Here is a 115,328-nt window from a genome sequence, read left to right as displayed (position 1 = left end):
ACAGATGGTTCCAATCAAAAAGAGGGACTGGTACGGGGGTACTAGATGTGAATAGAAAAGTGTTGTGATCCAGAAGAAACTTCCAAACATAGCTACAATTTATTAAGGTTTTGGTTGAGATAAAAACGTCACTGTCACAAGCGGGATTTGAACCCACGACCTTCGGCTAGATACGCCGCTACTCTACCACTTGAGCTATCGTGACTTCAATATCTCAACCAAAACCTTAATAAATTGTAAAGAATTTATTTGGTCAAGTGGACCTCGAAACCTGATAAAATGTAATAAGCAAAATGAAGTATACTTCACTAAAGCTCTCCGTGGCCATTTCATTTGTCGCCGATTACACATTTTGAAAAATGGTAAAAAGGAGGGAAAATTCAAAAAGGTGGGGTTGAGATGAAAGGTTAGTGTCCGAGCGGATTAAAGTCACGATAGCTCAAGTGGTAAAGCAGTGGAGTATTTAGCCAAAGGTCGTGGGTTCGAATCCCGCTTGTGATACAGACTTTTTTATCTCAACCAAAACCTTAATAAATTGGAAAGAATTTATTTGGTCAAGTGGACCACGAAACCTGATAAAACATAGCTACAATATTTACCGCAGAAGGCATAGCTATTTTGGAAGCCTTAAATCACATTCCCGCACAAAACTCAATTATTCTTTCAGACAGCAGTGTAAAAATGGCAATTAAAAACCCAAACATCCTAAAGACCCGTTGAAACATTTAAAGATCAGCTGCTGTCATTAAAAAAAAAGAGGACTCTCCGTGTTTCTAATATGGATTAAAGGGCATAACAATAAAGCTTACAATGATGAGGTGGACCGTTTATCCAAGGAGGCAGCCCACAACGGTAGAACCTGAAATGTATCACCAGACTGATGTGGCTCATTTAGCAAATTTCGAAAGAGACATGCCTGAAAGAATATAAAAATTCCATGATAATTAAAGGAAAAATATATGTAACAATGCAACCGACCATACTGACTAGACCTTCGTTTATGAAATTTAATGGTCCAAGAAAGCTTTTCACCTCAGTTGCCTGCCTGCGACTGAATTATAACAGCTTATCTCCATAAAATAGATGTTCTTCTTACACTAGTGTGATGGAGAATACCTTGCTGACACTAGCCACGCTCTGCTCTCCTGCCCCATCTCGTCACAAGGCAGAGAGGACTTCTTTCAGATTCTAATTAAAAATAATATACCTCTATATAATTCTTAGCAAAATAGATGAAAAGCATATAATCCGTGCTCTCTATAAATTTATTACAAAAGAGAAGCTGGATATCTAGGTCTATGGCCAAATACACCCACCCCATATGATTTAAATTTGCTCTTTACTGACTAATGGCACCGTATCCATATTTCATGCTCCATTTTGTGTGAACAGTCTTGCTATTTGTTAATCTGCTTGGCCAATGGACAAAAGATCAACACCGTAACACAAAGAGTTACCAAATTAAACAAGATCAGAAATTAATGATTTTAATAAACACTATTTTATAATAATCATGATAGTTTTATATCATATTATAGATTTTTTGTGAATATTGTTTAGTAGATTCACTAGTTTTCGTGTCCACTTGACCAATTAAATCTTTCAATTAATTAAGGTTTTTAGTTGAGATATAAAAGTCAGTATCACGATTGGGATTCGAACCCACGATCTTCGGCTAGACACGCGGCTGCTCTACCACTTGAGCTATCGTGACTTCGATCCACTCGGACACTAACTTCCCATCTCAAGTCGCGAAGTCACAATAGCTCAACTGGTAGAGCAGCCGCGTATCTAGCCAAAGGTCATGGGTTCGAATCTCACTCGTGACACTGACTTTTTTATCTCAACTAAAAACCTTAATTAATTGAAAGATTTAATTGGTCAAGCGGACCACGAGAACTAGTGAATTTAATAAGTTAAAAAGAAGTATATCTTCACTAAAGCTCTCCATGGCCATTTCATCTGTCACCGAGAATCAAATAGATTACACAACATTTGAAAAATGGCAAAAAGGAGGGAAAATTCAAAAGGTGCGGTTGAGATGGGAAGTTAGTGTCGAATGGATCGAGGTTATGGTAGCTCAAGTGGTAGAGCAGCGGTGTATCTAGCCGAAGGTCGTGGGTTCGAATCCCGCTCATGACACTGACTTTTTTATCTCAACTAAAAACCTTAAATTAATTGTTTAGTAGGTCTCTCTCAGCTCGGTTACCGCTGTCTGTGACAAGTTCTTGGTCAACTTTTTCATGGTGGTCTTGGAGAGATACCTCGAACTGGAGGGTCTTGACAAAACCCAAACACATTGATATGGGGAGGGTAACGAAAAGCCAGACAAGGCAGCTAAGGCTGGGATATACTAACTTATAGAATCAACCAACACAATCCACAACTCTGATACTAAAAATGCAATAAAAAACTTGATTAAAAGAATGTGGCAGTGTGTGTGTTTGCAAACAGGATCTCACATATCAAGAGCACTGTCAATGGGTGACCCTCGTAGGATCTGACTCGTAAATAAGGGTTATCCTCACTATTAAGATAGGCATGCAACTTTGACACACGGACACTCGCTTTTGGGCCAAAGCCCACATGGAGAGGTTGCTTGATGTTTTCCTCCTAATCGAAGGGTACCACTCCTTGGCTCTATGCAGAGAACATATAGGAATGCCACGCGGTATGAGAATCATGCTTGAGCACAGCATATTTGGATCATATCAAGCCTGGTCTCCAAGTTCCCTCTCTGAGTCCTGTCAAATACAGTTAAAACTAAAAGAAAATCATCAAACTTCAGGGAACCAATTTGTTCCCTCGTTCACAGAATGTGTCCTATTGTGTCTGTGGCCACCCTGTCCTCGCTGCCCAGCCGCACTCCTTTCAATCACCTCAGCGGGGCTCCTCTGCTTCTTGAGTTGCCCAAGCGTTATCAACCCAACCCTTGAGGAAAATAAAAAATGCTTAAGATTATTCAAGTGTTTCATTACATGAAGAAATAAATGAATTAAGGATAACATCAGCAAATAAATAAAACAAATTATACAGTTAAATTTTTTTTAATAAATTATAAATACAATGATCAATATAAACATATATATAAACAGATGGCGACCGTGACTTTAAACGCTAGACTTTATATATTGAATTGTAATATTCTTCCTCTAGGTCGTAAAGGTCTGCGGCCATGTCGTCGCGCAGGTTCATAAGTTTTTGATCGCACTCTTGTTGCTTGCTGCGATACAGCTTGGAATTCTGCGAGATGCTTTCGTTAACGGACGGGAAGTCGTTTAGGATCAAGTATTGCTTTATGTCAGAGACTAACTTCATGAGCGATTCGCCTGCTCGGACCATGTTCGCTGCTCGGACATGCATCTCGTACGTGTCTTGCTCAGCCTGAGTGAAGCGCGTCAACTGTGTCTCGTTTTCTCCTTTCGCCAACTTGACTATCTCTGTTGAAAAATATAAATTATATTTAAATAAATACAAGGGATTTGCAATATAAAAAAAAGGTTAATAAAAAAAGAACAGCCTAAAAAGCCTTTACGATCATATTGTAAGTTGGTCCCTGTCTTAGCATAAGTTAAGAATAGTTGTAAGGAATTCAAACATATTTTCATAATTTCAAACCTAGAAGTCATAGAAATGCAACAGACAAACAGCCCCACTAAATTGGAGGAGTTATTTTCTGTGGAAAGCTTGTCACAGAGACTGTTCATGAAGTCGTTGTCACCATAAATTAGGGGTCACATCAGCCAGGGGAGTGTTGTACACTCTTCGCTGGAAGTCATCAACATGGGAATAGGAGCTGCTTGATGGAAACTCTTGAGTAAATGAGGATGATTTGAAAAATCAGTCAGTGGCTGATAATAGGGTTAATGAAAGGTAGCGGCTGAGAAAAGATATTGACTGTCCAGAGCTGAGATGAGTTGAATAGTGTCAACTATCGAGTGTCTCAGGAGCAGTGGACAGTAAGACGGACTTGGTCAGTCAGAGCCAGTAGGACTCAGTCAGCCGGAGTTAAGGACTCAGTGAAAGCATACAGTCAACAGCAGCCACAGTCAACCCAAGACTCAGTCAAGACCTGTTTACCCAAGGACCCGGTGAATGAGAGGAGTCAATAGCACCACAGTCCACCTGAGGACTCAGTCAAGACCTGTCAACCCAAAGACCCATTGAATGAGAGGAGTCAATAGCACCACAGTCAACCTGAGGACTTAGTCAAGACCTGTCAACCCAAAAACATGGTGAATGAGAGGAGTCAACAACCAACTCGGTGAATGAGAGGAGTCACAGCAGCCACCGTCAACCCAAGGACTCAGTCAAGACCTATCAACCCCAAGAACTCAGTGAATGAGAGGAATCAACAGTAGCAACACTCAGCAAGAGCTTCAACCAGTAAGGACCTAGCCATTGATACAAGTTGAACAGAGTCGACTGTTGAGGAGCCAGGAAGCTGTGGAAGATACCGAAGGATGTGGAAGCTGGTGTTGGCAAGCATCATTTGGTGTAAATCCTCTTGTAAATATGCACATCCCCAGAGTTTTTGTTATGGCTGACTCACCTTGGCTTTTTATTTGTTACAATATAAGACTGGGCCAGTGTAACAATAAATGTTCATGAATACTATATCTCTGATTCCTCCACATAAAAAGTAGTTACGTGCTGAATATTCTCCGATTGATTAGTGATAAGCACATAAAACAGTGTCTGCTTACAATATTGTACTTTTTTACTTCTAATGTAAATATCTCAATTGTTAGTACTTAAAAAAAAGAGGGCATTTGCAGCTCAAGCAGCAACCACAACTAGCAACAAGTGTTCTTAATATTAGTTTTTAGTCTTTGTAACACACAGCCCAACAATATTGCATCGTACTTCATTTATTTATTTAATTTTTTTGTTTGTTTAAAGACAGCCCAAGGCAGAAAAGAAACTTTCTTGTCACATAATTTCAAGCATAATTTACATTAATGAAAATGTAGTGTTTACATCAGTGGTTCCCAAACTTTTTTGACACATGGAGTCCAAAATTGTCCACGGACCCCCAAGTGAAAAGTCACATAAATGCATAGTACAAAAATTACAAATTTAAAAAAAAAACATTTTGTTGAAGAAGTATTTATTGAAATTATAAATTTCTATAAATTATAATATTAATTACTTTTGTTTAAAATAAAATATAAAAAAATTAATGACTTGGATGAACGTGATGAGATGTTATAAGTGTGTATATGTCCGGCTCAATGTTTGTGAGTAGCAACCGCAAATCCCCACGAGCACTAATTTCTTTTTTTTTTTTTTTTTTTTTTTTTTTTGTGGTTTATAATGGCGCTGAATCCATGTTCTACCAAATAGGAAGATGGGAAAACAGTCAAACAATTCTGTACAATAACCCATAATGCAGGATATAAAATTGGGATGTGTTTTTGTAGCCAGAATTTGTGGTATCCTTGTTCAAACATTTGTTTAAGTTCCTAATTTATGGATATTTAAGCTGCTCCTGTATTAGTATGGATTCATCTGCGTTTTGGATCTGAGTTTGTCCATGCGCGAAATGTTCAACACCCTGTCGGGAATATCCAAGCGAAGAATATCTTCAAATCTTCAGTTCAGGTCTGTAAGAAGAGCCGTTAGGTGTTGACAGCAAGCAAACAAATCTTCAACTGTAATTTGCAATCGAAAGATTTGGAAACTGAGAACGTTCTCCTCTTCCCAAGTTTTGTTTATACAGAAAAAGTTTTGCAACAAACACAGATATTACGCTTTTAGTTAAGATCAAATTTAATTGGTCACCTTGTAGTTTCAAATTAATTTTGTTAAATGTGGCAAATAAATTAGTCATATAGGCTATGCCATTTTTTGAGTTAATTAAATTGTGTCACAAATATTTGTTTTGTTTTTTTAACAGGGGCATCCAACAGCTTGGTCATGCCCAAGCACTAACATAATACCGCTACACACTTGATACACAATCACACCAATAAATACATTCATAGCTATATATGTTGATCGCACTTATACTGTTTGATAGATGGAGTACTCGATATTCCTCCATCTACCTGTTCACTACAATAAATAAACTAATCTAAATTGGGGTCGATGGGGTATTATAACATTTCCGCCATCAGCCCAAGTCATACACCCAACCTGAGAGGCGAAGGAGAAGCTGCTTGGCCATCAGCCCCTCCCCATTCATACCAATAAATACATTCACTCATACAAGACAGAAACACATAACTTGACTTCTATTGGGTTGTCCGGAAAATAATGCAGGATTTTGGTATTAAACAAAAAAAAAAGAAACTAGTTACTTTAAAGCAATGTTCTTTAATCAAAATAATTTCCCATACTCTCAATACATTTCTCCCAACGTTAATTCCGTCTGAGTAGAATTCAGAATTTTTAGAATTGATAAAGTCAATAAATGCATTTTCCAGTTCCGTTTGATTTTTGAATATTATGTGTTGTAAGTAGTGGTCCAGGTGTCTAAAAAAATGGTAGTCAGTAGGCGAGAGGTCCGGAGAGTAGGGTGGGTGAGGCAAAGTTTCATAGCCAAGCTCCAATAATTTTTGTGACGTTACACGTGACACATGTGGTCGAGCGTTGTCATGCAACAAAATGGGCCCTTTCCGATTGACCAAAGAGGGCTTCATTACTGCCAATTTCTGATGCATGGTATTAATTTGGTTACAGTATGATTCAGCATTGATGGTTTCGCCAGGATTTAAGAAGCTGTAGTGTATTAAACCAAATGAAGCCCACCATACCGTAACCATTACCTTTTTTTGATGAGTTGGGGGCTTTGGAAAATGTGGTCAGCGACGGTCGTTTTACTGACTTTGAGTTGCTCTGCAAGTTCTCGAACAGTTGTTTTGGGGTTTTCTTCCACCACTGATCGCAGAACATCATCATTAAGAGAGGAAGGCCTTCCACGACCTTCTTCATCTTCAAGGCTGAAATCTCCCTCCCGAAATTTTTTAAACCACCTTTGCACAGTGCACTCATTAACACAACCCTCGCCCCAGACTTGGTTAATGTTTCTAGCCGTTTGGGCTCCGCTTCGGCCGAGTTTAAACTCGTAAAAGAAAATCGTACGAAATTCTCGCTTTGACATTATAAGGATGACTGAATTATTTCCAAGTAGCGGAATGCTACAGAGGTAAACAAACAATATCATTTGGAAGAGGATTAATAAGTGTTGACATTCATACAAATGAGTAATCCTGTAAACGTAAACAGAATATTTTATATAGATTTTTTTTAATGAAAACTTAAAATCCTGCATTATTTTCCGGACAACCCAATATATACAATAAAAAATTCCCAATTCCCTTAAGAAGCGGAATAGGGGACCCTGAAACTCACTGCTGTGTACGAGAACCCTCTTTAAATCTGGCGGCATGCCTACTCGCGACTGTAGGGAGGCAAGGCACTACATGCTTCGACTATGTGGGACACATCGAGCAACCTTTCTCTGCATAACGGACACCTGCGGGGGGATTGGCCCACCAGCAAGTGCCCATGTGTCAACCGTGTATGGCCTATTCTTAATCTGGCAAGAACCATTACTTCTTTACAGCTCAGATCCATCTGCAGGTCGTGACCCTGCCCACTGACCTCCCATTTATCCCGTATCATCTTTTTTACAGCTTGTTCAGCCACAGAGGGCCTGATCGCGATGGTCCGGTCAGAAGGGTGAGACGTTCCAGCTTTCGCCGCCGCGCCCACACGTTCATTACCCTCCAGGCCGATGTGTCCAGGGAACAAGACAACAACCATAATTTTTCTGAGGCACTCCAATTCGGCATATCTTTCTAGCAAGAGCACGACCAGAGGGTCCTCAGAGAATCTATCACGCAGTGCCCAAACAGCGCTCAGAGAGTCAGTACATATGAGGAAGGCTGAACCCTCCTCTAATCTATTTAAACATGCACTTTTAGATAACTAAAGAACTTCTGTTTTACATTATATTATTTTATATTAAACCTTGGGCTTAATCCCTTATAAAATATAATTAAAGTCATATCAAAGAAATACTTTTATTCCTGACCTTTCTAAAGGTCGAAGGAACATCATATTAGCATGTAAAGTCGTAAAATGTAAATGAACAATGATAAAGTACCTTCGAAGTTTTCAAGCATGGACTTAACGTCGTCTTTCAGCCTTCCTGTGTAGGACTTAAGAAGGGCTTCCTTGCTCTGTGGTAAAGTCCTCTGATGAGCCATTGTCCAGCTAATAATTCGGATTTTTAGGTTTTATTGTTAAAAACGACAAATAATATATTTGATATTACATTGTCATAATAACAAACGCAAAGTCTGTCAAGCACAGGATAACAGTTGGGTAGACCCCCACTTAAGACATTCGACTGTACTTTCACCACATCGAATCGAAATTGAACTGTAGATCGATTCTAAATTTCCATGATTTAAAAAACAAATTTCTAATTGAAAAATAAATGTTTAATAAACGCTTTATACTTTAATTATTCGAAATTAACAAATAGAACACACTTATATCAGATAAATATTTTAAAAAAAGTCCACCTCAATTTCAGCTTCCTGTTTTAAAAAAGCCCTTAATACCTAAAGATAAAATGAATTTTCCTCCTTAAAATTGTTTTCCTAGTTTTCCAGAAAACTGCATTTATTAAAATATGTATTTAAAATTCTACAGATTAAAAAAAAGAATATTTCAGTGTAGAACAGTCAAACGAGGAAGGCCACGGAAGGACAGATTTAATTTAAAAACAAAAAATGGTTGATATGTTTATAAATTTTGTATAATTAGTTATTCTATAATATTAAATAATCGTTCTTGTCATTTGACTATTTTTTTCTGCGAATCCAGTCAGATCTTTTGCATTTCTACAACATAAAGCATGACTTTTCTACACTGAGGATGTAATTATCCTGAAAACTTCTCCTCCTTAGGACAGAAACCTTTATTTATCAAAATTTGTATTAAAAACCCCTTCAGATTAAAAAAAAAAAAAAGAATATTTCAGTGTACAACAGTTGAACAAGGAAGGCCACGGAAGGACAGATTTAATTTAAAAACAAAAAATGGTTGATATAATTTATGAATTTTGTATAATTAGTTATTCTACAATATTAAATAATCGTTTTTATCATTTGACTATTTTTTTCTGCGAATCCAGTCAGATTTTTTGCATTTCTACAACATAAAGCATGACTTTTCTTCGCTGACGATGTAATCATCCTGACTAGTTCTCCTGCTTAGTACAGGAACCTTTATTTATCAAAATTTGTATCAAAAACTATACAGGTTTAAAAAAATGAATATTTCAGTGTACAGCAGTTGAACAAGGAAGCCCACGGAAGGACAGATTTAATTTAAAAACAAAAAATGGTTGATATGTTTATAAATTTTGTATAATTAGTTATTCTACAATATTAAATAATCGTTTTTATCATTTGACTATTTTTTTCTTTGAATCCAGTCAGATCTTTTGCATTTCTACAACATAAAGCATGACTTTTCTACGCTGAGGATGTAATCATCCTGACTTCTCCTGCTTAGGACAGAAACCTTTATTTATCAAAATTTGTATTAAAAATCCTACAGATTAAAAAACAAGAATATTTCAGTGTACAACAGTTGAACAAGGAAGGCCACTGAAGTACAGATTTAATTTAAAAACAAAAAATGGTTGATATAGTTTATGAATTTTGTGTAATTAGTTGTTCTATATCAAATAATCATTTTTATCATTTGTCTATTTTTTTCTGTGAATCCAGTCATGATCATTTCTACAACATAAAGCATGTCTTTTCTACACTGATGATGTAATCATTGTAATCATCCTGCCTAATTCTCCTGCTTAGGAACTTTATCGCATTGGAAAATTATTTCACTCAATGGAACGTTGGTTTTTTCTTAGGGGAGAAAGGCTATAGGGATCTCTGGTTCTTCCAGGATAAACAAATCGAAGTTGTGAACGAGTATAAATTTCTTGGGGCCATCTTCACGCCAAACCTCTCTCTGATTCATTTTATAAAGAAAATTTACATGTACAAATTTGCTGTTAATTCGATTTGGTCCAACCTACTCTCAAACCCCTATATGATTTTGCACCCAATTTGAAGTTTACGGTACTTAAGACAGTATGTTGTTCAATTGTGTGCTACGCTTTTGATTCAGTTGAATCCGTTGAATGTTTCTTTATTAAAAAATTAAGGTTTTTTAAATTAAATTCACTAAATTTGTGGTCCGCTTGACCAATTAATATATCACAATTAATTAAGGTTTTTAGTTGAGATAAAAAAGTCAATGGCACGAGCGGGAGTCGAACCCCCGATCTTCGGCTAAATACGCCGCTGCTCTACCACTTGAGCTATCATGACCTCGATCCACTCGGACACCAACTTCCCATCTCAACCCCACCTTTTGAATGTTCCTTCCTTTTTGTCATTTTTCAAATGTCGTATAATCGGGTTGGATTCTCGACGGCAAATGAAATGGCCACGGAGAGCTTTAGTGAAGTATACTTCATTTTTAATCATTAAATTCACTAATTTCATGGTCCACTTGACCAATTAATATATCACAATTAATTAAGGTTTTTAGTTGATAAAAAATGGCAAAAAGGAGGGAAAACTCAAAAGGTGGGGTTGAGATAGGAAGTTGGCGTCCGAGTGAATCGAGGTCACGATAGCTCAAGTGGTAGAGCAGCGGCGTATCTAGCCGAAGACCATGGGTTCGACTCCCGCTCGTGCCATTGACTTTTTTATCTCAACTAAAAACCTTAATTAATTGTGGTTTTTAAATTAATTGGTCTTTGTACAATTGGGAATGTATCACTTTTAAAAATTGACCATTGAGTTGTTCTCAGATTTTCATTAAATATTATCATATGATGTTTATTTCATTAGAGTTTTGCAACAGTCCTATTCTCATTGAAGTTGCCTATACTCAGAGCTTCCTTCCTCTGAAACTTAAAGCTTAAAAAAAAGTGGACAGAATTTTTTTAAAACAAATATATTTTATTTATAAATTTAATCAAAATGCATTTACAAAAATGAATTGTTATAACTATACTTTGACTACGGTTTTGCCAATGTTTTCTCCAGTAAACAGCATGGTAAATGCTTCAAACATGTTTTCAAATCCTTCGACCATTGTCTCTTTAAATTTTAGTTTTCCCTAAAAAAAAAAAAAAGAAAGTTGTTTTCATCAAAAGCCGAATTCGACAAAGTGTGTGCAAAAAGCACCTCTTTCATAAACTGTAAGTTTTTCTGAATCCCCTCGAACCAACGGTCTTTCCACCTGCTCGAAATAAACCCCTGTAGGGTCAACTGCTTCATGACGATCGTCGGTTGTAAAACAGGAGCTGGAAACGTTAATGTTTTTTTATATTGATAAATTACTTTGAATGCTTAGATTTTACCCAGTGGAGGGTCCTTGGGGTCAGAGTTATACACAGAGATCGAACCACAATTGGCCACCCTTCCAAACATGTTCATGTGGTTCATAACATCATTGCTCATCCTTCCTCCAACCTAAAAACCACAACAATTCATAAATTTACAGTAGTGCATGTATAATTTCTAAAATATACAAAAATAAAAATGAAAGCTGCTAAGTTTTAAATCTATGTTCATATTTGTCAACCTTATTTTACTTATGACGTATTCATTGTGGTTTGACACCACAGACACATCATCAATGAGTTTTACCAGGATGACTCCATGGTGATGTCAAGCTCTCTTTTCTTCCAAATTTCTCAAAAAAATATCTGCTTGATAAACAAATCATACAAAAAGGTCCTGCAAGTTTTTAAAGTAATCTTTATGCATAATGGAGTTCAAGACTTTATTGGTTATAATATAAAAATATGTATAAATGTATAAATTACTTATTATTTAACTTATTTTTAGTTCTCACAGACAGAATGTGGCCATTTTTGTCTGCCTCTCTTTTACTTTAAAAACTTGATGCAGAATTATTAAAGATTTATGACACAAAAGGAAAAATTTGTTTGCTGTAACCTTAAACATGTACAAGAGAATAGGTTAACATTTCTTATTTTCATTTACATTGTCAAAATAGCAGTCGACGCCATTTGGAGCTGCTTCCTGCAAAGCCTCCGGTACTGGTTTTGTCTTGTAGTTAAAGGCATAGTCAAAGCCCAACTCTTTTACGAGCATTTTGCACTTTTCATCGGATCCGGCAAAACCGATAACAGTAAGGCCTGTAAAAATAAACATCCAATTATGTTTGCTCTGAGATAAACCAAAAATTAAATTCAAATTTACCAAGAATTTTTCCAATCTGGCCAACCAATGATCCGACAGCTCCGGCAGCTCCGCTGACTACGAGGACTTCGCCGGATTTCGGTTTACATAGTTCTGTCAATCCAAACCAAGCTGTGTTTCTAAACATTATTGTACAATAAAAATTATTTCGTTCGCCGTTTATTCGAATAATGCGGATTTAAACCTTACCCAGGCATTCCTAAAACTCCGAGTGCAGTCGATGGCGAAAACCCGCCCAGATCAGGCAGGACATAAGGTTTGGTCTTTTCGCCAAATGGTGACAAGACTTCATCCGGGTTTTGCACTGTATGTGTGACCCAGCCGAAAGGGCCAAGGACGAGGTCGCCTTTTTTATAATCAGGGTGTTTGCTCTCTAAGACCCTAAAAGGAAAAACAATCAACCAATTTAATAAAATATATACACTTTTTTTTTTGGGAGGGATACATACTTTGCTACTTGTGTGCCGATCATAGTAATCCCTGTAGGCAGCTTGGGTGATATTGCCCTACAAAATTGAAAAATATTAAAAATTAAAATAATGTCTTTTTTTTAGTTTTCTAACTGTTTATTATAGTAAGATGAGGTTTGTTAAAATAACATCCTTATGAACTTCACTAATGAATATCTTTCAATTAATTAAGGTTTTTAGTTGAGATAAAAAAGCCAGTGTCACGAGCGGGATTCGAACCCACGACCTTCGTGAGCCGCTACTCTACCACTTGAGCTATCGTGACCTCGATCCACTTGGACATCAACTTCCCATCTCAACCCCACCTTTGAATTTTCCCTCCTTTTTGCAATTTTTCAAATGTCGTGTAATCTATTTGATTCTCGGCAACAAATGAAAAATGGCAAAAAGGAGGGAAAATTCAAAAGGTCAGGTTGAGATGGTAAGTTAGTGTACAAGTGGATCGAGGTCATGCTAGCTCAAGTGGTAGCGGCGTATCTAGCCGAAGGTTGTGGGTTCGAATCACGCTCATGACACTGACTTTTTTATCTCAACTAAAAACCTTAATTAATTGACATCCTTATGAACTTTTTCATCAAGGATGTTATTTTAACAAATCTCACTATACCACAATAAACAGCTGGAAAACTTAAAAAAAAAAAAAATACACAACATACATTATATTCAATATTTTTTATTTACCTCATATAAGGGTCAACACTAATAAATAACGCTTCAAATAGAACTTCTGAAAACAAAAAGTAAAAAATGACTGTTTACAAAATAATTAATTAATTGATAAATCAAACATTTCAGTTAAATGATTCTTTACTCTTACACTCTTTTTTATACTAATCTATATGTTTAATAGTCACAATTGAATATATTAATTATTTTAATTAATTATACTTTTAAAAGATAAAAAATTAGTGCCATGAGCAGGATTCGAACCCATGACCTTCGGCTCAATACGACGCTGCTGTAACCAAGTCACGATAGCACAAGTGGTTAGAGCAATGGTGTATTGAGGTTAGAATTCGCCTTGTGACAATAATTTTTTCATCTCAGCCAAGACCTTAGAAAAAAAGTATAATAAAAACTGTTTATTTTATTTATTAAAACTGTTCCAATGCGATCATCTATTAATTAACTGACTAATAAATATGCATAAGAGAGATGTTGATATTTGAAGTCAAGTTCTTTCCTTTTCTTTTTGCTGTGGTCTTTACAATTGTTTTTTTTATCTAACACCATGCCTAAATATATATACTGAATTTTGTGGTGGTACTATTATACCGCTGGAAATGATTGGTTTACTTCTATTTTTTTAATCCAATTGGAATGATCGATCTTAGAGGTAAAAAGTGAAACGTTCAACATATTGTATTGGTCAATTAATTAAGGTTTTTAGTTGAGATAAAAAAGTCAGTGTCACAAGTGGAATTCAAACACACGGCCTTCGAGTTATCGTGACTCAAGTGGTAGAGTAACGGCGCAATCAAGCCGAAGGTCGTGGATTCGAATCCTTGAATTCGAACTGACTTTTTTTATCTCAACTAAAAACCTTAATTAATTGAAATATATTAATTGGTCAAGCGGACCATGAAAACTAGTGAATTTAATATTGTATTGGGAATATTGTCTTTAGCTTACATGTTAAACCTTGTCAAATACGATACGTCTAAGAATAAAGCTAAATATTTGTGTATATCTAAAATCAGTGATTCTATGTACTTAATCATTAGTTGAATACTTGGCTTTAAATCCAAACTAGTAGCTTTATATAATATTTTCTTTTTCATGTAATGCTTCAGCCTTTTAAGTACAAGTTTTTCATTATTAATTTCTTTTCTATATTCAATTAGTTAATTCATTTAATATCTATTTATCTAATATCTATTAATTAAATCTGATCTGACTCAAGGGACTTTTTATCAGAGATATAATCCCTGATTGTTTCATTACTCTCTTTTCTATCTCAAATTCAATTAATTCAACTTAAAAAAAGAGAAAAGATTCTGCAAATTGCGATATGATCAAGTCTGACTCATGTTTGCCAGCTTGAGGACTTTTCGTTATAGATTTCATTAAAATCACATTTGATCTTGACTTGCCCAGCATTGGTAAATGAAAAACAGGCCGATTTACCATAATATACAAGCTTAGAATAAATATCAAGCTGATAGAAAATTTTATTTACTACTGATAAAAACTGCTATTGAAATTTAACTTTGTTGGATGAATATTGTACAGTTTAACAAATATCATGCAAAAGACAACAAATTGTGTATTGACTTTTTTTTTCTTTACTTTTATCAAAAATAAACTAATTGAAAACTCAGATAATTTTTTTTACGATATTGACATTCCTCTTGATATTGTGTCAAATACATCAATACAATTTTTTAAAATTATTTTTAGAATACGGTTTATAATTAATATTTGTTTATTGGTGTAATTGACTTTTGGTTTGCAATTGAATTTCTTACATGCAAATCATTTTGGTGGGAGATGTGGCTGTTGGTTGGGTAATCTTTGGTCGGTAGATCCCTATAATTAAATAATTAATTACTAAATCCTGAAGGACCAAAATAGCAGTAAATGAGATTGGCATGTTGTTCGGGCATTCATGTTTACAGATTTTATAATTAAATCATAATTAATTACTAAATGACAAAAGGCAGAAATTGGAAAAAAAAGACTTGTTTGAATTAAGTTTCTTACATTTGCATTTGTTTTTTATCCTTAAAATGCATAAGGCATTATCATGTTCTTAGATTTTATAATTAACTATTAAATTAAGTGTAAGTACTGCATCACAATAGACAGAAATTTTGATACAAAACAACACTATTGGTTTGTCAAAATTAATTTCTTACATTTACACAGTTTTTCTCGAAATTGTGAGCATTGTTTGAACAATATTTGGTGCTGTTTTATTACAAAAACAAAATCTAAAGATGGACAGGGACAGGAAAAGCCCAACGTTGTGTTGGGAGGATGGCGAAAAAATTACGGATAAAAAAACAATTGTAAAACCTGTTGAGAAATCTGTTTCAATGCCAAGGCCAGTAATTCAGGAAATCCCAAGCAATAATGAAAGTAGTGAGGCCAAAACTTTATAATTTATTTTTAGAAGTACAAGAAAATGTCGCTGGCTAAATGCAGTTTTATTCATACAATCGTACGTAACTGTGCCAGTTCAATTAATTTTTTTATCCCGTTAAAAGTTGGATGGAAAAAAATTGCAATATGTGTAAAATTTACAATAAAAGTAATTTCAATTAATGATTTTTTGATCTAAAGTCTTGGTTGGGATGAAAAAGTTAGTTGTTTTTATTTTTAGATAGAAAAGATCTTTAGATAAAAAAGTATAATTCATTAAAATAATTAAATAGGTCAATTGTGACCTATAAACATATATGGATTAATAAAAGTAATTGTTATTATTCAATTAATTAAGGTTTTACTTGAGATAAAAAAAAGACAGTGTCACAAGCGAGATTCGAACCCACGACCTTCGGCTTGATACGCCAACTCTACCACTTGAGCTATCGTGACTTCGATCGACTCCAGGCACCAACGTTTTCTCAACTTAAAAACCTTAATTAATTGAATGATATTAATTGATCAAGTGGACCACGAAAAATAGTGAATGTAATTGTTATTGTATTTGTAAGTTTGTTTGTATAAGTATCTTTATTTTTATATGTTTTTATAAATCACAATCACAAGTTTTTATTTTACCTGGTACAGTTATATTTATTAAATAAATTCAGCCAGCTATAACTACACTTTCTTGCTTAGCAGACTTGTTAATATAAAAAAATAATATGTTTTAATGTGAATTATTCATAAATCTCTTGCACTAAAAAAATTATATAATTAATTTAATTATTTAATTTAGTAATTAATTAATTACTCAATGACTAAAGGCAGAAATTACAGTAAGATTATAGGCAAAACTAAAGTTTGAAATTGAATTTTTTACATTTGCATTAGTTTTTTAGCCTTAAAAATAATTTTCCTGGGAGTTCTGTAGGTTGTTTGGATACTTATGTTTGTAGATTTTATAATTAATTATTAATTACTCCATCATAGCAGGCAGAAATTGTGTACAAAACGACACTGCAAGTTTGTGAAAATTAATTTCTTAAATTTATATAATTTTTTCCGGAAGGTGAGAGCATTTTTTGAACAATTGGTGAGTAGTTTCTAAAATTAAATAATATTTGATTACTAAATGATGAAAGGCAGAAAATGACTATCGGTTTATGAAACTGAACATCCTAGATTTACGTTTTGTTGGGAGATTTGAGACCATCTTGGAAATTCGTTGGATGTAAATGAGGTAACAGATAAAACTATTGTGGAAAGAAGATAACACAGAGATACAAACGAAGTATTTTATGCTAATCTGCTGGAAGCTTAAAATAGAAATGGGAAAAACATAGGCCCAACTGGCTAATACGAAATATAAAAATTCGGTCAAAGTTTAAACAAGAGACTATTTGCAAATTCCGGCGGCCACATGTCCAAATTGTTATTATAAAATCTAGATAAAAAAATGAGAAGAGTTTTAATTTAATAAATCAATTGAGAAATTTACTTTTTTTGCTTGTTTATCTATTTAAAAAATATATATTGTAATTATGTTTTAAAATGGTCGCCTACCTCGGTCTTTAACCGGCGGCAGGTCTTGCTCGACCAGCTCGAAGTCCGTCTTCTTTGGTACACCCTCAAAGTGTTTTTTGAACACGAATTTTTTCGCTTTCATCTTAAAAAAAGAAAATGCAAATTGGACTCGGTCTCTTTTTCCAGAAAGGTATAAAATTCGAGGTACGTTTGAGCCTGTGTCCGGTTTTGAACTGAGCCGGATCCAGTGGGGGAACCAAGGCCAGAGTAACTAAGGGGACGTTGTCGTGACTCGTGACTTTTCAAACAAAGACACAATTGTTGTTCAACTTCAACCCGTTGAATTAAATATACCAAGTCCGATGTGTGATCGGTTTTTCGAATATTACGGAATTTGAAAATAGGGAGATTATGAAAAAAAAAAAAAATCTGGGAAAGTTCATATTCACACCAACAATCATGAGGTCAACTCGACAATCCTACAAAAGAAATTAAACAATAATATTCGTATATTTTGTATAATTTTATACAGTTCTCTTTCTTCAAGTTTGTTTGTTGAAGTTTCCATTTATAAAATAAATATTTAAGTAAATAAACATTACATCAAACAAAGTGGAAGGTTTTTGCTTAAAAATGGCACTTAAAAAAAAAATTTATTTGGCAACAAACAATTCGAGCTCTTTATTAAATTCATACTTTTTAGGCTCAGCATTTGCACTTATTTCAATTATCTCACTCACTGCATCTGCTGTCGCAGTTATTTTATTCAAATCCATAAATTACCTCTTTAAGAGTCAGTATTATACAACATACACTTCTTAGTTGCCACATTTATATCTTTATGAACAAAAATCCACCTGAGAACCAGCTAAATCAACTTAGACAAATAAATATCAGCTTTGCAGCTAAAAAACGCCGATATTTCGACACAAAAGTAAATAACTAGCCACCACGGGGCTTCTTTTGCTTTTTTTATCGTTTGGTAAATTTTTGAATATAATTGCAATGCAAGATGAGGCTTGGGTTCGTAGGCCAATACATCCGAACAAAAAGATTGAATATTTCTACAGAATTATGTATAATTTTTAATACTTTTTAAGTGAATCTCTCATGGCTTTATCAAAATTTCTCAATCCAAAATTGGACTTAACCTTCAAGAAAATTACAAATTAAGGTTTTAGTTGAGATAAAAAAGTCAATGGCACGAGCGGGATTCGAACCCACGATCTCCGGCTTGATACGCCGCTTCTCTACCACTTGAGCTATCGTGATCTCGATCCACTCGGACACTAACTTCCCATCTCAACCCCACCTTTTGAATTTTCCCTCCTTTTTTATCTCAACTAAAACCTTAATTAATTTGTAATATATTAATTGGTCAAGCGGACCACGGAATTAGTGAACTTCAAGAAAATCTTTTGCACTGAGAAAAACAAGAACATTCTTATCCATTTTCTCAATGATATCTTAGGATTTACTGACACAGCCATGATACAAAGAATACTTTTTAAACAGTTCAAATTATATTTTCACAGACACATCATTTAAAAATTTTATTATTAAGTTATACACACTGGGATTCTTGAATAGAGCTCTACTTTCCATAATTGGGTGTTCTACTCCTTCTTTCTCCAGATCCTGGTAGAATTTATTACTGGCCGCAGTGAAACATTATGTGCGTTAGATCCTCCTTTACTCCGCATGTGTCTAAATTAGGGTGTTATTTTATGCCGATCTTGTGAAGATACGCTGCGCAGATGCCATAGTTTGTTCTTAACCGATGTATGGTGGTTATGTGTTTTTTTGCCATGTCTAGCTTGTTAAACCACGGTTTTATATTTCCAAGTGGAAATAATTTTTTATAGGCCATTCCCTTATCCGAGGCAGAATATTCAATTTGCCATTCTATTTGAATTCTTGTTTCCAATAATATTTTTTATATCTTCAATGTCTTCCTGGGAATGTTCTTGGACATTTTTTGAGAGCAGTTTCTATAATTACATATTAATTAAATAATAATTAAATATGCCATAGGAAAAAGAAGAAATTGTGCTAAAATAGGTAATTTTTACTTTGAAATAAAACTTCTTACATTTACATCGTTTTGCTTGAAGATCTGAGCTTTTTTAACAATATGAATTTACAATTAAATATTAATTAAAAACTGAATTAAAATTTTATTATTTGTGTTTACTAGTCATAGTTTTTTTAACTTCTATAATTAAATAAAATTAATAATTATAACAAAAAGTTAAATTATTATATAAGTGCAGAACAAATACTGCAAATGTTTATAATTAATTAATACAAATACTAATTTGATGGATCATTAAAATAATGATTATCAATATATTTATTCATCGGTTTAATCCATCATTTTAATGATCCATCAAATCCTTTCCTTGTTTCTTTCTATTCTGTACACTCTTTAGTGATTTCAATTTAGGTCCATCACTGGTCAGTAGTTACTTAATCTGCTTAAAACCAGAACCATTAGTTGTGTGATCTGGGCAGATAGCTGATTCCAAATTAGGAATAGTGGACAATGGATTTTAGGACAATCAAATCCATGGATCTGTATTTAAGTATTTCAGCTGCTTAGAATCCTTAACCTTACAATAATTATTTGTTTAAATCTGATAGATTTTTTTTCAAATGGAAAGGATTAAAGCATAACATTGAAATAACTGATGTTCATGGCAATTTCACAGTCCAAATCCACGAAGGGAAAACAGATTTGTACATTTCTGCGATTTCTGAGCTGCAACACCATGAAGATCCTCTTTTTTGTTTTTGTTTTGCCTATGTCTATTCTGGGAGAAGACAAATGTATATACTTTTGTTATAACATAATACAAGAAATTTATGTAATTTTTTGTACAGTTTGTAATTTTAAGAACGTCAAAAGGAAATTGAACGAGAGATGGCTGGTTAGTACATGCAGAGTGGCTGTATGCGAAGAATCAGAACAAGGCGGCTTACAAGTGAAACTTATCTCGTAAGTTACTTGCTTAAGTCACTTTTCTTTTTTTGTCGGGTTTCATTTTAGGACTGGAGGATCGGGAATGGTCTTATTCCACAACCAACGACACTGCGACGTGTCGAGCAGGTCGAAAATCACTGATGTGGACAACTGCGCCGCCGATAGCTCAATGAACTGCCCAAGTAGGTACGCCAAATTAAAATTAAACACCTAATCTAAAAATCTTCTCTCAGCCGGATGCTTACACGAAGGCAAGTACAGAAGACACGGAGAGACTTGGCCGGTCGCGGGATGCAGGGGTGCATCCTGTTGGGCACCTGACAATGGACCAAAACATGTGACTATCATCCCGTAAGTTGTCTATGCAGTTGAATTTTAACAACGAAACGATTTATTTATTTATATTTTTAGCTGTCAACCCGTCTACACTGACCTTACTCCGAGTCAGGTTGATCAAGGCTGCAGAATCGTTTTTAATATGACAGAAGTTTATCCTTCTTGTTGCTATCCTAAAGTGGTGTGCGACAATGCACACACAAGCGACAGTTTCAGAGTTTGAAACAAAATATAATATGACGAGTACGACTACTGGGATTAGGGCGAGGCTTGTTTGCCAAAGCAGTGGGTCGCTGCGTTATGAACTGTTACATGTTTGAATAATAAGACTCTTGAATACGTCAAATTTGCAATTATTTTCTAAAAGACATCATCATACGCTGCCCAATATTGTACCGAAGTGAGAAAATGTTCCGAGTTTCAGCTTTGAGTTTTCCGCAGTCTGCAGGCTGCAGATAGAGTCGGGTCAGACTAATTGATATTCGGTGCCGGTGGTGCCTGGCTTGTTTTGGACTGAACGGGCGCCAGTCCCAGACTGCGATTTTCAACTTTTGAACCCCCTTTGGACCATCACCAAATCCGATAAATTAGACGGGTCGTCACCATATATAAACCAAATGCTACGTACTTTAAATCAATATAACTCTACATAATAGAAAAATAAGATTAATAATATAATAAGCACGGTTTTAGTTCAACCTTCAAATTGATTTTTGATTCCATGTATCACAGTAAACATCTGAGTTTTGCATTAATTAAGCAGTGCGAGTAGGCCTGGAAAGGAAATTGGTCAATTGCCCACAACTCGCCACGCACTCGGCTTAGACAGTTTTCTTCGTGCTTAAAAATTGTGCGTTCGTACAAACTGACTTGGGAGGATCGACACGTGCTGAGATCTTAGCTTTTGTCATCTCTTTTAGAAAAGTTTAAGTTTTAGTTTATAATTAATAGGATGGGCCCTGTTGAAATTAGGCCTAAAGATTGCTCCTCGCATAAAGGTCAGACGTAAGCTGTAAAGTAGAAAGCCTACATTCTTTCCAGTCCACTGCAAAGAAAAACTAAATTTTCCTTAAAATAATCAACTATTTAGCTAATTCTGTAGAGCACTGAGGAAGGTTTAATAAAAAGCCAAAACCTTGACAAAAGAGATGACTACTTCATTTTCGACCACCTGATACCAACCATCAATTGTTAATCATCGCAGGTCGAAAATTCTCTGTGTTATATTTGGCTAATGTTAATTATCAAACAAAAAATCAAAAACATATATGTATAAATATCGCAACAGAGACTAAGTAGAATATGGGGACATATCCTAGCTATGGCAGTTTGTGAGATATAAAAAAAGATTTGTTAAAAACCAAGATTTTGTTTTAAATATCTAAGAATTTAGGTAGTTTTGGGCAAATAAAATTTCAACTGTATGAAAATTTCATCATAAACCCATACATGTTTAGCGGCCATAATTTACCATATAAATTATTTCAATTAATTCCTTTTCGCTAAGGTCTTGGTTGAGATGAAAAAGTCAGTGTCACGAGCGGGATTAGAACCCACGACCTTTGGCTTGATACTACTCTACCACTTGAGCTATCGTGACTTCAATCCACTCTGAACACCAACGTTTTCTCAACTTAAAAACCTTAATTAATTGAATGTTATTAATTGATCAAGCGGACACAAAAATAATGAATGTAATTGTTATTGTATTTGTAAGTTGGTTTGTATAAGTATCTTTGTTTTTATATGTTTTTAGAAATTGCAATCACCAATTTTTATTCCTGGTACAGTTATATTTATTAAATAAATTCAGCCAGCTATAACTACACTTTCTTGCTTAGCAGACTTGTATATGTAAAAAAAGAGTAGTTTTTCACAAAAAAGTTCATAAATCTCTCGCAATAAAAAAAGATTATATAATTAATTAATTATTTAATTTAGTAATTAATTAATTACTCAATGACTAAAGGCAGAAATTACAGTAAGATTATAGGCAAAACTAAAGTTTGAAATTGAATTTCTTACATTTACATTTCATCATAGTAGGCAGAAATTTTATACAAATCGACACTATAAGTTTGTGAAAATTAATTGCTTAAATTTACATAATTTTTTCCAGAAGGTGAGAGCATTTTTTGAACAATTGGTGAGTAGTTTCTAAAATTAAATATTAATTAAATAATATTTGATTACTAAATGATGAAAGGCAGAAATTGACTATCGATTTATGAAACTGAACATCCTAGATTTACATCGTTTTGCTGGGAGATTTGAGACCATCTTGGAAATTTGTTGGATGTAAATAAGGTAACAGATAAAACTATTGTGGAAAGAAGATAACACAGAGATACAAACGAAGTATTTTAAGCTTAAAATAGAAATGGGAAAAACATAGGCCCAACTGGCTAATACGAAATATAAAAATTCGGTCAAAGTTTAAACAAGAGACTATTTGCAAATTCCGGCGGCCACATGTCCAAATTGTTATTATAAAATCTAGATAAAAAAATGAGAAGAGTTTTAATTTAATAAATCAATTGAGAAATTTACTTTTTTTGCCATGTTTTAAAATGGTCGCCTACCTCGGTCTTTAAATGGCGGCAGGTCTTGCTCGACCAGCTTGAAGTTTGTCTTCTTTGGTACGCCCTCGAAGTGTTTTTTGAACACGAATTTTTTCGCTTTCATCCGAGGCAGAATATTCGATTTGCCATTCTATTTGAATTCTTGTTTCCAATATTTGAAAAAGGTCTGTATAAGGGATCTTTATGATTCTAGGCATGGGTAACTGTGTGGCATTTTTTACTCTTTTTTTTGTGGGTAGTATCTATAATTTAATAATAATTAATTACAGAATAACAAAAAACAGAAAATGCAGTTAAAAAACTGACAATATTAGTTTCAAATATATTTTTTAAAATCAGCTCCGTCTTGTTGGGAGTGGCGAAAGTTTTGGCTATTTTTGTATGCGGATTCCATAAACAAATAATAATTAATTTTGGCACAACAAAGAGAAGAATTTATAATGGAAAAATACGCTGTTAGTTCAAACAGAATTTCTTATATTTGAATTTTTATAGTTGAATCTATTTACATTTAATTAATTAATTTTTTATATATCTGCAATGTCATCCTGGGAATGTTCTTGGGCATTTTTTGAGTGCAGTTTCTATAATTAGATATTAAATAATATTTAAATATGCCATAGCACAAAGAAGGGATTGTAGTAAAATAGGTAACGTTTTACTTTGAAATAAAATTTCTTACATTTACATCGTTTTGCTTGAAGATCTGAGCTTTTTTGACATTATGAATGTACAATTAAATATTAATGAAAAATTCAATAATTTCATGGTCCGCTTGACCAATTAATATATTAAAATTAATTAAGGTTTTTAGTTGAGATAAAAAAATCAATGGCACGAGCGGGATTCGGACCCACGATCTTCGGCTTGATACGCCGCTGTTCTACCACTTGAGCTATCGTGACCTCGATCCACTCGGACACTAACTTCCCATCTCAACCCCCCCCCCTTTTATCTCAACTAAAAACCTTAATTAATTGTAATAAATTAATTAAAAACTAAATTAAAATTTTATTATTTGTGTTTACTAGTCATAGTTTTTTTAACTTCTATAATTAAATAAAATTAATAATTATAACATAAACAGGCAGAAATATTGCGAAAACAAGCCACTTCAGGCTTGGAATGGAAAGGCCCTGGTTTGCTGTAAAATGTGTATGTAGCGTTTAGTTAGAAACAACTGAATTTTCGAAAATTAAATATTAATTATACAATAATTAATTAGGACGTAACATATAGGGAAAAGTTATTAGTTAATTAGTTTTCGGTTTCATTGAGAAATCTGCTTGATGGATTTTTATTTAGTAATTTTTTTATTGGACAATTGTATAATTACAATTAAATTAAACTGCAACCTTACAAAAGGCAAAAATTATGAGCATAAACGACACTTTTTGTTTGTGATGGAATCTGTTCAATTATAACTGGATTACTGGTAAATCTGTAGGTACCGTTCAGACATTTTTCTTTTTAGATTTTTTCCATTAACACGATCAATCAAATATAAATTAATTATGGACTAAAATAAAGTATAGTAAATAAAGAAATCATAAAACTTTTTTGTTTACGTTTGAGTATTATTGAAAATAATTTTGTTTTTGTGATTCTATACATTCACATTGAGGAAAGGAGTGGCATAATAAATTAAAAATTCTGTAAATCCTAATGGTTAATTAACTAATTAATTAATTATGAAGGTAGAAATTATTGTAAAACAAATATCACTTTCGTACGGATATTGGATTTTGCAATTGCTTTGTCTATTTGTCAGTTGTATCATTTTTTTGTGTCGATCAAACCTGTTATTAAACCTGTTCTATTAAACATAATTTATAAATATATTTATGATGTATGTATTATAACAGTAAAATTTACCACAAAGTCTAAAACTCAACATGTTAAAATTAGAATTTTCCCCAGTTTGTTCCGCTCACTTGAGACAAATTTCCAATTACATGCACACATTTGGGTGCAGTGATTAAAGAAAAAGTAAAAATGTTCTTTATAAAATCACATCAAGCTGTTTTTCTTCTGATTTTAACTTTTAAATCTACTCTTGCGGATAAAAACACCACCCAACAGAATGTGAAAGCTAACAGTGAGTCAAAACTTTAAATTATTCTTGATGGTTCTTTTGTCTGGATTGATTTTTCCATAAAAACTGTAATCAAAATTGTATTGTTTTACTTTGAAAAGAAACGTATTTATTAGAATTCCAGTATTGAAATCATAATAGGGCTTAAAACACATCCTTTCGCTACAGCCCTTCATGCGCTTTATTTATTTTAATTTTTTTATCTACCAGTGTGTCCCATAAATGATAAACTGATCGGTGAAGGCTTGACAGAAATGTTGGACGGTTGCAGAAAAGTAACTTGCGTCAAAGAGAGTACCAATACCACCCTGTTGATCATTAAATCGTAAGATTTTCCCTTCCTTGAGATAAAAAACCAAAAACACTATATAGTAATTTTGTAGATCAGGGGCTGATCAAATATATTTTAATGATGACGAGAAGCACTGTAGCATTGATGTTCCCAATGACGGCACATGCAGCAAGGTAACAAAGGAATGCAGGGGTATGAATTTATGATGTTTTCAACAGAAGATTATTATAGAAGATTATTATTATTTTTTTTTTTTACTTTCAGCATTCTGCAAATTTGAAAACCAAACAAAGCTACATGGAGACTCCTGGTTCATTGAAGGTTGCAGGAGAGCAACATGTTTTGCATTTGAACCGTATAACTCAACTAAGATAGAAATTGAACAGTATGTCTTGCAGGGGGGAAAAATAAATAAAAATAAAGGATAGTTTACATTTGCTCATGTTTTAGATGCCAGGACATCATCATTGTTGAAATGACTAAAGAACAACAGGATAGAGGTTGCGTCTTCAACGAAAACTTTGACGGGTTTTATCCAGTTTGCTGTAGACCCTGGGTGGAGTGTAACGGTGTCAAAGAGCTAAATCAGATTGTAAGATACAGAGGAATGTACGATGAATAATAACAAAATACAACAAGAACATTGACAAAGCTTCAAGATTTGTTTATAAAAATAATTTTCCAAATTAAAAAACCTCCATAATTACAACTTGTTGAAGGAAAAAATAAATAAACATGGTATGTGGGAGTAAAAGAGGCAGAACTACAACTTAACATACATTGCCATAAATATTTACATACATAATTTTCAGTTGAATTTACTTCAGGAAAAATTGTACATTTGTGGTAGGGTTAAACGAGGTGTACTTCAAATCAAGCTCCACCCACAAGGGATTAAATTGAAGCTTAAATTTTCCAATCAACCTTCGATAAAAATTAGATGTGTTGCTTCAAATCAAGTTCCACCCCCCATGTCTAAATTTTCATAGTTAAACTCTATTAACTAAGGTTTTTAGTTGAGATGAAAAAGTCAATGGCACGAGCGGGATTCGAACCCATGATCTTCGGCTAGATACGCCGCTGCTCTACCACTTGAGCTATCGTGACCGTTTTTTTCATCTCAACTAAAAACCTTAATTAATTGTAATGATTTAATTGGTCAAGTGGACCACGAAATTAGTGAATCTATTAACTAAGTTAATAACTTTAATTCGATTATCAAAACATGCTTTCTACATAACTCAGGTGTATTCCCGATAGGAAATTTTGGGCAAGGTTAAAAAAAAAGGGCTTTATAGGCTCCACAAGTGTTATTAAGTTACCTACAATTCAGTTAGCAAAATATGCTACATACATAATTTTCAAATGTATTTAGGTCGAGAAAGATTGTAAATGTGGTAAGGTTAAAAGGGGTGTAGATTCAAATTAACCTCTATACCTAACCTAAAAGCTAAAAACAGACTTATTCGAAAGTTGTTAAGATTATAAGTTCCATTCGATTAACAAAAGACATAGTCATAATTTTTCATTGCATTTAGGCCAGGAAAGAAACATGTGCATTAAATAGGCTTACTTCAAATCAAGTTAAACCCGAAGAGCTTAAATTTATGTTTAACCTTTCAAAGTCAGACTTCTATAAGATTAATTTAGTTGATAAATGATTCAATTAGAAATATGCACAATATAAATGATTTCCAATTTTATTAAGGCCAGGAAAGATTGTATATTTTTTATCAGGTTAAATGATCTGTAGCATTAAATCAAGCCCCATCCCATTGGCTTTAATTAATGCTTAAACATTCAAAGTCAGACTACCATAAGAGTTATCAAGTTAATAACTGCAATTTGATTAGCAAAATATGCTACGTACATAATTTTTAATTTTATTTAGGTCGAGGAAGATTGTAAATGTGGTAGGGTTAAAAGGGGTGTAGCTTCAAATTAACCTCTATATGTAACCTAACAGCTAAAAACAGACTTATTTGAAAGTTGTTAAGATTGTAAGTTCCATTCGATTAACAAAAGATATAGACATAATTTTTAGTTGCGTTTAGGCCAGGAAAGAAACATGTGGGTTAAATAGGCTTAGTTAAAATCAAGTTCCACCCCAAGAGCTTAAATTTATGTTTATCCTTTCAAATTCAGACTTCTTTAAGGTTTATTTAGTTGATAAATGATTTAATTAGGAATATGTACTATATAAATGATTTTCAATTTTACTAAGGCCAGGATTTTCGATAGGGTTAGAAGAAGTGTAGTTTCAAATCAAACTCCAACCCAAATGCTTAAATTGAAACTTAAGTTTTCAAAGTTTAACTTCCATAACAATTGTTACATTAATAACTGCACCCTGATTTAAAGGGAGCAAAGATTTTTAAGAAAAAATAATGTTCCATGTTAGAAATGGTCAATACTAAAAAAAACTACTGTATAAAACATTACTTGTTTTTTTTAAGGATATAAATTGATTGATCAAATTGTATTAAAATACATAAATAAATAAAATAAAGTGACAATCTAATGATTCCCGCGACCAAATTTTCCCAGTGTCTATCACATTCACATTTCACGATTTTCAGTACATGTCTGTGCATTGTACTCCATGGTTCTTTCTTTACTTGTAAAAAATTGATAAACTCCAACGATAAACTAGGCAAATGTTCAACAACTCGCAGACCTTTTGACAAACCAAAATAAGCAATAAAAAAGTATTACTCAACCTGCTTTAACCTGCATCAAAACAAAGTAAATTCTGTAAATATTAGACCATTTTTGTTTATAATTACAAAACATAGCTTAAAATAACTCAATATTATTTGAATTTTTATGGAAAAATGAAAAAAAAGTTTGATTATTTTTTTAAATATAAAAAGTATATAATTCTTTTTGAACATGTGTCCTTTTCTTTTCATACTTCACGATTTCATAAAAATACTTCACTGTGTATAATAAAATCTAACTGAGCACTCTATAATTGTTTTTGTTGCTATCTTCTAAATCCAATATCAAACCAATACTACTTTTCTTCTTCCTCTTCTTTTTTCTTTATTTTTTTGCACATTTTCTAGACACAAGTTGCTCATAGAGCCCATGTAAGTGTAAAAAAAAATCCATGATATTATATAGGCAAAGACTATCATATTAGCAGAACCAATTCCACAAATAGTTTATAATTAAAATTAATTAATTAATACAAATTTGATGCATCATTAATATAATGAATATCAATATATTTATTCATTGGTTAAGTTACTTAATCTGCTTAAAACCAGAACCATTAGTTGTATGATCTGGGCAGATAGCTGATTCCAAATTAGGAATAGTGGACAATGGATTTTAGGACAATCAAATCCATGGATCTGTACTTTTCTTCTTCTGTACTTAAGTATTTCAGCTTCAGTTGTATCAGTCTGTACCATCATTTCTTCTCGCTGTCATATTTAACCTCAGCCTGCTTAGAATCCTTAATCTTACAATAATTATTTGTTTAAATCTGATAGATTTTTTTCAAATGGAAAGGATTAAAGCATAACATTGAAATAACTGATGTTCATGGCAATTTCACGGTCCAAATCTATGAAGGGAAAACTGATTCGTACATTTCTGCGATTTCTGAGCTGCAAAACCATGAATATCTTTTTTTTTTGTTTTTGTTTTACCTACGTCTATTCTGGGAGAAGACAAATGTATATACTTTCGTTATAACATAACCCAAGAAATTTATGTAATTTTTTTGTACAGTTTGTAATTTTAAGAATGTCAAAAGAAAATTGAACGAGAGATGGCTGGTTAGTACATGCAGAGTGGCTGTATGCGAAGAATCAGAACAAGGCGGCTTACAAGTGAAACTTTTCTCGTAAGTTACTTGCTTAAGTTATTTTTCTTTTATTGTCGGGTGTCATTTTAGGACTGGAGGATCGGGAAGGGTCTTATTCAACAACCAACGACACTGCGACGTGTCGAGCAGGTCGAAAATCACCGATGTGGCCAACTGCGCCGCCGATAGCTCAATCAACTGCCCAAGTAGGTAGCCAAATTAAAATTAAACACCTAATCTAAAAATGTTCTCTCAGCCGGATGCTTACACGAAGGCAAGTACAGAAGACACGGAGAGACTAGGCCGGTCGCAGGATGCAGGGGTGCATCCTGTTGGGCACCTGACAATGGACCAGAACATGTGACTATCATCCCGTAAGTTGTCTATGCAGTTGAATTTTAACAACGAAACGATTTATTTATTTATATTTTTAGCTGTCAACCTGTCTACGCTGACCTTACTCCCAGTCAGGTTAATCAAGGTTGCAGAATCGTTTTTAATATGACAGAAGTTTATCCTTCTTGTTGCTATCCTAAAGTGGTATGCGACAATGCACACACAAGCAATAGTTTCAGAGTTTTAAACAAAATAGAATATGACGAGTACGAGTGGGATTAGGGCGAGGCTTGTTCGCCAAAGCAGTGAGTCGCTGCGTTACGAACTGTTACATGTTTGAATAATAAGACTCTTGAACACGACAAACTTGCAATGATTTTCTAAAAGACATCATCATACGCTGCCCAATGTTGTACCGAAGTGAGAAAATGTTCCGAGTTTCAGCTTTGAGTTTTCCGCAGTCTGCAGGCTGCAGATAGAGTCGGGTCAGACGAATCGATACTCGGTGCCGGCGGTGCCTGGCTTGTTTTGGACTGAACGGGCGCCAGACCCAGACTGCGATTTTTAACTTTTGAACCCCCTTTGGACCATCACCAAATCCGATAAATTAGCCGGGTCGTCGCCATGTACAAACCAAACCCTACGTACTTTAAATCAATATAATTCTACACAATAAAAAAATAATATTAATAAGATAATAAGCACGGTTTTAGTTCAAGCTTAAAATTGATTTTTGATTCCATGTATCACAGTAAACATCTGAGTTTTGCATTAATTAAGCAGTGCGTGTAGGCCTGGAAAGGAAATCGGTCAAGTCAATTGCCCACAACTCGCCACGCACTCGGCTTAGACAGTTTTCTTCGTGCTTAAAAGTTGTGCGTTTTTCGTACAAACTGACTTGGGAGGATCGACACGCGCTGAGATAGCTTAGGCGCTTTTGTCATCTCTTTTAGAAAAGTTTAAGTTTTAGTTTATAATTAATAGGATGGGCCCTGTTGAAATTAGGCCTAAAGATTGCTCCTCGCATAATGACTTCACTAATAGGCCCGAAAGGTCAGACGTAAGCTGTAAAGTAGAAAGTCTACATTCTTTCCAGTCCACTGCAAAGAAAAACTAAATTTTTCTTAAAATAATCAACTATTTGGCTAATTCTGTAGAGCCCTGAGGAAGGCTTAATAAAAAGCCGAAACATTGGCAAAAGAGACGACTATTGTGGACCACATACCTGATACCAATCATCAATTGTTAATCATCGGAGGTTGAGAATTCTCTGTGTGATATTTGGTTAATGTATCAACATCAATTAATTATCAAACAAAAAAACATAAATCTATAAATATCTCAACAGACACTATCTGTATGTAGAATATGAGGACATAATCTAGCTTTGGCAGTTTGTGAGATATAAAAAAAAAGATTTGTTAAAAACCAAGTTTTTGTTTTAAATATCGAACAGTTTAGCTAGTTTTGGTCAAATAAAATTTCAACTGTATGAAAACTTCATGGTAATCATCATAAAACCATACATGTTTAGCGGTCATAATTGACCATATAAATTATTTCAATTAATTATTCTTTTTCGCTAAGGTCTTGGTTGAGATGAAAAAGTCAGTGTCACGAGCGGGATTCGAACCCACGTTCTTGAGCTCAATACGCCGCTGCTCTAACCACTTGAGATATCGTGACTTCGATACACTCGGACACCAACTCCTCATCTCAACCTATAACCTTTCGAATTTCACCTCTTTTTGCCATTACTTCTTTCATACTATTCTCAATTAAAAAACCATGTGCCGGGATTCGAACCCAGGACCGCTAACGTGGCAAATACGAGTCGGAACTTGAAGTCAATTTGAAAACTTGGATCGAAGTCACGATAGCTCAAGTGGTAAAGTAGCGGCGTATTTATCCGAAGGTCGTGGGTTCGAATCCCGCTCGTGACGCTGACTTTTTTATCTCAACCCATACCTTATATAAAGATTAATTAATTGAATTTGGTCAATCGGACCACGAAATCTAATAAATTTAGAACAATTTTACAACTTTGTTTTGTTATTTCTCACAAGCTGATATGGTAGGATATGTGTGACTATGAGACTAACAGAAAGTTTCAGTTGCAACATATTTCTGTAACTTTTAAATGATTGTTTTTTTTTTTCTTGACAGTTACTTTAGAGTTAGAAAGGGCACAGCAATATAATATTCAAGTTGGCGCCCCACAAGCGAGCGTTCTTGGACTGCTCTTAAATTGATTTACACTGGTGAAATTTCCAGAATCTGTTGTCATGTTTACCTAATTTTGTACATTTATGGATTCTTTGTAACATAAATAGACAATATCTTTGACCATTTGAAAAGAAAACTTGGTTTTATATTCGGAGATCGTGAGATGCGGTCTGGTGTGACGTAAGTTTTAGAAAAACATTTTCTTTATCGTGCCAACGTTTCGATCTTTATTGAGATCATCTTCAGTGCCTGGGATATATAAACATGTATAAATTTTACAAATACATGTAGGAGGTGAGAAAAAAATGTATTTGGAAAAATTTAAATAATGTTTATAAATCCCAGGCCCTGAAGATGATCTCACTGAAGATCGAAACGTTGGCACGATAAAGAAAATATTTTTCTAAAACCTACGTCACACCAGACCGCATCTCACGATCTTCGAATAATCATTGACTAACGGTCACTAAAAATCTCACATTTCTACTTGGTTTTAATTTTGATTTTTTGGGTAATAAATTGTTTACATTACTCATTTCCATGCACAAGAAGACCTGGATTATCTATGTATTAATTTTTAAAGAAAACACCAGTATGATATTTTCTTTTCACTTTTTCTTTTCTGATTTTCTTTTCAAACTGTGGAAGTCTTTTCTGCATATCATAATTTTATTTCTGATCGAACGGTTTATTTTAAGTCTTTAAGGAAAACCTTGGTCAAAAAATCGAAGTGGACCTTCGTCGGCGGACCTTCAGAAGAAAAGTAAATATTTAAAACCCTAGCTTTTTGATATAATAAGCAAGCAGACAATTGCTCAATTTAAAATATGAAAATCCAAGTTGAGATAAATGATAGATTTATACCTAATTTTATTATTATCGGTGTGTTTTATGATGTATTTAATTGTTTACTTTTAAATTAACGTTCGCCAGTAGGACTTTAACAAGGATTTTAACGTGTTAGGACAGATAAGCAGACAATTGGGTTCATGCATATGTAAACATTGACATTGAAATGTTTTGAGCCTTTTGAGTGGGAAGCAATGTAATCGCGTGTTGTCGATTCTATTTTAAGACTTGGCGATTAGCGAGTAGTACGAAAATATGTCATTTTTCTCGTATTTGCCTTATTGGCCATCCACAAATACCTGCTTGTCTTTCGATATATAAAAAAATATCTTTATAAAAACTGCGGTAGTTTTGCAAACCGTGGAAGAACGAGTTTAAATCAGTTTATCCTTGGTGCGGTTTGAACGGAGAAATCGAAGTTCCGGGACCTTCAGACAAAGGCTATCGCTTATTGCGAAATAACTAGAAAAATCTGACTATTTCTTGTTTACGAGCGACGTCTTTGCTTTACCTCTGTCTAAAAACGCCCAAATAAGCCTTGCCAAAAAAATCGAAGCCGCGCAAGGTGAAGTTTACCTACAAAGTGACGTCGATAAACTTCACCTCTAAACCGGCAATATTTTTTTACTCCGACACACATCTTAAATTTTCATTGATCCCGACCTTTGGGAAGGCCGGCCGTTAAAGTTCCAGCCCGTTATATCGCCGATAGAGACAAAAAGGCGAGAAAGTCGGTCAAGTCTGAGGAGGGAACAAAGGAGACTAAGTCCATTGTTTACGGCCCCGGCTGGAATCTTGAGAAGAACCGTAAAGAAGCACCTGGTGGGGAACCATTCGAACCGATGGAACGGAAGGTCAAAAAAGAAAGGACAAAGACCCCTTAGTAACATTTAATTGCCTTGAATGACTTACATAATGCGAGACTTAGAGATTATTAATCAAACTAGTCTAAAAAACAGCTTTGTAATGAGCTATAAACATTGAATTAGACATAAACAGGTCCATGCAACGGCTGGGACTGGGCAGTGGGTGCTCCTAGGAGACTCCAGAAGACCCTTCCCAACCCTTGGTTACAAAGGAGGATTCCAGACACAAAATAATGGTATAGCCTTGAGAACTGACACGCCTACCTAATCTCTTGAAATGCGTTAAGAGAGTTGCTGGCTTGAGAGCTGGCCGCGAACGGCGGGTGCTGTAGCAGAGGCATACAGGGGTTACCAGATCATGTCTAAACATATTTTGAATATATATATATATATATACGGACGGGGAAGGGTGCATAAGCATCTGTACTGCGGGGCAGCGTATTTTGGTTCCAAGTTGCCCAGCTGCATGGGTAAGGACTCGCGGTGGTTGAGTGGTGAGACCCCTAGCGAGTACCTGGAGAAGAGGCTGTTTCATAGCCGTGGCGCATGACCTCCGAATTACCTCCCGACATTGAAAGAATCGGATGAATCGGATTACCGAGAGCGTATAGCCAGCGAGGAGCTATAACTACGCTGCCGGCGTCCCTCGAATGATGTACGAGGGTGGGTGCTTGTCGGTGTCGGCACTCTGAGCTGCCTCCTCTAGGGGGTGGTTAGAGATTCCACTAAAATCGAAACCGCGGCCGGAGCGCATCCGGAGGTTTCGACGCTAGCGGAGCCCCTACACCCATGGAGATAGAGTTGTCTTCTCTATCTAGGAAGTGCGTGGGAGACTCGGCCGATGAACTTCGACCACCTTTTGGGTATCCCTTTACTCGCGGCACTGGTTAAGTGCACAATGTTAACCCACCCCTCGGAAGAAGCCACCGGGAGAAGTCAGCATGCCTACCGATTAGTCTGTGAATTTGTGGGCTTCTACACCGAACCTCGCGGAAGAAGCAGATTTTCCGCTCACGTAGGTGAGTCGCTCCAAACTTGAGAATCTAAACGTGTGATAAGGCCTAATCGGCCAGGTGCGCACGCGAAAGAACCTCAATATTACATGACATTGCGACCCCCAATAGGAAACAAGGTGGGGTTGAGAAGTTGGTGTCCGAGTGGAGTCACGATAGCTCAAGTGCAAGAGCAGCAATCTTTAATTAAGGTTTTGGTCGAGATAAAAAAGTCACTCACCAGCGGGATTCGAACCCACGACCCTCGGCTAAATACACCGCTGCTCTACCACTTGAGCTATCGTGACTTCGATCTGCTCGGACACCAACTTCCCATCTCAATCCCACATTTCGAATTTTGAAAAATGGCAAAAAGGAGGGAAAATTCAAAAGGTGGGGTGGTGATGGGACGTTGGTGTCCGGATGGTTCGAAGTCACGATAGCTCAAGTGTTAGAGCAGCGGCGTATTTAGCCGAAGGTCGTGGGTTCGAATCCCGCTCGTGACACTGACTTTTTTATCTCAACCAAAACCTTACATAAAAAGATTAACTAATTGAAAGAATTAATTTGGTCAATCGGACCACGAAACCTAATAGATATAAATTAACTTAGAGCCATTGGTGAAGAGATGCTAAAAACAGGTCGATGAGAAATAAATCGAATTTTAGACTTTTCTGAATAATTTGTAATGTAATTTTTAAATTGTTCGAAATTTCTTAATTTTTATTTATCATGTAATAATAATATGTGTATGCATATTTATGTATAGCATTGATGTATGTTCTAAGTATAGAACGAAACTTACCACGAAACGGAAGAAAGGGATAAATTAATTTTTAATAAAATAATGGTATTTATTGTAAGATATCGGGTTGTCCGGAAAATAATGCAGGATTTTAAGTTTTCATTAAAAAAAATCTATATAAAATATTCTGTTTACGTTTACAGGATTACTCATTTGTATGAATATTGTTTGTTTACCTCTGTAGCATTCCGCTACTTGGAAATAATTCAGTCATCCTTATAATGTCAAAGCGAGAATTTCGTACGATTTTCTTTTACGAGTTTAAACTCGGCCGAAGCGGAGCCCAAACGGCTAGAAACATTAACCAAGTCTGGGGCGAGGGTTGTGTTAATGAGTGCACTGTGCAAAGGTGGTTTAAAAAATTTCGGGAGGGAGATTTCAGCCTTGAAGATGAAGAAGGTCGTGGAAGGCCTTCCTCTCTTAATGATGATGTTCTGCGATCAGTGGTGGAAGAAAACCCCAAAACAACTGTTCGAGAACTTGCAGAGCAACTCAAAGTCAGTAAAACGACCGTCGCTGACCACCTCAAGGCGATTGGAAAAGTGAAAAAACTCGAAAATTGGGTTCCACACTCATTAAACGATCGCCAAAAAAATCAGCGCTTTGATGTTTGTGCATCACTTCTTTGTCGAAACAAAAATGACCCATTTCTGGCCAGAATTGTTACATGTGACGAAAAGTGGATTCTCTACGATAACACTAGACGTTCTGGACAGTGGCTCGACAAAGGAGAAGCTCCAATACATTTTCCAAAGCCCCCAACTCATCAAAAAAAGGTAATGGTTACGGTATGGTGGGCTTCATTTGGTTTAATACACTACAGCTTCTTAAATCCTGGCGAAACCATCAATGCTGAATCATACTGTAACCAAATTAATACCATGCATCAGAAATTGGCAGTAATGAAGCCCTCTTTGGTCAATCGGAAAGGGCCCATTTTGTTGCATGACAACGCTCGACCACATGTGTCACGTGTAACGTCACAAAAATTATTGGAGCTTGGCTATGAAACTTTGCCTCACCCACCCTACTCTCAGGACCTCTCGCCTACTGACTACCATTTTTTTAGACACCTGGACCACTACTTACAACACATAATATTCAAAAATCAAACGGAACTGGAAAATGCATTTATTGACTTTATCAATTCTAAAAATTCTGAATTCTACTCAGACGGAATTAATAAGTTACCAACACGTTGGGAGAAATGTATTGAGAGTATGGGAAATTATTTTGATTAAAGAACATTGCTTTAAAGTAACTAGTTTCTTTTTTTTTTGTTTAATACCAAAATCCTGCATTATTTTCCGGACAACCCAATAATAAATGGAATGTCCGTGGAATTTGTGACGTGAAATCTTTGGATCATGTGGTATTTCTTGATTTATTTATTTTTTGAAGTTGTAACATATGTTACTGACTGAACTCTGAAGCCCTGAAGTTTTATTTATAGTTGGATACTTTTGTCTCGGCCTCTTCTGGAATGGCGGGGAGGAGAAAAAGGGAAATTTCGACGTCTTCGACGGGGAGAGGCTCCGTCCGGCCCCGCAGTTCGAACGAAAGGAGTCCAGCACCAGTTAAGCTCGCGCAGTCGAAAGCGGAGGTCACGCCCGACGGCCATCCACACGACGCGATTTCTACTCGAGACACAGGTTGGTCGATTTCTATTTTGACATTAGAAATTATTTTTGAACGGGCCAGGACGGAATTTGAATAATTATTTTTTTTAAATAAAGTAATCTTTATTGGCCAGGATCTCACCGACGGGATGCTGCGCGATCCAAAAGTACCACCAAAAAGCGAAATTTTTAAACTAATCCTTAGGTTTTTATACTGAACAGAAAACCCATTTAAAAAAATTCTGTAACCACTTGTTTAAATTTTCCATCAAGGATTTCCCTATTCACGGGCATGTTCATCCCATATCAAAGAGTAGTCTGATTTAAAACAGATAAAATCGAGGATCAAGGCTGTCTTTGTTTTATCTCTGAGATCGTGTCTGATCTCTTCCGCCTAACTTATAAAGTATCTAAACGTTATTTACAACGACTGTTCACCTTGCGACGACAACACTTGGAAAGACTTTCACCTTAACGGGTTATCGCCGGGTTTAAATTGGCTGTAGCGCTGATTTTTTAATTTTTTTTTAAGCCGGGGAATATTTTATTTTCGAAGCCCCACTACTTCCACTTTAAAAAAAGTCTTAAGGTCGAAGGCAGTTGAAAGCTTTTCTAAATTACAAATAAATCACAGTAGAATTATCTCAGCCTTTCCTATCTTACAATGTTATTTCACGGTAAATTGTAATATGTATTGTACAAAAATACATAAAATTTAATATTTTAACCATTAAAAAATATCAACTTTCTATTATTAGGAAAGAAAGAAATAAGAATAAATAAGGAAGGAAAGCAAGCAAGCAAGAATGAGAGAGAGAGAGAGAGAGAGAGAGAGAGAGAGAAAGAGAGAAAGAGAGAGAGAGAGAGAGAGAGAGTGGTGAGAGAGAGGGGATAGATAGATAGACAAAAAAGAAAGACAGAAAAATAAAACAAGTAGTAAAGAATACAAAAGAAGAAAAATACAAAAGAAGAAATAAATAAAAATATTCAACAAAAAAGCTCGCAAGGTAGAAAGGAAGAAAGAAAAAATTAGAAAAAGAGAGAAAGAGAGAGAGTGAGAGAGAGAGAGAGGGGGAAGGGGAAAGATAGATTGACAAAAACAGAACAAAAGAAAGATATCAAGAAAGGAGAAAAGAAAAAAGGAAATAAATAAAAATATTCAACAAAAAAGCTCGCAAGGTAGAAAGGAAGAAAGAAAGAATTAGAAAAAGAGAGAGAGAGAGAAAAAAGAGAGAGATGGATAAAAGATAATGGATAGAAGATAGATATGTAGATAGATAGATAGGGAGAGATAGAGAGTGAGAGAAAGAGAAAGAGAAGGAGAGAGAGGGAAAGAGAGAGTGAGAGAGAGAGAGAGTGAGAGAGGGAAGGGGAAAGATAGATTGACAAAAAACATAGAAGAAAAGACAGATAGGAAGAAAGGAGAAAAGAAAAAAAGATAAATAAATAAAAACTAAACAACAATAGCACGCAAGGTACAAAGGAAGAAAGAAAGAGTTCGAAAAAGAGAGAGAGAGAGAGAGAGAGAGAGAGAGAGAGAGAGAGAGAGAGAGAGAATAAGAAGTAAGGAAAGACAGAAAAATTAAGATGAAATGAAAGAGAGAGGGAAGAATAAAGTAAAAAGGAAAGAGAAAGTAAATGAAAAAATTAAACAAAGAAAGAAAAGAAGTGAAAGAATAAAGAAGGTAAGAAATAAAGGGAAGCGAGAGTAGAGGAATAAGAAGTAGGGAAAGACAGAAAAATTAAGATGAAATGAAAGAGGGAGAGAAGAATAAAGTAAAAAGGAAAGAGAAAGTAAATGAAAAAATTAAACATAGAAAGAAAAAAATAAAGAAGGTAAGAAATAAAGGGAACGCGAGAAAAAATAAAGTTAAAATAAAGATAAAAGGATGGAGAGGGGAATTACGCAAAAAAGGTAAGAAAGAAAGGGAAAGCGAGAGTGAGAGAGAGTGATAAAGAACGAAAGGGAAAGTGAGCGAAAGAAAGAAAAGAAAAAAAGAAAGAGTACAAATAAGACCAAGAGGGGGAGTGAGGGAGAGAGGTTGAAAGAAAAAAGAGAAAGAGTGTAAAAGAGAGGGAAATAAAGAGAAAAAGATATATATATTTTCTTTTTTCTTTATTTTGTATATGTGTGTGGTGTTTTTCTTCTTCCTATAAAAGCGTCGGAATGAATCGCATCGCCTAGAAAAGCGTCGAGCCGTGACAGGAGTTGCGACACAGGACGCGGCGTGAAACGCGAAAAACGCCTACCAACAAAAACAGAGAAAAATGTTTTCTTTTTCCCCCTTTGCTTTTATGGTTTTTTAAAAACAAAAACTCTTTCAGGTCGTTTAATGGGAGAATTAAAACGATAAACTCATCGGCTTTCATTTCTTATCAAATATGATAATCTTAATTTTTCGTCGAGATGCTTTTTTTTCATTATACATACTTACAATTATTATACAAACACAATATACAAACAAAATTTGAGATTTACAGTTTTATAATAGATTTTTTATAGATTTTTATTACATTTATGTTGAAAATAAGTAAAAATAAATAGAAAATATACAGGTTTCTTTGTTCCACGATATCTTCCAGCTTATCATTAATAATGTGATAATTTTAAATTTAAATAGCCTGATCAGTCAATTTCGATTCAACATAAACAAAATGTGTTGTTTATTTTGAACAATATCGATTAGTTTCAATTAATTAATTTTTAAGTATGGTATTGGTTGAGAGAAAAAAGACCTTCGGCTGTGTCCGAGTGGTCGAAGTCACGATAGCTCAATTGGTAGAGCAGCGGCGTATTTAGCCGAAGGTCGTGGGTTCGAATCTCGCTCGTGACACTGACTTTTTTCTCTCAACCAATACCATACTTAAAGATTAATTAGTTGACCAATATGTTCTCAAACAACTTGCATGTTCTCCTGTTTGGAATCTTTAATTTTCAAAGCCATTTTTCACTTTTAGAAACAATCCTGAGCTGTATTTCTTCTGTTTTCTGTGTTTTCTCATTGACAGAAAAAGATTTCAGGCTGTTTATTTATGATAAAACACATCCGTGAAACGATAACCAGGAAGGAAAAACAGTTACGGTTTGTTTGTTTCGGACAGACGATTCCGGTCCGCCTGTTTTCGCTGTGCGTGGCTGTAACGAGACGGTTTGGCGGAATTCCATCGATAAATGCCGAAAATTCTGTTTTTAAAGGATTTTACGCAGCTTCGCTATAGTCCTGGACCAGTTGAAAACACCTGACGCTGTTTCAACACAGCATTCATTTTTTTTTTTTTTTTTAATAAACCCAGGGTTTGAACAGGCGTCGAATAATTTGTAACCGCCCCTATATTGCCTTCTGACTCAGAAGTACATGTTGGAAGCTCGAAAATAACGTGAAATGTGGGAGAGGATTTAAAAATAAGGCTTCCCTTGGGCGGAGGGGCACCTGCTCTCATTACTGGCCGAGATCCACTTCGATAATATGTTAAAGTGGAATGATTTAATCATTCTTGCTATTTAGCACTGATTAAAATATAAAAACAAAATCGCTTTCAACGAACGGTTTACGTCTTGAACAATTGTAAAATTTTCAAACTTCCTTTGATTTATAGAAGACACTATGCAGTTGAGCAACCTACAATTAATTATTTTTTAAATGATAAGAATCTTGAAAAAAAGCTTTTCTGACTGAATGTAGAATTACAATAAATATTATGTATAATCGTATTCTTTTATATGGTTAACTCTGATATCTAATAAAATTGTAGAATTTGAAAAGAGTTCCTGCGTTTTTTGTGCATTATGATTTAATAAAATGTCTAAAAGAGCTCGATTTTAATTTTAACAATTTTACTGGACGTAAGGATATAATAAAACAGAATGATCAAAATTGTACAATTTTGCTAGGTATCAGGATTTAACAAAACGAGTAGAAGAGAGCGATTTAAATGTTTAAAATTTCGCAGGATATTAGGATGTTATAAAACGTCAGAAGGAGGTTGGTCAAAACTGTATAATTTTACTGGGTATCAGGATTTAAAAAAACGAGTAGAAGAGTTCGATTTAAATGTTTAAAATTTCCCAGGATATTAGGATGTTATAAAACGTCAGTAGGAGCTTGGTCAAAACTATACAATTTTACTGGGTATCAGGATATAACAAAACGAGTAAAAGAGCTCGTTTCAAAATTTTAAAAATTTCCACTGGATATCAAGATGTTATAAAATGTCAGAAGGAGCTTGATCAAAACTGTACAATTTTACTGGGTATCACGATTTAACAAAACGAGTAAAAGAGCTCGATTCAAATTTTTATAATTTCCCTGGATATTAAGATGTTATACAACGTTAGAAGGAGCTTCATCATAACTTTACAATATTATTGGGTATCAGGATTTAACAAAACGAGAAGAAGAGCTCGATTCAATTTTTTATAATTTCCCTGGATATTACGGTGTTATAAAACGTCCGAAGGAGCGGATCAAAACTGAACAATTTTACCAGGTATCAAGATTTAATAAAACGAGTATAGAAGAGCTCGATTCAAATGTTTAAAATATCCCTAGATATTAGGATGTTATAAAATATCAGAAGGAGCTTGGTCAAAACTGTGCAATTGTACGGGGTGTCAGGATTTAACAAAGCGAGTAGAAAAGCTCGATTCAAATTTTTAAAATTCCCCTGGATATTAGGATGTTATAAAATATCAGAAGGAGCTTGGTCTAAACTGTACAATTTTACGGGGTGTCAGGATTTAACAAGACGAGTAGGAGCTCGATTCAAATTTTTAAAATTCCCCTGAATATTAGGTCGATCATAACTTTACAATATTACTGGGTACCAGGAGTTAACAAAACGAGTAGAAGAGCTCGATTCAAATTTTTAAAATTCCCCTCAATATTAGGATGTTGTAAAATATCAGAAGGAGCTTGGTCAAAACTTTACAATTTTACCTGGGTGTAAAGGTTTTAACAAAACGAATAGGACCTCGATTCAAATTTTTAAAATTTCCCTGTATATTAGGATGTTATAAAATGTCAGAAGGAGCTTGGTCAAAACTGTACAATTTTACCTGGGTGTAAAGGTTTTAACAAAACGAATAGGAGCTCGACTCAAACTTTTAAAATTCCCCTGAATATTAGAATGTTATAAAATGTCAGCTGGAGCTTGATCATAACTTTACAATATTACTGGATATCAGGATTTAACAAAACGAGTAGAAGAGCTCGATTCAAATTTTTAAAATTCCCCTCAATATTAGGATGTTGTAAAATATCAGAAGGAGCTTGGTCAAAACTGTACAATTTTACCTGGGTATCAGGATTTAAAAAAACGTGTAGAAGAGCTCGATTCAAATTTTTAAAATACCCTGAATATTGTGATGTTATAAAATATCAGAGGAGCTTGATCATAACTTTACAATATTACTGGGTATCAGGATCTAACAAAACGAGTAGAAGAACTCGATTCAAATTTTTAAAATACCCTGGATATTATGATGTTATAAAATATCAGAAGGAGCTTGATCAAAACTGTACAATTTTCCTAAGTTTCAGGATTTAACAAAACGAGTGGGAGCTCGACTAAAATGTTTAAAATTCCCCTGGATATTAGGATGTTATAAAACGTTAGAAGGAGCTGATCAAGGAGCTTCTTTCGTTTTGTAACATCCTAATATCCAGGGAAATTTTAAACATTTCAACTCTCTTCTACTCCTTTTATTAAATCCTGATACTAAGTAAAATTGTAGTTTTGTTCAAACTCTTTCTGACGTTTTGTAATATCCTTATATCTAGTGAAATTTTGATGGAATTTTACGATCAGGCTCCTCTTGTTGTATCAAGATATCTCACAGTTTAATCGTGTCGTCCATGTATCTAAGTACGTGTTCTTATCAGATGCTTTCCGAACAAATGAGCTTATCGCCTCAAGTTTGCAACTTGCTTTCGCCTCCTTACGTCGATATGACTTTTAATAACAAACAGTCGTGCACAGGAAATAATACGATTGTTTGTCATCGGTTCGTTGAACTTCCAGTCCATTCATTACGTAAACAAGTTACACGAGTAATGAATATTCCACCTTCAGTGAAAAATGACCGAGAGGACGATCGTCAGAATTAAAAAACAGTGTTCCTTTTTATTTCTTGCCATTGGGAAAACTCCGAGACGGATTTTTCCGTAATTTTTTTAAAAATCTAAACTGATCATTAATATTCACAAAAAGAGGGCGTATTGCACAATATTTTTCGTTGTCCAAGAAACAACGCCGACCTGCAATTTGAAATAACCTGTTGCTATGTGGGACCGTTCCGCAAAAGGGCGACGGTCAATTATTTCCGGCCGGGATTAGTCACGGGATACGTTTTGAAACGGTCTTAAATGGAAATCTGTCAACTCCTACAACGAATCGCCAAATTGACCGATGATTTCTGTTTAATTTCGCAACCACGTGCAGACAAAGGAATAAAAATCTTCGGATACACCTGGGGATCACTTGCACCAGGTGGATAAAAAAATATCTATATATATTCTTTTCAATTAATTAATTTTTAAGTAAGGTATTGGTTGAGATAAAAAAGTCACTGTCATGAGCGGGATTCGAACCCAAGACCTTCTGCTAAATACGCCGCTGCTCTACCACTTGAGCTATCGTGAAGTGACGTGAGGTAGGAGTTCGCCTTACTAGGACCGAGCAAGATTGCAAAAGCCCTGAAAATGCATGGCATCCTGGTCTGTCCTGGAGAATACCCTGCCAACTTGGTTTCACAATTGTACAATGGCTTGGAGTTAACCCAGATGACAACGACACGGTTGAACTTATGAACCCCTGAAAGTCCGCCAAGTAACTGCCCGCTTTGTACGAACTGGTAAGGCTCAGGAAAGTCAAGAGAGACTTCTCAACACGACATATATGGAATACCATAGAAAACCACCCAATCTGCATTGGTGAAGAAATGGCAACAACCACAAATCATCTCTTCTGGTTAGGTCGTCAGTGAAAAGTAGCCACATAACCGTTGTAGCTCGGTAGTTCGCTGGCGTTGTCATCGATCTCCTCAGGGTGTCCATATTTGCACGTATTTCGCCTGTATCTCGTAGCCATTTTACTCGAGCTCCAGCATATATTTCACACTCAAAAGCAATTAGACCTCGGTTTCGATTTGCCCGCACGCGCAAGCTGAGGAATCTTTCAAGTTAAAATTATGTAGTTTCGCTGTCGAGTCGAGTCCCATGACCTGAAAATACTTGGGACATAAAATGGCCAGCTTCGAGTATTCTTACAATGCTCGGGAAAATTTCGTGCGTATGGCGTCCTTTTCTTGAGTCGTCCCATCTGCGCTGACATTCGTTGTTGACCCACTCTGCCGCTTCTTATGTTCTAGTGACCGAGATGTAACTTTTCCATTCGCCAATTCCCATTTGTAGCCAAGGTACTGTGACTGTAAGTCCACAGGAAGACGTCCTGCTATCTCTTCTAGGGCGGTATGCACATGTCACAGCCAACAGAGCAATGCGCTGTGCGCGCTCAAGTTTCTTCCTCTCTGCAGCAAATAGTGTACATACCCAAGCTGGGGCTGCGTATAGACTCACACATGGCCTATCTTAGCAATGGACTTCAAGCAGTCACTATCCCTCCTTCCTTCGATTAAAATCTAGTGCTCTCCGAGGCTCTATTATCTCTCCCTGGGTATTGTAAAGTGGCATGCAATCAGGGTTATAAGCTAGTCAAAGCCAGGTTTTCATGTCAAGAAAACTTTTAGAAATATTTTCAAACGGATTTGGCAAAAATACTGGTCTAGATCGTATGGAATTGGTTGGAAATATACGATGGCATGACGTTAGAGGTATAAGCAGGGAGAGGCAAGATTTTCTATCCTAATTCCAAATCTACATTATTTACAAAAGGATTTGGTGAAAATACTCTTCAGTCTATATATGCTTTTTGGCCCACATAGTTTCACAGATGCATTTCGGTTTATTAAGCTGAAAACACATTTAGTGAAAATACTACTTACGGAAATAAGCAGGTCGGGGCAAGATTTTATCAAATTGCACATCAAACGAAAACTATTTACATGAGTATTTTGTGCAAATACTGCTTCTATTTGTAGGAATGAGCCCATTGGCTGGGAAGTATTGTATGATGGCTGGCATCAGGGTTATAAGCAGGTCAAGGCAAGGTTTTCTTATCAAGCTGCACATCCAACTAAAACTATTTACGTCAGGATTTCGTGTAAATACTTCTTATGTTTGTAGGAATGAGCCCATTGGCTGGGAAGTATTGTATGATGGCTGGCATCAGGGTTATAAGCAGGTCAAGACAAGGTTTTATTGTCAAATTCCAAATCTTCCTTTAGAAATATTTACCGGAGGATTTGGTAAAAATACTGCTCCAGTTGGTATGGAATGAGCCATTGGCAGGGAAATATCAAATTAAAGCAGGTCGTCAGAATACAAGTAGGGAGAGGCAAGATTTTCTTGCCAATTCTACACCTACGTCTATAAAGATTACGAAGAGGACTTGATTTCGAGATTTAAAAAAATTCTACAACTGGTAGAAATTTCAAACGGATTTGGTGAAAATACTGCTCCAATTCATATCGAATTAGCCTTTGGCTAGGAGTGCTATATGTTAGCACGCCGTTAAGGATATAAACAGGGAGAGGCAAAATTTTCTTGTCGATTCAAAACTTATTTTAGAAAGATTGCTAGTAAGGATTGATAGTAATTCCTAATATTAGGAAACCATATTATTGATTTCTCACTTTTGGTCCGCCTAGTCTCGCTGTTTTGAGCAGTTAGACGTTATGCTTTCCAGATAAAAAAATCTATGACAACAATTTTCAAGAGGATTTTTTTTGAAAGGTACAGTAAGCCAGAAGGCTATAGTGTCCTGGGAGCACAACCGCTTATATCCATCCAAGTGGATTTGGTGAAAATACAGCTCCATTTCGTATGGAATGAGCCATTAACAGGGAAATATTGTAGGATGGCATGCGTCCGGGGTATCAGCGGGTCGAGTCAAGATTTTCTTATCGATTCCACTTCGACAATAAAAACCGTATAATTTTATAATCGTTATAAAGTACATATACAATTTTACTACTTTAGAATTGCCATGCATCACGTCGGAGTGATAAAAAGAAAGAAGCAAATCCCTTTGTCTTATTTAACAAATTCAACTATGAAAATTGTATTAACACATTGTGTTTAAATTCTAAATTAAAATCGTACAAGATTTCATGATTATTTTGAGAAAAAATTTTCAAAATACAGAAATGTGCCTGAAGGTCCCCAAGTTAATAACAGTTCTAAGCATCCAGTCAAATAATTTAAAACACGATATTTTGACTTATCACGCCGAAAAACAGTTAAAACAAGTGGATTCATGATTTGAAGAATAAAATAAATCCATTTTCTAGGATTTGAATTAATCAAATCCTGATATCCCATGATGTACATGGAACTGCAAGCAAACTTTTACTTTTTGCTGCAATACATGTTTCCTCCTCTAAAGATAAGAAATGTATTCATCAAATCCGACAAAGATAAAAAGAATACGTAGTAAACTGCAATCTTCGGCGAAATAAAATTCACGAGAGAAAAATCACAGGTCGAGCTTTTTGTCAGATTTTGTGATCTAGTTCCATCTTACTTATTGACTTACGGCTGGAAACACCACAATAAGTTAAAGATCATTTTGAAAGAAAAGCCTAGAAAATTATATGATTCGAACCGGTGATCACTGATCAGCATATTAAAAAATCAAATATTATTTTGTTTAATTCATTAGATTTCGTGGCCGATTGACCAAATAACATCTTTCAATTAATTGTTGGTTGAGATAAAAATGTCAGTGTCACGAGCGGGATTCGAACCCATGACCTTCGGCTAAATACGCCACTGCTCTACCACTTGAGTCACGATAGCTCGAAGGTCGTGGGTTCGAATCCCGCTTGTGCCACTGACTTTTTTTAATCTCAACCAATACCTTACATAAAGATTAATTAATTGAAAGATTGTTTTATTTATAACAACCTGGGGTTTGGTATATTATAAAATATTTTTCTTCTTTTTCTTCTTCTTATATAGTTAATTTTATGATTCAATGGATCATGGTTTGTAGTCTTTTCTTCTTTTTTACAGGCCCAGAAAAAAAAATTAAGTCCCTGTTTGTTCTTTTTTCCGCATCCAATCTTTTTGTGTTCAACCCACTTGCCCGCAAAATGCATCCGGACTGTGTACCCACCGGAGAGGAAAATTGTCTGTTTTGTGAAGTGAGCAAGGTCGCATTGACTGGGGGGGGGGCAAAATGCAAATGCCGAATTTTGTTTATCGATTTTCGTTTTGTTTTTTTAACAATTGTTTGACAATCAGCAAGGACGATCTCGGACCGCTGGACATGGCCGAGAGGTAGCCGCAGAATTTTGATGTTTCTGATCGATTTTGGTCTGTCGCACCCGTTTGATCGCCATCCTCATCATTCACCTAGGACCATCGCCCAAGAAGAAACAACTCACAATTTTAAATTTAAACATGTTAAAAATTCTGAAATTGTGACGATTTTGAGACGATCATGACAAACTATGAGTCAAAATAAACTCTTTACTGGGCTAATTAAACTGCCCTTGTCTAATCAACACGTTTACCGTTCAACTCAAACGAGGATTTTAAAATTTTGCCGTTTTACATTTCTTAAGACAGCGTTTAGAATAAAAATTGACATGTGGGTACGCCCTGTTTCACTTGTTAAATCTAATGAACCGTACCATCTAAAATATACAATATTTAATTGTTTCTGTTCCCAACAGACGTAAAAATCGCGTTAAGGGTTGTGCGGTTTATGGTTTAAGGTGTTGATAAATGATTTATTTTGAATTGGTCGTTTATAATCAATTATATCCAGTAGATGATAAAAAGGTCTATTTTCACAAGGGTCAGGCCAATTTACAATAAATTTTTCCCGACTATTAGAAATAAGAATCTGTAAGTAGGAAGATATGTATTCGCTCTAATGCTTATTCAATTATGAGTTATTTTTTTAAACTGAATAACAGGAAGTGATAAGAAAATCTCGATAAAAATCTCTCTGTTTATAACCCTGATGTCATGGCATCATACAAACCTCCTAGCCAATGAATTATTGAATATGAATTGAAGCATTATTTTCACCAAATCCTCTTGAAAATACATTGAATTTAACAAGACTATCTTGCCTTGACCTGCTTATAACCTTGACGACGACCATCATGCAATACTTCCCAGCCAATGGGCTCATTCCTACAAACAGAATCAGTATTTTTCACCAAATCATCTTGAAAATATTTCCACAAGTTGTTGTATAATTTGACAAGGGAAAGTCGCTTAGACCAGCTGAAAACCCTGGCGTCTGGTCTACCTCTCAGACAATGTCTCTTTCTATACGAACTGGAACAGTTCGTTCACCACATTTTTCTAAGGGGCTGTAGAATTAGATGGCATGGGGGTAGAAAAAATGTCATACAAACCTCCTAGCCAATGCCTTATTTAATACGAATTGAAGCATTATTTTCACCAAATCCTCTTGAAAATACATTGAATTTAACAAGGCAATCTTGTCTTGACCTGCTTATAACCCTGATGACACCCAGCATGCAAACTTCCTAGCCAATGGGCTCATTCCTACAAACTGAATTTTTCACCAAATCCTGTTGAAAATATTTCTACAAGTTGTAGAATTTTACAAGGGAAAGTCGCTTAGACCAGCTTAAAACCCTGACGTCTGGCCATTTTCCAGTACCTCCCAGACAATGAACTGGAACACAATTTTCACCAAATTCTTCTAAGCGGCTGTCGAATTATTGTAGAAGGCATGGGAGTAGAAAAAAATATCTAGCTTATACCTACTTATTACCCTGACACTCAATCTGACCTTAAATTTCCCGATTACAGCATATTTTCTTAATTGAATTACTTAACCTTTCGAAATTTTGTATTTGAAAAAAAATATTATCGAAGGACTCATAGGACAAAATAATTTACGAAGAATGCATAACTGACTTGTGATATCTTCACATAATAATTTTAAACGCGACAGTTCAAAACAGCGAGTCTAGGCGGACCGAAAACGACCAAAAGAGAGAAATCCACAGTTTTTCACGAATATTATTCACGGCCCGGAGAAGTTGTACACAACTGCAATTCGAATTGATTTTAATTGCTTAATCGAGTCAATTAATTTATGTGAGCTGTTTTATTTATCGTTAACGACCTTGGCCTCCGCGCTAATGAAATTGAAATAATGATCTGCCTGATAAAGCGAATAAAAACTCGGTGATTATTGCAATTTCACAAATGGACTTTGATCCTTTTTACCCGAAACAATCCAGAAGTTCACAACTTTAATTTTGAACTCGGTTTTAAAAATCTCTGGGCGATTTGCATTTAACTTTTAAAATCAAAAACTTGATAACAAAAGCGGACAAAGTGATTTCACTATCCGGTTTGTTAGGATGTAATTGCTCTTCGGAAATTAAATGGGCGTTTAAATGCCCTAACTATCCACATAGCCTTGGAGATGTTTCAAATGAGCCGGAATTGACTACTCCATTTTCCATCTGTTTTTCTACTCCAGAGAACGGCTTATTTTTCAACAATGTACATCATTTAATACGAGTAGGACGATTTTTGATTCATCTGCTGGCAATGAAGTACAGGGCGAAGACATTTCTCGGCCACAAGGTCGAACAAGGTCGCCTCACTGGCCCCACGAGAAGTCAAGGACTTAAAATCTCCGAATGCTTCAAATAACTCTGATATTTTATCGCTATTATTATTAAAAGTCAAATGTTAGCTGTTATGCAGTAAAAACATTTTATCTGCGTGTTTTTGATTATGTGCGTACAGGTGGCGCATGATTCGCCTAGTACAGATATTTCTCAAGGTTAAATCTTAAGTCCAGTTTTATTTCAGTCTTACGTATTAAATTTAATACATTTCTTATTTTACAAATCTACAAACGATTCTTTCATAACAAACAAATTCATATCCATTTTCTCTATTTATTGCAAGGTGTTCCATAAGGTTTCATCTTAAGTATAGTCTTATGCTTTACCTTTTGTCACATCACTTTCATCAAAAACGAAATCATCACGACATTCTCATCCATATTAACTTAATACATTAATTATTTGGAGATCGTGAGGTGCATTCTGGTTTTAGAACAACATGTTCTTTAGCATGCAACGTTTCGGTCTTTATTAAGATCATCTTCAGGGCCTTGTGTTGTCTGCATTTCAACAAAAAAGTTGATAGCCGATGCAAGTTTTTCTCATTGTTGGCGATGTCCTACATATATTTGGAAAATTTAAACGATGTTTATAAATTCCAGGCCCTGAAGATGATTTCAATAAAGATCGAAACGTTGGCACGAGAAAGGAAATGTTTTTTTTAAACCTACGTCACACCAGACCACACCTCACGATCTCCAAATAATCATTGGCTAATGGTCACTAAACACCACACGGTTATACATTAAATAAACTGCAGAGAATTCCCCATGGCTGAGTCTTAGGCCCGGTATTATTTCAATTCAACTTATTTAATTGGATCCCGTTCCTCCTGTTTTAACTTTTCAAACGTTTCTTCCATAACAAACTTAATAACTTTTCCGATGTTTTTGACCAAAACCATTCCTATCAATTATGCGAGTTCTTTTCAAGGTTGCATCTTAAACCCAATCACTCTCTGCCTTCTTTAGAGCCGTATTCACTTATTAGATGTTGCACAAGGTAGCACCTTAAGTCCATTTGTATTTATGATGTTATTTAACTTGGTGTAAAGGCCACATCACGTGACAATTGCACTTTTACGATGCTTCTGTCCCATACCAATACATTCCTATCAATTATGTAGTTAGCTGTCAATGCTGCATCTTAAGCCCACTACTATTTTAACCTTCTGACTTCTTTATCTCGTCAAAAGTTTACGTTCTTGATACTCCAAATCCAATATACCATCTACCATGATCTACATTTATATACACTTACAGGGTGTTACACAAGGTATCACTATGCGCCCACTATTTATGTCATATAAAATAGTTATCACGTGAAAGTTACTCTTTTCTGATGCTTTTGACTTTTGCCATCACAGAATCTTATCAAAATTGAATCTTAAGCCCAGGTGCTTTGCTCTTATTTAGCGACATGCAAAGAAGGCATATTATAAAACTTAGAAACTTACTTTTTCACATGATTTTGAGACGCACCATCAGATTCCTTTCAATTATTCACGTGATTCTCAAGGTTGCATCTTAGCCCAATGTTATTTTAACAACAACCAAGACCTTAGATTAAAAGTATATATTTTACCCCTCTACCTTATTTAATTTCATATTCACTTATAAGATGTTACAAAGTTGCATCAGTTAGCTCTTGTAGGACTTTTATTTACCTTCTACTAAGCATAATGTCCTTGGTACGATAAATTTGAGCAATAATTTATTAAAAACAAAAACTTTCTGTTTTCCTTAAATCTCGTGAAATGACTTTTAAAAGGTTTGTCCACGTTCCATATTCTTATGCATTTTGTATGTGTTTCTCAAAGTTATCTTTAAGTACGGTTTTATTTATTGGCTGTATTAAACTTTTTTAGCTGGTCAAACGTCGTTATTCCTTTCATTATAAGCACGACCTTGTCTGTACATCTCTGATTCCTGTCCTAGTTGTTCATCAGGTTCATCAAGGTTGCAAAGTAATCCCAGTCTAATATTTTTTAGTTTTGGTAAAAGAAACCTTCCGGAAGTTTAAATTGAATTTAAAAAAAGCTCCCTGGCGCAATGAAATCGTCAAAATGTTAACAGGAAATAATTAAAGTAGGTTATCATATTGATCTCTTCTGATTGTTCGAGGTTTTGCGGATTCAAAAACGATTTTGTCGACAGTTTAACATCCCCATACAGATTATTTCATCCGATTTAAGATTTTCAAGTCCACTTTAAACAATGACCGTTGTCCTGCTATCTCTTTTAGGGCATCTGTAGATACCGTGCGGTATGCACGTGTCACTGCCAACAGAGCGATGCGCTGTGCGAGCTCAAGTGTCTTTCAAGCCGTCACATCTTTCAAGTTAAAACTATATAGTTTCGCTGCAAAGTCCCATGACCTGACAATACCTGAGATGTGAAATGGCCAGCTTCGAGTATTCTTACAATGCTCGGGAAAATTTCGTGCTTATGGCGTCCTTTTCTTGAGTCGTCCCATCTGCGCTGCCATTCGTTGTTGACCCACTCTGCCGCTTCTTATGTTCTAGTGACTGAGATGCACGTAACTTTTCCATTCGTCAATTCCCATTTGTAGCCAAGGTACTTTGACTGTAAGTCCACAAGAAGACGTCCTATTTCTTCTAAGGCATCTGTGGATACCGTGCGGTATTCACGTGTCACGGCCAACAGAACAATGCGCTGTGCGCGCTCAAATGTCTTCCATTCTGCAGAAGACTACCACGTACCCAACCTGAGGCTGCGTATAGTAGCACTGACTCACACATCGCCTACTTAGCAATGGACTTCAAGCATTCACTATCCCTAACGGCTACACATCCTCCTTCCTTCCATTAAAATCTGGTGTTCTCCGAGGCTCTACCATCTCTCCCTAGGTATTGTAAAGTGGCATGCAATCAGGGTTATAAGCTAGTCAAAGCCAGGTTTTCATGTCAAGACAACTTGTAGAAATATTTTCAAACGGATTTGGCAAAAATACTGGTCTAGATCGTATGGAATGAGACATTGGTTGGAATTATACGATGGCATGACGTTAGAGGTATAAGCAGGTAGAGGCAAGATTGTCTTTCCTAATTCCAAATCTGCATTATTTACAAAAGGATTTGGTGAAAATACTCTTCAGTCTGTATGCTTTTTGGCCCACATAGTTTTACAGATGCGTTTCAGCTTATTAAGCTGAAAATACATTTAGTGAAAATACTACTTAGGGAAATAAGCAGGTCGGGGCAAGATTTTCTTATCAAACTGCACATCCAACTAATACTATTCACATGAGTATTTTGTGCAAATACTGCTTCTGTTTGTAGGAATGACCCCATTGGCTGGGAAGTTTTGTATGATGGCTGGCATCAGGGTTATAAGCAGGTCAAGGCAAGGTTTTCTTGTCAAATTCCAAATCTTCCTTTAGAAATATTTACCGGAGGATTTGGTAAAATTACTACTCCACTTCGTAAGGAATGAGACATTGGCAGAGAAATATCAAATTATGGCAGGTCGTCAGAATACAATTAGGGAGAGGCAAGATTTTCTTGCCAATTCTACACCTACGCTTAAAAAGATTACGAAAAGGATATAATTTCGAGATAAAAAAAATTCTACAACTGGTAAAAATATTTTCAAACGGGGATTTGGTGCAAATATTGCTCCAGTTCATATCGATGAGCCATTGGCTAGGATGTGTTGTATGTTGGCAGCCGTTAAGGTTATAAACAGGGAGAGGCAAACTTTTCTTGTCGATTCCAAACTTATTTTGGAAAGATTGCTACGAGGATTGATAGTAATTCCATTTCGGTTGGGAATAGTCATTCAATAAAAACCCCATGACCCCAGAAGTCATTAATTAAAGCAGGTTATCATATTGATCTCTTCTGATTGTTCGAGTTTTATGTTTTGCGTATTCAAAACCGATTTTGTCGACAGTTTAACATCCTCATTCAGATTATTCCATCCGATTTAAAGATTTTCAAGTCCACTTTAAACAATGACCGTTGTCCTTTTCTAGTTTTCCCAGTTTGTCAGCCGGCCGGGGTTGATGATCTTTCCTCTCTCTCGTGGACAATTGAAACGGCAATTTAAAGCGTTACCATTCTTATTCGGAACGGTTGAAAGGGCGTCCATTACCCGGCAGCTTTTGTCTCTCGGCCAAGGTTTCTAATCGGTTTTTTTTTCTACTTCTTTCTATCGGCCTCGGAAGCATAGATATAAAACGCGAATAAATCCAATTGGCTTGATAACCGGGCCCACGCGCTTGCCATTGTCCCCAATTAGAGCAATCAACTCGTTGTGACGGCTCTTTTCACAACGCTCCAGATGTCGGCTGAACCACATCGGACCTTGGATTTTTTATGAGATTTTTCAAACAAACCGTCAACTTTGGCTAGAGGTCTATCATTCTATTTTGTCCTTCTTATCGCTCATCAACAATCATAATTTGTACTTAGAAGAGAATCTGATTATTCAAGATGCAGGAAGTACCAGTAGAAAAATTAAGGACGATCAGGTATAAAAATAATGATTTCATTAGTGACATGTGTATAACATTTTTGGAAGGCTTATGAGCCCATCGATATCTGCGATAACCTAGTTGGGTTTGGCACCAGTGGATATATAGCGTTTAATTGGGTAGTTCGTAAATAAACAAAATCTCTTGTCCTTGCGTTTGGAAGACCATATATAGTATCTCATTTGGCACTATGGGCACAACAGCTAAAGCAGCAGGAGCATTAGTACAATGAGGAAGATTGCTATCGGTAAGCAGTTGGACAGTAGATGCATGGTAGCAGATGCAATGAATGTTTCTGGAATTTGTCCTATCCTTTATTATTTCTTTTTTAAGTCAAGATGAACTGGTCTAGTTCGAAGAAAATCGACCAAGCTATTCAAAGAACTAACGTAAGTTATGATCATATGGCAGTTAGAGTACAGTAGCCACAACAGCAGTAGTGCTAGTAGAAATAGTAGCTTGAATAAGAGCAGTTCGTTAATTTTAGCAAGGGAAGAAAGAGTAACAATAAGGCAATAAGATCATAGTGGCATAATAGTGATGCAAACACAAGGACAGTAGTTGCACAGTAGCAGGTGAAGGTTTTTGGAATTGTACGTTATACCTTTTCCCTATCTTTTCGAACGCATGTTGAACCATTCTAGTTTAAAGAAAACCAACGAAGCATTTGAGAGATTGTAAGTAATGATCATCTGCCAGTAATAGTAAAATGGCCACAGTAGCAGTAGTACTAGTAGAATTAGTATTAGGAAGAGTAGTATCTGTATCAGTAGCAGGTAAAGAAAGTATTGTTATAAAGCAGTAAGAAAAAAGTAGCAGCAGTAGCAATAATGCAGGACAGTAGATGCAGAGTAATAGATAAAGATTTCTGTAATTTGTCCAATCCTTTATCCGTTTCTTTTGGGACTAAAGTTAACCATTTTGCTTTGAAGAAAATTGCCGAAGTCTTTGAAAGAACTCAAGTCAGACTGAACAGTTCTAGTTTGAAGAAAATTGAAGCGTTTGAAAGAACTGAGGTAACCGGTTATGATCAAATGGCAGCCGTAGTACTAGCAGAAGTAGCATGAGGAAGAGTAGTATCAAATAGTGGCAGGGAAAGAAAGAATAGTTGTAAAGCAGTAGGAACAAAGTAGCCGCATTAACGGTAGCAGCGATTTAGGACAGTAGACGCATGGTAGCATATACAATGAATAGTTTTTATAATTGGTCCGTTAATTGGTCCATCTGAAAGGACTAATATACATTATGGTCATCTGGCAGTATATGTGCAATGACCACACAGAAGTAGTACTAGTATAAGTAGTTTGAGGATAAATAGTAATTTCAGTAATTGAGCAGTAGGCAAAAGAGCATAGCACGTACTTCGAGGGAAGTAAGAGCAGATATTGCAATAGCAGGAGAAGCAGAAATAATAGCAGTATTGAAACTATGTCAGCAGCTATAGTTAACTGATTTGAAACAGCAATAAAAATAGTTTAAAAATTCATCAACTGCAAAGTAATAATACTGTTCCCTTTTTTAAGAACTATTAACAGTCTCAATTATAGTAACACCATTTGATGAAACAAATAGTACTAGAGTAACAAAGAACAATAGAAATATTAGAGTGTGCAAAATATCCACAGAGATTGTAGTAGTGATGATCACGATGATAAGAGGATACTAGATGGGTAGCTCTGCAGCATTCAGGCTCCTAGTTCCTTAGATCAATTGAATCTTCTTTTAATAAGATGTTGACTGTTGTTGCTGCAGGGGTCGAAAATATGGGTGGCAGTTTCCTTCTTACTGCATATCCTTCAAATGGACTTTTTGACCCATTCTGAGATGGCGTAGTCTATGTTTTATCTTGTAAACCCTCCGTTTGTCCAAGTCTTGAGCCTATTTATGGTCTTGCTTGGTATTGGAGTATCTTTATTTATCACGTACCAAGACGCATTAACCGTATTACGTAAGTTCTATTTTGCTTGTGACAGTAGGGAGTAGCAAGAGTTCGCAATATAACGAAGAAAGTTGTAGTATGCAAAACGTACAGCAGAATTTGGAAATGATAGTAGAAGGTTCAAAGTTTTTCGAGGACAAATGGTAGTAAGAGCTGTAAACATAGGTCAAGTCAGTAGTGGTAATAACAGCGGTAGGACTTCGTGTAAACTTAGCTTTAGTCTTTGTGTGTACACTTGTGAATTTTACTTACTCAGACGTAACAGTGTCCTATTTTCCAGGAGGAAACCTTTTGTCCAACGAAGCTTCGCGCACTTGTTTAAAATATTAATTTCATAGGGTTTAACAAAAAAAAAACACATGGCCGGTAGTTTCGATAAACTAAATTACATATCAGTAGAAAATAAAAAAAAACTGCACAAGCATTGACGCTCATCATATAAACAGAAGGCTAGTTATGCAGACCCGAATCACTCAGACGAGTTCGATGGAGGACGACGCGGACGACATACCGTTCCTAAAGGGCCAGAGGCTGTTCGCCCTCGAGTCTGAAGAGGCTATCCTGACCGTTCCTAGGCGTCGTTCTCAGAGCAATGACAGCCTCGACTCCCTCCAAGCCTGGGGCGACTGGAGCAACGATTCCATCGCCGAGTTCGACGACTCGTTCCATAGGGATCTGAGCCTGGACTCAATCGACTCCACGTTCAGCCTGGACTCCATCGACGATTTGACCGTCACCGAATCCCTGCCCGCTGAAGACTCAGGCCCTTAACACATCTCCCAACACCTACAGCCATCATAATGTCCCTTTTTGGTTGTTTTAATCATTAATACAGTCTAAACTTCAACATAAAAGACAGAGTTAATTTCTTTCATTTTACAATTATACCGCCTAATGAACTCTTGGGTTCATCAATGTTTCTCTAAGGGAATCTGGACATAAATCCATAAGCCACCCCGTGTCAAATCATTAGTTCTCATTTGTTTTCATTTTCTTTTTTTTAACCTTAAGAATTGTATGATTATAGCAGCATACAAAACAGTAAAATATAAACGATCAAAGGTGGCGAGTCTTTAGAATGATAACAGTTTCGGAAGTTTATTTCCAGCAGATGGCATCGATATTTAGTCGAGGGAGTACTAGTTTGAGTAAGAAATAGTACAAAAAGAAAAAAAGTAGCAGTATGGTATGGTATGGTGATAAGGATACTAGGAAGCAGGGTTTGTACTCCCAAGGTACTGCAGCCTTCTGGCTTATTGTACTTTCCTAGTTCCTTAGTTCAGTGCAATAGACTTTATCCTTCCCCTTAGAAGTATCAAGACATTGACTGTCGCTGCTACAATTTGATTCCCTAAGTTTTTTCCTATGTTATATTTTCGTATATCCATTGAGCTGTTGCTTCGCATTCGAAGATGATATGGTGGCTGTTTCTTCCTTCTCATTACATAATCGCAGATGGGATCTTTATTGTACATGCCCATGTTGTGTAGATACCAGTGGTCGGTCCTATCACTCCTATGAGTTTAGCCCTCTCCAGTTGCAGCAGTGATTTTGCCAGTCGGTGAGGTCTAGCACCGCTAGAGTTTATCCACTTCCCCTTTTGTTTTGTTTGGATCCATTCTGCGATGGAGGATCCTATATTTGTTTTGGTTATCCCAAGTATAGGTTTGGGGCTTAAGCGGCCCATACACGCTCAATATTATTGCGCAATATTTAGGTTTGTGCAATATAGTTGATATATTTTTCGCGGTATTTTTCTAACAATACTTCATACTGCTCCCTCTTCTTCGCACGATTAGTATAATATTTACACTTCACATCCCACAGCGCTGGAAGGCCACGATAAACGTCAATGAATTCGAAAATGAATTGCCTATCAGCTCCTTGGCAGCCATGACTACGCGTACTCTGCCACGCGTTGATACTGACTGATGGGATATTGCGCAATATTGCCTACAGACGGCACAACCTTTTCCCGTTTGCACAATATATTTTCAAGAATTTGAATTTAGCACAATATATTGCACTACCATCAATATCGTCTACACACGATCAATTAAATTGCACAACCCAAAATATTGCGCAATAATATTGAGCAGTGAAGGGCCTCCGTCAAAATATTGTGCAACCCACATTGTGCAATAATATTAAGCGTGTATGGGCCGCTTTATGTCTTGCAGATCCTCCTCTGGCCAGACTGTCTGCTTTCTCGTTACCCAAAATTCCCCTGTGCTCTGGCACCCAAGATATCATCAGGTTGTTGTGTTTCCCCAGATTTTGGAGATTTTGGATGCATTCACTGACTAATTTTGATGTGATTCTTTTACATGCTAATGCTGCCTTTTTTAAGATTTTCCAGGGCATAAGCATTGATGGCATGTATTTCTGCTTGAAAGACCGAAGTGTACTTCTCCAATGTGTTTGATTACTCGTGTTTTGGGCTTGTACAGAAAACGCCTGATCCGGTTCCTTCGTTGTTTTTGGAGCCATCTGTATACCACTGTGTCTGATGCTCTCCTGTGTTCTTCCTTTCCTTTGTAGTCCGTTGAGACTGAGGATGGTGTGAAGATTGTTTCCGGGGTCATATAGTCAGTCCCCATTACAAAGAATGCGTGTTTGATTTTGTTGATTACGGTTGTATGCCCGAATTGTTTAGTTCCTTTCCAATTTAATTGTTTTTGGAGCCTAAATGAGCTTTTCCTAGCCTCTCCTTGTATGAATATTTCCAGTGGAGGTTTAGCAGAGTTTCTAGTGCACTTGTATCGGTTGTTCTCTGTGATACATAGGTTTGCTAGGCTTAGTATGCTGCCTAATATTTGAGTAGATGCTTTTTGTGGAGCTTTGGTCCACCACATTAAAGCTCCATAGGTTATTTTGGGTCTTATTACTGCCGTATATAGCCAATAGGCCATTTCCGGTTTTAATCCCCAAGATTTGCCTAAGGTTCTTCTTGTGGTCAAGAGTAATACAGATAAGTGGTAGACAACTTTAAACTCTTAAGGATATATAATGTGCTGAAGCTGTGTTGCGGTGCAAGCAGTAGTAAAATAAACAAAATAACCATCCTGGATTCTTTAACCCGAACCAAAATTTATTTTATATCAAAGTCTCCATTTTGATGACCTTACTTGTTAACGATTTAACGAAATCTGTTGTAACAACGTAAGAAGCAAGCAAATTGCCACATGTTCTTGGCAGTGCCGGTTCAAGGTTGATCGATGTCCATTGACGCGACCCTAACGACTTTCTAGGCCAACGTGTCAAAACAAAACATCGAACATCATCTTCAGTATGTTTACCCGATTAATAATTTAATAAAATGGTTTCCTGATGTTGACCGTTTGAAATAGGTCATGATCAACCTTCCACAGTCTTCTTTTGGATAATTTCAATAATTGATCCGGGTAGAAATTAAAAAGTCGACTTAAACCGCAGGTCTCTTTTTCCTCTGTGCGGTTTTAGAAACGACCAACGGACACGCCCGGCCGAGTCTTTTGAGGGAAAATCGCGGAAATTACATTTCTAAGAAGACATCTTTGATAAATATCGACCCAGGGTGCATTATTTAGGCCTATGGATCGGCCGTTGTAGCGTGCGCCTTGTTTCCGAAACTTTTGATCCCAAAACCGGAAGTGATACAGTCATTGTCATTTCATCGTCATTGTTGCTGTTTTTCCCCAGATTAAACTGACAGAAGCAAGAAAGGAAATTCAGAAGTGACTCAAAGGAATAATGAATAATAAAAATTTACTGATTCGGTTTTTAGAAACGGTAGAACACTAAACGAAAATAATAACTAGAAAAAACAAACTGGACAACATACCAACATAATTGACCAATATAATTGACATGAAACATCTCAGCCAATGTACCTACACAATATAAATGAACTTAAATTATCAAACAAATTTACCAATTTTTTAATTTACATCGCCAACCGACATAGAATTTAGAAATGGCTTCGTGAATATGACAGAATCAAAAGATTCGACTAAATCAAGACTGCATCAGTTACTATTAAAATAAATAGAATATGTACGAATCGAAATCAATTACTGCTACCTACAAAAACCACCAACGTTTGATTTTGACATCAATCCAACGAAAACTGCCGAATGCAAAGACCAGCAAGGTTCAAATTAACAAAAATGCTACAAAGGCACTGTCGCCTACAAATATGTAACATTTTCTGAATAGACATCGATAAAATTATAGCACAGCTTTCACAGCGATCAGTAACTTCTAATTTCGCTTCAATCCAACAAAAAACACTGACACCTAACAATGTCATAGTTCATGGCATTCCTACCATCCTAGCATTTCATTAATGACATGTCCACCAATAAACTACCATCAACTCTGATTTGGCATCATGTAAATGCTCCGTCGCTGCAAAGACAACGTTACATTCACTGATCTATTCCGATCTTGATATCAATTATACAAAGAGACTATCACATGCAAAAACCGGTAGTATTTGAATTAACATCCATACTACAAACACACTGCCACAAGACCTACTGTACCTCGACCTAAATAGATCTATTGTGCTCATCTGTTAATTATAACTCACTGGTCAGCTTCAGGCTATTAACCAGCCTCCACAGCTTTGCCAGCGGTTCCTTGATGTAGGATCTTGCTTGTGGTTTTTCTTGTCCTAGTTGCAAGAACCTGCACCTACGTAGACCTTCTCCGAAACATAAAATGTGTTCTGCAGACTTCTCCTCTTCCTGGTGTATCTGCACAGTGTTTCTTCTGTCTGTACTCCTATCCTATGTGCTTTCTTAAGTGGCAATGCCCCATCAGGAGTCTAACCAGAATCCTGGTTCGGTTGCGGTTTCTTCCCGTAGTTCTTTTGTAAGTCCTTCTATGAATCTCTTCGCGTGCTTCAAACCTGTGGTATTGTTCCACCAGGTTTTGGACTCATTAAGGATCCATTTTAAGATGTATCCTCATTTGTTGCAGGCTGCTAGGCCGCAGTAGGGTTCTGGGCCCATAGAGTCCATTTTGGCCAGCATATCAACTTTTTCGTTCTATGCCCTGAACACCAGGGTCAGGTCATTAATGTCGCTGACTTCCGTCAGGGCCTCCATGCATTTTCAAACACTCCTTGCCTTTGTCTCGCATGAGGCTAAGCCCCTGAGAGCTGCCCAGCTATCAGATGGCTGTCTTCCGGAATGTATTCCTAGCCTTTTTATTTCTCTGGCACAATGTTCAACCTCTATTATTTCAGACTGAAAAACTGTGGCATACTTGCCTAGGTTTACCGTCAGTTCGGTCTTGTGGTTCATCCCAAAGACCCCCAGCTCCCGTACCCTTGTCGGTTTTGGAGAAGTCAGTATACCAGTAGGAATTTGCCTTTAGTGGTGTTCGCTTGACCCATTCTTTCCGTTCTGGTATCAGTACTTTGTACTTCTTCGTGAAGTTACACTTTGACAATGACCAGCACTGTCATAGTTCACAGCATTCCTACCATCCTAGCATTCCATCCACATGTCCACCAACAACTCTGTTTTGGCATCATGTAAATGCTCCGTCGCTGCAAAGACGTTACATTCACTGATCTATTCCTATCTTTATATCAATTTTACAAAGAGACTATCACATACAAAAACCGATAGTATTTGAATTAACATCTATACTACAAACACACTGCTCCCTTTAGAGCGAAGACATTTGAATTGACATCAATCCAACACACTTACAAATTCCAGCAAGTTCTGAATTTATAGCAATCCTACAAAAGACACTGGCACTAACAAAGACTAGCAACTTCTGAACTTACATAAATCCTACAAAAAAACTCTTACCTGCAAAGACCAACAACTCCGATTTAGCTTCAGGTATTTACTGATCCAGCATATTCTCATCTTGATATCAACTCTACAAAAAAACTGTGGTTTACAAAGACCAGTAACGTCAAGTTGATATCAATCCAACAAACTCACTTTATCTTCTTCGAAAACCGTCATCTAAAACTCCCAGCTTTGTGAGCCAATCTACTAAGATTCTGTACTTACAGAGACTACCCTTATGATTGTACACCAATTCTACAAAATATATTGTCCCTTACTATGACATAGCTAGAAACTATTGATTCTCGTTATTTAAGATTTGACTTTCTCTATGACTTACTAATGGGTTGAGTAGAGAACATCGAACATACAAAAATAATATACCAGACACGCTAATCGGACCAGGATGGAGGGTGTATCATGTAGATCAGCTAACTGTGGTCAGCAATGTCTGATATAGTCGGACCCGCGTATTTTCGCGATTTTTAGGTTTTCAAGCATCACTGAGCTTGCCCGATCCGCTGCTTCTGAGGACAGCAACTGATTGGTGATGGGGAATCCGCAGTTGTCTTTTGACAGAATTGTCTGCTTTTCGTGCTTGGAAAGTTCGGCGTATTTTCTTTAAAAAACCAAACAACCAACCAGCTTTTTAGACAGAAGGTTGTTCTATTTTTATATATTTTATCTGATAAGAGATTGATTACCGCCGTTTATGTCTATCCAGGGTGGGAGAGGTGAGCTTGTTGACCGAAGATAATGTGAGAGGGAGTCGTCGCCGCTTAATGGGCCCAGGGAATCAAGGATGGGTCATGACGACGATGTCGCTGCCGGAAAATATGGTAAGAGCCAATTTACATTAACGCACAATTTGGAAAATTACCGGAAAATTAATAATGCGTGTTGTCTGAGAAGACTAGCAACAACGCGCATCGTTGGCATATTGGCGAAGAAGACAAGAAACGAGTTATAAATCTGCACATTTTCTACCCTCTGATGAAAGAAATGTTGTCGATTTTAGCAAAGTACAGCAATTTTGGGCAAAAGTTGTTAATGTAAATTGCGTTCTCAAGTTGGTTTGTAGTTTAAATATTTGTTAATTAGCCCTATTATTCATAAAATTGGTTCATTTATTAAGTCAATTAGAAAGTAGCCATTTTTTATAGTTTGACTTTCTTAGTGATATATTTTAGTATTGATATAGTCAATTTAAAAAATATATTAACTCAATTCAAAACTAGTTTTGTATTTATTTGTAGAGTCTTGTTGCTTAATCGATTTCAATTCCTAATTAGTCAATTATTACAGTCAATATGTCAAACGCAACTCTTTGTATAATCAGGTGTTTAATGGCTTATTCGTAATGTCACTTGGTAAAATTGTCAACGGTTCACAGTTAGTCAATGTTTTTTTTATCACTGGTAGTTAAAAACCATATAAATAAATTAGAAGTCAGCGTTGTGTAAAATCTTTGTTAGATTTTTGTTGGCGGAAGTGTATTTGTAGCTGTAAGATCAACGTGGATGTGACGACTTTTTAGGTAGCGTTGTGTTTGTACTGTTGATATCAAATGTGTTCAAAATCATGGATGGTAACAGTGTTCCTGTGGAGTTTATTTCAAATCAAAAATTGTCGGTCTTTGTAGGATTGATGGAATATGGAAGTTGAGGGCTTTGTAATCTTTGTAATCAGTATCTTTGTAGGATTAATGCCAATTTAGAAGTTATTGGTCTTTGTAGGTATCAGTGTCTCTGTTGGATTTATTAAATTAGAAATTTAGGTCTTTGTAAGTGACAGTTTCTTTGTAGGATTAATTTCAATTTAGAAGTTGTTGGTTTTTGTTATTATCGGTATCTTTGTCGGATTTAATAAATTAGAATCAAATTAGAAATTTGCTTTGTAAGTGCCAGTATCTTTGTAGGATTAATGTCTCTTTAGAAGTTGTTGGTCTTTGTAGGTATCAGTATGTTTGTTGGATTTATTAAATTAGAATCAAATTAGAAGTTTGTCTTTGTAAGTGCCAGTATCTTTGTAGGATTAATGTCAATTTAGAAGTTGTTGGTCTTTGTAGGTATCAGTGTCTCTGTTGGATTTATTAAATTAGAAATTTAGGTCTTTGTAAGTGACAGTATCTTTGTAGGATTAATGTCAATTTAGAAGTTGTTGTTCTTTGTAGGTATCAGTATGTTTGTTGGATTTATTAAATTAGAATCAAATTAGAAGTTTGTCTTTGTAAGTGCCAGTATCTTTGTAGGATTAATGCCAATTTAGAAGTTGTTGGTTTTTGTTATTATCGGTATCTTTGTTGGATTTATTAATTAGAATCAAATTAGAAGTTTGTCTTTGTAAATGCCAGTATCTTCGTAGGATTAATGTCAATTTAGAAGTTGTTGGTCTTTGTAGGTATCAGTGTCTCTGTTGGATTTATTAAATCAGAAATTTAGGTCTTTGTAAGTGACAGTATCTTTGTAGGATTAATTTCAATTTAGAAGTTGTTGGTTTTTGTTATTATCGGTATCTTTGTTGGATTTATTAAATTAGAATCAAATTAGAAGTTTAGGTCTTTGTAAGTGACAGTTTTTTTATTACTAATTTTAGGATTAATGAAGTTGTTGGCTTTTGTGTATTTGTTGAGCTTATAATTAGAAATTGAGGTATTTGCAAGTGCGTTTTTGTCTTTGTGCGACTTTGTGTATTTGTAGAATTGATGACAATTCTAACTTGCTGATCGTGAAAGTGACATTGCCTCTGGAAGTTCAGTTCAAGATAGATAGATAACAGTAGATATCGGTATGTTCGTAGTTAATGCCGAATTTTTTTGAAAAATTCATATCTAAACAGAAGTTGCTGGTCTTGCTGCGGATGTCAATTCAATGTATGTAGATCTTCGTAAAGTTATCGTCAAAGCAGGTGTTGCTGTTATTTGTAGGTGTGAGTGTCTTTGTAGGATTGATATCAATTCAGAAGCTATTGGTCTTCGTAGGATTGCTGTCAAATAAGAAATTTAGCATTCCAAATATTATTGTCATTTTCAACAAGAAGTAGATAAATTTTGAATATTTAAGGCAATTAAGAAGTAATAAACTTTTTGTATTATTAAATCATTTCATTTAAATTCATTTCAGAAAATTCCAGTATTTATTTACAAGTGGAATTGTGTGCTTTCGTTTTAATACAACAAACGAACTTATCTATATTTCTGGTTTTTCAAAAATTCCAGTTCGTTTTTGAATATTTGAGCGCGTTCTAACCATGTTGAATAGTCGATAAGAGTCAACTCGCGGGGAAAATAAATAACCTATCCTTATTTGTGTATCCAGACTATTTTTTTTTTTTAATCGAGTTTTATACGTGTAAGCAAATTTGCATTGTAATCAAAACAAATCAAGCAAATTTTTATTTCCTTAAGGTTTTGTTTTTTTAAAGTTAGATTTATGAATTGTCAATGGATATTAGCACGTTAGTTTTTAAGTTATTTAATTATAATCAAAGAACGATTTGTTAAACCACATACTCCGTTCTAATCCTTTCTTGACTTCAATACAAAATTGCTTTTGAAATATTGTATATAGTACAACGTCAGGATTTTCAAAATTAGACGTATAAGTCCAAAGACGCAATAAAATTGAGGTATCAACGCAATAAAAGAGCAGTTTTACTGTCCTGTGGTATGATGACACATCTGTCTTAAAGGAGGGATAGCACGTAGAAAATTTTCTTCTTCCGTTGGCTAATTTGGTCTATTTAGACGCCAAAATTCTCGCTTTATACAACTGTAAGAACAATTGAAATTGACACAAACGCACTAACGCCTCTGAACCTCTGAATTGACATAATAAATATAAAAGCATAAACCAGCAACCTTTTTGAAGTAACTCTATTCTACAAAAACAACAACGTGCAAGAACACAAAGATCTGCAACTTCAGAATTGAAATTCATTTTACAAAGACATGGAACTCTTCAATGTTTTAACAATTTCTGAATAGACTTGTATCCTACAAAGCCACTGCACCAACAAAAGTCAGCACTGTCTGAATTTACTTAAATATTCTACAAAGAAACTACAACTTCAAAGTCCAGCAACTTCTGAAGTAAATCGATAAAACAATGATACTACGCCTACAAAGACCTGCAACTCCTGACCTAATATCAATACAACAAAGACAACGCACTTAACCTGCAACAACTGAATTGACATCGGTAAAACGAAGACACTGCACGAAGCCATTAGTCAAACAAAAGCACTGATTCTACATAGACTGGCTTCTACTGAATTTACCTACATGCAAATCCTACAAAGACACATCTACAAACAAAAATTTCTGACATACTGACTGTAATCACATTGATACAACTAAGTCACTGCACACTCAAAGTCAGCAACATCTAAATTGACGTCAATGCTACAAATACACTGCGTCAAAGACCAGCGACTTCTGCTGACGCGAAAACAATTCTACAAAGACACAGCTTCTTCAAAGACCAACGGCTTCTGACATGAAAACAATTCTACAAAGACACAGCTTCTTCAAAGACCAACGGCTTCTGACATGAAAACAATTCTACAAAGACACAGCTTCTTCAAAGACCAACGGCTTCTGACATGAAAACAATTCTACAAAGACACTGCTTCTTCAAAGACCAACGGCTTCTGACATGAAAACAATTCTACAAAGACACTGCTTCTTCAAAGACCAACGGCTTCTGACATGAAAACAATTCTACAAAGACACAGCTTCTTCAAAGACCAGCGTCTTCTGACACGAAAACAATTTTACAATAGTCAAAATTGATGGCAAATTCTTAATTCGCTCTTACTTTATAAAGTACACAATTTTGTACTAAACTCTATTGACGCATGGATTTATTTAATATAATAATAATTGACCTAATTATGAACACTATATATTCTAGGCTACACATTCAATTAATTCGATAATAGAATAATAATTGATTTTTAATTGTAGAAAGGCATGGTGTAATTTCTATTGAGTGCAAGAATAAAATTTTTGCTTACCAATAATAAAACTCGGTCGTATTAATCAATTTTTAATTGTTTCAACAATGAAGCCTTCAAAAAACCTAATCTGTTACAATTTTATGACTTTTGGTCAAATAAGTGCCGTGGTGAAAATTGACTAGCATGTATTTGTTTCGAAGTCAGCCTGATACTTCAGCAGTGCAGCATTGCCGCCGTCCGCCTTGTCCCGCTAGTTCGAACCAAATTAATTAATAATAGTATTAATTAACCAGATTAATAATCTTTTGTTTTGAATTATTCGATGTGCAAAACATTGACTGTGAAAATTCACCGGATCCAATTTTTTTTTTTTTAGAATTCTTTGTAATTTGACATCTGTTGACATGAGTATATCATCACGATTTACAGTTTTAGATTAATTGTTGGACAAGCGTGATTATACGGCCCCAAGGTTATACATATATATTTTTAAATCGATATCGATCTCACGATACAAAGCTTGTTTTATAATAAGACGTCAATGTTTCGATTGACATGCGTAAAGCTGTTGAAATTCGTGTCAAAACGTCAGGTTTTAAAATCGACAAGGGGAAATTGTTTATAGTTTCAACGGATGATTTGACTCGCAACAAAGCACGTCTTATCTTCAAATTGGGCACGTCCCACTTTTTCGTAAACGTGTCAGGCGGGGTGTTTTTCAAGGTTACATCATGAGCCCTGTTCTATTTATTATTTATTTACAATTATTGTCCTTCTTGAATTTCACCCACATTGGCAAGTTTCTACTGTGGTTTTTCACAATATGACAATTCTTAATCATTTTATAATTTTTTTTTCTCGAATAAATCTTGATTGCACTGGTTTTCTCTTGAAACAATCGAGTCTTTAGAAAATGAATTCCCTGTTTGTTCTTCGTGACGTATTGACTCGAAGGATCGATCGAGGGACAAAAGTCAAGGAAACTGACTTACGTAAGGTACAGATCAATTGTTTCTTGTCGACCTTACTTGGACAGTTATTGATCTTTTTGATTTGAAACTATTTGTAATAATTAAATCTATAAATACAACAAAGAAGAAGATTTCCTCGATAGTTTCTATTTTATTGTTTCTATTTGTATTGTTTTTCAAATGTGTATGAAAATCTCAACGTATTCACCTTCATGTTTCTATTTTTAAAAATCTTTGAATAGTTTTATCTTTCTTTTCACACAGTCCGGGACAGAGTGAAACGCACCGCATCACGGAGAAAATCCTCCCAAACCTATAATTTTGATTAGGCGTGTGAGAATCGGTGAGAGTGTATGATTTAGAATTCTACGTTTCAAAAAACAATCACGCTTCTTCTTCATTTACTCTCGTCTTTTTATTTCAATTTCTGTGTGTCGTAGGAAGGTGTTCTGTTTTATTGAAATCAATCCGAAAGTAACTTTCTTGACAGCAGCACCGAAGCGCATTAGTGCCAACTCAAAAAGATTGTAGTCGATGGTATTTTTGTAATAGTGACGTGATTGGTGTAATTTACTATTTAAGCCAATGCGAAAGTAGTTAGAGCTGTCTTCCTAACTGAATTTTTATGTAAGTTAAGACAATTAAGAAATTGTAAAGTTTTTGTAGAATTACATCAGAACATGTTCGGGCTGACAAGTTGCTGGTCTTTGTAAGTGACAGTGCCTTTGTAGAATTGAACTAAAATTAGTTACTTGCTGATCTATGTAGGTGAAATTTTTTTTAATAGAATTGTCAATTCAGAATTTATTGGTATTTGTTAGATAGATGTAAAATTAGAAGTTTATACTCTTTAAAGGTGGCATTGTCTTCCCAGAATTGAAGTGATATTAGTTGGTCGTTAAGTAGTCTTTGTTAAATTGATGCAGATTCCAGAGTTGCTGTTTTTAGATACATTGTTTTTCTAGTACAGGTGTCCATTCAGAAGAAGTTAGATCTTTGTAGAATTTGACGGAAATTGGTAGTTGCTGATCTTTGTAGGTAACTGTACCCCTGTTTAAAACCAGAGGTTTCAGCGTTTTGTAGGTCGCAGCGCCTTTGTAGAATTTATGTCAATCATAAGTTGCTGGTTTTTGTAGGTGAAGTGCTTTGTAGAATTGAAGTAAAATTAGTAGTTGCTGAGCTTTGTAAGTGAGACAGTACCTTTGTAGAATTTGACGGAAATTAGTAGTTTCTGATCTTTGTAGGCAACAGTACCCCTGTTTGAAGTGAAACCAGAAGTTTCTGCGCTTTGAAGGTTTTATAGGTCACAGTGCCTTTGTAGAATTTATGTCAAACAGAAGTTGCTGGTTTTGTAGGTGAAGTGCTTTGTAGAATTGAAGTAAAATTAGTAGTTGCTGAGCTTAGTAAGTTACAGTACCTTTGTAGAATTTGACGGAAATTTGTAGTTGCTGATCTTTGTAGGTAACAGTACCCCTGTTTGAACTGAAACCAGAAGTTTCTGCGCTTTGAAGGTTTTATAGGTCACAGTGCCTTTGTAGAATTTATGTCAAACAGAAGTTGCTAGTTTTTGTAGGTTAAGTGCTTTGTAGAATTGAAGTGAAATTAGTAGTTGCTGATCTTTGTAGGCGACGGTACCCCTGTTTGAAGTGAAACCAGATGTTTCTGCGTTTTGTAGGTCGCAGCGCCTTTGTAGAATTTATGTCAAACATATGTTGCTGGTTTTTGTAGGTGAAGTGCTTTGTAGAATTGAAGTAAAATTAGTAGTTGCTGGTCTTTTTAAGTGACAGTGCCTTTGTAGAAATGAACTAAAATTAGTTACTTGCTGATCTATGTAGGTGACATTTTTTTAAAATAGAATTGTCAATTCAGAAGTTATTGGTATTTGTTAGATATATGTAAAATTAGTAGTTGCTGAGCTTTGTAAGTGAGACAGTACCTTTGTAGAATTTGACGGAAATTAGTAGTTGCTGATCTTTGTAGGCAACAGTACCCCTGTTTGAAGTGAAACCAGATGTTTCTGCGTTTTGCAGGTCAGAGTGCCTTTGTAGAATTTATGTCAATCATAAGTTGTTCTTTTTTGTAGGTGAAGTGCTTTGAAGAATTGAAGTGAAATTAGTAGTCGCTGAGCTTTATAGGCTTTGTTGACCTCAATCCAAAAGTTGCAGGTCTTTTGAGTTGAGATCCTTTTAGTAGGATTGCTGTCAATTCAGAAGTTACTGGGCTTTGTTGGACGGATGTAAAATCAGAAGTTTCTGCTCTTTGTAGGTAGTGTATTTGTAGAATTTAAGTGTAAAAGTTGTCGGCCCTTGTCGGATTTGAGCCTTTGTTAAATTGATGCTAATTCAGAAGTTACTGGGTTTTATGTGCATTGTCTTTGCAGCGGTTTCATATCAGAAGTAGATCGATCTTTCTAGGTGACATTGTCTTTGTAGAATTTATGTAAAACCAGAACTGGCTGGTGTGTAAATATTTGAAGGTAACAGAGTCTTTGTAGAATTGGTTAATTAGAAGTTAGATTGATGTTAAACCAGAAGTGCTGGTCTTTGTAAATGGTAGTTTGTTTGCAGAATTGATATCATTTCAGAAGGTGCTGTTCTTTGTACGTGGCCATTCAGAGATTTCTCGTGTTCGTATTGTTTAGAAAATACAAATCCTTGGCATTTTATCTTAAATCTAAAAACGTGCATATTAATTTTTATGCGTGAAATCTCCCAGATCTCCTCCGTGGTGTAAATATTGGCTCATGTTAAATACTTGATAAAACATTTTATGTAATGAGGGGATTCATTGTTCTTTATAAACCGCAGGTGGTGCCGGCTGAGCCATGTCGAAAAATAGTAAGTGCTTTTTGTGGACATTTTGAAAGTTTGTACTTTTGGCAATTTGTAAATTGTGTTTTGCCTTTTAAAGATTGAAAGGTAAAAATCTATTTTTAATATTTTTTGTATAGTTTGTTTTTGTATATTACCTATGGATTCGGTATAAGAGAAACCACCTATGTTCAGGGGGATTTTCAGTTTTAACTTTCTTCAATAGATAGTCTTTCAAAATATAAGGGAAAGAAACAACATATAAAATGTCACTAAACTACGAGAAAAATAAACTTTTTCCTGGTACTATACCCCTTATTTTTCAAAGTCGCTGATCCGTTATATCTGACTTGAAAAACCCCCTCGAGATAACAGAAAATCCTTTTGCCCATCTTTTACAGCTTTGTAGATAATGCCGACGTATAAAATACGAGCCTGTGAATAGCCTGAGATCGGAATCACGGACTGAGTCATGCAGTTATCAAATTTGCCCTGCAATCAAGCACTTAATAAATTATAATGACGAACTCTGTCAATATTTGAACGATTTATCATCGGCTGAGAAAAGTGGAAGTCGGGAATACAGGCCAGAAAATGTTTCTTTCCGTTCAGATTTGTTATGAAAACATACCAAGCCACCGGAAAAGAAAAAGAGCCAGAAATAAATAAAGGAGTGAGTGAAGCTAATGACTAGCTAAGTAACCTTAAGCTAAGCTGTGGTTTTGCAATTTTAAGCTCGCTCCGCCCTAAGTCGAATAAAGTTGAAGTTCGTAACATTCAGACCAATTAATCAATATTTTGCTTGAATAATAATTCCATGATTTCATATTTTGTTCGGTACTAATAAAGTTTTTAAAATTGATTGTAACGGCTGGAATAAGTGGTAGAAGAGAGCGGAAAGATTTATAATTATAGTAAGCTTTGGCTGCAATCTTGGGAAAGACCCTAAAGTCGGTGGTTATGAATTAAAAGTACATGGATATAGTGCTATGAGTAGACATTTACGACGTTTTTAAAACATAGGGATAAATACAAAACTAAATTGAACTTAAAATGCAACCTTGTGGAGCATCCTGCAGTGAGTGTGCAGGAAAAGTCATGTGAATATGAATAGTAAATTTGGTTTTAGGTGTCAAGAATGTAGTATTTTTATGAGACCTAAAAGAGGCATAAAGTTATAATAACAGAGGGTTTATGATGCAGCCTTGAGGAACACCGTGCAGTCAGTGGGGATAAGAGCCATGTAGTTATGAAAGGTTAATGAGGTTTGGGATGACAAGAATTTAGTATTGTAAAGACATCTAAAAGAGATAGAATTAAAATAATAGACGCTTAAGATGAAACCTTGAGGAATACCCTGTAGGGGTAAAAGTCACGTGTGGATATGAATAATGGTTTGGGGTGACGAGAATTTAATCGTTTGACGTGGCGTGAAGGGGGCAGAAAGATTTTGAACTTAGGATCACCCTTGGAAAAGACCCTAACGTCTGTGGATATGGATTAGAAGAACATGCTTTGTTTCGATTTGATTGTCATGTAGATTGTTTAAATATTTGCAAAGGTGACCTGTAGCTAAAACGAATAATAAATAAGACTAGACTTAAGATATAACCTTGAGGAACACCTGGAGGGAATGCAGTTGAAATTGGTCTAAGCTTTTTTTTTTTTTTTTTTTTTTTTATTATGTAGATTGTTTAACTATTTGTTAAGGTGACCTGTAGGTAGAACGAATAATAAATAATGCTAGGCTTAAGATATAACCATGAGGAACACCTGGAGGGAATGCAGTTGAAATTGGTCCAAGCTTTGTTTTTTTTTGTTTTTTTTTTATTATGTAGATTGTTTAACTATTTGTTAAGGTGACCTGTAGGTAGAACGAATAATAAATAATGCTAGGCTTAAGATATAACCTTGAGGAACGCCTGGAGGGAATGCAGGTTTTTTTTTATGTAGATTGTTTAACTATTTGTTAAGGTGACCTGTAGGTAGAACGAATAATAAATAATGCTAGGCTTAAGATATAACCTTGAGGAACACCTGGAGGGAATGCAGGGACTATTTGTTAAGGTGACTTGTAGCTAGAACGAATAATAAATAATGCTAGGCTTAAGATATAACCTTGAGGAACACCTGGAGGGAATGCAGGGTTTTTTTTTGTCATGTAGATTGTGTAACTATTTGTTAAGGTGACCTGTAGGTAGAACGAATAATAAATAATGCTAGGCTTAAGATATAACCTTGAGGAACACCTGGAGGGAATGCAGGGTTTTTTTATCATGTAGATTGTTTAACTATTTGCTAAGGTGACTTGTAGCTAGAACGAATAATAAATAATGCTAGGCTTAAGATATAACCTTGAGGAACACCTGGAGGGAATGCAGGGTTTTTTTTATCATGTAGATTGTTTAACTATTTGTTATGGTGACTTGTAGCTAAAACGAATAATAAATAAGGCTAAGCTTAAGATATAACCTTGAGGAACACCTATAGTTAATAAATGCAATATAAAAAGACTTTGATGAGATGCATTGGAAACAGAAAGTCAAAATAAATTATTGGGTAGACTTAAATAATAGCGGGGTTAAAATACAACCTTGAGAAACAGCCTATAGGTTTTTGAGTAGGAAATTAGAGGTTCATTGATGTTCATGGTAGCTTTTTGCGTGTATTAAACGAATAAGGTCTTTTGGTGGCATGTAAAGGAAGCAGATAAGATCGGTTTTAAATAAGTCAGTTCTTAAAGTACAACCTTGAGAGACTCCTTACAGAATTGTGAATGTGTGGATCTACTGTAAAATGCTTATTTATACAAAAATTCAATGTTATATGCTGATTTTTAAAAAATTATCAAATGTACAAAAGGTTATCAGACGTTCTGGATGGACTATCTGTCAATTGACGGCAAAAAAATTTTAAAACAAGTTTCCTTTTAAAATAGCCGACGGAGCGTTCTTTGTCTTTATTTGATAAATCACATAGTTTAATCATTGACGATTGACCTTTTAACAGATTTTCCTCCTATCTTGATATTTTTTCAGAAGAAACGTTCTTTATCATGTTAAAATGTCAAAAGCGTATTTGGGGCTGAAAATGTTACGAAGTTCCTTTTGCTGCTGGATCTTTCAGGGTGCTTTGACCCGGCCAGGCCAAAGTCAAGGGGCTGGCTGACACGCGTTCCGCTTGCCCTTGGTAAAGAACATACAAAAAATGCCTGACCTAGTTTAGCGTGATCGAAGTCGATTTCCGCGTTGTATAACGCACGTATTATTATTTGCGTGACCACACGGGGGAAAAAAAGAAACGATTTGTTTATGTGTGTTTAAATTTGGCATTGTCTGAACTCTGAAGTAGCGATTTTGACAAAATGGAAAATTGACTTGCACTAGTCTCACAATTTGTTTTTCCAATCAAACAAATCTACAAAATGTTGTTTTTATTTAATTTGTGTACAATATAGCATTAACAAATTACGTAATATAATATAAAAAGAGGCCTGATTTGTTAGAATAGAATAAAATAGTTTTATTGTATTCACAAGTCCGTTGTTCAAACGTCACAAAATAACTATACAATTCATGATTTTATGCTTTTTACATTCTCCTTGAATTTTTATTAATGACTTTTTATAATTGGTAAGTATTCTGTAACGATTTTGTAAATTGTACTGTTTTCTGGGCTATTTTTTTTTTCGTTGATCAGAAGGTGATTACTAAATTATTACCATTTTTAGTATTTATTTTGGGTGTTTCAAGCGAGCCTCAATAATATGGCTTTCCTTAATATACTTTAGATTGGAGTAAATATATAACATAGCTAGGTCATCAATTTCAGTTCTTTGGCTAGTGGTTTACTATGTTCCTTCGGGTTTTTTTTCATAAAGATTATCCTTAATCCATTTGTTTTCGTAGTCAATTGACCAAGTTACTTCTTTCAATCAATTAATTATTCTTTATAAGGTCTTGGTTAAGATAAAAAAGTCAGTCATGAGCTGGATTCGAACCCACGACCTTTGGCTAAATACGCCACTGCTCTACCACTTGAGCTATCGTGTCTTCAATCCTCTCGGACACCAACTCTATCTCAACCAACATTATTCTTAATGCCTTTTTTTTTTTTTTTGCATCTTCAGTAGTTTTTCAGAATATGTTTCTCTTCCCCCAAATCTTATGCCATAATTTAAAATTTCTTGAAATAGTGATAAATATACAGTTTGTAGTACAGATATCAGTGACATTTCTTAATTTGCTAGTTACAGATCGGGACAAGTTTTCTGCATACATAATCAATATGATCGTGCCATTTAACCTTGTTGTTCATAACTGATGAATTGATTTTTATTCACCTTTAGAGCTAGGAAATTAGTGTAGAAATAATCGTAAACTTCATTTAATACTGTCATCAATTTTTTTATATTGTACTTACTAATAAAATTAATACTGTCAGCAAGTTGGAAGGGAGAAATATTCTTAGCTGTACTATTTATTATTATTACAAAAGCTTTTAAGTTATTTAAATATATCACAAAAAAGATAGGCCCTAAAATGGATCTCTGAGGTACACCATATTTGACTGCCGCATGACTTGAATCTCATTAATTATTAGTCTTTTCTTGTTTTTCAAGAAATTTTTACAAAATTTCAACGATGTACCCCTGGTGTCAAAGTGAGTAGTAATTTGATTGTATTCTGATGCATTCTGTATAAAAGATGTAACTGTGTATTTGAGCCTCGTACATATAAAATAACAATGTTTTAAAAAATGCTTAAATCACTCCAGAGGTTGCTTGTCTTTGTAGGTGAAAGTGTCGTTGTAGGAATCTTGTCAATTAGAAGTTGCTGGTCTATGTTAGTTTGATATGAAATCAAATGTTTCTTGTCTTTGTAGGTGTCTTTGAAGATTGATGTCATTCAGAAGTTGCTGGTCATTGTTGGACTAATGTGAAATCCAATGTTGCTGATCTTTGTAAGTGGCTGGCTGGCATCAATTGAAAAATTGCTGGCCTTTGTAGGTGATGGTAAATTTGAAGTATTAGTGTAAATCCAGAAGTTGCTGATATTTGTAGGAAGTGGTAATTCTGTGACAGGTCAATCCGTCTGCACAAAGAAAGTAACTTAATCTACTGTAAAACAAAAATCTTACAAAAACAGAAAACGATCAGGGATAGGGCCCATAAAAAATAAATAATCTTCATAATGCACCGACAGTTGAATAATCAACGTTGTTTGTTTGAATATCAGAATATTCTTCTAAATAATTTATCCTGAGAAAAACTTCATTTACTTTTAAACCATTTCCATTTCATAAATAAACACATTAAATTATTGAGAAATCTGTTTGTGTGCCAGCTTATGGTTGATCAAGACTTGTGGGTTGAGATTATGTGAGGTACATGCAATCCTTGCAAGTTTTTTTTTATAGTTTCTTCATCTATGAAAACCTGACCAAATCTCTTTTCCGCATTTAAATCTTTCCTCTTTTGGACATAGTTTAATACTTTTTATTATTATTATTTTTTGTTTAAAGCAAGGCCTTCTGAAACGAGTTTTTTTTTTTTAAATTGGAAGTATTCGGTTTCTCGATAGAATTCTTCCAATTTTTAAAACAAATTATACATATGATTAAACAATTTGACAAGGGCAAGACAAATCTTGTCTTTAATGCCTAGAGGAGGTGTCGTACAATTTGGAAATTGCATTCTTCCTTTTTGACTCTCTGTCCTCTACTATCTTTTAAAAGACAGTTTTTTTTAATTTAGTCAAATGTATGCGTTTTTCTTTTTGCAAAAGTCTTCATTCTAACCTTGTTGCTTCCAATTCTAACCTTGACAAATAGAGCTTATAAACAGCTTGCTTTTAAGATTTATTTTCTGGGATGTTTCCCGGAAGAGAGGGACATTATGGACATTACTGATTGACACGCAATGATTTATTAATTTAGTGGCTGGCTGGGTTGGCCTTGAAAAGGGACGTTGAAATGTTGTGATCACCAATGTTGAAGCGAGTTTGTTGTTTTTGTGTGGAGGAGGATACCCTTGTAGTAGTAAGGATACCAGCTTGTTATCAGTTATAAAACCACTAGATAAATTAGACATGTTGCATAATAATTGTGATGGCTTCAGGTATCCCAGGTCCCGGTATGAGAGTGATTCCTTGTAGGTTGCTAAGAGCCTATGTGGTAGCTTTTCATAGTGGCAGGTTCGCTATCATGAGGGAACTTACTGCACCTGATCTTAACCATAGCTGTACTTTGCCCTTCCAGAATGCTGGAATTTTAACCAACGGTAACAAGCTACCGATCTGGAGATTCAGGTTGTTTTCTTCTCTTTCATGGCTATATTGCATTAAGTTCAATTGCTAAGGTATGCTGAGAAGACTCATGTGAGCCAGTTGCCCCTTAGTGACCAGAGTTTTTGATACCCCTGAGAATGAGGTTATGGGTGAAGCTGATAGTCAAATGCGTGGACTGATGTCAATGAGTCAATGCAATAATGGAAGTCAATAGACAAGTAGCCACATTGGCTGTTGAGAGTGCGAGAGATGATGCTATGGGGGTGCCGACAGTTTGCTGAGATCTTGTAGGTTAAGCCCGTTGCTGGAAGCTCATTAGCTGTAGCGTGAAAGATGAGACCATTGTTGAAGCAGTACACCTTGTGGATAACTTCTTAGCCACAGTTGGTCACCACATAGCTCCCCCAATGTTGAGTCTCTCCAAGAAGCATGTTGATCATGCAATGGTAAAGAGTTACATGTTCTGGGAAGCGGATTCCTCCTAGACACTAAACATTAACACTAAATTGGACAAGTCTTCTGATTTTATTTTGTAATCCTATGTAATGGCAGAAATGTGTCTCTTTATTTACTCATAATATATCTTCCAAGATAACAGGAAAAATTTATAGATTAATCATGATTGATTTATTATTAACTCATATTTGAAGAAGAACTGAATAAGTCTGTTGATATAAAAGAGAATAGATCAATCATAAAAGATCAAGACGTAAATTTTTGTTTACAATTTAACGCTTAAGTGATTTTTGGAAATACACTTATGGAAATACAAGGATAAGCCAAAAAAGTAATTTTTTGTAAGGTAGAAAAGTTTCTTTCTCCGTTTATGTCTGAATTATGTTTGGATACCTTTTAACAGACCTAATAAATTTATGTAATGCGTATATTTTCTTACAGGCTCCCCTTTGAAACATGACAAGAATTTCAAAGGCCCGTGCAAGAATAGGTCTTGCACCGATGTGATTTTTCTCGCTATCTTCATAGCATTTCTTATACTATGGGGCGGGGTAGCGTATTTTGGTAAGTAAAAGTTTTAAAATTAATATCGAGAACAGTTAAAGTTTATCTCTTTTGCCAGGTTTTTTGAAAGGGAATCCCGAGAATCTCTTGATCACTGTTGATTCAAATGGAAAGAAGTGCGGAGTAGACTCGGAAGTCTTAGACAAGCCTTATCTATTTTTCTTCGACCTTTCAAAATGTGCGACACCAAGTATCCTACTAAGCGGTTGCAACACTGTTCAGGTTTAATTTAATTATTTAAGAAAAAATCAGTACTTAATCAAAACTATTTAGATATTAGTCTTTTTTTTTTTCTTTTGAAGATGTGTGTGAAAGAATGCCCACAGCAAAATTGGGCTTTCCTGCCTTACAAAATTACCCCGATGCTCTTCAACCCTTCAAACATCCAGAAGGATGTCATATGCACCGATGATGTTGACAAGTCGTCAATCAAGACCTTAAATCAGCTTGAGAAGCTAATCAACGATGAGAAGTGCGCCAATTGGTATATCTCGAGCAAGCCAGGTAAGAGTCGATGTTTAGTTTTCAATGATAGGTTTTTCATGCAGCTGTTGACAGTTTTGGGACGGTGCATCAGCCTGTTTGGCAATTTTTCGGGCTTCCCTATGGAAAGTGAAATCCAGGCTGTTTCCGATTCTTCCGTACAGATAGCCGACCCCTTGTGGGACTCCTACACCGAAGGCTATAAGTTTCACAAGGTATGCACGGCATGCCTCACACTGGTCGGAAAGGGGTGCAAAAGCTACAAACAGACAAAAAGTTTGCACGATATATTTAACAAAACACAATGCACAATGTATTGTTAAAACAATATTATAATTTTGATTAAAAATCACATTTAAAAAACGCACCTTGTACAGTCACTGTGAAAGCATGTCATGTACTTTCTTAAAGAAAAAAAAGGGCCATTTTCGGTTCAAAAGGTGGAAATAAAAACAGGGAAAATAACAAGTAACACAGGGTAATGTTATTAACAAATTTGGTGTCAGCGTTGATTCATTTCTCTATTTTGTGACATTTATTTCAAACAAAATGTAAATAATAAAAAAATCAACAAAATGCTACTTTACAATATTCATGTAATGAGTTAAAAATTGTCGCTTTTTGTATTATTTTGACTTCATGTATCAGTCAGACTATCAGGCTATCATGTAATTTTCTGTTTAAAAAAAAAAATTGTAAAAACCGCCACCAACAAATATGAACAACAAAATTATTAAAACAGCCAAAGACCTGGCTACATCTGAAATTACTTTAATAATCTAAAGATGCAGAACCAACGAACAAAGACCTCACTGTTTTTTAAATGCTTAGAAAATCACTGTCACAGAAAGTCAGTGTCATGAGCAGGATTCGAACCCACAACCTTCAGCTAGATACGCCGCTGCTCTACCACTTAAGCTAACATGACCTCGATCCTCTCGGACACTAACGTCCCATCACAACCCCACTTTTGAATTTTTCCTCCTTTTAGCCATTTTTCAAATGTCGTGAAATCTATTTGATCTCGGCAACAGATGAAATGGCCATGGAGAGCTTTAGGGAAGATATACTTCTTTTTAACTTATTAAATTCACTAGTTTTCATTCTACCAATAAAATCTTTCAGTTAATTAAGATTTTTAGTTGAGATAAAGTCAGTGTCACAATGGGATTTGAACCCACAACCTTCAGGTAGATATGCTTCTACTCTACCACTTGAGCTATCGTGACTTCGCGACTTGAGATGGGAAGTTAGTGCCCGAGCAGATCGAAGTCATGATAGCTCAAGTGGTAGAGTAGCCTGAGGCCTAGCTGAAGATCGAGGGTTAGAATCCCGCTCGTGACACTGACTTTTTTTATTTTAACCAAAACCTTAATTAATTGAAAATAATTTTTTTGTTCAATCGGACCACGAAACCTAATAGATGTTATAGTATATGTTAATTTATTGAGCACGAAAATACCCTTAAACATTTACTACAAGCAAGATGTAATTTTACAATAAATTGTTCTAATTAATCTTTATGTAAGGCATTGGTTGAGATAAAAAAAAAGTCAGTGTCATAAGCGGGATTGAAAAATGGCAAAAAGGAGGGAAAGATCGAAAGGTGGGGATGAGGTGGGAAGTTAGTGTCTGAGCGGATCGAAGTAACGATGGCTCAAGTGGTAGAGCAGCGGCGTATCTAGCCGAAGGTCGTGGGTTTGAATCCTGCTCGTGATACTGACTGTTTTATGTCTACTAAAAAACCTTAATTAATTGCATTTATTAAGTCATTTCAAAAGTAGTCAGGACCACGAAAATTAGTAAATTTAATAATATGAAGAAATGCCTAACCAATAAAGTCAGGAATACTTTTGAAATAACATTAAAAATACAAAGATATAACTTCTTATAATTATTTTTAACATAGAAACACTGACCCAACCAACAAAGACCCCTGACTACATTTGAACTGACTTACAGAATAGTAAGATGGACCAACCAAGAGACCAACCAAGTCTTAAGATTATTTTAAAAATACAATGGCAGAACCAGCCAAATTTGAGAGACATGGCAATGAACAAAGATTACATCCGAAATTACTAGACTACAAATACAGACTCAACTAACAAATAACTTGACTATTCTGAAATTGTTTAAACACTACGATGACTAATGACCAACAAAGTTGGTTTCTGAATTAATGTGAAGTTCAAATCTTCTTTAAGGTCTTTACTAGGTGAAAGAAAGACAAAAGTGTTGGGATCACCAAGCTTTCAGCAACATATTGTTGCCATCACCAGGGCCTATTTATTAAAATCAAAAATATACATAATTAATATAAATTCTACAATCAATTAAAACAATAATGCATACTTTCCCAAGAGAGAAGAGAAAAAATTCTCATTGGAAAAAACTATTGTAAAAGTGCTTTGGTTTAGGTTATGAAGCACATGGCCAGCATTCAGTTATGAGAATTTTTTTCTCTCTCTTCTCTCTTGGGAAAGTATGCATTATTGTTTTAATTGTTGATTGTAGAATTTATATTAATAAATTAATTAATATAATTAATTATGTATATTTTTGATCTTAATAAATAGGCCCTGATGTTGGCAACATAATGTTGCCGAAAGCTTGGTGATCCCAACACTTTTGTCTTTCTTTCACCTAGTAAAGACCTTAAAGAAGATTTGAACTCCACATTGATTATCTGCAGGTTGTACAAACATCATTTTTTCTGAATTAACTTTAGCATTACAAAGATACAGTGAACCAGCAAAGAGAGGAAAAGCTTTAAAATAATAAAGACAAACCAATCAGCAGACTGCTTCTGTAATGACTTAAAGAACCAAAAGAATGACCCAACCAACAAAGACCCGACTACTACTGAAAAGACTTTAAAATACAAAGGTAAAACCAGACCTGATTAATTCTGAAATTACTTTATAAATACAAATACTTGTTCACGTATGAATTGACACACAAAATGTGATCATTTGATAGTAATCGATCAAGGCCTGCTTATGTAAAGTCAGTGACTTAATCAACCTTCTTAAAATGATTTCAATGCACTACCGAACTTACTTTAAATTGAATTTAGGACTTAAACTACACCAAAACTGCTGTCAATCGCTGAATCTCAAATATATCAGAATAAAATTTCATCATAGTTCAATTCAATTATTTAACATATTTGATTTTAAAAATTAAAATTCTGCATAATATGCCAAGGAACTTTTGATGTGAAAAATTTCATGTTAAATGGTAAATGTTTTTAAATATTTTATAAAAGCATGATAAGTTCATGTAATATTGTAGGGTGCATGTAAACAGATAGGTGAGTGCATGTATAATGTTGCAGTATACAATCGTTGCCTTCCGAACTATGAAGAAATATACGAGTACAGAAAGTTCTTTAAGCTTGCAGGGCAGTATGGGGAAGTTGTGATGGAGAAGTTAATTAATTCCACATTGTATATCAATAATATGTCCATAGAAGAGGTACAAGCACTGCTTTTCATCTACTAACAAAACAATTAAATTTAAAAAATTCAAATTTAAAGATTTATAACCTCTTTGTTTATGCAGACTGGAAGGCACTTGTTGGACGACTTGATGCGATCGTGGAAAGTGATCATTTTAGCTCTGGTGATCTCAGTTCTTGTAAGCCTTTTGTATATATCTCTTCTCCGTTGGATCGCTGGCATCATTATCTGGGTTACGCTGATCGGTGTGGTGGCGCTTCTCATAACATGTAAGTTTAAATAAAAATTCAACTTGATACATAATTCTACGTTTTTTATGTAAATTTCAGGTTGCATATTTTCTTGGAGGCGTTATATGTTCTTGAAAGACAGCAAACCGATTGACACCAAGGCAAAGATGTTGGAGGGTCAGTTTGAAGAGCTTCTAAAGAGCAAAGATCTATTCTTTTGGCTGACTGTTGTTGTCGCTGTATTCACTCTCATTATCCTCCTTTTAATTATATTTTTAAGAAAAAGGATCCAAATTGCAATCTCATTAATCCAAGAAGGCAGCAAGTAAGGGTTAATTTAATTTATTGTAAAATTGAAAACTTGAAAAAATTAATTTTAAAAAATTACAGGGCTGTGAGCAACGTTATATCATCTCTATTTTTTCCAATAATACCGTGGTTCTTTCAAGTATGTGTTGGGTTATGGGTTATTTTTGTATGGGCGTGCCTGCAATCGGTCGGCGAGAAAGTTTTCAAAGTGAACGGCTTCGACGGAAGCCATTGTAGATGTGGAGGAGCATACGAGGTAAGCGCCGTTTGATACAAGACAAAAAGAAAACTTTTTACAATGAATTATATAATTTTCAGAAGATCAAAAACGGCGATTTGTGTGTTCCGGATGAGTTCAGCAATCTGTGCATAGATTTGATGACGGGTTTTAACTGCACGACGGCATCTTGCGATTACTTTAAGACGCAACCGCCTTCTTATATGATCTTTCTCCATATGTTCAATGTCTTCGGCTTCTTCTGGGGTTTTTGGTTCCTTTCCGGCCTGTCGGATATGATCCTGGCTGGAACTTTCGCTAAATGGTACTGGACTTTTAACAAAAAAGACGTACCATTTTTTACTGTCACTGGTGCTGCACTTACAACCGTGAGGTACTTATTTCTAACCTTTTTAATTTTAAAACTTAATAAACAATTCTCTTTTTTTTTCAGATATCACTTAGGTACAATAGCTTTTGGTTCGCTTATTATCGCAATTTGCTCATTCATAAGGGCGACAATTGAATACGTTCAGAAGAAAACCAAAGCTTATGATAATCCGGTTGTAAAGGCTATTTTATGCTGCTGCAGATGCTTTTTTTGGTGTCTGGAAAAGTTCCTGCGCTTTATAAACCGCAATGCGTATATCATGTGTGCCATACATGGGCGCAATTTTTGCCATTCAGCTCTTGAAGCTTTCAACCTACTCATGCGTAATATCATCCGTGTTGTAGTCTTAGATAAGGTAAAATTATAGATAATTATTAAAATAAAAAGTATATCATGTTTAAAAAAAATTTTTTAGGTGACAGACTTTCTGTTTTTTATTGGTAAGCTTGTCATAACAGGTTCTGTCGTCGCAATAGCTTACTTACTGTTCTTCATGAACAATCCTCAAAATCTATACTTCAAAGGTGCAGTCCCGTTGTCCCTTATAGCTATTGGGGCATATTTTATTTCTTCGATATTCTTTGGAGTGTATGCCATGGCAGTGGACACCCTTTTCCTATGTTTCTGTAAGTCACATTGTTTAATTAATGCCTTGGGAATCTTAATGACTTTTTGTTTTTTTTTAGTGGAAGACTGTGAGCGTAACGACGGCTCAATTGATAAACCATATTTCATGTCCAAAAACCTAATGCAAATACTTGGGAAAAGAAATAAAAAACAATCGTGATTTATTTATTTTTAAATGTGTAAATATTGTTACATACATGCCAAAGTTTTTATATAACCTTTTCAACTGTGTCTCGTTTTATAAGCAGGGACGTATTTGTATAAAAATGTAGTGAAATAAATTTTATATATATGTAAATGAGATTAAAAGTTTAAATAAAAGTTGTATAAAGTCCAAAGGTTTGTTATTATTATTTTCTTAAAAACATCCAAGAAATGTAAAATGTGATCTTCAAATCATCAACATAAATTAAACACTTCATTCCCTGTCACTTCAACTACAAAATACAGTTTTTATTATATTTGACTTAATCCAAATTTACGTGCTGCACGACTTTTTGAACTTTATGAATAGGTTTCATTGTTATCTGCGACACAGATTCTCTAAACCGAATTTTTCTTATTTTAAATTTAGAATTTGAATCGTTAAATTTTACAACAGGGATAGGTAATTGTGTTACTAAAAATATCAAATTATAAATCTTATATATTACATTGTATGACATCATTTTATTTTATTACTGTAGTAATTAAGTCATTAAAAATTGAAACAAAAATTGAACATTATCAACAGTTAATTAAGGTTTTTAGTTGAGATAAAAAAGTCAATGGCACGAGCAGGATTCGAACCCACGATCTTCGGCTAGATACGCTGCTACTCTACCACTTGAGCTATCGTGACCTCGATCCACTCGGATTTTTATCTCAATTAAAAACCTTAATTAATTGTAATATATTAATTGGTCAAGCGGACCACGAAATTAGTGAATTTAATGAATTAAAATGAAGTATACTTCACTAAAGCTCTCCGTGGCCATTTCATTTGTCGCCGAGAATCCAATCCGATTACACGACATTTGAAAAATTGCAAAACTCAAAAGGTGGGATTGAGATGGGAAGTTAGTGTCTGAGTGGATCGGGGTCACGATAGCTCAAGTGGTAGAGCAACGGTGTATCTAGCCGAAGGTCGTGGGTTCGAATCCCGCTCGTGCCATTGACTTTTTTATCTGAACTAAAAACCTTAATTAATTGTAATATATTAATTGGTCAAGCGGACCATGAAATTAGTGAATTATCAACAGTTAGTAATCTTGATCTTCAGGCATTTTCCTGGTTTAGAAGTTTTGGAATAAATCTAGAATATTTTTATATTCTTAATTAGATATTTTACCAGTATGTTAATATGAACAATTTTTTTTTATTTATTTACAGTCCAAACAGGTCAGGTACCCAAGCATAGGACAGTCAAGCAAGACAACAAAACAATCATTATGATATAAACTATTAAAAAAGGATATAAAAATAATAGCAATAAAAATAACAGCAACGAAACGCTTATACTTTTAACAAAAAATCAATATTATAAATAGATTAATAAATAGCACAACAAAAGTAATAAATAAACCCTCAATTACATTTTAAATCACGTTTAATATTTTTTTTTTAAAGATCTGAAGGGATGAGGAGAAGGGGTCCACATTGATAGCGAATTTATTTAATTAATGCCCAGCTGTGGAGATTGAAGACTGTAACCCGTATTTGGTCCTGTGCCGTTAAGTACCAAACAATTTATGGGTTCGTAGTTGAACTGGGGAACCCTAAAGTCAATACAAGATAATATCTCCGGGGAGTCAATAAAATTATTTAGGATCTTCCACAGAAACACAACGGAAGCCAAAACTCTCTATCCTCTAGAGAATCCAGGCCTATGAGAGCAAGTCTGGCTTCATAGGAGCAATGATTGTAGTTCCTGTGATTGCATAATTTGTAATAGGTATTTTGTGGCCTTTCTCTGTACCCTTTCTATCAAGTAAGACCCATCTAAAGAACTTGGCGACCAAACAACACTGGCATACTCTAGGTGACTGCGCACCAGAGATTAATAGAGTAATTTTGTTGCAAAAGAGTTCTTAAAGTCAGCAGTTTGCCTGAGTACGAATCCTAAATTTTTAAAGGATTTATTTCCAATGCATGGATATTGTCCCAAAAATCACAATTCTTATTAAAAATAACCCTGAGATCCGAGATAATATCTACCTCATCAATGTGATAACCTTCGATAATATAAACAAATTGGCCGTAATCGTGAATTATTTTTTTCTTGCTGAACTTCAAAATCTTTATTTTCTTTACATTTATTTTCGTTCAATTTCAAATTATTACGCTTACACCAAAGCCAAAAGCGACTCAAGTCATTTTGTAAGAGAATACAATCATTCGACGATTCGACAGGGTGATAAATTTTCAAATCATCTGCTAACAATGAAAATAAAGAATTAATGAGAGCAGAGGCATGTCATTACAAAATAGAAAGAAAATAAAAGAAATAAGATCGGACCAGAATGAGAGCCCTGAGGTACACCAGATCGTATGTGGACAGGGTTTGATAAGTCTTCACCAAATCTCACAGCAAAAGACCTCTCAGACAAAAAGGGTCCACCCATCCCAAAAGGGGTTGGCCCACACCTAGTTTTTTGACCGGAATGAGACACACTAATTTGTGTCCAATATGAAAGAGTATTTTGCCTCTCCCTGTTTCATGCCATCTGACATCTCCTAACCTTCCAAACTGATGCAGCATTTTCACCAAATTCTGGCCTAAATATCTCTAAAGTGATTAAAACTCATTTAGGTTCAAAACTCTTGCCTCAACCTGTTTGTAACCCTGATGTCATGCCATCATCCAATATTTCCAGCTAGGCTCTCCCTTACAAACTGGAACAGTAGTTTCACCAAATCGTCATCTAAAAACTTCAGCACATTTTTTTGGCAATTATTAAATTATCTGGTTTTTATAGAAGATTTGGAATTATCAACCAATCCCTGTCTTGATCTGTTTATAACCTTGACATTATACCATCATCCTATACTTTCCAGTCAACGGCTCATCCCTTACAAACTGGGACAGTATTTTCACCAAATCCTTATCTAAAAACTTCAGCACATTCTTTTGGCAATTATTAAATTATCTGGTTTTTATAGAAGATTTGGAATTATCAACAAATCCCTGTCTTGATCTGTTTATAACCTTGACGTTATACCATCATCCTATACTTTCCAGTCAACGGCTCATCCCTTACAAACTGGAACAGTAGTTTCACCAAATCGTCATCTAAAAACTTCAGCACATTTTTTTGGCAATTATTAAATTATCTGGTTTTTATAGAAGATTTGGAATTATCAACAAATCCCTGTCTTGATCTGTCTATAACCTTGACATTATGCCATTATACAATAATTTCCAGCTAGGCTCATCCCTTACAAACTGGGACAGTATTTTCACCAAATCCTTACCTAAAAAATTCAGTACATTCTTTTGACAATTATTAAATTATATGGTTTTCATAGAAGATTTGGAATTATTAACAAATCCCTGTCTTGACCTGTTTATAACCTTGACGTTTGCCATTATACAATTTTTTCCAGCCTTGGCTCATTCCATATGAACTAGAGCAGTTACGAAATCCACCTGTAAACATTTCTAAAATTAGGTGACGATTGACAAGAAAATTTTTCTTTGACCAGCTTAGATGGTCCAATGATGACCAATCCATCATACTATTGACTCTAACCATGGAAATAGTTGTAGAAGTGGATGTGCAGTTTGACAAGAAAATTTTATTGCCTGGCATAAAGCTGTGTCTCCCATGTGTAGCTCGTGACACAAATTTTTCTTCTCAACCTTCTTTCCATAAAAACCTGGAAAAAAATCTTGCCTCGACCTGCACATTACCATCTGACAGACCAAAACAGTGAGACTAACGGGGCCAAAAACGATCAAAAATGGCCAAACTAAAGGCTCTCCACAAATGTCATTCATTCTTTAAATCTTTCATGGCACATACTGATACTAAAGTTTTGTTAGAATGTTAAAATTTGTTATAAATAAAATGCTTTTTATTTTAATTTTTCAATTTTTTTTTTGTTATATTTAAGATTTGTAAAGTTTGAGTACAAAATCAATACCCAGAGTGCTCAAATAATCCTTGTACCTATTGTTCATTTTCGAAACAAATTCTTCCCACGGCCTTGGAAAGCAAGGGTCATACTGGATCAACAAGTGAACCCTTTTAATCCCTGTAATTCAATTTTTATTTTTTTAAATTTATTATTTCTACAAAATTACGAGTAAATAATAAACCAACTCGTTTTGTGTTCCATGAGGTATTGGCATATTTTATTGACCGTGTCACATTTGTCCAGCTGTCCTTGGTACTCGAATTCTTCAAGCGATGGGATTTTTGTCAGGAGCTTTCCAATACTCACGTCCATAAGCTGATGCGGATGCCAATTCTCAATGCTGATCCTTTCTTTATAATTTTATATAATTAATTTTTTTTAATCAGTATTTTTTTTTGTTAATAAGCTTACTCAGCGTCTTTGAGTAAAAGAAGACCAGCATCCTGAAAATACAGTCGAGCCAGGGAGGCTTGTAATTTGCCAGCTCCCTGAATATCATTCCTCCTGTCATGTTAAACTCGACAAGTGGTATGTTGTCCATTAGAACTGATTTGACATCGTTGTAGTGATATATATTAACTGAAAAAAATAATACATATAAGAAAAAATTGTTAATGGTTTTTTTAAATTTTATACCGAGTGTGAGAGAGACTTCAAGCCTTGGGACCTTGCTCTCGACGTATTTCCAAGCTGCTCTCGATATCTTCTGTTTTATTATATCTGTCGTCTCCAAGTCATTATAAAGGAGATGGAGACTTTTTAAAGTTTTGAATTTTATACAGCCAAGCTGGCATAAAGTCCGACCTGAAAACACGTTTTAAAAAATTCATTTAATTTTAAAATTTGGTTTTACCTTGGCTTCCAGCAAGCCAGGCGTAGTGGATCCAAAGGACGGTGAGGTTTTCTAAAAGGCCTAGGCTGATCTTGAAATATTCGCATATTTTTGAAGACGGGATGTCTTGTAAGTCAGCATTGATGACTCTGTGATGCCAGATAAATTCCCTAGATGACTCCGACGGTCTCAGGTCTTCTTCTCTGCTATACTTGAAGTGATCGTATTCAGAAAATGCTAAAATGGACTGTTTTAAAATGTGTCTTTTTTCTGATTTTTATTATCGTACTTTGACCCTTTTCAGGGATTGGAAGTAGCCCATTTTTGAAGTAATACCATAAATTGAGTGTTTTGAGCGAATGGCCCGCGCCTAATGCAAGGAGGAGGAGAAGTCTTATCCCTTCTGACAAATTCATCTGAGAATTTTCCAAAACAACATGCTTCAAATTTGTCTGATTTCTAAAAAAATAAAATTAATTTAAAAGAGATATAAATCAGCCCATTAAAAATAGATTTTACTTTACAACGTGGGCCAAAGCAAGGCAAAGCTGGTGTTTGATCTGTGCATCGAGATATTTGAAGTTGAGAACGAGCGGTGACAAGACTAAAGAGTTTGTTTGAAAATTGCTCGTGTCAAGTTTGTAGATGACTCTGTCAAGTGCCTGAAAATTGTCAAAAAATAAAATTTTTGAAGGAAAGAAATTTCAAACTGTTTACCTTTTTCACTTCATGCGTAAAACACTGGTCTGTTTTGGCAAAGTTTGTCTGTACGTGCCACATCAACGTGCAGTATTTGCTCGCAAGGTGCATCGGCTTGTAAAGAAGTGGTAAATAAGCGAGGCGTTTATTGCCTTCCGAAAACCGTAAATGAGCTCTTTTGTTATTGATGGCGTAGCGTTTTCTGGAAAATTAAAATAAAACAAAATTAAAAAGTGATAGCGGAATGAGATCTACAACCCATCAATATTTGCAAATTGTAGCAATAGGGTTAGGGTTAAAACTGGTTGGGTTAGGTTAATCAATCTTAACCTACATATCAAGGATTTAATATTTCCATGAAGAGAATGGTTTTTCCATGATGAGGAGAAAATATGGGAATCTTGCATGTTCCCACATTTTTTCCATGAAGAGGAGAAAATATGGGAGTCCTGCGTGTTCCCACTGGTCCATTTGTCTTGTCATTTCACCACGTTCAGTGATGGATTTTTGTTAAAATTCACAAACATTATTTAAAACTGAAAATTTGGTTTTCCTCAGCAATTTGTATGAAACATCTAATTTTCTAGGTTGATACAAAATAACGTAAACTGACAAATTACATAAATGTTCACGTATTGTATGATGGGTTGACATCATGGTATAAGCAGGCCGAGACAAGATTTTCTCATCAATTCATCTACTTTTGATGTTTGTTATTATTTACAGTTAATTTTATGGAGATAATAAATGGATAAATGAACAGTGATTAAAAGGGTTCACCTGCTGATCAAGTATGAGCCTTGCTATCAAAACCTTGAGAAGAATTCATTGAGAAAATGAACAACTATCTGTGTTTTATACTCAAACTTTACAGATATATAATAAAAAATAGAAAAATAAAAATAAAAAACACATATAACAAATTTTAACATTCTAACAAAACTTATATTCTTACTTATTTATCGTATCAATGTGAGCAATAATATTTAAAGATTTTTTGCTTGATGTTTGCACAGAGCTTGTAGTTTGGTCATTCTTGAATCGTTTTTGGCCCAGTTTGGTTGTTTCTGACCATTTTTGGCGCAGCTAGCCTCACTGTTTTCATCTGTCAAATGCATTTTGGCATTTTAAGTTGAAAACAGCATTTACAGAAAATACTTCATTAAGGTAATATGCAGTTCAAGGCAAAATTTTTTCCCAAATTTTTTTTGCAAAGAAGGTTGAGAAGAAAAATTTGTCATGAGCGGGAACCCACGACCCTCAGATTTATACTTGGCTCATTCTATACACACAATGAGCAAGCACTAATCTCATGTAAGTAGTTAAAAGCAGATATGCAATTTGGCAAGAAAATCCTGCCTTAACCTACTTATATCCCTGATGTCATGTTAGCCAATGGCTCTTTCCTTACAAACTTAAGCATTTTGCCACAATATTCTGGTTAAATACTTCTAAAAGTAAAGGTGGAATTGATAAGACAATCTTGCCTCGACCTGCTAATAACCCTGATGTCAAGCTGTTGAAAAAGTCCTCTCAGCAAACGACTCATTTTGTATGAACTGTAGCAGTATTTTCACCAAATGCATGTACAATTATTTCTGAAATTAGGTGTGGAATTGATAAGTAAATCTTGCTTCGACCTGCTTATAAAATTTACTAGTTTTATGGTCCGCTTGACAAATTAAATTAAATCCAAATGGCAAAAAGGAGGGAAAATTCAAAAGGTGAGGTTGAGATGGGAAGTGTCCGAGTGGATCGAGGTCACAATAGCTCAAGTGGTCGAGCAGCAGTGTATCTAGTCGAAGATCGTGGGTTCGAATCCCGCTCGTGACACTGACTTTTTTTTATCTCAACTAAAAACCTTAATTAATTGATGTCATGGCATCATACAATACTTCTCCGGAAATGGCTGATTTTATGAAAACTGGAACAGTATTTCCAGCAAATTCTGGTCTAAATATCTCTAAAAGTAGATATAGAATTGACAATAAATCTTGCCTTGACCTGTTTATAACCCTGACATCACGCCATCATACAATACTACCCAGTCAATGGCTCATTTTATACAAACTGGAACAACACTTTCAACAAATCGTTACCTAAAAGAAGTAAAATTTGAATTTTCTTAACAGTTATTAAACAAACCCTGGCATCATACCATCTGACATAATATAGTAGTGAATGTCTCATTCCACATAAACTAAAGCAGTTTTTTTGCAATGAATCTGGTTAAAAGTGGAGGTGGAATTGATAAAAAATCTTGCCTTGACCTGCTTATAACCCTGAGGTCAAGCCAACAAACAGTGCAAAATAAAATACCACTAGTACTTAATAGAAGATTCAAGTCAACTCGAATTGAACTAGGACACTATTAAAAACTACAAAAAGCTGTAGAACTTGGGGAATAACAAACCCCTGCTTCCTAGTGTCTTCATGCAACATCAGCAGGAAATTCCTGTGCGTTATAACTTAAATTATTCAGTAACATTCTCAGTTGACAGAATATTACAATATAAACAATGAGTCATCATTTACCAATTGATTCATGATCGATTGAAGTAATCGGAAAAAACTGTAACACAAAAGTTTTTTTTTTCAAATGTGAAAAAGAGTTAATTATTTATAAAAGTAGTTAACCCAATATCAAATCAGTTATAACTAACCTCTATATCAGGCATAACATTGAGCATTCAAGTAATTAATTAATCATATGTTTAAACATTTAGAAAAATTTTTGTGAAGGTATTTTTTTAAAGAGTAAAATTAGTAAGGGATTGAAAAATGAGAAACCTTGTCGAGTTGATTATCTCAAAGCAGTTCTGCTCGCAGCGGAGCATCTTGTAGTCGTCCTCTTCGAAGAACTCTTTGTAGTAATGAGCCGGCTTCAGTTTCCCTCTCAGCCCACCCCATAGCTGTTGGAAAATCTTGACGATCGGCTCTTGATATGAATCATCGAGCTCGTAAGCATAATTGAGTCCGGGTGGCTTGTCCCTGAACTTAACGATGTGGTTGTACTTGAATTTGACGAACTTAGTTGTCGGCTGTTTGTGAAATGGCATTCCGTTCAAATTTTCCTCCTGCCTGTGAGATTTGAATAGAAGAAAGAAAAAAAACAACTAGAAAAGAAAAAACAACTAGTCTAACCTAATAATATTTAAAATATATCATATGAATTTTTTTCTTGTTTTCATTTAGAAACCTAAAAATTAGAATAATTTTTAAAATAAAAGGAAACAGTTTTGAACATGATAAACAAGCTTCAATTTCAAGATATATATATATTTTTTAACCCTGATCAGTCTATTTTCTCTTTTCACTGACTCTAACCTTTCATAATAAACTTGTGAATCAATTTAAAATTTAAAAGGTCTTCAATTGTAAACAAATTGTATAACATATATTATTCTTTATTAAAAATAAGCAATTCATAATGGCCATACATAAAAAATATGAAACTTAAAACTGCTGAACTTTGTTTTCTTGCAATTTCATGATCTTCTATTGAAGCCCGATCCAACTGATTAACTGGAAAATAATAAAATTAGAAACAATAAAAAATCATCTACATCAAGTTTACTGTAGAAACATACAAAATATGTTGGTGCTAAGATGAAACATCCTGTTTTGAGGCTGAGAAAAAAACAGAACTTTTTAGGTAGGAAGGAGTCTAATTTCATGTTCATCACCATCCTGCATTAAATTTAAAAAAAAATTGTTAAATATTAAAATAAGTATATAATAAAGGATAATGTGGCATGATAAAGAAAATGTTTTTCTGAAACCTACATCACACCAGACCGCATATCACGATTTCTGAATAATCATCGACTAACGGTCAGTTATCACCACACATTTTACACACATATTGAAATAAGATTTACACACTAAAATTTACAGCCAGCCGGGAAAATTTTACTGTTTATAAAAGATTAATGGCTGTGTATTAACCCTCCTAACACATAATTCAAGATTTGAATACTTTCAGTGTAATAGTCAACTCAACTCCAAAATCAAATACGGGGATAAAATTTTGTTAAGCAAGTTCGATCTGCTTTCAAACTCAATCACTTTTTTGAGCTCTGTAGAGAGACAAACCACCCATACTTAAAGAAAAATAAAATAAATTATACTGGCACGTTTGATAACACAAGAGACAAGCTGGAGTGCCTCAAGGAAACATGTTAGGACTGCTAATATAATTACAAATACTGAAATATCGATCTGCTTTCAAACCCAATCACTTTTTTGAGCTCTGTAGAGAGACAAACCACCCATACTTAAAGAAAAATGAAAGAAATTGCTGGCACGTTTGATAACACAAGAGACAAGCTGGAGTGCCTCAAGGAAACATGCTAGGACTGCTAATATAATTAAAAATGCATAAATAGCAATTTGTTTTCCAATCTGTTGGTATTCTTGAGCCCCAAAGAGCAGTAGTCCAATTCGGCGAAAGTTACACTACAAAGAATATAATTTAGATATACAATTAGTCTGTAAATATATGATATTCTGGCCTCCAAGTCAAAAAGTAACTTGTTCCAGAAAAATAACATAAATTATGCTGGCATGTTTTATGGCTTTTAAAACTGAATAACATAGACGTAGATAATTCAGATGAATGGGTGTAAAAAATTATTGTTTGTTAAAAAAAACTTACTCAGCAATGCTTAAAGGTTTATACGACAAACAGTTTTACTCTTCACAGCAGTCTATGATTCAATTTACTAGATATTAAAAACATACAAAAAAACTGCTTCCAATTTTATATCTAGTTTATCTACTAATTACTTGTACTGTAGTTTAATTATTCTTTTTTAAGACTACAACCCCCCCCCCCAAGGGAAATCAGTTTGTTAGAATCATTTACAAAATTTGAGCAAAACAGTTTTTTATTTATTTCAAACTGCCAGCTACTCCCAATTAGGTTGATTCATTTAACTCTTAAACTGAAAAAATCTTGGTCAAATTTGTATTAAAATCCTTTGGAAAAATTTCCCTGATAAAGGTTCTGGGTTCGAATCCTGGCATAGTTCAACCTTAATGGTTAAACCATATATGTTTAGCTGTCATAAATGACTGTATTAATTATTTTTTTGATCTAAGGTCTTAGTTGAGACCACAACAAGAAGTCACAATAGCTCAAGTGGTTAGAACAGCGGTGTATTGAGCCGAAGGTCGTGGTTTTGAATCCTGCTCGTAACACTAACTTTTTCATCTGAACTAAGACCTTAGAAAAAAAGAATAATTAATTGACTTAATGGTTAAACACCTTATGTGTGACGATACCAATGTCCACCTCTGGGCAATTTTCTGCAACTTAGGGTACTTCTGTACTGATCTGTTCCCACAAAACTTCACAGAAATTCTTCAGTTCGATAAGAATTTATCTTTTTGACCAAGTTGGCTGAATGGTTAGGCTGACCCATATTTACCATACGAGTTTGATGTTTTGAATTCCGGCATAGCCCATGGATTTTCAGATTTGTAATGGTACCAAAGACTGGGCAAAAGCCTGTCCTGGTTTTTTGCAAATTAAGTTTTTTCTGAGTTGATTTGCCGCCAAGAATTACACAATTCTTCAGTTTGATAAGAATTTCCATTGATCTTTTTAACAAGTGGCCGAGTGGTTAGTTAGTCTGAGTTGTTTGCCACACTAGAGGTTCTAATTTTGAATCCGTAATTCGTGGTTGGATTTTTAATTAAAAATAATTGGAAAAAAGTTTTGTAGTTAAGTCCTTGTCCACGACACCCAATGTCATTTTATGTTAAGCCCTCCCAAATGGCAGGAATTACTTCAACTTTTACTCAAGAAAAATGGCAAAAAGGAGGGAAAATTCAAAAGGTGGGGTTGAGATGGGAAGTTGGTGTCCGAGTGGATCGAAGTCACGATAGCTCAAGTGGTAGAGCAGCAGTGTATCAAGCTGAAGATCGTGGGTTCGAATCCCGTTCGTGCCATTGACTTTTTTATCTCAACTAAAAACCTTAATTAATTTTACTCAAGAGTTAAAATTGCTATATGTAATGGTAACAAAGTCCTCCTCTGGGACAGTTCGATAAGAATTGATCTTTTTGACCGTGGTGGCTGAGAGAACGGATTTTTAAATAAAATAAAAAGAAAAAATTATTGTCGTGCTCTGACCCATTGTCCACAACACCCAATATGTAGTTTTATATTAAGCCCTCTTATATGACAATAATTACTTTAATTCTGGATGTTGTACACATTGAAAATGTAAGAGTATGATCAGCGATGTCAAACTGCAAAAGAATAGTTATTATTGAAAGGATGTACTTGATACTTTTTTTAAAAATAAATAAAATAACTACAATGGTTTCATTATTATATTTTCTCATAACGTTACAATGTGTTGTACTAATGGTATAGGGTTGTAGTAAAAAAAAAAAATGCAAGTAGGAACATTATTGTTTAATACTGAATCTTTCGAAATAGTTTTCCATTTTTTTTTAGACTTATTATGTACAAATGTAGGTGAAGATGAGACTCGTACTAAAGGCTTGCAATTATTTGACGGGGTTGTTCGGATGTGAAAAGCGCTCTGAAGAGCTTCCTGTTGCGTGCTTCCTCTTCGAGCAGCCTGGCCTTCCCGATGCCGACTTTGATTATGTGCGATGGCACTCCGGCCAGGCGGGCAGCGTTGAAGCCAAACGACTTGGGGCATGCCCCAGTTGATAGTTTGTACAAGAAGGTGACCATCTCCTCTTTTCCTTCCTCGGTATCGTCGTCACTTTCGGCCATGCATGACTTAAATAAAACAATTTTTAAAAAAATCTGTTTGCTACAATTCTAATTTGATTTCTATATTGTCATTTTTATTTTTATGTGTGAATTTACCATGTGAGCCAACATAATTCCATCACAGTTCCTGAAACTATCGACCAATGTGTGATAATGAGTTGAAAAGATGGTGCGGCAGCCCATCCTGCATAGTTCGTGCAGTACCGCATCGGCAATCGCAGTTCCGTCGTAAGTCGAAGTACCACGGCCTGAAAATCCAACATCAGGAAGAAAATTCGTAAATTGTTTTTTTTTCTCATACCTAGTTCATCAACGAGGACGAGAGAATGCGCTGTGGCGTAGTTAAGTATCGCAGAAGCCTCGCACATTTCAAGATAAAAGGTGCTGTCGCCTGACATTATATCATCGTTGGCACCAATCCTTGTGAAGATTCTGTCGACGCTGGTCAGCTCCATCGCTTCCGCTGGTACAAAGCTGCCCACCTGTGCTAAAATGATCAGCAAAGCCGCTTGCCTCATCAAAGTCGACTTTCCACCCATGTTCGGACCAGTCAGTAGCATAATACTGGCAACGTTTCCACCAACTTCAGTGTCATTGGGTATGTAGTTGTCCTGGCAGGTTATACAAGGGTACTTTCCGTTTGTTATTTTCACATAAGGCTATGGAAAATATGAAATGAATCAAACTGTTAAAGATTACAATCAAGATCAAAGTGATAAGATTACAAATTAAAAAACAACCTTCTGAAAGCTCCCAGCTTCTTTGAAAACTGGGACACATAAATCTCCTTCAATGCTTAAGCAATATTTAGCGAGAGACATGAGAGCATCGAGAGTTGCCATGCACTCAATCGCATTATGCCAACATGTATACCTATAATAAAATAATCAAATCAATGAAACATTTTATAAAGGTGTTAAAAAAATCATTAAAATAACCTTTCAACAAATTTTCCAAAAAGTCTCTTCCTGAGGTCTAGAAGAACTGAAATTTTCACCTCCTCTGCTGCGATTTGTCTCTCAAGCAAGGCCTGTTTTTAAAAGTTGATAATTAGAATAATTAGATCAATTTTTATTAAGAATACATAATAGTGTAAAAAAGTACTTTTGTAGTGGGGGTATGGTATTTTTTAAAACCCTTCCTTTGGCCAGACAATTCGTATTCGGAGCTAATATTTTTCGCCGCACTATCAGGTATTTCCAGCTGAAAACGGTTTTTGTCTTTGCCGACATAAGACACCTGAAAAAATTTATTTTAAATTTTAATTTTATATCGACCAAGACTGTCCAAGGAACCATTTTAAAAATTAAATTGTAAATTAGAAGGTAATTAAATAGAATGTAAGAAATTTTGTTAATTATAGGCTGTGAATCTAACAGATCGACAAGCCATATGAACAAAAGTAGCATTTCCAAAAACCAGGAGGGTGGAGAAACCCGAAAAATAGACCAATTGGAATGCTGTTATGTTCAATTTTTTTTTTTAATGGTTCCTACTCACAGTAAGTTGTTTTCCAACAATCCAGATTTCCACCCCGTTACTTATTTATTCACCAATAACCCTGTTGAAGAATGTACCAAACTCATAAAGCAAAAACTTACCGAGAATTCTATTAACGAATTTGTAAAAAATGATATAATAGACCTCTTAAATATACACCTACTAATTATTGTAAATTCAATAATAAATTTTATGAAATGAAAGGGTTACCAATGGGGTCTCCACTTTGTGCCGAAATATTCGTGGATAATTTTGATAAAAAATCTTTTCAAATCAAAGAACGAATTAATTAAATCTGTTCAATTAATTATATACAATTTTTTTCGAAGTGAAAAATTTGTATCAGGCGGGATTCGAACCCACGACTTTCGGCTCAATACGCCGCTGCTTTACCACTTGAGCTATCGTGTCTTCGATCGACCATGCCACAAACTTCTCATTTCGACTACCCGATTTTATTCTAATTATAAGCAAATCGCGGCTTCATATAGAAACACTTTTTATTAACGATTATACTAGATTAGCGGGACTGTGTACGATTCATAGGTGTGATTCTAGATTAATACTAAATTTTATCAGCTTCTATTAAATATATAAATAATTAATTGAACACAATTTTTTTCGAAATGAAAAATTTGTGTCACAGGCGGGATTCGAAAAATTCAAAAATTTCAAAAAAAAATTCGGGTAGTCGAAATGAGAAGTTTGTGGCATGGGCGATTGAAGTCATGGTAGCTCAAGTGGTAGAGCAGCGGCGTATTGAGCCGAAAGTCGTGGGTTCGAATCCCGCCTGTGACACAAATTTTTCATTTCGATAAAAATTGTGTATAATTAATTGAGTATTTATATATTTAATAGAAGCTGATAAAATTTAGTATAAATCTGTTCTTTTTTGGAAATGTTATGTAGATAATATTTTATGCATATGATCAGGAACATTAGAGGATCTCAAAGAATTCCTCCAACTAATTAATTCTCTACACCGTAATATAAATTTCACATTGTAAATTAACAAAGATGGTTGTTTGAACTTTTTAGACCTAAAATTGTCCATAATACACAACCTAATAGAATCGACGTATATAGAAAACCCACAACTACAGACACTGTGATACCAGCGGATTCTTCCCACCCATGGTCCCAAAAGGTTGCTGCTTTCATTTGGCTCATATTTGCCTCATAGACCGTGTGCTGCTTATTTAAAAAAAAAAAAAAAGCTGGACTACATTTCTATGTTGGCGACCTCACCGCAGTCTGTTATGTCCAAGAAATTATCAAGGAATACAACCCTCAAAACTGGGATCTCATTGGCAGGGATTTTCTATTTCTGTACGACAAATGCCAGAACCTCACAGAGGCAGAGTTGTTCATCGACGTTTAGAAAACCCGAGAATTTACCATCTGCCCCTTCCCCCATTGTCTCCAGACCGCCAATTGACCAATAAACAAAATTATGGAATTAAGACCTTTTATTTTGTTATTTTTCAAAATCCCTTAATTAAATAATTATTAAGGATTAAATAAAAATAAAATAAAAATGCTAGGAAAAATAAATACTACAATTTGGCAATAGGACACCACCACTCTCACATTTAAAAAAATTAATATTCTTTAATAATGTATAAAAATAAAACTAACCTTGCCAAATTTCTTGCACTGCTCTTTCAAATAGCTGTCGAGTTCTTGTTTGATCTCGTTCAGCGTTTCTATGGCCGAGTCGTACTCTGCGTCGACTCCGCGACTCGGGATGATCCTGCCTTCTTTCTCCGCCTCTTCGTGGTCAAACGCTTCCTATGTTATGTCACGTGATTTTATTAATTTAATAAAACAATTTTATTCCAAAGGCATTACGTTGAAAAAGTTGAGGTGCTTCCTCAAATCGGGGAAGCCACCATTATTGATCCCGGTGGGGAAGTGTGTCACGTTGACTATTATCTCAGACTCGTTCATCTCATCACAATCTGTAAAAAATTACATTTATATTTATATGCATTTAACGAAAAAATGATAAACAATTAAAAAGAAAACAGAAATTTATTAAAAGTTTATTTTTTTATTTTTAACACGCTTTGTCCAAAAATACAACAATCAACCAACTGGCAATATTTTTCTGTCCTAGTTTGCCCAGAGAAATCCAGTCATAGAAAATGATATATGAATGCACCTCAATGTTATTATTAACATACTACAATTAATTAAGGTTTTTAGTTGAGATAAAAAAGTCAATGGCACTTGCGGGATTCGAACCCACGATCTTCGGCTAGATACGCCGCTGCTCTACCACTTGAGCTATCGTGACCTCGATCCACATGGGCACCAAGTTCCCATCTCAACCCCACCTTTTGAATTTTCCCTCCTTTTTGCCATTTTTTCAAATGTCGTGTAATCTATTTGATTCTAGCCGAAGATCGTGGGCTCGAATCCTGCTCGTGCCATTGACTTTTTTATCTCAACCAAAAACCTTAATTAATTGTAATATATTAATTGGTCAAGCGGACCACGAAATTAATGAAGTTATTATTAACACTTATTACAACACTAAAAAACAAATTGATAAATAATATAGGTAGGCAATAAATTGTCTTTTCCACAACAGGCATTTGTTTCATCACGCACGCTTCAGTCTAATATAGACCATCTTCAGTGACTAGATAACAAAAGCGGTACAAATTGTATAATAACTACATACAGGTAATTTAAAATTATGTATATTTTTTTTATATGAAGTGGTTTAACAATTTTTTACATTTTTATAAGTTTAAAAGTGGATGTTTGGACGACTATGTTACCTTTGATAAATAATAAAATTTTATAGTCCACTATACCTTGAACCAATTCGGCAGCCTTCTGTAAAGCTTGGAATCCTTTGAGTATTGAAATAAATTCCATTATTTTCCTCTTAGAGTAGATCTTTTCTTCGAACATCACAGCACGGTTTTCCGGATGGGATTCACTCAGACCTTTGCTACTCTGAGCGTAAATCCTGTAAAACAAATATCAGTACAGAAACTTTCGCTTTTTTTTCCCCGCGCTTACCGTGAAAACATGCGTTCCAAATCAGGTACTTTGGACAGAACGTCGGAAACGGTGGACAAAAGGGTGCTGTTTTCCTTGAGCAGCCGGACGGCCTGCTGTCTCGCCTCGATGCTCTTGGTGTTAGCAAGCGGGCTGCAGAGCCACTGTCTCAACAACCTAAACAAGAACAAATAATTTAAAAAATATAATTATTCGGAAATCGTGAGATGCGGTCTGGTGTAATGTAGGTTTCAAAAGAGAAAATAAAAGAAAAAAAACCCTATGTCACACCAGACCGCATTTCACGATTTCTGAATAACCAACGAGTAACAATCACTAATCACCACAAAAAAAAAAAAAAAAAAAAAAAAAAAAAAAAAATTAGAATTAGAATTATTATTAATTTTTTTTTTTGTGGTGATTAGTGATTGTTAGTCGATGATTATTCGGAAATCGTGAAATGCGGTCTGGTGTGACATAGGGTTTTTTTTCTTTTATTTTCTCTCTCACTCTCTCTCTTTCGAAACCTACATTACACCAGACCGCATCTCACGATTTTCAAATAATTATACTTTTTTAAGGAATTTAGAATTAATTATACCTTTTTCCAAAAGGAGTGGAACAATGGTCGATACGGTGCAGTAAAGTCCCTTGGAGCCCCGTGTTATTTTCTATGACGTTTAAGTTCTTTAAAGAAACAGCATCTAAAATCTATTTTTTTAAAGCACTATAAAGTTAGGGTATATAACAAAGCTGTAATTGTTAATGTAAAGCAATGTTAGATTAAAGAAAGTTTTACTTTTTTTGTTTTTTAATAATATCTGACTCAAAATTTCAGAAGGTCAGAACACGACTACCAAATAGTCCTAATAAATGATAAAAAACGATTATGAGGTATTAATACGTTAAGTTTTCATGCATCAGGGACAGGGCTTATCAAGATAGAGTCAACCAGATGGACTTTGCCCCAAATGAGACTGGAGAGGCTGGGTCGAGAATGATTAAGGTAAGGTGTAATTGTCAGTTCATAGAGATTATGGGGTGTTGTAGGGATGACATACGCTTATAAGGACTTTGACTGTCAGGTATTTGCTTTTCCCCGACCCAAGAGAAACCAAGTTGATAGACCTAGGGAAATAAGGCTAGTCAACAGACAAACCAGGAGGCGAGAAAAGTTCCAAGACTAATAGAGTCAAGTCGACTAAAGAATAGAGGCCAGTAGATTTGCAAGTCAAATAATCTCCCAAGACTAGAAGAGTCAAGCGATGAGTAAAGTTGACTACCAGGAGAGACAAGTAATGTCATTAGACTAGAATAGTCAATGAATCAGGAGAGCCAAGAGAAAAGTAAAACTGATAGACTAGGAGAGTTAAGAGTTGAGTAGTGACTTTAGACTAGGAAATCAAGATACCAGGCTAGTCAAGAGACAAACCAAAAGAGTCCTGAGACAAGTAAAGTCCCAAGACCAATAGAGGAGTTGACTAAAGAAAAGAGGCCAGTAGATTTGCAAGTCAAATAATCTCCCAAGACTAGAAGAGTCAAGCAATGAGTAAATTCACTAGTTTCGTGGTCAGCTTGACCAATTAATATCTTACAATTAATTAAGGTTTTCAGTTGAGATAAAAGTCAATGGCACGAGCAGGATTCGAACCCTCGATCTTCGGCTTGATACACCACTGCTCTACCACTTGAGCTATCGTGACCTCGATCCACTCGGACACTAACTTCCCATCTCAACCACACCTTTCGAATTTTCCCTCCTTTTTTCCATTTTTCAAATGTCGTGTAATCTATTTGATTCTCGGCGACAAACGAAATGGCCACGGAGAGCTTTAGTGAAGTATACTTCATTTTAAACTTATTAAATTCACTAGTTTCGTGGTCCGCATGACCAATCTTACAATTAATTAAGGTTTTCAGTTGACTTAAAAAAGTCAATGGCACGAGCGGGATTTGAACCCTCGATCTTCGGCTTGATACACCACTGCTCTACCACTTGAGCTATCATGACCTCGATCCACTCGGACACTAACTTCCCATCTCAACCACACCTTTCAAATTTTCCCTCCTTTTTGCAAAAAGAGTTGAGTAAATGGCTTTAGACTAGGAAATCAAGATACCAAGCTAATCAAGAGATAAGTAAAGTCAACCAGGAAAGTTGATAGACAAGTATTGTTCTGAGACCAGAAATTATTAAAAATTAATTATTTAAAAGTAATTTAATTATACAAGTCATTACCATGTTTCGAGCAGTTATCCGAGGTAAAGTTTTTTCTGAAGAGATCGACACGCTGGCTACATCGATTGGCGTGTAGATTTCAAAATGCGCCATAGAAAGGAGCTGATGGTCGAGTAGTGCTCTCGTCAAAAACCAAGTAATTGCTCCTAAACAGCTCACTGCCATTTCACTTTCTTGCGAAGCCGTCAAACCGAGAGAATCAACTAAAAAAAATTATATATTAGAAAAATGTATTAAAAAAAAAATCTTGAAATTATACCTTCGCCAATGAACGATTTCAAAGGTTCAGGGGTGACGCCATCCTGGAAATACTTCTTCTCAGCAAGCTTTAAAAGCGAATTGGATGATGTCCAGAATTCGCTCTCAGGGGTTAGTGCCTCCTTGAGAGTACTAGCGACGACTGTATTAAGGATCTGGTGGGTCCGTTTGGAAAGTCTGTTTCTTTCAAATAATACCTTAAAAATAAATACATAAAGAATAAAATTAAATTAATAAAAAATGTTTTAATCTTTGTTACCTGTACAGGAGGATAAGTAGCTAAAAGTGTCCTTAGCCTGGATGAATGCCTATCATCGTTGAACTGGCCGATGTGGAACGTTCCAATTGACGTGTCAACAAAGCATATCCCATAAGAAGATTTTGTGCTATCGATTTCCTTTAAAAAATGAACGAAAAATCATGAAAATGCTAGAAAAAGTTTTAAAAATTATTACTTTTTCAGCTATTGCGAGTAAATAGCTAAACTGGGCTTCCTTCGCTTCGCCGTCATTGATCGAAAAAACTCGTGTCCCTTTGGTCGTCATCTGGCAGACTTCACGGCACACAACTTTGTCGAACTTGGTTGCACCGTGTACTAAAATTTAATTTATTTATATATAAATATAAACAAATATTTTTATATATAAAAACAACAAAGATGGTTAGTTCACAATTGATAATTTAATAATATTTTACACATTCAATGGTTTTTTGAATAGCTGAGTTATTTTATATCTTAAGTTAAGAGCTTTAGAAAAGTAATCAAAGATCCAGTTTAGCTGTTCAGAAATCTGCATATCTAATAAATCGTGCATAGAGTTGCTGAGAGGTCGGGCGTCAAGATGGATTTTAAGGTCATTCAAGCAGGAAGTGAGTTAATGTGTCATACTGCCAAAACATGTAATGCAGGATCAAATTGATTTTTTTTTCTATTGAAGTACAAAAAGATTGTTTATTACCGGCCAATCTTAATTGGCAGATCAGACAAAATATTTTTATGATTTTTTGTTTAATGGATAAGAGTCGATGGAAGTTCCTAAACTACTTATTAATCTATAAGGATAAGTGTTCTTTGAAATTATTAATACTTCAATGTCAGTATACTGTGGTATTCAAATCTTTCTTTTTTTTAAATATATATTAGTACCCTGCTTTTGCTATAACTCTTGTGATCTTATAGAAATAAAAATTTTATGTAGGTGAGTATACTAGTTAAAAGGAATGTTCTTATTGTCTTTTAAGGTGGCCATTCACGATCGCTACAGTCAGCTTTCTGGGAGCATGGATTTCCAAGGAGCAATCAGTTAGAAACAAAGTTTTTGCCAAAAATTCAGAGCTCTTTTAAAACTTTAGTTCTCAGATTTCACCCTGTTTCTAATTGGACAAAACAGCTCAGAGTACTAACAGTAGTAGCAGTACTACTCAGAGGAGTAATAAGTATTTTAATAATTATAGTTGTACTCTTTCCAAATCAGTAATATGGCCAAGAGACCAAATCTCCGAACAATAAATAGAACAGACGAAGTAAGGGAATAGAAGAGAGTCATTTTATATTTCCAACAATCGGAACCGAGAGATTCCAGTATGTCGAATACTCTAGGAATAGAAGCACAGCGTTTTGAAACAGGGTAAGGAGCTTGAAAAAATTTCCTATAGGAGAACGCCTAATATGAATCAGTGTGTTCGTCAGTGGGAGTGGAACATATGTAAATGGTTTGATATTTTGTTCCTGGTTTTTTTAGATTGCAAGCGCAATTGTCGTTTTCAATGTATTTACCTTGAGGTCACTCATTTTACAGTACTCCATAAGCAGTTTTAATTTAAATTATGCATCATTGCATGCAGCAATCGCAACGTCATCAGCAAAAATATCAATAACAAGTATTTATTTTTATTTTCCCATCTTAGGGATAAGTTTTAGTTGTTAAAGTAAGAAAAAAATTAGGGTAAACGATGATAGGGAACGAAGGTTGTAAATCTGAAGGGGCAATCACCCAGAGGGAATGACTCAAATTTGGCAAACATAACTGAAATAATTACATTGTTGGACAGATAGATAAGAACGCCAAAGGGTGTCGCAGACCCAGACTGGAACCACGTAATGTTTTCCACGAACCTGGAGAACATGAAGTTGCAATAGTTGGACAGCCGATCAAATAAATAACTATCATCTAGTTATTTAGTGCTGAAGGGTTGTTACACGGTTAAAACATAGCGACATACGTGGGACATTGTAAATTGGGGTCGCGTCAACCATGTGCACGACACCCGTCTTCACCGGTTCACCTGTGGCATGGGAACTCCCCCGACGTTTGATTTTCTTTTCCACCCCTACTCCGGTAGAGAAACTGGTATAAAAGGAACGACTGGGAAATCAAAAGTCAGTCAAAACCGGAGACACCATCGGGGAGTGAACAGTCAACTCCAAGAGACGATCCAGAACAGAAGCAACCGCACTCCGTCTGGGACTCAACAAGGGAACTCAGCCAGTCAGAGCCAGCGAGGACCAAGTCGGTGGTCAAGAGAACAGACGGAGCTGGGGATACTGTGGACACTAATCATGGCGAGCATCGTTTTGGGTAAGTCCCTTTGTTCATAGACTCATCCCAGATTTAGAGTTGTGTCTCACTTTTAGATTGCTTAAGATTCTGTTGTTTGGGTACCGTTAAGAGACGGAATTGTGTTACAATAAATGTTAAGGAATATACCTCTAGTTTATTGAATTCTAGAACCTTACCTTCCCTTACACAAGAATAAGTAATGACGCACTTAAGGTGGCCATTCACGATTGCTCCAAGCAGGCCAAACGGAGCGACGCCGTTCCAAAAACCACGTCAATGGCAAAAATGAACTGGCGTGCCCGGCTGTGCCGAATATTCGACCGGTCCAAACTCCATCGCGCCACTCCAACTTCTAATATCTACGGCGCGACGACGGCATGGCGCGTTCGTGAATGGGAAAATCTGGCGTGGAGGGTGGGGATTTTGGTGCGGTGGCCTGGTCGTGAATGGGAAAACCCTCGTTTTTTTGGCGCAGTCTCCGTCTTTCTGTCACTGAGCAAACATCTCCGTCGTACATTCTCAAAAAGTCAAAACGTTTATTCTTTATTTGTAATGACATCCAATTGAGATTTTATTGTTGAGGTGATTGAATTGTATGAAAGTTTACCATGTTTATGAAAGTGGTGGACAATGATTATATTACCACGATAGAAATAAAAGAAATTCGATCCTCAACCAGTTGGTCGACGTTTTCAAAACAAAGGATACAAATGCAATGAGAGATGAGGTATTGATAACCCCTAACAATGATCAGAAACCGTAGTAGAGAACTTAAGTTCTTTTTGGTTCATCCCTGTAGCGAGAAATCGTAATGTGGTTGCCAACCTTTCATGTAGTGATGATTTCTCTCATGACTGTCTTTTGTTTTCTAATCAAGGGGGTAACAAGCTGGGGTAAATATAAATAAGACGTTAATCTTTTTTTTGTAAGGTTTTGGTTGAAATGAAAAAATAGTGTCACGAGGGGATTCGAATCCACGACATTTGGTTTAAATACGCCACTGCGCTAACCACTTGAGCTATACTGACTTCGATAGTTCCATCCACTCGGGCACCAACTCCCCATCTCAACCTACAACCTTTCCAATTTTCTCTCTTTTTGCCATTTTTTGGTGTCGGAGAGGATCGAAGTCACGATAGCTCAAGTGGTAGAGCAGTGGCGTATTTACCCGAAGGCCATGGATTCAGATCCCGCTCGTGGCACTAGCTTTTTCATTTGAACCAAAACCTTACAAAAAAGATTAAATAATTGAAAGAACTAATTTGGTCAATAGAACACTAAATATAATGAATAAATAAGACGTTTCATCCATCCTTAAATAGTTCCTCCAATCAGCGGGTTCAAGGGAAAGTTCTTTCATCAAATTCATATGGGTATTACGGCTTCTGTTCAGGAACCACTTCTTACACCATTTTCTCTTCGATTTTTTTATTTTAATATGTAAATAAACAGAAGAGTAGCAGAAGAGATCGTCATACATTTTGAGAAGGTAATTCACTGGTTGACGTTCGGAGCGACTGGCCGTGGAGCGCTCGTGAATGCCCCTCAAATTTCAGGCACTCCAAATGGAGCTGTACGGCTTGGTGCGGTTCCATTTGGAGTGATCGTGAATGGCCACCTTTAGGCCGACTCATCCCTTGTCGCGTAGAGAATAGCAAGCGAATATTGAGAGATTATTCGGCCGCCACGTCATCGTCCGCTTACAATACTGTCAATGTGTATTCCTTCAGCTCCTCTACTTTGCAAAAATGTCATCATATCTGCAATGAACAAAGCGAAAAGTGGGGAGAGTTTTTCTCCCTGCCAAAACCCCCTTGGTCACTATTATTTCTTTCGAGTTCCCATCAGCCTATATGATTATTTTTGTTTGCAAGTATAGTGCTTTTAGTATCCTATTTTGAGCTGATTCCCTGATTATAAAGTTGGTGTAAAGTTTAGAATGAGAAACTGAATCGAACGCTTGTGCAGGTCGATGAAAATAATATAAACTTTGCTCTTGTGTAGTCTAAGTTGTATATTAATTGCCGACAAGAGAATGAAGACTGCATCATTGTTCCTCTGGGAAAACGCGTGATTCAACCCAGAGATTCAGTCTTAACTTTATTAAGCTAGTTGGATTTTTTTCAGAATTTTATTAAATAGATCAAGCAAGTAGTGAATTTATTTTAGTATATTTTTAATATTTAATTGATGTAGATACGGCTTACTTTTCTTGACCCGTTCTGCCATCATTTCGGGCGTCTCGGTCTGCTCCACACGTACCACTTTGTACCCCTTGTCGACAAGGTTAGCAGCAAAGCGGCCATACGCTATCTCCGGGAAGCCGCAATGAGCATATTCACCCTTAAAAATTAAAATAAATAAACTATAACCCAGTACATAAATCCAATGCAAAACTTACTTTCATAAAAGTTAAAGAAAGCTCCTTAACGCCCGTCACAGCATCCATGTGGTAAAATTCATAAAATTTTCCCACTTTGAAGAACAATATGCAATCGTAGTGGTTCCTTTTAAGCTCCCACCATTGCCGCATCCCCTTTAACATTGAATTCTAATAAGTAAAATAATAAAGCCTATGAAGAATTTTCAAAATTCACAAATTAAAACATACAGGTGTGAGGGATTTAAGAAAATCCGATGGGACGTAGAGTGTACGAGGGTCGTAATTGGGATCGTTGGGCCTCCTGCCTTTCCCATCTTTGATTTTATCCGGTTTGAGAAAGTCGTACTTCAAATAACTCCAATTGTAGACATCTCCAACAGAATTCTGTCAACACAAAATAAAATTGCGACAAAATAAAAAAGTAATTATTTTTTTTATTGTTACCTCTTGGGAACTTTGACTCGTAGATGTGGCCGATGCAGCATCAACCTTGACAGAGTTTCTGCTTGGCAGTTTAGCAGCGAACCTCTTACTCGGCCTTCTGTCATTTACTGCCCTTTTTCGCTTCTTACCCTGTACACTTTTTACATTACAAATTTGAACAATATAAAACGTAAATGTCAACCTACCTGTGCGACAGGGCTTTCTTCCTCTTCGGTTGTAGGCTCTTCTGAAACCACAGCATCCTCACCGTCAGACGAATCATCTGATGGTTCATTTTCTAAGTATGACAATCTTGATAAGTCTCAATATAAATTTAATATTTCAAATAAAACAAAAGATTGTTGAAAAAGAAGAACCCTTTGGTTTTATTGTTAGTACTTTTAGTGGTAATTTGTATTTGTGAGACATCTAGGACACTACAGATTAATTTCTATATGGAGAAGCGATGTGATGATTCTGATTCTTCCAATTCTAAATACAAAAAAAAAAAAAAAAAACCCTGATCCTGATTATTTTTCTACATTTATTAGTTATTTGATCATCCATGATCATCTTTGTATATTTTGCTCAAAAATTCACTAGTTTTTGTGGTCCACTTGACCAATTAATATCATTGAATTAATTAAGGTTTTTAGTTGAGATAAAAAAGTCAGTGTCACGAGCGGGATTCGAACCCACGACCTTCGGCTTGATACGCCGCTGCTCTACCACTTATTTACCAGTTATTGTGACTTCGATCCACTTGGGCACTAACTTCCCATCTCAACCCCACCTTTTGTTTTTTGTTTCGTTTTTGCCGTTTGTGTTTCTATTTGTATTTGTCCGGACGACGTTTGTGGTTTTGCTTCTCGCTCTTGATATTGATTTTTTTATGTCGGGTAAATTCCATAGGTGGGGTTGAGATGGGAAGTTAGTGCCCAAGTGGATCGAAGTCACAATAACTGGTAAATAAGTGGTAGAGCAGCGGCGTATCAAGCCGAAGGTCGTGGGTTCGAATCCCGCTCGTGACACTGACTTTTTTATCTCAACTAAAAATCTTAATTAATTGAATGATATTAATTGATCAAGCAGACCACGAAAACTAGTGAATTTAACGAGTTAAAATGAAGTATACTTCACTAAAGCTCTCCATTGTCATTTCATTTATCGCCGAGAATCAAATAGATTACACGACATTTGAAAAATGGCAAAAAGGAGGGAAAATTCAAAAGGTGGGGTTGAGATGGGACGTTGGTGTCCAAATGGTAGCCCAAGTGGGAGAGCAGCAGTGTATCTAGCCGAAGGTCATGGGTTCGAATCCTGCCTGTGACACTGACTTTTTTATCTCAACTAAAAACCTTAATTAATTAAAAAATTAAATCATAGGATTTCCTCCTGTGAACAGATGATCAGTTTATTCGGTCAGAGAAAGGGTAAAAATAATGAAAAGATCTAAGAATGTCTGAATGACCAAACCAGCGAGGAATAGCAGACCAAAAATGATGGCAAATTATCAAATTGCAGATTGATCATCCAGCAGACTACAAGAAAACATCTCACAATTTCAGTCGAACTTTCCACAAGCAGGTGCAACTTAATAGGAATTTGACCATTATTAAAAGGTTCCACATATGGAAATATAAATAAATTGTGGAATTTCCCCATTGGACATCACAACATGGCAAAATGCCTGAACGTATTTGACAGACCAACCTGGCAAGGATAGGCAAATTAAAAACTGATCAGAAATGACCAAATTACATGTTCATCTAGCAGGCATTAATAAATCTTACAATTACAGATGACCTTCCCAAAAGCAGACACCACTCGGAAATGAGATTAGTACTACTTATTATACTACACATATCCAAAATATTAAGTCGTTCCTCTTGTGGACACCCACTGATGATGGCAAAAGGTCTAAGCATGTCTGACAGACCAATTCCGAGAGGATAAGCAGACCAAAATGATCAAATTCAGGAGCCACTTCTTGCACCATTTCCTTTTCGATTTTTTGCTTTTAATATGTAAATAAACAGAAGAGTAGCACAAGAGATCGTCATCCATTTTGAGAAGGTAATTCACTGGTTGACGTTCGGAGCGACTGGCTGCGGTCGTGAATGCCCCCTCAAATTTCAGGCACTCCAAATGGAGCTGTACGGCTTGGCGCGGTTCCATTTGGAGTGATCGTGAATGGCCACCTTTAGGATTCGCAGTTTATTCCCACCCCTCAAATTTCAGGCACTCCAAATGGAGCTGTACGGCTTGGCGCGGTTCCATTTGGAGTGATCGTGAATGGCCACCTTTAGGATTCGCAGTTTATTCCCACTTCCTTTGACACATTCTGTAATTTCTTTCCTTCCAAAATTGGTTAGAAGATTCTTGGATCGTCCGTGTCCAATGAGTGAATTCCATTGTTCCTACATTTTCTTTTTGTCCTTCTGTCTGAGATACTTGTTAATAGTGTGGGTTTCTATGCCATAGAAGGGTCCTGTCAGCGGTAGCAGCCCCTTTTCTTGCAAGGGTGTCCGCTTTCTCGTTGCCTTCTACTCCCATGTGTCCTGGGACCCAGCAGAGGATGACTTTGTTCTGTGTACCTAATATGTTTGGTTTGGTTTTGCAGTTCAGCACCATCCTTGAACTAATGATATTTGAGCTTAGTGCTTTGATGGCTGCTTGGCTATCTGATATTCTTGTTTTTATACCCTTTACTTAGGTTGAGTTGAGTACATCTTTTGATTGCATGAATCTCAGCTTGGAAGATACTGATGTATTTTCCCATGGATTCTGAGTATTTGGTTCCAGGATTGAATACTCCCATACCTTCTTGTGTTCTAGATCCATCTATGTACCAAAGGATGGTGCCATTCTTAAAAGAGGTGTTTCCCTCTCGTTCCCATTCTTTTTTGGTATCTAGATTTATTCGGAAGTTTTGGTTAAATTCAAACATCCTGTTTATGTCGTCTCTCGGAGCCATGAGTAGCAGACGGTCTTTCCATAGTTTGTTGCTATCTCTCCATTTTAGTTTTATTCCTGTTGGACGTTTCTCTTTGGTAAAATTAATGATGGTTTTCTGCACTGTCCTTATTACCATGTGGTGTAGGGGGATTAATCCCAGTACTTTTTCCATGCTAATTGTAGGACATGTTCTCATTGCTCCCGTTATGCAGATGCTAAATATTTGTATTCATTTACAATCTCGATGAGATTGCCCCTGAAAAAAAAAGCGATCCAGAGAACTCAACCTATTCCCTCTCCTAAACACTATGACTTTGGACTTATCTAAATTAACTGTGAGGTTTCACTGTCCACAGTAATGTTCAAATAGTTTGATATTCCTTTTTAAACCAGTTGCACTATCCAATAGGAAAGTATGCTGACGATATAGTTATCGTCAGCATACTTTAATATTTTAATTGTTCTACTACCTATACAATTTCTACATTCCAGGACATTTGGGAGGTCATGTAAAAAGAGAACGAATAAGATGGGGCTCAACTGGCAACCCTGCACTCCACAATGCGCTTTAAAAAAACTATGAAATACCCTCCTCGTTGTGCGTGGATATGTATATGGTACAAATCCATTTTTTACTTTCATTTAAACCCTAATATTTTTTTCTGTAATTTGATCATTTTTGTCTGTTTATCCTCGTTGGATTGGTCTGTCAGACACGCTTTGATCTTTTCATTATTTTTCCCTTTCTCTGACAGAATGAACTGATCGAGTACTAAAGACAAGAGGGTGTGAGGAATGAGACTTCCTGAAACATTACAGTTTGCAAGAAACATGACATCTGTCATTTCCATGTTAAACTCAAATACTAGCTGGGCTGAGACTGACCACTTGTTAGCACACTGATGAAGTACGAGCAAGATCTCGCTTCAGACGAGCCATGACTCGTCCAATTCTAAGCCTTAAAAGGCTTTAATTCTTATATACAATATCAAGACAGTCAATCTGTTTTTACCTGGCACAAATTCATCTGCAGAGTCTTCTAAATTGTCCAGAATGTCTTCAGTATCAGTCGACTGGTCCATCAAATCCTCTGAAGCAAATACGGATTTAAAGTGGTTTTTTATATATTTAAATAATTGTGTTTTAAAGTACCTTCATTGATGATCCTTTTCCTTGACGTTTTGGGTGTTTTTTCCAAGTTTTCATCCGGTGAGGCCCTGGACTTTGGCGTTTTGCCTTTTAAAGGAGTTTTCGTCTTGGAAGGTGTCTTGGCAGGAGTCTTGGCAGGTGTCTTGGAATGAGTCTTGGCATTCTGGTTCGCCAGCGGTGTCCGGGGTTGCCCGGAATTCTCGAATTTGGCAGGCCCAGGGGATTTTGTGAAATAGTTGTACAAAGTGTTCTTCGACATTTCAGAGGATTTTTTGAAAAATACGCCAATATTTACAGGAAAAATACAATTCAATTAAAAAGATTCCGGCAAAGATAAGTCCTGGTACCGCAGCACCACAGGTTATCTTGCCTGGGCCCAAATCCTAATGGGCGGGAAGTGTCCCCGCCAGACCTGCCCTTATCTAAAACATAAACAACGAGAACAGGCGGACCCACAGACAAATTCAAACGTTTCGTTATGAATCATTAGCGTAGCAAAACAAATACATTTCAATTAATGTAGACAAAGTAGGGTATGTACAAATTTTACAAATGATTGAATCATACCAAACTGCATATTGTAATTTTTTTTAGAAAAGGACATAATTTTTTTCTTAAATTCATTTTTTGGTTTATTCTGCCCAAAAAAAAAAAAAAGAATGAGTTATGGCAGATTAACATTCTCTAAAAGTGGAATAATTCTGTCAAACTTTCACAACAATTAATTTCAAGTCTTTGGGTGAGATGAAGCAAACATTGCTTTAATAAATTAAACGCAAAAACCCCCAAAAAATCGAAAAATTTGTTTGGTCTTTTTTGGATGTAAGGCTTGTAGGCACGTTTTTTAACTTATTTTTCATGAAAAACCTTTAAAAAAATGTCTTTTTTTATGTAATAGGCTCTTAGGCACGTTTTTAACTTATTTTTTTATGAAATCCTCAAAAAAACCCAAAAAACGAACATTTTTTTGTCTTTTTTTGGATGTGAAAGGCTCTTAGGCACGTTTTTTTAAACTTATTTTTCATGAAAAACCTAAAAAAAAACGAAAAATCTTTTGTCTTTTTTGGATGTAAAAGGCTTTTAGGCACGTTTTTAACTTATTTTTCATGAAAAACCTAAAAAAAAGTCTTTTTTTTATGTAATAGGCTCTTAGGCACGTTTTTAACTTATTTTTTATGAAAAACCTCAAAAAAACCAAAAAACGAATTTTTTTGTCTTTTTTTTGGATGTAACAGGCTCTTAGGAATGTTTTTTAACTTATTTTTCATGAAAAACCTAAAAAAAATTTTTTTTGCCTTTTTTTGAATGTAAAAGGCTTTTAGGCACGTTTTTAACTTATTTTTCATGAAAAACCTAAAAAAAAAATTTATTGTCTTTTTTGGATGTAAAAGGCTCGTAGGCACGTTTTTTTAACTTATTTGTCATGAAAAACCTAAAAAAAAAAAAACGAAATTTTTTTTGTCTTTTTTTGGATGTGAAAGGCTCGTAGGCCCTTTTTTCATGAAAAAAAAAACAAACAAACAAACAAAAAACAAAAGGCTTATTACAGTGATGAAACAGGCCATAAGAAAATATACATCTAAATAAACTCAACATATGATCATGCATGAGCAAATTGCTCAATGTTAAATAAGTCGCAGACTTTGCTTCGCTTAACTTCAGAACTTGACACAACTAAACATTTTTTTAAACAGTAAAATCTGCTTAAAAAGAATAAACAAGTCAGACATCCACCAGATATGGTATAATAGTAAAATACTACTGTTCAAAACAAAAAGAATGATCAGCTAAGATCCAATATGATTTGTATTTGGTTTGATTTTTCTAGAAAGTACTTCTGCTTTTTTGAAAATGATAATAGGCAAAAGTTTTCAGCTAAGATGAAGTCAAATGGTTCTCATGGCTAATTATGATTTTACAACATGTCTGAACAAAATACACACTAGTATAGACTGACCAGATCATGGACGATCAAGTTGCTTATAAATGTTTGCCTCATAGCAATTGATATTTTTATTTAAACTAGGCTAAATAAAGTCTAGACAAAATAAATGAATAATAGATAATTATTGCAACTTGCAAATCTCAAAAAGCCAGAACAAGGAAGTTTACATTTTGCACTTTTTCATTTTTAATAATATTTTATATATTTTCATTTATACTGCGCTAAATAAACAAGTTATGGCAAAATAAAGAATAATAGATAGAATAAGTATTTCAATTTGCAGATCTCAAAAAGCCAGAACTTGGTAATTTACTACATTTTGCACTTTTTCAATTTTATTAATATTTTATTTATTTTTTTGATGATATTTTTTAGCCTATGATAAATAAACAGGTTATGACAAAATAAAGAATAATAAATAGAATAATATTTCAATATGCAGATCTCAAAAAGTCAGAACTTGGTGATTTACTACACTTTTTCAATGTTATTAATATTTTATTTATTTTTTTATGATATTTTTTAGCCTATGATAAATAAACAGGTTATGACAAAATAAATTAATAATAAATGAAATAATTATTGC

General features: G+C 35.3%; 8 protein-coding genes across 13 annotated transcripts; 4 read left to right on the top strand and 4 right to left on the bottom strand.

Annotated features, from left to right (window-relative positions):
- Positions 1-3,031: 3,031 nt before the first annotated feature.
- On the bottom strand, positions 3,032-8,365 carry LOC106668125 (mediator of RNA polymerase II transcription subunit 22). Its single transcript, XM_014396587.2, has 3 exons — positions 8,285-8,365; positions 8,114-8,223; positions 3,032-3,440 (listed from the first exon to the last, which is right to left on the bottom strand). Exons 1-3 carry the CDS (start codon positions 8,290-8,292, stop codon positions 3,118-3,120), a joined length of 441 nt encoding a protein of 146 aa, XP_014252073.1. The 5' UTR covers positions 8,293-8,365; the 3' UTR covers positions 3,032-3,117.
- A 2,611-nt stretch (positions 8,366-10,976) lies between these two features.
- On the bottom strand, positions 10,977-17,611 carry LOC106668120 (prostaglandin reductase 1-like). The gene is made up of 9 exons (XM_014396582.2): positions 17,393-17,611; positions 13,421-13,466; positions 12,719-12,775; positions 12,459-12,650; positions 12,270-12,388; positions 12,051-12,205; positions 11,402-11,513; positions 11,226-11,344; positions 10,977-11,157 (listed from the first exon to the last, which is right to left on the bottom strand). The coding sequence occupies exons 1-9, from the start codon at positions 17,493-17,495 to the stop codon at positions 11,047-11,049; spliced, it is 1,014 nt and encodes a 337-aa protein (XP_014252068.1). The 5' UTR covers positions 17,496-17,611; the 3' UTR covers positions 10,977-11,046.
- A 2,448-nt stretch (positions 17,612-20,059) lies between these two features.
- Positions 20,060-21,018, top strand: LOC106668121. The gene is made up of 5 exons (XM_014396583.2): positions 20,060-20,182; positions 20,237-20,351; positions 20,403-20,518; positions 20,570-20,687; positions 20,748-21,018. Exons 1-5 carry the CDS (start codon positions 20,125-20,127, stop codon positions 20,893-20,895), a joined length of 555 nt encoding a protein of 184 aa, XP_014252069.1. The 5' UTR covers positions 20,060-20,124; the 3' UTR covers positions 20,896-21,018.
- Positions 21,019-25,178: 4,160 nt separating this feature from the next.
- Positions 25,179-26,299, top strand: LOC106668123. The gene is made up of 5 exons (XM_014396584.2): positions 25,179-25,352; positions 25,560-25,674; positions 25,733-25,833; positions 25,906-26,026; positions 26,092-26,299. The coding sequence occupies exons 1-5, from the start codon at positions 25,250-25,252 to the stop codon at positions 26,261-26,263; spliced, it is 612 nt and encodes a 203-aa protein (XP_014252070.1). The 5' UTR covers positions 25,179-25,249; the 3' UTR covers positions 26,264-26,299.
- A 2,953-nt stretch (positions 26,300-29,252) lies between these two features.
- On the top strand, positions 29,253-30,476 carry LOC106668124. 2 transcript variants are annotated; one of them, XR_001340706.2, is made up of 5 exons: positions 29,253-29,327; positions 29,383-29,497; positions 29,549-29,664; positions 29,715-29,832; positions 29,893-30,473. XR_001340706.2 is itself a non-coding variant. In XM_014396585.2 (5 exons), exons 1-5 carry the CDS (start codon positions 29,269-29,271, stop codon positions 30,074-30,076), a joined length of 567 nt encoding a protein of 188 aa, XP_014252071.1. In that variant the 5' UTR covers positions 29,253-29,268; the 3' UTR covers positions 30,077-30,476. The 2 variants fall into 2 exon arrangements, 1 of the variants encoding a protein (XP_014252071.1); XM_014396585.2 differs by having other exon boundaries at positions 29,408-29,497; positions 29,893-30,476.
- A 6,383-nt stretch (positions 30,477-36,859) lies between these two features.
- On the top strand, positions 36,860-84,238 carry LOC106668118 (CTL-like protein 2). Of its 5 annotated transcripts, XM_024230462.1 has the most exons (14): positions 37,104-37,184; positions 62,626-62,796; positions 62,861-62,975; positions 78,061-78,183; positions 78,242-78,405; positions 78,486-78,687; positions 78,742-78,881; positions 82,234-82,399; positions 82,460-82,685; positions 82,751-82,925; positions 82,988-83,280; positions 83,341-83,632; positions 83,693-83,903; positions 83,964-84,238. In XM_024230462.1, exons 3-14 carry the CDS (start codon positions 62,939-62,941, stop codon positions 84,062-84,064), a joined length of 2,130 nt encoding a protein of 709 aa, XP_024086230.1. In that variant the 5' UTR covers positions 37,104-37,184; positions 62,626-62,796; positions 62,861-62,938; the 3' UTR covers positions 84,065-84,238. The 5 variants fall into 5 exon arrangements, with proteins under 5 accessions (XP_014252063.1, XP_014252064.1, XP_014252065.1 ...); XM_014396577.2 differs by lacking the exons at positions 62,626-62,796; positions 62,861-62,975 and adding an exon at positions 36,860-36,904 and having other exon boundaries at positions 36,986-37,184; XM_014396579.2 differs by lacking the exon at positions 62,626-62,796 and having other exon boundaries at positions 37,102-37,184.
- A 3,204-nt stretch (positions 84,239-87,442) lies between these two features.
- LOC106668197 lies at positions 87,443-92,722 on the bottom strand. Its single transcript, XM_014396729.2, has 10 exons — positions 92,345-92,722; positions 89,573-89,756; positions 89,375-89,517; positions 89,145-89,314; positions 88,877-89,092; positions 88,660-88,827; positions 88,435-88,602; positions 88,209-88,373; positions 87,636-88,140; positions 87,443-87,532 (listed from the first exon to the last, which is right to left on the bottom strand). Exons 1-9 carry the CDS (start codon positions 92,611-92,613, stop codon positions 87,995-87,997), a joined length of 1,629 nt encoding a protein of 542 aa, XP_014252215.1. The 5' UTR covers positions 92,614-92,722; the 3' UTR covers positions 87,443-87,532; positions 87,636-87,994.
- Positions 92,723-95,882: 3,160 nt separating this feature from the next.
- Positions 95,883-113,202, bottom strand: LOC106668181 (DNA mismatch repair protein Msh6). The gene is made up of 22 exons (XM_014396699.2): positions 112,801-113,202; positions 112,661-112,738; positions 108,897-108,988; positions 108,712-108,840; positions 108,496-108,651; positions 108,286-108,420; positions 108,092-108,227; positions 103,779-103,918; positions 103,583-103,720; positions 103,325-103,520; positions 103,066-103,268; positions 101,428-101,537; positions 100,848-101,003; positions 100,637-100,794; positions 99,663-99,772; positions 99,450-99,602; positions 97,416-97,550; positions 97,250-97,341; positions 97,052-97,184; positions 96,613-96,970; positions 96,408-96,559; positions 95,883-96,317 (listed from the first exon to the last, which is right to left on the bottom strand). Exons 1-22 carry the CDS (start codon positions 113,054-113,056, stop codon positions 96,063-96,065), a joined length of 3,471 nt encoding a protein of 1,156 aa, XP_014252185.1. The 5' UTR covers positions 113,057-113,202; the 3' UTR covers positions 95,883-96,062.
- Positions 113,203-115,328: the final 2,126 nt, after the last annotated feature.

Source organism: Cimex lectularius, unplaced genomic scaffold (genome assembly GCF_000648675.2).
Source record: "Cimex lectularius strain Harlan isolate CLEC.00 unplaced genomic scaffold, Clec_2.1 scaffold55, whole genome shotgun sequence".
In the NCBI taxonomy this organism is placed as follows: domain Eukaryota; kingdom Metazoa; phylum Arthropoda; class Insecta; order Hemiptera; family Cimicidae; genus Cimex; species Cimex lectularius.
This window is presented reverse-complemented; position numbering and strand designations above follow the sequence as displayed.

Coding starts and splice junctions, on each gene's coding strand:
- LOC106668125 (XM_014396587.2), bottom strand. Junction 3,441..8,113: donor CATGCTTGAAAACTTCGAAG/GTACTTTATCAT, acceptor ATTTTTCAACAG/AGATAGTCAAGTTGGCGAAA.
- LOC106668120 (XM_014396582.2), bottom strand. CDS start 17,495: ATGAAAGCGAAAAAATTCGTGTTCAAAAAACACTTTGAGGGTGTACCA. Junction 13,467..17,392: donor GCCGCCGGTTAAAGACCGAG/GTAGGCGACCAT, acceptor TTTTGTTTTCAG/AAGTTCTATTTGAAGCGTTA. Junction 12,389..12,458: donor GGAGTTTTAGGAATGCCTGG/GTAAGGTTTAAA, acceptor AATAATGTTTAG/AAACACAGCTTGGTTTGGAT.
- LOC106668121 (XM_014396583.2), top strand. CDS start 20,125: ATGAAGATCCTCTTTTTTGTTTTTGTTTTGCCTATGTCTATTCTGGGA. Junction 20,183..20,236: donor TATTCTGGGAGAAGACAAAT/GTATATACTTTT, acceptor TTTTTTGTACAG/TTTGTAATTTTAAGAACGTC. Junction 20,688..20,747: donor AAACATGTGACTATCATCCC/GTAAGTTGTCTA, acceptor TTATATTTTTAG/CTGTCAACCCGTCTACACTG.
- LOC106668123 (XM_014396584.2), top strand. CDS start 25,250: ATGTTCTTTATAAAATCACATCAAGCTGTTTTTCTTCTGATTTTAACT. Junction 25,834..25,905: donor GGTAACAAAGGAATGCAGGG/GTATGAATTTAT, acceptor TTTTACTTTCAG/CATTCTGCAAATTTGAAAAC. Junction 26,027..26,091: donor ACTAAGATAGAAATTGAACA/GTATGTCTTGCA, acceptor CTCATGTTTTAG/ATGCCAGGACATCATCATTG.
- LOC106668124 (XM_014396585.2), top strand. CDS start 29,269: ATGAATATCTTTTTTTTTTGTTTTTGTTTTACCTACGTCTATTCTGGG. Junction 29,498..29,548: donor TTACAAGTGAAACTTTTCTC/GTAAGTTACTTG, acceptor GTGTCATTTTAG/GACTGGAGGATCGGGAAGGG. Junction 29,665..29,714: donor TAGCTCAATCAACTGCCCAA/GTAGGTAGCCAA, acceptor ATGTTCTCTCAG/CCGGATGCTTACACGAAGGC.
- LOC106668118 (XM_014396577.2), top strand. CDS start 37,016: ATGGCGGGGAGGAGAAAAAGGGAAATTTCGACGTCTTCGACGGGGAGA. Junction 78,406..78,485: donor GCGGTTGCAACACTGTTCAG/GTTTAATTTAAT, acceptor TTTCTTTTGAAG/ATGTGTGTGAAAGAATGCCC. Junction 78,882..82,233: donor AAGGCTATAAGTTTCACAAG/GTATGCACGGCA, acceptor TTGTTTATGCAG/ACTGGAAGGCACTTGTTGGA.
- LOC106668197 (XM_014396729.2), bottom strand. CDS start 92,613: ATGCCATTTCACAAACAGCCGACAACTAAGTTCGTCAAATTCAAGTAC. Junction 88,828..88,876: donor CTGGCTTGCTGGAAGCCAAG/GTAAAACCAAAT, acceptor ACGTGTTTTCAG/GTCGGACTTTATGCCAGCTT. Junction 88,603..88,659: donor TGAAGTCTCTCTCACACTCG/GTATAAAATTTA, acceptor TATTTTTTTCAG/TTAATATATATCACTACAAC.
- LOC106668181 (XM_014396699.2), bottom strand. CDS start 113,056: ATGTCGAAGAACACTTTGTACAACTATTTCACAAAATCCCCTGGGCCT. Junction 108,421..108,495: donor TTCTTAAATCCCTCACACCT/GTATGTTTTAAT, acceptor TCAATGTTAAAG/GGGATGCGGCAATGGTGGGA. Junction 103,919..108,091: donor GGCAGAACGGGTCAAGAAAA/GTAAGCCGTATC, acceptor ATTAAATTTTAG/TACACGGTGCAACCAAGTTC.